The sequence below is a fragment of the Pelecanus crispus genome, chromosome 3, assembly GCF_030463565.1.
Source record: "Pelecanus crispus isolate bPelCri1 chromosome 3, bPelCri1.pri, whole genome shotgun sequence".
NCBI lineage: Eukaryota > Metazoa > Chordata > Aves > Pelecaniformes > Pelecanidae > Pelecanus > Pelecanus crispus.
In genome coordinates this window covers 18599715-18743893 of record NC_134645.1, presented here as the reverse complement: position 1 = coordinate 18743893, position 144179 = coordinate 18599715, and the positions used below count along the sequence as shown (strand labels likewise).

General features: G+C 35.9%; 1 protein-coding gene across 2 annotated transcripts; it reads left to right on the top strand.

Moving 5' to 3' along the window:
* Positions 1-51130: 51130 nt before the first annotated feature.
* SIPA1L2 (signal induced proliferation associated 1 like 2) lies at positions 51131-136874 on the top strand. 2 transcript variants are annotated; one of them, XM_075707418.1, is made up of 21 exons: positions 51131-52595; positions 59620-59753; positions 61133-61321; positions 67087-67261; positions 72928-73031; positions 79561-79718; positions 81257-81833; positions 87343-87617; positions 101088-101345; positions 104956-105039; positions 106532-106635; positions 106815-106918; positions 109420-109808; positions 113423-113647; positions 116223-116376; positions 119245-119464; positions 126434-126565; positions 133001-133054; positions 134003-134126; positions 135747-135828; positions 136728-136874. In XM_075707418.1, the coding sequence occupies exons 1-21, from the start codon at positions 51131-51133 to the stop codon at positions 136872-136874; spliced, it is 5154 nt and encodes a 1717-aa protein (XP_075563533.1). The 2 variants fall into 2 exon arrangements, with proteins under 2 accessions (XP_075563533.1, XP_075563534.1); XM_075707419.1 differs by lacking the exon at positions 133001-133054.
* The last annotated feature ends 7305 nt before the right edge of the window (positions 136875-144179 follow it).

The window sequence follows — 144179 nt, the reverse complement described above, 5'->3', positions numbered from 1 at the left end:
CCTTTACAGAGGTACATGGCAGGAGGAAAAGAGACAGTGGTCATAATCTAAAACAGGTGAGGTTCTGATTTGGCACTAGGAAACAAAAATCACCCTGAGGACACCGAGGAATTGGAACAGGTAGCACAGGCAGGATGTGAGATGTACATTCTTTCCAGTTTTTGAGACCAAACTGGTCAAAGCCCTAAGCAAGTTGGTCTGAATTCAGTGCTTTGAGCAGGAGGTTGGGTTAATGATGTTCCAGAAAGCCTTTCTCTACTCTGGTGCCTTCCAGTGTGAATTATTCTATGAAATATCACAACTTTTTCATGATAGTCAATCTGATAATTGAGAATTTTAGTTGGTATTCCAGTGCACTGTGTTTCCACTATATTATAGCACAGAATATTTGTACAGAATATTTCTCTGTTATGATGTTGGGAAGATTTTTTTACAAGACTAAGAAATAGAGTATTATGTAATCGTATTATATATTCTTTGGTTAACACGAATTCCCAAATAAATTATTGGCAGTTATATATTTTACTTAACAAAAGAACAAGCCCTTGAAGAAAATAGCATCCTTTCAGGTTTGGCTTCAGATACACTTTGCTCACCTTGTTGGTGAATTCTAAAACATGATTAGCAATACTAGAATTTGAATGCGTGAACTTCTATTGAGCTCTTCAGCTGGATCTCTTCCAAAAGATTGTTTTACTGTTAGAGAGCAGGACATGTGAGTTTGAAATTGGCTCTCAGCCAGTCAAACCTACATTTGTATTTAGTTCTTTTGCTCTGACTACTAATTTTAGTACTGTGAAACTTTTAATAATCTATGCTAGAGTTGTTCATGTGGCTGGAAAAAAATGTTGTGATTTGTCAAATTACTTAAAAATCCAAATTAAAGTGATTCAGCTCTGAAAACAGCTGCTGTTTGCACATTTTTATGTTCAGTCTTAACCTCTTAGCTTCATTAACTATAAACAAGACCCAGCAGAACCTCAGAAGATTGAGATGATTCCTGTTCTTGTTCATCCAACTTCACAGTAACTATACTTTTAAGTATTTCTATGTTTATCAAAGCATGAACCAGACCTTCAGATCCCTGTTTTGGTTTTTATAATCCATTTTATTAAGTGTTTAAAAATTCAGGGGTTTGTATAACATTCAGCTTCAGTATGAAAGAGGTTGTAAATGCATGCTGAGTTAAGCATAACAAACAGGAGAGGGAATGGAAAGAATTTCCTTTAGGGTAAAATTCCTTAAAGTTGAAATAACCCTGATAGATAATGCTTGTCAGTTGACAGAGAACTTCTGGAGATTTTTTTGCTAAAGGTGAGAGGACATGGAGACCTCTTTTTTAGTCATATTTTCAACAAAAGGAGTTAAAACTTTGATTTTATTAAACTGATGGATCTCCAAAATTGTTGAATTAACGCTGATATAGGTACAGACAGATCAGCAGCCCCAGCCTGAAACCTTCTTTGCCCTGAACTGAACTACTCATTTCCTTTCTAATCCAGTTGCTACAGAAAACAACTACATCATTGATCTCTTTCATAAATCAGTTGCACTCAATTTTGATCTGCTGATGGGTTGCTGTTTTGTTTCTGTTTTGTTTTCTCCCATCTCATACTTGCAGTGGAAGGCTGTTCCAGGGACTCACTTTACTGAGGACTAGAATCTTCTGCTAACCTGTATGTGAAACACATGCTGAGATTGCAGACCATTTGTTTGTTTTTAGCAATATTCTTGTTTAACCTAAATACTTTTTCTTTCTTCCTGATACTTGCAGACAACTTGCTCTGTCAGACCTAATTTTTCTGAGGGTAATCTAGCCAACTTTTATCCAGTCTTTAAACAAGACCAACACTTAGCTTCCTCTTGTACAGTAGGGTGACTGGGGAACAGAAAGCCTTTCTCTACACTTGTTCTGTGCCTGTGGGTTTTTTATAGCTAGTAAGAATTTAAGCAGCATTTTGCCCAGTCTTGTCTGTGGCGAATAAAATGGCATTAAAACTTTGTCTACTGGAAATATTGTGCAGTTGTGTCTTCACGTTGAGTACAATGTCATGGTTATTCTCTTTCTGGTGTTTTCTGCTGATGAGCTACCAGACCGATCAAAATTTTATCCTGTAGTTCTTGAGGGAGTGACTCCAAACATAAAATAGAAGTGGAATGAAATTGTTCCTCAAAACTCTTTTTTTCTTGGTTATATTTTTACTTTCCTTTGTAGTGCCAGTGCTTCTCAGTTTTGTGTTGTATTCAGATTTCACCAGTAACTTCCACTTTGTGTTAAGGTCAGTATTGAAAATACGAGGTAAAACTGATTCTGAGATTGATCTTAGGCTTTATCTAATAAACTGTTTTAGTTTATTTTCAGGAGAGTCTATTGTCTCTTTACTTGTTCTGCTTTCTGTATGGTACTGTATCAGATACTTTCCTAACTCCAAGTTCTACCAATGCCAATATTTTTTTTTTTATACTATTGCTGAGCTGATCTAGGGAATCTTTCTACTGTGTAGAGCTGCAGTTCCTGAGTCAGCTTCTCCTTGATGGTTGTGGGAACCCAGCTGAAACAGTAGTTCGTGCTGAGTTCCTGAGTAGATCGAGTATGGCTTATGTACCAAGCAGTGACAGTATAGTAATTTAAAATACAGTGAGAGCAGTATGGAAGGCTGCCTCACCTCAACAATAGTTGTAGAAAGTAATCCATGAAAAGCAGGCTTCCAAAATCAATGTGGAATTGTTATGTCTTTGAAAAGATTTGATTTGACCAGTTATTATTTATTTAAAACATTCCTCCAGCTCTGACATGAATATAGATATGTTCCAAATTAATGCCCTGCTATTATGATTTTGAAGTGGAAGAATACCTTAAGTGCAAAATTGTGTCCTAATGTGTGGCCTTGGTTAGTGCAAGAATGAGGTTTTCACATACAGAGTAGCATCCAGTATTGTATAGGTCTCAGTATATTTACATCATTTGACATTGAATCATCAGAAAATGGCAATACTGAACCCTGATTTCTTATGATGTGTTTTGTACTTCACCTTTGCTGAACCTAATCCTAGCTGGTGATATCAGAACCAGTAACTGTCTGTCTCCATCTGATGTGTACTCTCAAACCTTAACCTAAAAAAAAAAAAAAAAAAAAAAAAAAAAAAAAAAAGCTTGAAAGCTCTGTAAGCACTTGCTCGCTTTGCAGTTATCTGCTTTCCCACATGTGAATATACATTGGAATGTGGAACATGGTAACAGGTACTTGGTAAAGGATATAAAATGATGTTTTCAAACTGGAAAGCCAGAAGGTAAACTATAGGTGTCCACTTAATCTGCTGACTTTTTGAAGGGTGCTAGGTTTAGTCCTAAAGTGTGTTTCACCTGAAACTGTAAACAGTCTGCCTAGAATTTTCATAGCTGTGAAATGTGAGCTTCCTTCCTCTAAACTGTGTTCTTTCATGCAGTCCAACTAATCTTTAGATTTTGATCAAGGCTGGCACAATTGCTAATGGAATATGAAGGACAAGGCAGACCTTTTTGGAACCTAATGCCAAACCAAGTTCTGCAGCTGGCCAGCTCACAAATGAGACAGAGTTGCTGCTTTTTGTGAGTAAGTGTGTCTTATAAAACTTTCAGAACTAAATAATTCCAAACAAGTCAATAAAACTGTATGGGTATCTGGAAAACAGTAAATTATGCTGAAAATCATATTACAGGGAGTAATGAGTTTTATTTTTCTTTTAAGGCTTTTGACTCTCATTAAGTCAGTTGTCAGTTACTCATGATTTCCATTCATTAGTGGGTTTAAAAAGTCTGTTCATTGGCATTTTATTTTCAGAGCAGGACTGAGCTTTTGAAATTAATCTCCCGATCTTCCCACTTAACAATATTTTGTTTGCACGATGGAGTAGTTTCAGAGAATGTCAATTATATTCCTTTGTAATGAAACTAATCCAAATAAAATGTTGACCTTAGCATAAACTGCCTTTCTAATGCTGAATGCTGTGCAGTGTGATTGAGTAACTGAGAAATGCAAGTTAAAACCAACATGGCTGAAGGTGATATGCTATACAGAAATTTAAGATGAATATGTGAGAAGAAAGCAAATAGCAAAAGGAAACAAAGTTTATGGCGTAAACACTTATATCTAAATATTCAGGAAGTCAATTTTTTCTCTAACTTGTTATGACTTGAACAGAATTATTAAAAGTGTTGTGTCTTCATTTTGACTGGCTCGCTAAAATTGAGTCAAGTAATTTGAGATATGGTTACTCAACAAGAAGGGTACTTAAACAAGACAAACAAAACCCATAAAAAACCCCACACTACTAAGGAAATGTGATTGAGAACTGTTGTACTGGAAGTTTAAAAGCATTACATCAGCAGCACCTACTTTGCTTTTTAGGGTTTTTTTTTGTTTTTTAGGTTCAGTTCGAGGTGGAAAAAATATGTATCCCTTGGGCTGTCCCCCATCTATCCTCCCTTTTCTCCTCATGAAGGCAGTATGTCTATCATTTAAATTCTTAATGGAAAGATCACAGATTACTGTCTTGTAATGGTTACTTTTTTCAGTGTTTCATTTTTATAGCTTTTGCTTGCTGTAGTAGTTTGACTCACAGATCTGATCACACACCAGTGTTTTGGTTACATGCACCAAAATAAACACACAGCTTCCTGTATTTGATTCTTTATTTTTCTATCTCTTTACTGGGGTGTTTTTTTGTTCATTTAAACTAGATTTCATGTTAAGCTCCACTGAAATTAATACAGCATTTGAAATTGACTTGAATGGTGTGGAGCAAAATTTAATTAATATTGTTTAAATAAAAAAATAGCTCATGGTTTGACATTGCAAAGATAACTATTTTAAGTGTAGTTAGAAACATATAAAGGCTCAAATAAGAATTATATGTTTGGTGGGTTTTTTCTCCACCCCCCCCACCCCCCCCTTTTTTTTTTTTAATTGCATAGTTTTAAGTTTTTGCACTCTCAGTTAACTTTACTGTTATTGTGAGCATCTCTGTAAACTGGCCTGAGGGATAGTGAAAGTTACAATGTAAATAATCCTTTGTAACATGACCATAAACTGATAGTCTTGAGGTCTCTGTGTTTGCTACTATGGAAAAGGATAGACCCTTAAGGGAAAAATTCTGTTAAGCATCATAAAAATGCTTTTTGTAGGGGCTTCCCCGATAATATAAAGCCAAACTCATGTAGACGCTGTCAGGAGGTATAGTTAGGGGCTCTATGACTTTCCAGCTACTATGCATACTGCAATGTTGTCCTGGTTTCAGCTGGGATAGAGTTAATTTTCTGCCTAGCTGGCATAGTGCTGTGTTTTGGATTTAGTATGAGAATAATGTTGATAACACACCGGTGTTTTAGTTGTTGCTAAGTAGTGCTTACACTAGACAAGGACTTTTTCAGCTTCCCATGCTCTGCCAGCTGCACAAGAAGCTGAGAGGGGGCACAGCGAGGACAGCTGACCCAAACTGACCAGAGGGATATTCCATACCATATGATGTCATGCCCAGTATATAAACTGGGGGGAGCTGGCTGGGGAGCAGCAGTCGCCTCTCGGGAACTGGCTGGGCATCAGTCGGTGGGTAGTGAGCAGTTGCATTGCTTGCTTTTCTTGGGTTTTGTGTCTCTCTCTCTCGTTCTCCTCTTAATTACATTATTATTATCATTATTATTATCATTATTATTATCATTATTATTATCATTATTATTATCATTATTATTATCATTATTATTATTATATTTCAATTTTTAAACTGTTCTTATCTCAATCCATGAGTTTTCTTACATTACCCTTCCAATTCTTTCCCCCATCCCACCAGGGGAGGAGGGTGAGCAAGCAGCTGTGTGGTGCTTGGTTGCTGACTGGGGCTAAACTACAACAAATGTGAGAGAATGGGAGACAAAGACATTAATCTATTAATGTTTCCTGTTAATGTCTGAATAAGCTTTATAATGACAAACTCTTCTGTTTTCTTGTATGGGTTATCATAGTCTTCACCCATAACTTTCTTTTTTTCCTCCATATTCATGATTAAAAAACCCCCGTTGTCTGATATAACTCCATCTCTAGGCATGAGGGTCAATTTTCTCTTCCGGTGGACACTGAACAAGGTTACTCTGTATTTGCATTACTTACTGGTGTAGTGTTATGTTGTCTATAACCTGTTGTCTTCTGTCATCTGTTACTTACATGAAGAAAAAAATCAACCAATCTTATCCATGTTTATTTAAACATGGAGGTAAAAATTAAATTGTAGATTCAAACAGAGAAGCCAAAGAGTTGAGCCCTTTGGAAATATAGGTTGTGCCAAGAGAGGCTTTCATGCTAATTGTTCAGCATCTCAGAACAATTCATGTTCTGTTATTGGAACTTGAGTAGGATGGCACTGCATTGCCCAAGGACTAATGACCACAATGGCAGCAGAAACCTTGACATTGGTGATGGTCAGGCACCTAAGTTTGTTGCTCCAGGAGGATCAAAATCAAATACTCAAGACTGACTGAAAATGGTGTATTTTCATGCCCACCAACATAGTTACATAGTCATGGATAGTAATGTGATTCAGATCTTGGTTTTAGTTCATGCTCTGAAACTTCTGCTGCGGTGAGAAAAGAGCTTCTATCCCAGTCCTTGATATAGCTAGACATCATCCAGTGCTGTGTTAAGGGTGTGGTTTGTGACACCCCAACTCCTTGGCAGTGAGGCACTCCTAGAAACAAATTGATGAACTTCGTAGATTAATGGTCTGGTATAGCAAATCCTATATTTGTAATGCAGCAGGAGAAATGTGTACATAAAAGTAAAGATATCATTTCAGTGTTAAATAAAATAGTCTCCTTTGACAATTTAAATTTTCTTAACATAAAAAGCCTGTGACAAGTTAAAAACAAATAAAATGGAACATCTTACATGTTGTGTTTTAAATGGAACTGACTGGTAAGATGTGCCATATATAGGAATATAGGAAAAAAAATAGTGTACTCAAAATCCCTGGTGCAGTACCAGCAACCTTGTAAACTGTTAGCATGTTTGTAGTCTCATTTTCTCACATAAAGCATATTTTGCTTTAGCCATTAATTGCTGTTACTTCCAACAGTGTCTTTTTGTGTGGCTGTCTCTTTCTGCCTGTACATCTGAATTGTTGCACTTATGAAGGAGATCAGGGTACATTAAGCATTTTGGAGAAAAATATCTGTGAAAAAAGAAACGCTGACAGAGAAGGTAGGATAGTTTAGTGAAAAGTTCTGTGTTTGGGGTTGGTTGGGGGGGGGCATTGTGTGAACAATCAGAAGACAAAGTAATCATCAGTTTATACACTGTGATAAAATTCTGTTTTCAAAGTACTGTTTCAACAATACTTTGAAACTCCCACAGTATGAAGTAAAATGGATAGATGTTTGTTTTTTTTTTTAAATGGGAAGAATCATTTCAGTTTAACTCATTTTTCTTTACATTGTAATTTTCTTCTTCATGCTACTCAATAAAAGAGGAGCACAAATAGCAAGATGACTAAAGGGAAGGCAGTTCAGACAATTTCTTTAGGTATTTTAAAATTCACAGAGCAGAAGGGTGTAAGAGTGGGAGACTATCCTCACTAGCTGCTGCTAATATGAATTGTTATGGTAATAATTTAAAAAAAAATCTTCAAATTTATTTTTTCCTTAGCTTATAGACTGCTGAAGGAGGTAGAGAGAGGCTGAGACAGTAGGTGAAGAATGAGGAAAGGTGGACAACACTTGAGTAGAAGGTGTGGGGTTGAAGTCTGTCCTTCTGTTCAGCTATTGCTGACTTTTAAGGAAGTAGCTGTCAGTCAGAGCTATGCTTTCCACTCATTCCCCAGGAAGCTCTTTTCTTCACCTCTTCTTGGAAGTGGGAATTTTGGCACCCACGTGCTTTGTCTTGCTTTCAAATTGTTTTATTTAAACATAATGCTCTGGCTTTTGGTTTGCTTCTCCTCTCACCCCCAAAAAACTGATAATTTAAAGTGAATTCAGATCCTAATGGGGTTGCTTACTTGGGAATAAACTGATAGAATCTACTGTTCTGAGTCTTTTGGAGGGAGGATCTTAGGGAGTCATGGGTACACTACAACAAAATTGCAACTAATTGCCAGTAGCCCAGATGATTTATAGCAATAATATAAAAATTCTCATAGTTGAGCTGACCACAGTAAAACCTTGCAGTTATGAAATGTTATGAAACCTAAAACTTGAGTTTCTAATAAAACGTTTATGGCCTTCAACCTTTCTGGCAATAAATGAAAAAAAAATCTGTTTAGAATGCATTTTTTTCCTAAACTGTAATAATGTAATTTCAACTCTAGTACTTTCCTCCTCCCACATACAGTCTTTTATTCTACAGTAAAACTTCTCATGCTCTTCACTCATGCTCTATTCTGTCTCCCACACCCCTCTACTGACTTGCCATTACCCACTTGTGGAACAAAAAATCACTTCTCCTCTTTGTTTAAAAAGCGTAGGCCTGTGGTACAACAGCATAACTCACTTAAGCCCTCGGTGTTTTAATGTGCCCAGAGGGGCACAGTGTGGTGTTGTCTCTCCAGAGGCTGGTGGCAGCGCATGCCTCCTGGGGAAAGGCAGCCGACTGTCAGCCCATGTGTACCTTCTGGCTGGGAAATGCATGCTCAGATTTGCTTCCTGCCTGCAAGGTTTCACATTTACTGCTGCCAAGAGGACATGCTCTGAGCCCCTGAGTAGGTCAACAGCACAGGTTACCCCTTGACCACTGGCAAATTAGTGATATTCCTTTTCCAGCTATGTGTTTTATGGGACTTGTACGATACGTAATGTAAGAGATCTCAGAGTAGAGTGAGGTTTTCTGCTGGTTTGTTTTAAAATTCTTTTTCCTGTGATAGCATGTCCTTTCAATAAAGGAAGAGATAGCAGTATGTTTTTTTCTAAATTTATGGAGAATGTTCTGTCCTTTCAAGCTAGTTAGACTTTAAATGATGTTCTGTCTCATCAGTTAGAAGAAATAAAAACACTGCAAGAGGTTCCAAAGATCAGACAGTCCATATATGGTTCACAAAAATGATAGTGGTTTTGTTTGTTTATTCAATGGATTTTGAATGCTTAAACACTTTTCAGGGTACAAAGCTTGGCCTTTTTTTTCCTATTTGATACTTATAGGATTAGCACCCCTTATCACATGGGTGAAATATTAAAATAAATAAATAATCTGACGTTCAGGTGTGATGGTGATGAAAACCTCTTGAGCTCTGTATGTCAATATTTTGAATAATTTGACTGAAGGGTTTTGTCTCACGTAGAATCAGGGTTTTTTTTACTTTTTTTATCGTTTTAACATCTTGCCTGGTACATACAGTCAGTATGTATACTCTGGAGGTTACTCATAAGTTTAATGATAACCCTGGTATCCTTGACAGAGATTCCTTTTTCTGTTTTCCTCTTTCTTTTTTCCTCTCTCCGATGTAACTACCATAGCCACTGGTATGTTTTAATAATATTTTTATAATCAAATATGAGCAATTTGTAAAACTTACAAACTACTGGCACATGGAGAAAGTAAATTGATGCCATTATCTTACTAGAAGAGTTGATAATATTCATGTTTAAGAGGTAACAAGCTGTAAGGTTATGTTTTCTGGGAAGTTAATATATTAACAGCAGTTTCTCTCCACAAACTGATGGGCTGTAGAATAGGTCCTCATTTGTTTAGGTCTCCATATTTATATACATTGTATAAAAAGAGGATATTTGTTGCCTTCAAGATGCTCTTAAATGGAGGGAGAGTGAAAAGACCAAGTGAATGGAAACACATGTGGAATATGAACATTTTTATTAAGAATACCCTCCATATATAGAAATGCTCTCAATTTTTCTGTTAGATTAAAAGCATTGTTAGTATGAAAAAAAAAATCACTTCAAGTTTCATTTTTAGGTATTAAGCATTATATCAGATAAATTTAGATAGTGTTTTTTTATCTTATATCAAAAGAATCCCCTTCAGCTCTTTCCTGGCTGTTCTTTGCCTAGTACAGATGGGAGTACAGATCCGTATTTTGTGAGTAGAATATTTGAGAATGTGGACTCTATATTAAGCAAACCTCAACCTTGCTTTGTATGTCTTTCCACAATTTTTTTTTTTTTTTCCAAGACTACTTTACTTTTCCATTATTATATTTGGAGCATTTTATGACAAAATGGTGACCTATTTGTATAGGAGTTCACAAATAAGTAACTAGTCTGAATGCCTTAACCTTATGGCCTTAACAGAACAAAAAATGTGTCTGAAACTTAATGCTATCTTTTGTGATTGAGTGATATATGAGAAAAATGAAAAATTTGCGAAGTGGGCCTCTTTTTGTATGGAACTGTCACTGCTCTGATTAGCTGCTACAGACTCTTTTCAGCTGTCACTTTCAGTACAAAAGAGATGAAGCCTGTGCCTGGACTTACTCCCACTATCCTAATCTGATTTTTATCTAAAGCCAAGTCTGATGCCTGCAAGATTATTGACCATTTGTCCCATCGGAGTGCCAAGGTCTAGAGTCCTGACTTCTCTGTGTTTTGTAAGTTCGTTGTCAGTGTTCAAAATATCTTTGTTTCAATCAACACTAGATACTATTTTTCTCCTGATAAAAAAAATTGTCAAACAAATATTCTGCTCTCTTCATATTCCAAAATATATTAGCTGGTCTTTTATGTTCTTTTTTCTTCCTGTCTATACATCTTAAAAGTTTGTTAACTTGAAAATACTTCTTTTTTCAGCAAAAAGCAGCTAATTTTGTTCTTAAAAGTTGCCTAGCTGATAATCATGACTGAAACAAGAAATACTGATCCCTTTGGGAAGGGGAAAGAAGGGCTGGGTGAAATTTAGGATATTTGTGATAGCTGCATATTGCAATTGTAGAGTTGTCTCAAGCATTTTTTTCAGTACTGCTCAGTCTTGATGTGCTGCTTTCTTGTCAAGCCAGTCTCAACATTCTAGCTAAGTGGTAGGAATTTCTTGGGTAGAACCTTCTACTAAAAAGAAATAAAATAAAGCAACAGTAATGCTCTTGGGTTGGGGAGCAGGGAAATCTTTGCCAGATGGAAGAGGCGTGAGTGAATGGGGGGTGTATGTGTGCCTGCCTATGCACATATCTGAAATGTAGAAAGAGAAATAAAATATAACTGAGTGACTGTTCCATTGCCTGTTCCTCATGTGAAAAAGAAGCAAAATACTCTCAGATATGAAATAGAGTACTGGATCTTTTTTGTTCTTTTGGTGATCTTGGGTTTGTAAAGCAGCAGAAAGAGACAGTTTATCCTTGGTCGGTGAGGTTTATGATTTAGAAATTTTTTTTTTTTGATTGCTAGATATCTATTCGTGGTGGAAATGCTACACTACATGACTGCTGGTTTTCATTACTCTTTCATCCTATTGCAGTTTTTAGAATATATTGTAGGTAGCATGCTTAATGGGTATAAATTGTTATACAAGTGCATTATTGAGATAAAATTGTATGGTGGCACACAGAGTTTCAAAATAACTTGTAAATCAGTTAGTATTTCACTCCAACCTTCTTCCTAGTAACAACCGAAGCTTTATAATAGAAGGGTTTGTCTTTCCTTAGTTTTAATTCAATGGTTGAGGTAAAGGATGTGTTCCTAGAACTTTGGCAACTTTGAAAGCTTGTTTCAGGTCAGGTTAAATTCCTCTTAGTTACTGAATGTTTTTAATAAGACCAAAAGGCTGTGTTCACAACAACACTGAAGATCAAGGTACTGAATGAGTGTGGGAGACTTAAGGCAGAAAATGCGGCATGGCATGGTGCCAAAGTTACTGAGCTCTGCTCAACCTGCGCTAGCTAGCAGAATGCATGAAGATGCAGAGCCTTGCTGTCTTTCACAAATAAGATTATCTAGAAAATGTTTTGGTATAAAAGATGGCAAGAAATTTGATGTCCTTTTAACCCAATTAAGGTACACAACACTTGTTAATTTGCATTCTGTCCTATGCATGGACTAGGAGCATGAACCTTAAATTAGAGCTGTTGTAATGAATGTTTCGTAAAAAAGTACAATTCATGACTTAGAAAGCATACATTGAGAGAATGGGTTTTTCTCTTTCTATAAATGTTGTCATTTGCATTTGTTTCACAGAAAACTTATTTGAAAATATTGAACTGTATTATCCTAATGTAGTCTCCTAATTTTGTATTTACATTTATTTTGAAGCAGTTAAATATGTTCAAAACATGCTTATTATTGTTTTATTTAGAAGTAGGTTAGGTCATATCTGGATCATGTTGAAATATGTTAAATCTTAACTGGTGGAGTTTTAAATTGAGATTGTAAATGCCTTTTTTAGCACTATTTTTATTTCTGTGACGTGTGCTGGTTTCTAAACTGTGTGCAAAAATATGGGGAGTGGATTTGTCTCTTGGCCAACTACTTCTCCCCCTCCCCCCATCTTACAGGTGGCTATTACTCCTGTTTCACAAATACTGAATAGCTGTAACTGCTCCACAGCTAAGGATATTTATTTAAGTTCAGCAGCAGATGGCCTCTTTAAATACACAAATCCAGGGACTGTCTTACTGAAGATGGAAAGAAAATTACTGTATATGGCACATGGTGAAGTGAAACTGTTATCCCTGCTAATTATTCATTAATTTAGATGTGTCATATTTTTTTTCTTTTTTCCCCAGACAGTAAAGTCTATAAAAGTCCATGACAAGTAATGCTTTCACATATTTCTGGTACAGCAAACAAACGTTGTTCTTAGTAATTTTTTGTTTTACAGGAGGCAGGCTATTATCTGTGCCTTTCCTCATCTTTCTTCTTGTGCAATAGTGCCTTTGGGATGCTTCTAGTTTGATTGGCAGGCTGGCATATTTAGGCATATCTGAAATACAGAACGTGTGTTTTTCATTCAGAACCATGCAAACTATGCCATCTTTTGAAGTAAGTTATTGAAGCTTCATCTGCAAGAATTTAAACTAGAAGTTTTGTACAATCAAAATTCTGGTTTTTTTTTAATGGAAGAGAAAAAATATATCTGTCAAACATAAATGGAAAAGGAATCAAAATGAGGCAATCCTGACCAGAAACCAAGTTTTAGTTTTAAGTTTCTTCACTGACTATTCTTCTGTTTTGCCATTCAGTAAAGAACAAAAGGCTGGGGAACAACACTAGAGGTGGCAATTGTAATTCCCCATATTAAAAATGCTTGTGAATGAGCTGTCTCTGCAGCTATATCAGGGAGAGGAAGGGATGCGGAGTGGAGAGAAACAAAAACCAAGACAAAACACAACCAAAATCAACAACTTCTGCTGCCCCCCAACAGGTAGTATCAATTATTTAGTAACAGTTCATAGAAACACTGGATGAGTGAAAGAGTGGTGAGCAAACTTTTCTTTGTTTTGGACAGGGAAACAGAATATACCCTAGACTGTAGTGTAAGTATATAAATATTGGGCTCTAGTTGCAACAGGAATCCAAAATGTAGTAAAAATGTTTCCTTAGTCAAAGCAACTGAATAATTAATTTATAATTTTGTAAAGTGTGTAACGATCTATTATCTCATTCCAACCTCCAAAAAACATTTATTCAAATCAAAATTGTTATATAAAATTTACACTTTCATGGGCTTCAAATTTTTTTAATATAACACAGCTACCATATACTAACACATCCAGTGTTACAACCTTCATGTAAGGTATTGTTTCTCCCAGTTCACTTAATGGGTGAAATCATAGTGATTTTTGTCTATGACAGACTTTCTTTGACTTCAGTGAAACTAGAGTCAACATGTACACAAAATCTGTTGCCAAATCCTGTTGATCTATGGATATGGATTAATGGTATTTGGGATGCTGAAAGTTTTGGGCTGGTACCAACTTAGTCCCTCTGGACCTGAAAAAGGGATAGTGTTCTTGTTACAGTATGTTATCGTGTACTTACCAGCTCAGAGGATAGTTCAGATCTCTGTACTCCTCAAAAGGATCACCATTAATTCTTTATTTTCGATTGTGTGTTTACCTAGTACACTCCTCTTTGTTTTGCGTTGTGTGTGTGTTTAATCTGGCTTATTCCACTCTACTATTACACCATGTAATTGAGTGTTGACTATAAAAAGCAATGGTAGTAAATTATGAAGACCATATTCTTGGAATGAATTTGATGATCAATTATGCTATTTTAGTCTCTGATATTTCAAGGGAAATGGGAGACATTCGAATGCAATTCTGGGTATTGTCAGTCTTTTCAGTGTTGTATTAGAGTTAAGGTTGAAAGAGGACTGTACAGAATTTTGAATAGGTTTTTCAATCATGCATAAGTTCAGTGCGTATGAAAGACGTTATAATTGTGTTGAATGAAGAAATGACCAAATTTATTTATAAATTCGGCAAAGTAGTTTCTTTAAATTACTGGATACTTCAGTAGGAGACCTGGATGGTCTTGATCAACAATCTTGATTTATGTTAAATATCCAATTTTGTTCCCTACAGTTCAAGAGGGATGTTGAGGAACTGGGGAGCACCACTAAGATGGGTAGAAGGCTCATTGCTTAGAGCAAATTATCTGCCAGGAAAGGTTGACAGAGCTAGGCTTGTTTACTCTGACAAAGAAGAGTAAACCTATTGGGGGATGGAAGAGTATCCTGTAGCTTGCTTGAAGGGTAGTTACAAAAATGTTAGAGCTGAATTTTTCTCAGTGGCACCAGATTGGCCACAAACTGTTATATGGTATGTTCGGGTTAGACAAGAGGAAGAACACTACTGGGAAGCCAATACAGCTCTGGAACAGGCTGCCTGGAGAAGTTGTTGAGTTTTCCGTCTGTGGAGGTCTTGAAGACTTAGCAAGACAAAGCCATGCCTGACCTTTTCTATTGTTGATGACAGTCCTGCTCTGAGCAGAAGGTTGGACTGCATGACTTCCAGAAGTCCCTCTCAGCCATTCCAAAACTTAAACTGATTAGGTTTTTGTTCATCTTCTACCCCCTTGCTTTTATCACCCCATTCTACAGTGGCTGTGGCTCATATGTTTATTTGAAAAAGCAAACACCACTGTTAAAAGGCATATCCTACGCACAGTAAGGCATTTGCAAATGATATTAAAAAAACTCTACTCTTGTTTTTGAGAGAAAATAATAATACCAAAAAAGTCCCCTCCACTGCTAGCATTTGAAAACCATTCTACTTTTCACTCTTGAAGAAAACAGAGCTGATGTTTTGAAATGTTTTGGGTTTTTCCATAGTACTTAAGATCTTGCTTTCTGCTCGAAAAAATAACAAAAAGTATTTTTTCACCCCAGCCAAAGTTAATGACAAATAAAATATTAAGCAGACCTATGGGAACAATAGATATATATAAAAAAAAAATCTTTATTATTTCTCTGCATAGTGTTCACAACACTGCAATTTAGTTAAGTTTATTTCACACCTGGTTTATGATCTGTGAATAGTTTTTGTATCTTTGCTGCTTTTAAGCAGTTGCCCTAAGTCAGTTATCACATTCTTATGTTCAATTGGAAATTGTCAGATACTACCTCATCCTCTAGCTGATTTTTTTTTTTTTAAATCTGCTTTTTTGTGGATACCATCCGTGATTTCTGTCTGGTTTAGTAACTTCAGTTCCAGGCTGGTAACTCATCTTTACCAGTAATATTTTCAGCGTTTATACTTTCATGAGGTTTCCTTTTTTATGTTTAGGGGGTATCAAAAGCACTGCAAATGTCTTATTGCTGTACTCTGAAAATACAGGGAAGTTAAGAGCGCCTGTCTCATTCATTGTGGGGTGTGGTACTCAACTGTGCTGTGGTTATACCAAGCCACTCACATTTCAGTTGTTTACCTCTTCATTTCTGTGATGAAGTCTGGCATAGTACAAAGTAAAAAAATATGAATGTGAGGACTGAGTGCTGAGCTATTCCTGGCAGAGAACAGAAAAACTACAAAGACAGAATAGATCTGAAAGTGGCTATACTATCTACTCTATATTATCTACTTTATTTTCTGTAATTTGTGGTCCAGGCATGATATTTTGTAGTGCCAGAATTGATACTGTTTTATGCTCTCTTTGTGGTCTTGATTATTACATGCTTTTGCAGTGTGGTCAAAATGAAGTGTTGCAAAGGGAGAAAAAAATGCCTGGAGCTGAACATTGCTTCGTGGAAGAAAAATAAAAAAAGGTGGGAATGAAGATGGTGTTCACATTATGTACATGAATGGCAGCGTGTGAAGTGGCATGGTGATAATATAAATGATAAAGGTTTAGTTCTTTGTTTACTAAAAATAATTACATTCCATATTAATTGTCAATTTATTGTAGGTAAAAAAACATCTAGTGAAATGATGGGCACTGTGGGGTGGTCTGTTCATTTCTGACAAAATTATTTTGGTGTAATGCACAAACCCTTTCCCAATTGACAAGGAAGTTCAAAAGGTAGAGCTCTCTCTAGCTTACACTTTCTGTTTTCATAATGAAGGATATTCTTTACTTGAGGTGATACTCAAAATATGATAGAACTCTTCCAGGTCAGAGCAAGTTGATTTTTTCATATTCAGGATAAAGGTATAGTTACATTTGAGTGTATATAAGAAAATTATGATGGCCTAAGGATAGACCTATTTACACTGCTACTTGTATTAGGGAGTGAACCAGTAGTGTATATTGCACTGTCCAGCTTTTATGTTTCCTAGCAAGTGCTCTTTATTATCCATCTCAGAGAAAGGATCATTCAAAGTTACAGGTTGCTCAGCAGGTTCCATAAACAACTCTTCTCAGCAGTCACTCTGAGACTTAAGCAAATGAAAGTTGAATGGATATTGCTTTTCAGATTAGCACTGCTGGGTAATTAATTGCCCTTAATTAACAAATCTTTCTTTTAAGTATTCAGACTGTAGTGATGTATTTGTTTTCCCAGGTAACTGATCACATAACACGACAGTTCAGCTTGGTATGGAAAGCTGCTTTTAACAAACTCCAAGAAATTGCATGTTTCATTGAAAGTGTTTTGATTGAAACAGTGGTGATCTATCTGATGACCCTCAAATTGTCTTGGGCCCACCCAGTCCTTCCAGCTGGTTTGCTGTTGCTTTAAGATATGAGATGGGTGGTTGGGTAGTGTGGTCTCTGGTAATTGAATGCTGTTCCCTGAGCTACACTCAGCCAGATGCTCAGAACTTGGATATGCATCCACTGGAGAGGCATCCCTCATTTGCTGTATGCGGCGGGACTGGTATGTAGAACTAGGGACAATGTATACTGTGATGGTGAAATATCTCCAGACTGACCTGTAGCTGGTAAGGTTAGGCCAGCCTGGATCAAATAAGGTATCCCTTCCATAGAAAGGCAAATTTAACTTTGTGATAGTATTTTTATATTCTATGTAATTGTATATTGTGACAGTATTTGTGATAGATGTGCTGTGAGAGTATGCGATAGTGATAAGATTCTCAATTTCCTTTTAAACTGAGTGGTATGTGTAGCCTACTACATGACTAGTACCTTCATCTGTGTGACTTTTAGAATTTGAATTTTCCACACACCACTGGGCAATAGAGGATTATAGATCTTGTCATTCATCATTCGATGAATGTAATTTCTTGTATGCTGGTATTTTTGAAACAAGCAAGTGAACAAACTGAGGTGCCAGGCATCCTGAACCAACCCAAGTTATTTTTCATTGTGCTTGTGGCTTTGGTAAGGCAGTTCAGAATACAGAGTCCAAGAAAAATCTGTAAATGGGGAATTCCAGTTTGGGTTTTAAATAGACATTGTAACATTGCAGCTAGCATTTGTATTAAAAAAAGGTTGTCAAATAAGGGAGGTGGGGTGTTTTTTGATTTGTTTGTTTGGTTTTTTTTTTTGTAGTTAGAGGTGGCTGGAACGTTGATTTGTACATGTTTATCTGGGCAGCATAAAATCAGGAAAGAACTTACAGATTTAGAAGGAAAACTCAGTTCGCAAGTCAACGTATAAAAGAAATGTGGTGTCCAAAGCCAGGGATTTTACAAGTTTTAAAGAAGAGAAACTGCCTTGTATAGTTTACATTTAGGGCCTTAAAAAAAATATTGCGTGTTATAGCGGGAACTGTAACTGGAAAAAGAGGGTGGAGTTTCAGGAGAACTGGAATGCAATACAAACCAAGTGAATGCCTGATCAGGGATATCTGTTGTTTTCTTGAGTCCATGCTTTTATTACATTTTGCTTTCTAAATCTTGGTGCCTTTTGTTTTTCTGTGTCTCATTATAGAGAGGTAAGGGAGAAAAATGCATTGTCGATCTTGTTTATTATTTTGTTTCACAGTGAAGCATGCTGCTACTTCCTTAACCTTATTGTTTTCTGTTTCTCTGTCAGTATTTCAAAAAGAAGCAGTATGTTTTCTCTCTGAAATGAAGAATTACAATAGATTTCATGTATGAAACACCTGCACAGTAGGAAATGAAACAGAACTTTTTAGCTCTCACTGTTTTATGGCAAGATTTCTGTTGCCTTTCCTTCCTGTAAACAAAAGGAGTCACTTAGAGAGTGGGAAATAGGCTGTTTACAGGGTATTTTCTGTATGAAAGGAAGGAAAAGTGCCTTTACAGAGATCAGCCTATTGTTTTGGGAATATTGGAAGTTATATGGAGTTGAGTTTAGTGTTTGGAGGGGAAACAAACAGCAAAATACATGTAATCGCTTCAATCTTGACCCTGAGAAGTGCTAGGTGCCCCCTTTGGTTGCTGAAATCAAAGCAGGAATTAGGACATGGAGTGTTTTGGTTTAGTCCGAAATCCTATGTGTAACTTGTGATTATTGTAAGAACTTGATCAGATGTAGGCTACACTTCAAAATAAAAGCTAGGAGCTTATGGAATGTGGCTTTTATTTAAAAACAAGCACTTTTAATACTTGTACTTTTAATTACTGGTTCAAGTTACTTTTGCGCATCTGTCTTCCAGCTGGCAGTCTTTGAAATACAGTTGTCTTTGCTAGACAAATGTAATAATTGGATTTTTCTTTAAAGTAATGGTTTCAAATGTACATGCAGAGTGTACATGTTCTCAAAGTTCTTCTGCACTTGTGAAGTATATTAACTATAATCCTGCTGTGATTCAGGATATCTTATTCTTGTCTGTGTTATAAAATTAATTTCTATGAATAGCTATTTGATTTTCATTTGTCTTCTGTAGCACCAGCAAGAACCTTTATCACTCGTAAGAATTCTGGATTAGGTATTTAACTCTAAATTCTGCTTAAGCATTATAGAATAATCTGGCTTCTTTGAAACTTCAGGTGTACATATAAGCTGATAGGACAGACAATAGCTTTGCCAATAAAACTGAGCAAGGTAGGGAAAAATATGCATACAATATTACTTGTCATTAGCTGTATCTATTTTATCTGCACTTTTACTGTAGTCAAACTTGAAAATGGAAATTTATTATGGCAGGTTTTATAACTTATTTTGCTCCATATATAACAAGTAGTTAATACTTCAATACCAAGAAAAGGCAATTGTAAGCCATGGAAATGAAGAATGTAAAAAATCTTGCTTGCTTAATAGATACCGAACTCCACTTTTGGTTTCAGAATGGGTACTTAAATACAAAACCCCTTAACAGCAGTGTTCCCTGTTACAGAAATTATTCCCTGCCCCCCCCTACCCGCTGCATGATGGATCCAGTTCCTCACACAGAAATCCTAATGTCGAATTTGGCAAATAAGACTGGAGTGTGTGCATGTGTGTAAGTAAATGGCAACTGAGAGTGATCTGTCTTCTGGCATGTCTTGGTGAATGGAGCACATGCCCTGTCATTGTCCTTACAGAAGAAACAGAATGATTCCTTTGTCTGTATTAATTCTTGTGTTCTTCTAGGCCAGAAGTGTCTGTCTGCTTGTTTGCTTTCTCTCTGCAATTTTTAATTCATTCTTCATTTTAGGTAGTGCTACCAAAAGAGCTACTGCAGTCATGAATGAGACTTTGTCTAGGGGTAGAGGAAAGCATAAGGTTTCTTTTTAAAAGTTTGTAGCCTTGAAGAAACAAAAGCCAATAGTATCCTACAACCTAGACCAAATGACTCAACAAGGCATTAGCTAGTCTTTGTGGGGCTATGTGGAATTTATTTTGCTGGATTACTTATGATTTTGAACATAATATTTTTTCAAAGTGAATGGGATCTTGGATGTAATTACATTCTTGTCCAGAATATTCTTTAATGAGGAAACTATTAGGTTTATATTTCACATGTAAGAAATGGTTTCCTTATACATCTTGTAAATGTAATAAATCCAGCTTCTTTTTGTATGTATGGGAGTTTGAATCAAACTTCCCTAGCAGATTTGCTAGGTTTATCTTTCAGAGATTCACTGCTGCTTCTTCCTTCCCATGAAAGTTATTCTATTTTCCCCTCAGATATCCCACCAGAAATATGGCTCCTATACTATGAATCTAGCATGTCCAGGGTACATCAGACTTACTATGTAGGTTGACTGCAGCAAGTTGGTATTCTGGACATACTGAACTTGCTGTGGAGCTTATCTCTGCAGTGACCATCTGTACAGTGTTTCAGAGCACTAGGAAGCCTGCTTGGAATTAGCCTCTCCTGACTAGCATGATGCCCATCTGCCCATTCTTTCTGGAATCAGTTTCTTCTGCATAGCCAAAACTTTCTGGGTAGAGATGGGGGGGCAGAAAAATCGCCTGGAGAAAATCAGTTGTCTGGTACTGATATTATTCTCTTACTGCTTTTCCGATGATAATAAACTAGGAATAGAAAATATTAAAAGATTGGCCATAAGTAATACCAAAGATTAATGCAGAAAACTCATGTTTTGGTAGTTGAAAATGAGGTGCAGCATATGGCAGGCAAGAGTTATGAATGTCTGACCTTTTGCCAAACAGGAGTACGAATAAGGATTGGCCTTCCTAATGTGCTTAGGAATTACTTCTACCTGTTTCTTACGTGAACTCTTCTTTGCCTTGTCATTGGCCAAGATGGCTTCCTCAGTGACATTCCCTGTAGAAGCAAGGCTCTAGTTTTCAATTCCAGAGGACATTTAGAAAAAGACTAACAAACCAGCAAACAAAATGCATGTATTACTTCCAGGAGAATAAAGCAACCCAGATGGGACTCTGGGAGTCGTAAAAGATGAGATGTCCTGGAAAAAGGGATGTATGATAATCGCCTTACTCAGAAGAGTCTTATGACGTCTAATGCTACAAATAAGTTTTAAAGTACACTTGAGAAAATAGGCATAGTTTCTCTAGATTTCTGATTTAGAATTTGTTACTTTATGTGAGTTTAAAGGAACATACCTTACTTTGAGCATTTTTTTTCATTTGTAGAACTTCATGAATGTAGGGGCAAGATGTTATGAAGAAAACTCTTAGAATGCTGGTGAAATCATGAACTATTTTTTAAATATATTAAATCATTTTTATTTTCAATTCTTAAATATTTTTTCCCTGATGCAGTGTTCTGTATAAGAACTTTGGATTAAAAAAGAATTATGTGGACAAAACCTAGTGTTTTCCCATTTGGCTGCCTCACAAAAGAACTACATAATCCTCTAAATCCTACTTTATTCTGTGGATCAATTGATTCCACTTTCTAGTGCCATAAATAGACAATCTGGAAGTTGTCTTTGAGATGATACATATTTTGAAGCTTGCTCTTCTAGTGATTTGCAATTTATGAAGACATCTTAATTTTTTTTTGCGAGACACATTAATAATTATCATATTTTCATAAATTTATTTATAGAAAATTGAAAACAGTTTCTTTTGGAAAATTGACCAGATTCCAAAACCATTCTAAAAAATTACTTTTCCATTTTTGCAATTGCTTTCTTCTCATGTATTTACTTCTCTGGTTGTCCCTCTGTGCTGTCTAATGGCTGATGTTTCCTCTTATCCAGATAATATAATTTATGAATCCAGAGGTTCCTATTGGAAAATAAGGATGGATTTTTGTTATTCTTATCTGTCTGGAGAGGCTTATTGAATATTTTGGTGTATATATATATTTGATTTAGTTTATGATTCAATTTCAGTTTTACGTTGAACAAACGTCTATCTGCAGTGACACTATGAGACTACAGTATGGACTTATACCTATATAGAAGTATGTATTTCATTTATAAATTGTGATAATCCTTGTTTTAAATTGTCTTCAGTTTGTCAGATTAGACTAAAATACATGCCAGTCCACAATTTGTACAAGGATATATAGTTTTGCTCCCAGCAGTAATCTAGGTGAGAAACCAAATCTGTCCTGCTGGACTTCCTTTCATTTTTCAGCCATTTTACCAGATGCAAGGATTGTTTAGAATGTGGATAATCTTATTTCTTACACGTTTTAGATGTTGTTACTGTGTTCTCAAGTTCTTTCTTCCAGGATTCATGAATAAAAAAGTTGAAATGTTTGTGTCTGGCTTTAGTTTCAGCTTTTACTTGAGTGAGGTTTATGTTTGAAATTTGTCTTAATCAGATGTAATTTTTAGGTTAGGATTGAGATTTTTCTTTTTAATATCCTGGGTTTTTTTAATTGTGTCTTCTGTTGGCAAACAGATTAGTTATCTAATGATGTTGGTCAACACTGCTACTGGTATAGTTTCGTTTTGTTTTAGGTCTCCCATGAAAGCTGCACTGGCGAAAGTGGTTGCTCAAGCTGTAGGTTATAATTACACCAGGAGGTTTTTGCTACTGTGAGCATACCGGTAAAAGTAGATTGAAGTGGCTGCCTAGTTTTGGCTAGGCCAAAAACGCAGTTAGTAGTAAACTGTCATGCATTTCATCTGTATGGGGTTTTTTGTTTGTTTATGTCTATAATACCTAGATTGGCGGTTGATTTAGGATTTTGAGGCTTTGTGTTCTTTTCCATTGTATGCACTATTCTGTAAAATACTTACTAGAATTATTTTTATCCCTATAGTGGTGACTTAGTACAGGAAATAACATCTGTTCCTGTTGTGTGCGTTTTCTTTTTCCTTTCTTTCAATATGAATGTAACATTGTATATTTTCAAGCTAGATTTTACTATCTGAACTCATGCTAAAATGAACTCCCTTTGAAACTGTGTTAGCACAGATATAAAATAGAAAGCCAAATCACCTTGCTGGCACATGATAGTTTTATGTTCTGTATCTCTATATGTAAATCAGACAGACCTATCTAAAATATTTTTACTTTACATATAATTTTATTTTACTTCATTCAGAAGTAATAATATTTCCCTGTTTGCGAGGTTGAGTTTTCTGTATTTTAGTCACCTTTGTTAATGTTTCAACAACTTTTTTTTTTTCTTCCCTGTAGTGTTAGATACTTTATTGGATGTAAGTCATCCCACAGATTCTCATAGAATGTTTCTAAACTATTTGGATGAACTGACTACTACCTTCCCTTAAAACATTTTATGGAACAACGAATTTTTCTCAGACTTGTAATTGAGAATATTATTAAGCTACTTGCTTTTTACAATATGGTTCTAGAAATAGCTGTGGACCCTTTATCATGACCTTTGAAGAAGAGCCATAATGAAACAGTTTGATGGTTCAGCAGCTACTTGTTCATGACCTCTTCCCCTAACAAAATTTTTCTTTTTTTTTCCCAGTTATTGCCAGGAACTTAAACAGATAATGGCTTTAAAGTCTCTGCACCACATACATATGCTATGTGTTACACTAGGCTGAATTTTAAAGCCATTGAGTTGTTCTTGATATTTTATTTTCATGTGTAAAATAGTAGATTCTCATTTTGAGAATGAATGAATGAATAAATGTTCATTTATGCCTTAGTATCAGAAGTAGACATGTTTACCTAAAAATAAAACAACCCAAACCTTTCTCGTTTGACTTGCAGGTATCTCCATTTTACTGATATCAGAAAAAAAGTGACTCAAGTTGGCATCCTTTGGGAGTCCTGCTAGCCAAAGGTAAGCATAATTTCTAACCAGTGACAAAAATATCTGTAGTATATTTGTAGTATTACTCTATCTTTTAAATAAAATGTCAGCTGTGCTACTGTCTGTCTTGACATTTGACATCTCACAAACTGAATAAGTCAAAAATAGAATCATAATTTTGGTGATTTGGAAATTCTTAGCTTGGTCTTCCTCTGGAAGAGAGCTAATATGACCAGAAATGACCACTAGCATAATACGCTAGAAGAGTGTCCTTTGTAAGGGCTAATTAGGCTGCTTGTAGAAAATCCTGAGCCTACAGTTGCCAAAAATCATGGCATCTGATATCTTCTGCAACAGGAGTTAAGAGGTGTAGTCATGCTCCTATAGCTCCTAATTCTGCAAACTCCTTGATCTAGTCCAACTGGATTGCTTCATAGTTCTAGTGTATAGCTCAGGTTTAGAAATACTTCATGTTGTCTGAACACAATCTATCATCTAATAAAGATGTGCTCCCTGCAGCACAGTGAAGAAATGAATAATTTATTGGGGGATGAACACCTTCCTGTCCATGTTCTTACATGTTTATTTCTGAATAAAACCTGCTTTTGGGGATTTATAGATAAACTGTTTACTTTCAACAACATGCAAACATTTGGGAAGTATTTCAATAGAAACTTGAAAAACTTGATCAAATTCACTCATTCTATTTTTCACTCCATGGGTTCACCAAGAATACTATAATCTAGAGAGAAATCTGCCACATAATCTCACCTCTTGCGATCATGTAGTCCAACCCCCCCGCTTAAGGATGGTCAGCCAGAGCAGGTTGCTCAGGGTGAAGTCCAGTCAGGTTTTAAATGTCTTCAAGGGTAGAGACTCCATAACCTCTCTGAGCAACCTGTTCTGTTGCCTGACTCTCACAGTAAAAAAGTCTTTTCTTATGTTTAGATGGCGTTTCATGCGTTTCAGTTGTGTCTATTGCCTCTTGTCCTGTCAGTGAATGCCAGTGAGAAGAGTCTGGCTTCCTTTTCATTGCCCCCGATCAGGCACTGGTGAGATCGCCCTGAGCCTTCTCTTCTCCATGCCAAACAGTCCCAGCTCTCTCAGCCTTTCCTCATGTGAAAGATGCTCCAATCCCTTCATCATTTTAGTGGCACTTCACTGGATTTGCTCCAATAATTCCATGTCTTTCTTGTACTGGGGAACCCAGAACACAGTACTCCAGATGTGATGAGGGAATGATGACAGAATTTTAGCTCTAACCAGTAAGTGAAAAATAACTAGCTAGAAATGCAGATAGGCCCATACTGTTTTTGTCAGTAGCACTGTAATATATTCAGTAATTCTGTATGGTCTGATGTCTCAAATACTCCTTTTCAATCTCCAAATTGTTATCCTTTATTTCCTCTGTGAGAAGAATTAAAATATGCTTAGTTATAAGTAAAATACCAAGTTGCTTTATTTTTCAAGGCATGGTGTGCTATATACTTCAGTTTTGGAGCAGTACATAGTCATAATAGTTCTTTCATCTGTCACCTGGGTGGACAGGTCATGGGTAAGTGATCCAATATTTTGTTAAAAAGTTATTAGACCACATACTGCAAAATACTATTAATGCTATGGGTTGGGTTTTGTTTTTGTAAAATTATACCAATCTGCAGAGTTGGTCTTCCCAGTCTGGTTGCCTTCTGACTGTCATAAATCTGGCAGGACTTATCCGTTCAGGCAGAGGGCTATTTTGGTTCCTAAGGGCAGCGAGCCAGAAAAATACCTGTGCTATGTTATGTTTCTCTGCAGTGTGTTTCACAAAGACTGTCGTTCTGGGAAGATTTATTAGGTTGACTGGATCTGTCCTTCCAGCTTACTGAAGCTTGGAAAGTAGTAGGAGACTCTCACCTATTCAAATGCTGTATCACTCTATATAATAGAGAGATAACAGTAAGAAGCACTAGTTGACCACTTGTGAAGGCATGCATTATTAGTGAGGTTCACCAAAAAGTTAAGGTGGATTAACATGCAAGTTAATAAAATGGAAGAGCTTACTAATTTGTGTTTTGTGCAAGCTGTTTTGGAGAGGGCATGGGGAAAAAAGAGGGACTGTTGGCAGGTTGGGTAGAAGGAAAGGAGAACTAGGATCAAGAGCTGGAGAGTGGCGAGTCTTAAAAGGGAAGGAGATGGCTATTTTCAAAAAATTGGGAGAACCTAGTGTAAAACCTTCTTTCCCTAGCCCTCAGCAAATGCAGTATGTATTTTCTCTTTGAGGAAGAGGCTGATGCACCACTGGTGCATACTAAAAAGATGTAAGAAGAAACAACAAATGCCCTAATAACCAAATAAAAAGAATTGAAAGTTGTTGGGAGAGAGGGGGGAAAAGATGCACACCATCTTGATCTCTTAATTCATATAATCCAATTTATTTCAGTAAAATGAATTGTGTATTGTTCTTTTCTACAAAGTGAAGGATTACAATAAATTATCTTAAGTGAAGTCCTTTGTTTCTGGCTCATGCAGAAAAAGATCTCTAATGAAATATTTGAAATGATTAAGAATTAATGCAAATACTTTTGAAGATAAACTGAAGAATGGGTCAAAAACATATACTATGAGCTTGGTTTTGGTTGGTACCAGAACTGTGCAGGATGAGTGGGAAGGTCAGAAAAAAGAGCTATGCATTTGTAACGGAGAGACTTCTCAGAGAAAATTGGAGAAACAGAACATGTAACAGAATGGGAAAGATAAGAAATGAAAAAATACAAGAATTTGAAAACAGTTTAGGGATAGCTAAAGCCCTTCTGGAATTACAGCTGGTGAAGGATGTGAAGGGCAACAAAAAACCCGCTACAAATACATAAACAGTAGAAGGAATGCTAGGGAAAATGTGAGCCCACTGATGAATGGGGTAGGGGATCTGGTGACAAAGGACACAGAAGAGGCTGAAGTACTCAATACATTTTTCACCTCAGTCTTCACCGGTAAGACCAGCCTTCAGGAATCCTGGAAATTGTGGAGCAAGGAATACTGACCCTCAGTGGAGGAGGATTAAATTAAGGAATATTTAAACTGAGCATAGAGAAGTCCATGGGACTTGATAGGATGCACCCATGAATGTTGAGGGAGCTGACTAATGTCAGTGTGAAGGTACTATCGATTATGGTGAAAAGGCAATTTGGAGAGGTTCCTGAGGACTGCAGAAAAGCAAATGCCCAAGAACGATCTGGGGAAGTACAGGCAGATCAGCCTTACCTGTCCCTGTGAAGGTGACAGCAAGTAATCCTGGAAGGTATTTCCAGATATGTGATGGACAAGAATGTGACTGGGAGTAGTGAGCATGTATTTAAAAAGGGAAAATCCTGCTTAACCCACCTGATGGCCTCCTATGATGAGATGGCTGGCTTGGTGGATGCGGGGAGGTGGCCTTGATAAATGGACAGAGATAGACTGAAAACTGGGTGAACTGCCAGGCTCAGAGGGTTGTGATCAGCAGCACAAACTGGGTTCAATACTGATGGGACTGCCTGCACCCTCAGCAATTTTGCTGATGATACAAAACTGGGAAGTGTCTGATATCTCAGATGGTTGGGCTGCCATCCAGAGGGAGCTTGACAGGCTAGAGAAATGGGCAGAGAACAACCTCCCTAGTTCAACTAAGGAGAATGCCAAGTCCCACAGCTGGGGACAAATAACCCCATGAACCAGTAAATACTGGAGGTCAACCATCTGGAAAACAGCACTGCAGAAAAGGACCTGGAGATTTGCGTGGACAGCAAGTTGAACATGAGCCAGCAATGCGTCCTTGTGGCAAAGATGACTAATGGTGTTCTAGGCTGTATGAGGAAGAACGTTGCTGGCAGGTTGAGGGAGGTGGTCCTACCCCTCAGCGCTGGTGAGGCCACACCTGGACTACTGTGTCCAGTTCTGGGTTTTCCAGTACAAGAGAGATATGGACATACTGGTGAGCATCCAGTGCAGGCCACAAAGAAGGTTAAGGGACCAGAGCATCTCTCACATGGGGAAAGGCTGAGTCAGCTGGGACTGTTTGGCCTAGAGAAGGCTCAGGGACATCTTATCAGTGTATAAATACTTGGAGAGTGTAAAGAGGATGCAAGCAGGCTCATTTCAGTGGTGCCCAGTGACAGAACAAAGTCAATGGACATAAACTGAAATACATGAAATTCCACCTAAACATAAGAAAAGACTTCTACTGGGAGCGTGGTCAGGCACTGGAACAGGCTTCCAGGAGAGGTTGTGGATTCTTCATTCCTGAAACTATTTAAAACCTGACTGGACATGGCCATGAGCAGCCAATCTGTCTGACCCAGCTTGAGCAGGGGAGTTGGGCTAGATAATCTCCAGCGGTCCCTTCCAACCTCAACGAATCAGTGATTCTCTGTGATTCTGAAAAAATTTATAGGAGAAGGGGAGAAATTGATGTGTATTTTCCAAGCAGAAAAAAGCTAGAACATACTGATAAAATCCATGAATTAAAAAGATCAAGTCAAGGTCACTTGCACCTTGCTCTTAATCAAGTTGTAGGGAAAATGCTCAGGTTGTTTATTCCTTGGTTAGTGAGCTTAGGTAGCAGGGTAATAGACATCAGAATTTTTTGGGGGCTCAGTTCATTGTGGGGGAAAGATTTAATGAGGTTTTGAAAGCATTTTTCAGGGTCAAAACAGATTGTCTAAAAGAACTAACTATCAGTGCTTTGAATTTTGTGAAACTGGCTATGCTGTAATATTTTTACCCTGTCTGTGGAATGTCTAAGTTTTTGTTTTCAGTAAATTTTAGTCTTAAAATATCGATAATATGATACAGATGACCTCTTGTTATATTTGGTCTTCTCTCGGGTAGCCTGTCACATCCACTCCTATCTGAAAAATGCAGACAGTTTAAAATAATCTGTTGCAGGCTGACCTGGTCTGGTTATTAACCCAGCACACTCTGAGCACTGTCTATTTACAAAGTCAGGGGGGGAAGAGGGGGCAGGAGGCAAGGAAGCATCTAGTTTCAAAAATAGAAATCTCACAAGTACTCTATCTTTGTTAGTCCTCTAAAAAGTTATTCATTTGATATGAACCAATACTTTGTAGTTCTTATCTGTTAGACTTTCTGCATTTTTTTCTTTGTCTTGCCATCTCAGTCTTGTCATCTAGCCTAGTAATCTGATTTGCTGCCTCATCAAATTCCTCCTTATGAATGGAGTGTGTACTCTGTCATGCATGGCAGCCTGTGGGTGGAGGGGGGAAGGAGGAATACCAAATTTTCCCAGATCTTCCACTTCCATCTAGTGTCTGCTTGTATACAGTTTTTCTATTTCATCTTATTGCAAATTGGAGAAAGTGATATGGAAGTTAAAACAAACAAACAAACAAATCCACAAGCAAAATAACCCAGGAAGATTTTCTTGAAATTTCATGAGATTTCTCTGCCATCTTTAAGACCAGTGAAATTAACTGCTCTGGACAGCTTCAGGAAGGACAGGGCTACATGCCAGCAAATACTGAGGATCAAAGTCTGCTGCAGTGACAAAGTTTTCTCAAAAATATAAACTGAATTTGTAAACATTTTCTTAAGTGGTTATTTCTAAGAGGGGCAGGAACACATGCTTCCATTTCATGTACTTTTTGTTAAGTGGGTATGCTGTCTCCTTAGAAGAAAGGAGTTCAGCAGTTTCTGTATGTGACATCTTTCCTTTTGTCATTTGTCTCTTGGAGATTATAGAAAAGTGATCTTCGTTATTGTTAATGGTGATAACAGCTAATTATGTTTGGGTGACTGACAGATTAGCTAGGCTGTCTATTTCTACTTTGCCTTTCTTTGTTTTTCAGTTGGCTCCAAAGCACCATTCACAGATATTTACTTAATTTCTCTTACTTAGTGATGAATGTTCCTCTCTTATCATGTTTAGAAGCCAGCTACAAAGAATGTGACTTTGATTTTTGACTCTGATTGTTTTCATCTTTCCCTAAAGTAGGATTTTTTTTTTAAGAAGAGAATGTTTAGAAATATCTTCCTGCTCATTTTAAAATTTAGAATACACCTGTAGTAGATTTCTTTTGTTTTTTCCTGTTTTGTTCTCTTTGGCGAGCTTTTTTTAGAATTTTGAAGGTCCAAGTGGGCTGCAGGTTTAATTCAAAACTATTTTCTAAGGAGCAGATAAACTGATGTCATAGTCTAGCCCTTTTGCTTTACATATGCTAATTATTGGATTACATTTGGCAGTTGGTAGCTTTGTCTGAGGAAGAGGAAGAGTGTGGATTATATGACAGCTGTATGCATTTCAGCTAACTTGGTCTCCAGGGCAGACAGCATTTACAGTATTTTTAGATTTAGCGAGGTAATCTTGGGTCTCTCTTACTTTGCATTTGATATAGTTTGACTTTGAAACAGTGTTCTTCAACTACACAATAGAAATAACTGTTTGAAATACTTTTTGTTTTTCTCAAACAGTTTACCGTATGCAGCCATGACAGATTTTAAGTTACTGAAGTGTGGTGTTACGGGATGAGGTAAAAAGGAAACTCATTCTGTCATAGGTTTATTACTGCTGTAATGCGTTGTTAGGATTGACATTTTGTATCAAGGTAATGAAGTGATGTAGCTAAAAAGTTAAAATGAAGGCTGTTTTTTAATTGAAGCTTTTTTTTTCTTTTCTTTTTTGGGGGTTAGCAGAGTGTGTCTTTAAAGAAGTAAGTGTGAAAATATAAACATTGACAGACTGCATATTGAAATTATGTTGTAGTTGACAAGTGTGTTTCATGAAATAAGATCATTTTGTCTTGAACCTCCATGTCTCTATTCCTGTTTCCCTTGTATTTTTTTGTTATTAAGCTCACACAGGAAACTAAAATAGAATTCTCCATTGTGTTAGGTGTGCGTGTCTTACTATGAGGTGTTGTGTGCATGGTTTCTAGAACTATATACTGAAGTAATTATTTCATTGTTGGAAGCTTTGGGTTTCCTAGTTTGGCAAAAGTGAATAAAGCACAATTTGAAACCAGATACATTCATGACAGAGGAACAACATGACAGTTGCCAGTGGAACAGCTGCAAGTCTACAGAAAATATAGGGCCTAGTAAAGTTATACCTGTGACTATATTTCTGAAGCAAAAATTGAAAACTTAGAGGGTCTTTTGGTGCTGCTGTGAAGTGGGCTATATTTAATAACTTTTTTGAGAGAGATAGTTTGTTAGTTTCTGAACTTTTAAAGTAATGGTCCAGAAAATTTAAAATCTTCCTTTTAGTTCAAGGAGATTAAAATGTAAAAGTTAGTTTTAAAATGAGAATAAATAAAGGTAACTCTTTTAAAAGGATCTTGTAGAAATATAAACAAACAAATATTCTGGATGAACATAAGGTGTTTCGTTCGGGGTCACGTGAGGTATAGACCTTCATGTAGAGCACTATCAGAAATAATGCTGTCTTGGAGTATTGAGATAAAATGAGTGTTCCATCCCAGTAAAACCTTCATAATATTTTGTCTCACTTCTTTGTGAATATCCAGCTGAAGTGGATGATGTAGTATTAATGCTTCACTCATCTGGTTGATTTAAAATTAGTTTGTTTTTTTACTGTGGTGCTGAGTGAAGTATGAATAAATCTTAACTAAATGGAATTTCTTTTTACTACTTTTGCCAGAAAAATCAATCCCTCATACTAACCCCCCAGTGTTGGCCATAGGCTCAGTGGATGGGTGATGAGGGGCTGGTGATAAGAGTGTATTCTATTGGGATATGCCTTCTACTGTGTGCCCCTCATTGCCCCCTCATGCTCCCCTTTTCTGGAGCTTTCTCATACCCTTTCCTTCTCTTTGTTTCACCCTGTCCACTGTCTTATCCCTTTGCTAAAATAATTGTCCAACAGCTTCTTTTCATTTTGCTTCAGTTAAGCCATTAGGTTATGTGCACATGACCCACATAGTTCCTAAAGAGAAGAGAACCGAGCTCAGTTGGCACATGCAAACCTCCTGGCCCTAGTGGTGCATACATTTTTATCTGGTATGTATTTTAGGCATATGTGTTCATATGCTTCCTAACCTGAGGGATCAAGCACTGCAGTCTTGCTCAGGCCATGGGTAGAAGGAGGACTGCAAAAATGATTTGTTTTCGATGTTGTGTAGACTTAGAGATAGAGAGAAACACTGGTGTAACAAAATGGTAATTTTAGTTAGAATTAATTGGTAGTGCTTAATTTAATTATCTAGTCCTATTAAAAATTATTTTCTCTAGCAGTTGTCTTTATAGTTAATTTACTTTCTTCTTCCTCTTTTTCCCTCCTTCTCCCAAATCCTTGCCTGGACTGTTAACATTTAACTTACGTTTTCTAACTGACAGATTTTTTTTCTTTTTTTTTTTTTATTGCTTGTACTGACTTCGAAGTGTCAGCTTTGACTAGAACCTACTTACTGTGTCCTTTCAACCCCTGATAACCATGCTGATTTGCATGCAGACTTCAACCCCCATTACTGTGATTTAAGTGTTACCACCTTGATGCCCTTTCCTTTTTACATGGTACATTTACCGTAAGTATTCAGTCCGGCAACTGCCCAGCTATGTTGGGCATACTGCTCAGTGAAGATTTTACTAAAATAGTTTTTTGCTTGTGTTTTCTTCTCTAGTTAGCAGAAGTAGAGCTAAGCACAGTGTAAGCAGATGTTTCTCTATTTATGTTTAAATTACAGAATGTTGTAAAATGACCTTGTTTCATAGCATGGAAGGAGGCCTTACTGGTATCCCATACCTCCTATGAAGGCTAGCTGTATGATGGATTGGGGGTGGGTGGTTGTTTTTGTTTGAGCACTTTTAGTTCTTGTGCTCCCTTAAAAAAAATGCCCTTACAAAGGCAGGATAGAAGTGTCTGTATGTATTCTATGAATGAATCTTTGCAGCGTATCCTTCACACTTAATTTATTCTGTAACGTACATGCTACCTTTTTTATTCAGTTGTTATGAAATCTAGTTATTAATTGAATCAGAAGACATCTGGTTTTGATACTGATTCATGTTTAAAAAAACCTTTCAGTTGACCACACATGTGGTCTGTCAAGTGGTATTCATTCCTTCTGTGGAAGCAAACATTTCCAGAAAAGTACTGCCTACATACCAATTGCCCAGACTCAGGATCTACTTCTGTTGTCTTGTCTACAATTATTAGATGTTTATGATAGCTAGAACTGGGAAGAATTTTTTGTCCTGTTACATGAATATTTTGGTTTCTAGGTGTTTCTGTATTTGGTGAGGAGGAAATGGAGATCTGCGAACTTTCCTCTAGATGCCTCCCTGCTTCAGAGTAGCCAGTTGCTTGGCAGTTTTGGTATTTCACTGGGGTGTTGACTGCTGAGGTTCAGTTTTGTAGACTTGCTGCAATAAGACTTAATTTACTTCCCCGTATTAGAGAAGTAAGAACTTATTTCTTGCTGGAATCTGAGTGATTTTGCAACAGCAGGAATACATAGTTATAAAAGTTGCTCAGAAAACAAGCTGTATATTGGACAGACTGTACTAATTTTTTTATTAGTAACTTTTTTCTAAAAATAAGAACCAAACACCCCTCACCTTCCCCCCCTCACCCAAAAAGCCCCACAAAAGAAAAAAAAAAAACAAAACCAACACCACAAAACCCAACACAAACACCACCAACAAAAAACAAACTCAAATTCAGTTTCTTAGAGTATTTCAGGGTAGGAAGATGTTTACTGTGTTGTACTGTGTAGCTGCTCTGGATAATTTTTTCTGCATTTGTACTTTAGTTCTACAGTTTTCCACAAAGCTGCTTTTCTCCAGTAGACTCAGAATTTTTATGTTAATGTGTACTCTTTCCCCAGTCACTTCACACTGTCACTGAGGTTCTATAGAGTTCAATGGAAATAATGCCTGTCTTGTTTAGCTTAAGCACAATATGCTACTATGGTAGTTTTATCCAACTTTTTTTATGTGCAAAGCAGTTTGCATGGTGTATTGAATTCTATCTCATTCTAATGTAGAGTCATTGTGTGTGTAGGAGCAATTAATTGTGTATCAGTAAATTGCATTCAATTTTTGTTTGTTTGTTTAACAATGTGCATTTTTTCTAACTTAGTTATAAATGTTGTTGCTGATGCCTGCTTTAAAAGTTAGGTTTATTAAAATTTCTTAAAAATTAAGAGATTCAACAAATACTCATTCAAGTTATACCTTGTTTGAGCACCAAATGTGAAAAGAACTGTTGCATTAAGACGACCTGTTTATTTTTTTTCAGCTTTTAATTGCTTCTAACTAGAAAATCAGTTCTAATAATGCTTTAAGACAGTATTAAACTACTGATGTATTTTTAGAAAGCTAACTAACTTATTCTAGTTTCTTAAGTAGTTGGGAGGGAATTAGATGGACTCATTGCTTTATTTCCAGATGAGTTGACAGGTGTGTCTGACAAAGTGTGTGGCCTTATGGCAGCCATAATGTTAGCTGCTTGTACAGACTTGCGAGGAAACTATATTCCTGGAGAAAACACAGCAGTAAAGAACTGTTCCCTTCTAGAATTCTCCCTTGAGTGGTTCCTGCATACAAGGTCACCTCTTATGTGCAGTTGGTACTAGACTGAGTCCATTCAAACAGGAGAGACACTTTCATCTGAAATTGGGGGGGGAGTCAAACTAGGCAAAAGGGGAAGGGTCAGTGCTTTACCCGAGAAATGTGACTATAGATTTGCTTTTAATTTTCTGCAGAGACTAACAAATTGATCTGCTACCTCTTGCTGTGACTAATTCTCTTAGTTCTATCTAACTGGCATTTGTTGGCAAGGAATAATATTTGGCTTAGTTTCAAATACTTTAGGACTTTCACATTGATTATTAGAATGAAAGAACTGATTGACTCATGAGTTGATAGGCCTTTATTTCTTTCATGAAGAGTTTTATTAGTAAGCATGGAGAGAGCCCCATTTTCATTTAATCAGTGGAAGAATTGTTTTGACTGGAACACTAAGTCTAGTCTTTATTATTAAAAGGTATTTTTGAAGCGTCTTAGCAAGAAAAAACTAATTTCAGTTAACACATTACTCCTTTTATGAAACGCAGGTTTCCAGGAAGATGTGGCAAAATAATACAGCATTCCATTTTCATCTTCAGGATGAGTTCTTGCATTCGTGAAGTATTTTGATCAAGAACAGTTATTTCAGTTATTTTCTTGATACAGGTGTTTTGTTTTGTTTTTTTTTTATACATGTTCCATTTGTTCAAATTATTTTGTGGCTTTGATATGCATCTTTGAGGTTTTTTACATAGTAATCTCAGTGTTTAAACTCAAAGATTAATTGAACACTTCCAAGTAGCTTTAATCAGTTTCTGAAGTATTTAATTTTTTTAAAAAGCAAAGGCTAAATATTTCTATTATATTTAATCTAAAAATAATAGCTGAAAAGTGAAACAGATTTAAAAGAAAAAATCTAGTTTAAAAAAATGTATGCTATAGTACCACAGGCTACTATACATTCTGTTTTCCATGTTAATGTCTCATTTTAGCTTATCTATACTAAAAATATTTAATTTGTGATCTTTAAGATCTTATTTGTGTTTACTCATTTTCTTGCTAGGCTTGTCAGTTTTTGTAATTGAAGGAGGGTTGCTGACTATTCTCTGAGGGGCTTTGTTTCTTAGAATTCTCTTTAGGCTATTGTTTGAAGTAGATAATTTGCTTTAAAGACACATTGAAGTACATATTTGTTTTTCCTTGGTGGTGAAAGGAGATGGATGGATGGATTAGCACCTAAACGTAATGCATGGTATTAACTGTTGAGCATAGGTACAGACCCTTTTTATTCAACGGAAAAGAAACAACATTTAAATAATCATACAGCATAGTGGACATTTTTAAAAGTCCCATAGCTTCCTTACTCTCCTGGAAAGAAGGATAAGGGAAAGTAAGGTAACTGACGCTAGTAATGTTGTACAGTGTCTCATCTGACTGTCTTGGATGCCACAAAGATGTATCTTGGTAGAATAGAAAGGACTGATGAATGATTCTTTAGGAAGATACTAATAAGAAGGAAAAAATTTTGAGTTAAAGGAAGGGTAGTAGACCTTGGAAAGGACAAGGAAAAGGATATTTATAAAAGAGAAAGACGTAGGCTTGGGGAAGACAATGATGTAGGATGTTTCTTTTGATTTCAAGATGTTATAGGAGGCTGAACTTGCCAGGACCAGGTAGATCATTTCTTGATAACAGATGATTTTGAACAAGGGGTCAGATTAATTCTGAGTTTTCCAGGATGGTTTTAGGCATCAGTGAGCAGAAACCAATTGATTTGGGTAGAAAACAGAAAGAAGATAGTGTGGATGTGTGGGAACTTTTGACTGGTGATTAGCAAAGCTGCTAGCTTTTGCCATCTGTGTAATTGCCTGCAAATTAAATAAATAGTTGATGACAACCGTTACCATCCTAACTTTGCCTGGCATCTTAATTTACCTTATTGGCCTGTTTACATTCTGAATAGGTACACCTGAATAACTGTTAATCTGTGAACACTTTCATTTCAGACCAAAGGGTGTCATGGTCCTAACACATTTAAACTATCTATCTGGCTTGTGCTCCTTGAAAAGAGGATGATATAAGTATGCTTTGAGAAGGAAAAATGTTGCATGAATTGGATAGGATTTGGTGAATACATGGTTCCTAGTATATGGAAATAGAGAAAAGAGGAAGTGAAGAAGCACACAGCATCCTCAGCATGTGAGATAAAAATGGGAGACTGAAAGACTCCTGCATTAGACGGAAAACACTGGAATAAATACGGATAGGAGCTACATCATGAGAGACAAAGAATTCCTGGTGTATGCAGCAAACACGGCATGCAGATGCACACCATCACTTTAACGGAAAGTTAGCCAGTCCTTAGAATGGAAGGAAAACTGTATATATGCTATTTGTTTTGTAAATACAAATTTGCATAATGAAGTCTTCCTGGTGAAACAAGGACAACCTAGTTAATGATGTGATGAAAGGCTGCTGTATGCTGAAACAGCAATTCATGAGATTCTGGCACTGGTTTTTTTTTTTCCCCTCAAGACTTGGCATTTTGGATAGAAAATATGGGTGGATTCCTGAATAAGAGTAATAACAAAAATAAGACCGAAACTGTGCAACCTGTTTTTCAGTGGAATGACATGGTTCCTTACAACATAGTTTTAGTGGGTGCCCCCCACACCCCCATTCTCAGAGCAGTCAGCTAAAATTTACTAATTTAAATTTGTGTCACTGCCCATGCAGGCCTCATGTAATCAAGCCTTCTGAAGTGCAAGTAACCTTTTAATTTTTCTAAATATGGCTTTAGATGATTACTTAGCAAGTTTGCACTCCTCTGTTTTGGCCGAGATTGCTGTCTAAGCTTTTTATTCTATTTTGTTTTGTTCTGTAGCAAAGGGGGGAAAAAAAATCTTGCTTCATATAAAACCAAAACTATTGACCAGAAATCTAGTCTGCATTTTCAGAAAGCTGTTTATCCTCTAGGAAGAAGAGGTGTTTTTCCTCCTAGATACCATAGCCTTAAAAATATTCTAGAGTCTATAAAATCTCTGCTTAGTTCAATTTAAGCCTATAAAACAGTGTTTAGAGTAGTTGAAGACGAGAGGGAATTTGTGTTTATATTTAACTTCAAAGATGGTACTAAAATTTACATATACTTTTTTTGAAAAATCATTGTTAACATGGACTTACAGACTAATGAGAGTATGGATGCATTTGTATGCGAAATATTTTGGCCTACTTTATGCACACACTGTAGCGTGAGTGTCCATATTGAGGAATGCAGCCTTGAACATGCACAAAAATTTGCTCCCATACAGTTTGGTTGGAAGAAATTCAAACAACTGAACTATACACTTGCATAGAAACGTAAGTATTTATTAAATTTCTGGATATCTTTGTGGGTTTTTTTTAAGTGAAAAATAATGTATCACAATTGATGGTTAGTAAGTCCCTGACTATTTTGATTTTGTTGCCTTCTGCATTACGAAAGACTACTGATCATACTTTATTCAAGCCAGTAGAAATTCACATTAACTTATTGTATGGATATGTGAGTGCATTTTTAATTGCCTTGATTGTTTGGGGTTTTTTTATTCTCATGTACATTTATTTGTTTAAAAATGCTGAAAAGCTAGCTGAGCAGTTTCTGTAGAAAATCCTTTAAAATCACTCACATTATGAATTGCCCTAGATAAGGATACTTTTTTTTAAAGGGTCATACATAATGTTGACATGAATAGCTGAGACCTTTTGTAAGCAATTTATAACTTGTTGACCAATATGCAGTCAGGGATTGGTTTAGGGGAAAACATTTCTCTGGGTTGTAAATAAAATAGGATTTATTTGATAATGTCCTGAATTTTGAGGAAAAATAGTCTGTGGATTTTACTGATAAAGTAGGTGAGTATGCATTAGGTTGTTTACATAGGTTATATGTCAAATGTGTAGTGTCTCTTATAATCTAATAATATAAGCTTTCTAAGAGTCAGAAATGTAGCAAATGTGATTGTTCCTTTCTAAATTGTAGTTTCTATAATGGAAATATGCTGCAAAAAGAGGGAGATATGCACTGACACAAGTAAAAACAAGGTTCCAGAAATGTGCAGTCTGTATGAATGATATACCATTTGTTGGCTGACCAGAAACTTTGCGCTAAATCAAGGCCAATAATGAAATTCAGAGACAGATTTTTTTTACAATGCCCACACCGCATAACTATGCCTGTGTGTGAACACTTTGGATCAGTTAATTATACCCTTCTATTTGAAAGGTTTCATTTACCTAAGCAGCAGAACTTGATAAATCAAATATAAAATTCAGTGTCTGAATTATTGGATGGGGTGTTATGTAATCAGAATTTTAAAAGCAAAAGTTAAAACAAAACTAGAATGTGAATTTGTAATTAACGCTCCCCATGCTTACCAACAGTGGGCTACAGTTATATTTTTCATACTTCCTAACAGTGTTATTTCTTATTAGTGTGTTCAGAGAGCTATTTAAAGGTAAACTACTGATTATTAAACTACTGAGTATTTCAGCAAGTCATCTTAAAGCAAGACTTCCTTTTCTAAAATTTTTGCCTTTTGTCCCTTTGTCATAAAGCAGTAAAGTTAGGAACATGATAGTACGCTTATGATAGCTTGTAGCTATCATCTCATGTATCACCCCATACAAGATCTCAGAATTCAAAGAAAGAGGTAAGAGATAATTCAGAGAAAGAGATAAGTAGTGGGGGGAGAAGTAAGATTCCTGAATTGTTAAAGAAGTAAAATTCCTGAATTATTATTTTAGGGTGGTAGCTTTTTAAAGGCTAGTTTACTCCATTGTTGTCATGCAAAGGACCAAGAAAGGCTTATAGACATTTTATTTAATGTCTAACAGGAAGGAATACAACATTGAATCCAGATTTGTCTGGAAAATGCGTATATATGATGAGAAGTTTTCTTTTGAATTTAGGAAAATGAACTCTTGCTGATCTGGCTCAGAATTTTTGAAAGATGTGTTTTCACACTATAATTTTGAAGACAGTTATTTTCTTCCTGTTTAAAATGAAAATACATAGCACATTTTTCTCAGCTGGACAATTCCAGAAAGTTGTCTGACATGTGCTTTAACTTAACAAACTAAAGGCAAAACTGTAGACCAATGATTAAGCTATCTTACTGGGGGTTTTTTGTTTTGTTTTTGGTTTTGGGGTTTTTTTGAGGGTGGAGCGGAAGGAAGTGTTCTATAAAGTTGACATAAACCTTTAACAAAATTATTTTGTTATGAGTCTCATTGATAAGAAGTTTTTTAGCTTGACAGCAATTTGAGTCTAGATAAGATATCAAATGATCACTGAACAGATGGCAATGTCTTTTTATTGCTATCAAGTTGTGCTGAATTTGAGTGGACTGCTGAAAAATGAAGAACAACATTCTGCTAGCAACTCTCTTACTCCAGCTACTGTTCTTCTGTTTATATCTAGAATTATGTGAAAAGGTTTTATTCATCGGAAAAGAACTGTGACTTTGCAAAGCTGTAGAACAACTGGCCTATAGGTTGGCTGTCTCAGAGAGATGCTTGTTTGCCCAGGCTGTATTGTTCAATGCCAGGTGGTCCAGGCTCAATTGCACATGCTTGGAAATGTCGTATGGACAAAAGTTAGCAAGTTATTTGGTAACACCCAAGATATATAATATATTTTGTTAATGTTATGAAATCTCCTTTCCAAATTTACATTGTAAAATTAAGAACAAAATTGTTTTTATGTGGTAAGTCTGTATGAATTAAGTGTATTATGGTCACCATAGATTTCAACATATTTTATTTCTATATGGAATTTCTGCTCTTTTGATTCAGAGAGAAATAAGAAAAAAGAACAGAAATACCTGTTCTCAAAAAATAACTTCTTTAAAGGATCTTGATGTGCAGTGACATGAAATAATACTTTAGAGCTCTGAAGTGATGCAAAAGTACATGAGAAGTTACTTGCTGATGTCTGAAACTGCAGAAGCCCAGTCAGTTTGAAAAATTCAGAAAGCTGGCCAGTAATATTATCAGTTTATGGTACCTCACAGTTTATACCAGTTAATAAAAAAACAAGGTCAAACTAAAACACTTTCCATAAAGAACAATGAAGATAAAGGCTAATGTTTTTCCTTTTTCTTTAAAACTTATTTATCAATTTAATCAATCACTTCATTATGTTTCTTTTTTTTAACTACTAAAAAAATTCAGAACTATGACATCAGAGCCATTCTACTGCCAAATGACATGGCATGAAACTTATTTTCTTGAAAACATGGGAAACAGAAGCAAAGCTAGTATTTCTATTTTTTCCATGAAATGTGCCTCTGTACTCTCTTCTTAGCAAATATTTTAGATCTCTTCCACACTGGGATGTTTTCAGTTTTTGAACACTCCATCTGTTGTCATAGGCAGTGTTCAAAGTTTCTTTATTAATTAATGGGAGAGCACGTTCTTTTAGGTTTTTTCATTGTTGTGGACTTTTATAATGGGTGAGATTATTCAAATTCTCCTTTGCTTTAACGGTGAAGTGGACTTAAGCTCTTTTTTCCCCCTAGAAATGAACTAACTTTAACTTCTAAAACTGCATTTTCCACTTTGTGTTTCCCTCTTTGCCCAGAGGTTGCAAAGTGTTAGAAAAAGTGATGTTAGCTGCAGCAGCTCAGTTCCTAAAGAGTGTGTAAGTGAATGTCCACAGTTGCGTTTAGTAATTACAGACTATTTTCATCCATCCTGGAGGAACGTGGCTGGTCAGGATGGCACAAAGACAGGACATTTAACAGGAGGCACAGTCTGAAAAATTTTGAGAAACCATGTGTTCATTATTGTAAATACTCACTTGATAAGAACTAGGTAATCGCAGTATGAAGCAGAACAACTGGCCTGTAGGCTGGCTATCTCAGAGGTGCTTGTTTGCCCAAGCTGTATTGTTGAGTGCCAGGCGGTCCAAGCTCACTTGCATGTGTTTGGAAATGTCAGGTGAATGCAATAGGTCTAGCAGAAGAAGGGAAGGGAATCAACACATTGCTTTTGTGCATTTCATTTGGAAAGTGTAGAATGTTTGAGGAATCACTGGATGATGTTGCATATATGCAGAGAGGCTGTATAGTGCATTTGCGATTTGCCTAGTCATGCGACAGTAGGAGCTGGAGGATGACCCTCTGCTGTCACAGGCCTACGGTTGTAAGGCCTGTCTATAGCACTTCTCTAGAGCATCACCAAAATAGTGTTTTTTCTGGAATAATATTTTTTTTTCAAAAGAAGCTGGAATAATTAACTTTCTAATAGATACATAAATTGCAGTCCTGTGGTAGACCAACTTGAGTATCATCAGGTAGCTTTATTACAGGAAAACTCACAAAGAACATGAACATGTCTTTGATATTTATTATATTGGGGCAAAATATGTGGACAAATCTAAACAAAATCTGTATTTAGCAAGGTTTTTCAAGTCTAATTTTAATCATTGCATACCTACATACAACAGGGAATGGGATAAAATAGCATGCATAATAAAATAGTATAACTTTATAGACACAGAACATTAATGTCATATGCAGATGTTCTGTGCTATGCAAAGTTTTATACAGTTGATGGACCTTTGAAAGGTTATCTGTAAAATATATTCTTGTATCTGTAAAATATATTCTTGTAAAATATATTCTTGTATATTCTTGCCTTAAATGCAAAAATCTGCTTATTTGAGCCAGCAAGGTCTGTTGCAAGTAAGTATATGGAGGCTTGCAGTATGCCATATCCATTTCTCATGAACGTAAGTAGAACAAGTGTTCAACCTTTTCTCAGTTATCACTTACAGTCCTTACTGTTTATGCCATTGAAGCCACTCTGGAATGTCACTTTCTTTCAGGCACTAACAGTCTTGTTGATGGTGATTTGTCAAAACAGAAGATTTTTGGAGTGGAACAGGGAATTTATTTCTCAGACTCAAGCTGTCATGTCCCCATGATTAAAGTCCATGCACCCTGTTTTGTTATGTCTTTCACCAATGGATGTACTGGGTGTGTCTTTTGGTTTAAGTATATCAAAAATAGGATGCCCTTAAAAGTTATATGCAGTATGTCTTGAGAGTATTTCTGGTGGAAGTAGCATTAATATTGTTCTAGTGATAAGTGTTTTTCTGTTTGGAGGAATTTGGTGATCTCTGGAGATGATGTCCAATGTATGGGTTTATGAGTTCATACTATGGAATCCAAATGCATCCTTAGGACAATGCAAATAGTGAATGTGGCAGGCTTAATATCTGCTCCTGCCTGGAGCAGCATTTTGCTATGAAACACAGTTATAATAGAAACATGCAAAAGAACTTTCTTGTTCTGGCTAAAAATGGCTTTGTATGTTTCAAAAGCTCTTTTGAGTCCTGTGTCAGAATCTGAAACCTGCTTTGTGGAATAGGCACCCTCAGCTGTTTAATAGATTTATTGTTTTATCTTTTTACTGAGTGGATGAAAAATCTTTATTTTGGGCCTTACTGAGGTAGACCTATAAAAAGTGGAATTACTTCTTATGAATTTTTGTGACATACTGACTGAAAAGTCAAAGCTTTCAGTCTTCTCTCCTTACTGAACAGTTTATCCTCTTCCATTACTTGACTTCTTATTCACCTTCAGTGCAGCCTCTGAACCTGCTACCAAATTTCTACCTGCAAATGTAAAATAACAGTCAAAATGTTAGCACATTTCTCCTTTCTTATCCAACCTTTCATTAAAAAACATTTCTTCAGATACCCCAGGAGGCTCAAACTCCAGTAGTCTTAGGTTTTTTTTCAGAACAGTCAAAAGCAATTGTATGCAGTATGTGAAAACAGCCTTACACACATATCCCAAAAAAGGTTTGAGATACTCTCTCCAGAAAACACAGTGCTAACACAGCCAGAAATTTATCTAAACATAATTTTCTGTTAGAAATCACCTTTTGTTCCTGAAGTTTTAAATTTCTGCAGATTGACTTGATATGTATAGATGATGATGTTAATTAACTACTTCTAATTTTTCTCTATCATCATTCCATCTGTAGCAATTTATTATATATTGTGAGGGCAAAAATTCTTATACTGTTACTTTTTTCTTCTATGAAACTGGGCAGGATATTTCTTAATATTATGTGGGGTTTGGGGTTTTTTTTCCGTGGTTTTCTCTATGCCTGCTCTGGGGCAGATTGCTTTTCTATTGGAATTTCAATAACCATTTTGTGCACTGAGCTAGAATTATAACAAAAAAGATAATTTCTGATGTGACTAATTCTGGGAGAAGGTAGAATATGTTCTTTTCATTGTTTTAAAATAATGGAATATACTTCGATTATTTCTTCTAAATTGCTGAGTTGCTCTTTGTTTCTGCCACTATTTTACAAGAACTGTATTAAAAACTTCTAGAATTCTTAGTATTTGTTAATGTGTTTTAACAACCTGAAGGTAAAAGGTTTTGAAATGAAAGGTGTAGTATGTTCCTTTGTCAATATATAATATGAATATTCTCCTTTGTGTATAATCTTCTGGTATTTGGTTTACAGATGCTGAATCTTTCTTTTGAGTGTTATCCCAATGCATACAATTGGCTGTCAAAAGCTCATTTTCATGCGACAGGTTATTCAGCAACTACCGACTTTCCTTTTGGATTATGCAAATGGTTGCTTAGTCAGTACACGGTAGTCCTTTTCCTTGTGTTAATGTGGTGCACAAGTCCTGTCTTTATCTTTCTAAGCTTTGCCTCTGAAAGTGACTTGGTACACTTGTTGTTTACCAACTGGATTATCATCGTATTTAACATCGTGTACAGTGGAGTCATCATATGAGGATCCTGTTGGGACAGGACAAAGAAATAGTCCCTGCCTTGGGGATTATAAAATTTAAATTAGAATACATGCATTCAAGCAGGAAGAGGCAATTCAAGAATCAGTCAATGTATGACAATTTCTGAGCCTGTAGACAGTACTGTTTTTACTGAGGATTCAGAGGTTGTCCAACTTGCTTGAGAAGACCACTGAAAATGACTTTGGTTTTGAGTGGAACTTCCTTCAATGCAATATTTCAATATTGTAACTGAAAGTTTTTCTGGAAGAGTAAAGATGATTCATTCATGCTCTGTCTAATCTGAACTCTCTTACTGAATAGGTTCTACTAGATGAGGAAACAACTTTTTACTCCCTACTTTGTAAGCTCTTGAACCACACTGAATATATAAAGTATTATACAAAATTTACTTGTGCTTATCTGCTGACTGATATTTCTTTATATGAATCTTGTTTGTGACATACCTATATCATTATGTGTTAAAGACTCTTCATTCTCAAAGATGAAACTGAAATGAAAATTCTGTATTATCAGTATTTTAAGGATAAATATATTTACAAGGAAATTGTAATTACTATGAAATATTGTAGGCACAGAGATAAATACATCTAAATACTTTAAGGTAGGGAAATGTCTTAGAGTCATTCAGTTGGCCATACTTCTTTCTGTCCTGAAGAGATAATATGCATGCATGTAAATTATGTTCTGGATGTCATTTCAGTCTCCCTGTACAAAACAGATTATTTGATGCTTAATAAGTAGGGTTCTTTTTTTGTTATCCTGCCCTAGATTCATGAATTGAAAGAATGAAAGGAAACAAAGACAGTTTGGATTCTATTTATTTAAATTTTTCACTGATACAAGAACTTGACTGACAGGTATATGGCTTCTATTCGCAATTACTAAAGAATCAGAATGCCAAAAAATGGTATTGGTTAACAATAATCTATGAGGAGTTTGGTGCTTTTTTTTTTTTTTTAAAATCCTCTCTCGTGGCATAATAAGTGGTCAGTGCTTGAAGATTTTTTTTTTCCCAACCCTTTCCTTGAAAAATTCCTTGATCTAAGATGTTAAGATCTTTCCTTTTTACTTTGTTAATTGCACTATGTTGTAAGCTTTAATGTATTTTGTTAGGTTCCAGAATTTCAGTTAAAAATAGCTGAACTGAATTGGAAGAGTGCAAATGAAAGATTCTGTGTGTGTGTCAGTGGTAGTTTTGCTATTGAGTTCAACATAATTGTGATTTCACTCTGCTACTTTACATGGTTCAACCTGAACAAGATATAACTTCAGTTCCAGTTTTGTAGTTAAACTCTGCATAGGCTGCATAATTGAACTGTTTATAATCCAGTTTGTTCTGGAAATTGAATTAGCTTTAATGCATCTCAGTGTCAGAACTTGTGCTAATAGAACAATAGAATATTGGTATTAATAGTCTAAGAAAATATGGTGCTAAAACAGTCACAAATTTATCTAAATATAGTTTTCAGTAAGAGAAGGTGATTTTTAACAGAAATTCTAAAATTGGTGTCAGTAATACTATAGTCAGTAATAGCTTTATATAAAACATTGATATTCACTGGGAGATAACCTAGGTTGCTTGATGAAAAACTTCAACAGTGGTTTTTAATGAAACAGCATGAATTGAGATACAATGTGTAAGCAAATATTCAGGGAAAGTAATAGAAGATATGCTAAAGAGAAGTTGCTGGAACTTTGTGGGTATAGTGACTTACACTGGAGAAAGCACATATTTTGAAACTGCTTTTTAAATTCTTTTTAATAAATGGCTGTAGTATATTTTAAAAAACCCAAACTAATAGTAGCGAGTTTAGTAGTTGGAAGGTGTGATTTACTAAATTACTTTCTCTGGAAAAGCCAGGATGACAGGTGGGGAATCTTGACCATAAGACAAACTCAAGTCTAACATTTTTGAGGGGTCTGTGTTTTACTGTTAAATCTTATACAGTTATTCCTGTAGATGACTATGAGGTTTTTCTCAACGCGTGACTGAAGCAGAGCAGTTATTATTGGAGGTCTCTCTTTCTTAAAAATAGAACACCTTTAATTGAACAGTCTCAAAGAGCTCTGGAATTCAAAGTTCTGTTCTAAAGATTCATTGCTCCAAAATCCATGTTGCATCTCTGTCTCGATGTTTATGTGCGTCTGCCATTTTCTTTGCTGGAGAAGGGAACTGTATTTAAAGAACAAACAGAGTATTACTTTAAATATATATATATATATTTTTTTTTAACCCCAAATCTTTGGGTAAAAAACTAGTCCCAAATTAGTGCAATTCCACTGTTTTGATAAGAAATGTGATGGTCTTACAGCAGCATTCAGAATCATGCAGGCTGTTGTCACTCTTAGTTATAGCTCCTTCTCCCCAACCCCCAAATCAGCTAAGCTGTGGTATGATCGTTGTGGATTATTCTGTAGATACATTTCTATAACTATGTCATTTCAACAAAGGCTTCTTTTCAGTTTCTACTCTTGCATTTCACTCGCAGGCAAAGACTATAAATGTGAAGAAATAAGCACAACTAAGGAAGCGTGCAACAAATATTCACTACACAGCAGCTCATATGTATTTCCATTAGTCAAATGAGGGGCTTCCCATCCTTCTTCTGCCTTTTGTCTATGTCTGCATATTAATCAAGTATCTGAAATATGCATATGAGAAGTAACCATTTATACTGTAGTAGTTATAGCTTTAATTGTAAATTTGATGTATACTAATTTGAACCATTTTTTTTCCATGAGCTGTGCTCATAATTTGTTCATTGTATTATTTCCAATCCATTTTCCACAGCTGCAATCTGAATAAGTGGCTCAATTATAGTTAGTGTTATCCTTTAATATTTGCTATGCCTCATGTAAAACTTTGAAAGAAGTGTTGTATTTAAAGACAATTATGCTTAAATATCGTGGTTTTCTAAAGACCTTTGCAGGAAAACAAATGCATGAAGAACTCATTTTCCTCTTCCATGCTCCTGTCTGCAGTAATAATTCTCCTGTATGACATCATAATCAAATGTCATATGATATGATATATCACAGTTCAGTGGGACCAGAATTTTCTGGCTTGGACACACAAATAAGTAGCATGGCTTGAAAGCCAGGCATAGCCATTATTTTGCTTCTGAAAATTGGATAGTTCTTATTTAGGAATCATTAAGAAATAAATGCTGTTAATAGATATGCTGAAAGTATGTAAATCTGAAAACATTTGTTATGTAGTGGTTTTTTTTAAAAATAAACAAACTGAAACAAGTTTGAACTTGCATTAAAAACCTTTTTTGTATGATTTTCTTCTTTTTAAAAAATTACTTACTTTTTTCTAGTGGCAACCTTAGTTTTAGGAAATGATACCTTGTGACAGATTTGTTCAGTGGGTTATTTGGTCCAGAACTTGTGAAAATACAGGCAGCTTACAAACCATGTTCATTTCTCCTTTGCACTGTTCTTTTTCATTGCACTTAAAAGTATGCGCCTGAAGGCAGAATTTTCTTGCAGGCTTCGGATTCCCATACAGTAGCCATTGTGTTACTGCTACTCTACTATACTGGCAAAATATATAACGCTTCTTTCTACCCTACTATGTGTTTCTTTGAAGAGTGGAAACTATCCAGACTCTGAGCACACAGAAAATGCCGTGTAGAATCAATTGAATGCAAATTAAATGTCTGAACTTCAGCTTTTGGCATATGATTCCTGCCTATACTCCTATTTTATCAAATGGCACTTCCTATTTTTTAAGATTAGTAGAGCTTGAGAGTCATGGTTTATAGAAATGTCATCTTGATAAATGGTAGAGAATTAATGCTTTCATCCAAATTATGCATTCTTTTTAGGATGATAACATTACATAATAATAGGGGCAGATTTCCAAAGTCTTGATCAACAAAATGATCACAGAAAGACTTCTTAAATAATTCATTTCCATCTATCACGGCTGACATGAGGCAGCATTACCAAACAGCCTCCTTTTGACAGGATAGTCCAATAGTACAGTTCTTATTCATTGCTCTGCTACTGGCACAGGAACATTTGTGGGCATGTATCCAGGTCCCCAGGAAACTTGGAATCATTCCATGTTAAAGAACTGTAACTGTGGCTAACAAACCAGCTGCTGTATTGAGCTCAGAAGGAAGTCTTTGTAGCTGTGTGGAAGGAACTTAAAGTTATTTGCATAACATCCAGCAGCCTTAGTAGGAAGGGTTGGCTCCAGCTTTTCTGACCATATCTGTCAGTGATTCCATTCTCAATTGCTAGGGTGAGATGAAAAGAGAGAGGAGTGAAGAACTTGACCAAAAGGACTGTACAGGTCTGAAGAGAAGGGTACTTATGATGATATTGACAGCATTCTTTGTGGAAGTAATAGTTTATTAAATTCAGCAAATAAAATTGGTTTATAATAAATAGTATCAACGTCTATAGGGGAATGTTTGAGAGTTGCTAAATTCTTCCTGTGGAGAGAGAGAAAAACCTTAAAGAACAACAAGTACAGGAGAATATAGTGCTATCCAGCATAGGTCAGCTGTCAACCAAAACATGCTGTTGTACTGAGTTACAGGAATTTACAGGAATGGTCAGTACCAAAACACACACATTTATATTAAAAACAGGCAGATTTTGTCAATTAGGCCACCTTCAGATTTAAAAAAAAAAAAAAAAAAAAGCTAGTATACCTTAAATATACTGCATCACATCTTCAAATATTAGTATTTCCAATAAAATGTCAATCTACAGTTCCAAAACAGGCCTTTCTTTGGTCTTCTGTCACACCAGCTTTACACTGTAAAGAAGAATAATTCTCTCTTTAAATACTACCTTTTGCAGTGTGCCTTTGTTTTAAAATAGAGGCCATACTTGTGTGTAGGTATCAAGTATTTAGGCTAACACCACCAAAAAAAAAAAAAAAAAAAAAAAAGTCTTGCTTTCCTGTGGCCTTCAGGCGTGCTCCTGCCTTCCACAAACACAGCTGTTTGTGAGGCCGAATGGTAAATCACATTGTGGATTTGGATTGAAAATAAATGGGGTGGTAGTGTGCATTTGTTTGTTTAAAAAACCTACAGGCCACTCTTGAAATACTGTTTCTCTGAACATGTCGGTTGTTTAAACAATCTTTTGGACTCCTGTAAGGAGCCAAAAACTTTGTTTTAATTGACATCATTGGCCATCAAACAGGAGTTCTGAGAAATTTGTATGTAGTGAAAGTAAGCTGCAATGTTACATTGTTATTGTTACCTGTTGCTAGTAACAGTCACATAGAAACAATGTCAATCATGATGCTATGTGAGTCTAACTTGTGTTTTTTAACCCATTCCAGTAGAAGAGTCCTGAGGTTTGCTGTATCAAACACAACTTTGTGTTGATTTCTAACAAGCAGTAAAAATAATGTCAAGCTTTAATATATATTATTCCTTTGCCCTGCTGCCTCATGCTCTTTTTTTCCTCCCCTTTGCCCCTGCTTTGCTCCCCCTTTCCCCCCTTTTCTTTTTTTCCTTTTTTTTCCTTTTTGAGAATTTTTACGGTATTAAATGTAGGGGAAAAAGCCACTTATGTTCTGAGCTCCTCTTATCACCTAATATCTTCACTGAAATAAGGGGAGAATTCATATTCCAGGCTAATTTGACCTGACCTTTTTTTTTAAACTCTGGTAAATGCATATTATGCTTATTTGCAGCATCTTAAAACATCATTATGTTGGCATTTTTGTTCAAGGAACAAAAGCTGAAAAGGAGGTACATAACATGTTGTTGTGTCTCTTATTTTAGTCTAGTTTTATCCAGTGGGTTAAAGAATGGGCTCTGCCTGCAAATGAATCTTCACAGCATGAGTCATGGTCATTCTTAAGACCATTAAAGCCACTGAAGAACATTTTTATATCCTAACAATTCCAATTTTGTAAGCAAATTAACACTTATCAATAAGGCTACTACTTTTCCTTATTTGTGGAAGGCAGTAGATGTGTTCTTTAGCACAGTAACTGAGTTAACAGTCTAGGTTTCCAAACAGAGGAATATAATGTAACAGAAACAACTATAACTGTTTTACACTCCAAATAAAGGAATATAAGTAAATCTCCCTTTGGGGAGAGAAAGGGGGGGAAAAGGTGAAATACATTTATTCAATGAATTAATCATAGTGGAGAGATTACTTACCTTTAAAATGTTCTTTTAAATGGGACAAAACACTTTTCTTTGTCTGAGGTCCTAGCTGTTTCACATATTTTACTTACATTTTCTACCAGTCTTGCCCCAGTAACTCCAGTATTAGCCAGCTTCAAGCAAACTTGAACAAGGTATCTTGGAGATGGCTCTGTTCTTTCATGTTATGTAAAAAAACCTAGTGATTAGACAGAGAACAGGCATCTAAGTTGCTGTCAGCATTGAAGGAAATGCAGAGAATTGTATGTGGCTCTTCTGCTTGACGGGACCTGGTCTGCTATTCAGTGTGTGTGTACTGGTTAGCCCGTGAGAGATATGCAGGTTCAAACTGCTCATGTCCTATGGGCATCATATGGGAAACTGGGATTATTGCATTTGTGGGTTTTAAGGAGGTAGAGGATAGAAAACCATACAAAGCTAGTCTCATTAGGTCCAGTTTCATAGGGTGTTGCGTATATACAAGCAACGTTGGAAACTTACCGTTATTGACTATAAATATTTTAATACACTTTTCTTTTTTTTTATGAACAGATAAAAGAAATTTATCTGGATTAATACTGAACTGAATGCATCTGAACTGAAGGAATTGTTTTAAGATTGCTCTCCTGACAGAAGCTGTACAAAAATGGTACACTGAGGTTTCTGCTTGCAATTCTGGGAAGACTGTATCTGTATTTTTATATTGCAGTTTACTGGCCTGTAAAAGACAATGTAATAGCAAAAGTAACATTAAATTTATGCAATAGCAGCGGTTCCCCTCCCACTGACTGGACATGAGTGATCAAAGGTCTTTGCAAGAAGATAAGCACAAAGTGAGCAGAACTTCCTCAAAGTTCAGGGAGTCTTCAAGAAGCATGCAATCTGATGATTATTTTGCTAGGAAACTTAAGGCTTTGAATGGTAGCATGGGTCCTCCTGTTTCTTCAAGCGCATCTAGCAAAACTGAAAATAATCAAACAAATGGTACACCAGCTGTGCCTAAAATGGGTGTTCGAGCAAGGGTATCTGAATGGCCTCCTAAAAAGGATTGCTCTAAAGAGCTGAGTAAAGCTGCTTGGGAAAACAGACCTCCAACCAGTTATGAAAGTGTTGGCTCAGTACTTGCAAATGGACAAAATGACCAAAGTGATGGGCAGCAAGAAGAGCTAGAATTGGAATTTACAGAGGGAAAATATTCGATTGGAGATCTTTTTGTTCATTCCCCTCAAAGGGGACTTCATCCCATAAGGCAAAGAAGCAACAGTGATGTGACAATAAGTGATATTGATGCTGAAGATGTGTTAGACCAGAATGCTGTTAACCCAAATACTGGAGCAGCTCTTCATAGAGAATATGGCAGCACCTCTTCAATTGACAGACAAGGCTTGTCTGGAGAAAATTTTTTTGCAATGCTGAGAGGATATCGAGTGGAAAATTTTGAACATAAAACCCTTGCTCCATTTGGATTTTCCGAGTTTTTCCACTGTGATCCTACAGTTTCTCCAAGTCTACATGCTGCTGCACAGATTTCCAGGGGAGAATTTGTCAGGATTTCTGGCTTGGATTATATGGATAGTGCCCTACTTATTGGTCGAGACAGGGAGAAATCTTTCAAGAGGAGACTAAAATCAGAAGCAGTAGAAACATCTCTATTTAGAAAGTTGCGAACAGTAAAAAGTGAGCATGAAACTTTTAAGTTTTCATCTGATCTGGATGATAGACTTGACAGAAATGTTCGTTCTTGGAACTGTCAGAAATGTTTTGCACATTATGATGTTCAGAGCGTTTTGTTTAACATAAATGAAGCAATGGCTACCAGAGTAAATGTAGGAAAAAGAAAAAATATAACCACTGGGGCTTCAGCTGCATCACAAACTCAGATGCCAGCAGGCCAAACGGGAAACTGTGAATCTCCTTTGGGAAGCAAAGAGGATCTCAATTCAAAAGAGAATTTAGATGCTGATGAGGGTGATGGGAAAAGCAATGATTTAGTTTTGAGTTGCCCTTACTTCAGGAATGAAACTGGTGGGGAAGGAGATAGACGGATTGCACTTTCTAGGGCAAATTCAGCATCGTTTTCTTCAGGTGAAAGTTGTTCTTTTGAGTCCTCTCTCAGTTCCCATTGTACAAATGCTGGTGTTTCAGTACTGGAAGTACCAAGAGAAAACCAGTCCATTCACAGAGAGAAAGTGAAGCGTTACATCATAGAACACATTGATCTTGGAGCGTATTATTACCGCAAGTTCTTCTATGGAAAAGGTAAATTTTTCTAATGCAACTGTTCTGAGTTACTCATGCATTAGATTTAAGTTGCTTAGTAAAAATTATTTTTTTTCCTCCTCCTTCTCTATAGAGAGACTGAAGTATTGCAGGGGATCCTGAAACTCTTTACTAAAATTAAGCCTGTTATTCTTGCTCTGCCAGAGGGATATTCAACAACCAGTGGGTTATGTATAAAGTTATGCAATACTTGTGTAAGTTCACTGAGTGTGGGGTGATTTAAATTAGTATGTAAACTAACTTCTCTGAACCAAACTTTCTCGGTGGGCAGGAGGAAGAGAAGACATTTATATCCAGTAAATGCACTGGAAATACTGATACCCAGAGTGGAAATCGTTATTTCCTAAAAGTTGCCTCCAAAAGAGAAGGTTTTATTATTGAGGTGTCTGACTCCATTCTTCTAGATTCTGATGTCTTCTAGTGTCTCTTGGGGCCTTTCATACTGTATGCACATATGCATACTCCTTAAACCGAGAGCTTCTGATGATATTTAGGTTTTCAGGTTAAAGGAGGTTGTTTTATGCCTTTCTCCTAGCCTTTTACCCTATTCTTTTAGGATATGTTCACACTGCAAAGTTTCAGGGTACTCTTCTCAGCAGAGTAATTATCTTGGCTTGAATCATTATTTAAATAAACTGTTTCCGCCTTGTGATCTGCATTAGCTGTCTGTATTCAGTACTGCATTGTGCAATGTGTGTGAAATCTCTGGTTTTGTGGGGAGAACCCCAAAACACCTGCCTCTGTCCTTTCTGTATTATGAATTACAGCTCAGTCTTTTTGCTGTTATTAAAAGAAAAGAAAAAAAGAAATTCTGCTTCTGTCCTTAAAAGACTGTTTGTTACTTCTTGGAAATCATATTTCTTCTGCCTTCTAACTATGTTTGAACAGCAGGAAATAAGTACTGTACTGTACTCCTTTCTCCTGTGACCCTTTAGAAGGGACTCAAAAGAGGATCCAGTACAGTGCTTGTTTTCACAATACAGTAGACACCTAGAACATGTTGGCTGTAAAAACACTGTATTTAAAAGGCAAGGAAGAAAAGAATCTGGATCTGTCATGGAAGAGAAAGAAAAAGACCCAGAGCTAAGCAAGGAATGGGCAGTAAATTCAGAGGTTCAAAATGGCTTTCAAACTAGGCAGGTTGTAAAGGATCAAAAAGTGTTGAGGGAGTCAGAGTGGAAGAGAATGAAGGCAAACTTGTAACAAAAGGGTGGCATATTTTTTGAGGGACAGAGACAAGAAAGGATTGGCATAGATGGAAATGAAAGGAAGATTGTCAATGGACAAAGGTGGTGGCAGGACAGGAAAAAAAAAGACAAGGATTAAGCCAAATGAAAGAGGACTTGTTTGTGAAATGCTTTTATCATGGATGAGTTATAGGTTCTGAAGGGCTGAACATTTTTTGTGAAGAAAAATCCTGTCAGATTAAAAAAAAAAATACAAAGAGTACTCAAAACCACTTTAAATAATAGACTATAAACAAACCTAATGACCTTCCTGGAAAGTTGATGTGAATGTGATTAGTTTTAATTAACTTCTCTTCTGGTATTATGTAGATATGATCTCTTGACTAAAAGTGAAGTATGTTTATATTAATATAGTATTAAAAAGTTAATAAATAGTATCTGAGAGTTTTATCCCACATAGTATAATACTAGGAAACTTGAATTGTTATTGTCCTTGTTAGTAATTGTTCTGTAGGTAGAGTTCTTCAGAGGTAAATAAGCTGTGATGCACTTAATATCCAGTAATAAATTGTTACCCTCTCACCTTTACAATAAGTCATGCCCTGTTCCACACTATCTTTCTATAGAGCTACATGAGAGAAATCTGTATTGGATGACTCTTATGAGACAGATAGCAAGTCAGGGTAAACATGTTGATCGAACTAAAAACTTAATTTTCAATACCTATTATCTCAAGGGGTCAAGAATGTAAGGAAACTCCAGATTACTTCCAGCTGAACACAGTTCTCACCTAAGCAAAGTTTACTGTGGATAGAGGAAATAAAACAGGCATTTTGCCTTGGGCACCAAATTGTCTTGCTGCTGTGCTGATCTCCCATATAAGAAAAAGTGACATTTATATGCATACTGAGTCTTACTTGATGCTCTTCCATGACAGTGACCTCTCCTAGATGATTGTTCATTGAATTGTAGATTTAATAGCGGAGTTGAATTTAGCAAAATAATTGTGGAACGATGAAATAAAATTTAGCAAACAATAGTCACTTGTATAGAGACATATGTAATGCCACCGATTTTCTTTGCCTTTAACGAGATATCTATGAAAAAGAAATAACTTTCTGAATATTTGATTTAGTTCACAGCTTTATAATTGGCACTTGTCAGCGTACAAGTTCTATTTCTGTTTTAAGATGCATGGAAGAAACACCCTGGCATGTGTAGCACTAATTATTCCATTCCCTTTCAAGAAATGAGGGATTTGGAATTCAGTGTCTTCTGAAATGAGCTGTAGTTTTATACTGCATATTTATAAGCTTTGTAACTATTGTTAAAATCAAATCCAACACAACTGATGTAAAATGTTAATGTTTATGGAAAATATCTTCTCAGTTTTCAGTTAAGGTTTGTAAAAGCTAGAATGTTTTATTTTATCTCATGGTTTTGATTTATTAATGGTGTCCTTTAATGAACTATATTTTTGTGGGATAAAAGGGGATGAGAAGGGAAAAAAGCTATGTTGATTTTTAAAAAGGATAATTAAAATATGTTTTTATTATCATTGATTTGTCCTTTTTACCTTGTGCAGTTATCCTCATAATACCTTGAGACTTGACTATTACTACCATGCTTTTTATTTGAGGGATGCTTACAACCATTTCTTAATATGTTATTGTATTTATCTGCTGATATGAAACTGAAAAAATGTCCTAGAAGAACTATACAGGCTTAGCAAGCTTTTGGTATTAACTCAGTTTTGTGTAAGTAAGACTTCTGTATTAGAAGAAAAGTAGACAATTATTCCTCAAAATGAAAAAGTAAAAAATGGGTATTTTACCATCTCTCTTTAAACAGCTAGAAAATAGCACTTATTTTCTTCTCTTCTCTCCAGTTGATACTTTTAAGTCAACATAAATACATTTAGATGAGCTTAATGAGTTTGTACTTTGAGATTTAAAAAAGCGCCTTGAATTAAAAATGTTTTCCCCAAATACCAGAATATCAGTAGCCATGCTATTCATTAATTTACTTCAGCTACTTTAATTCTCATTCTTGAAACTGTTTTATCTATTTAATTTTTAATGTACGTAAATAATGTCTTTGGTTTTGTGTCTTTTGTATTGTACCAGAAATAAGCAGATATCCGCCAAAACCATTCTTCTGATCAGTAGTACTGCAGCCAAGAAATCTAGTAACTGTGTGATACCCTTTTCTAGATTTACATCAAAATGGAAGGCTCTAGAAACCCTGAGAAGTTTATCTTTTCTCAAAGCCTGAATATGCAGCTGTGGGGAGTTTTTACATTGTTGAAAGTGCTTGGCCTCTGAATCTCTGTATCTTCCTCCCCACCCCTCCCCCGCCCAATCCTGTTCCATTTGATAAATTTGCCCGTTAAGGCTTGAAGGTTTAATTTAATACTGGGAAATCCATGAGGTATAATTTATCCATGCAGGTAGAATGCTCAGGCTGGGGAAGGAATGTAGTTGGTGAGTATGAGCGAGTAATTTAATGTCAGTGCCCCTTTGATCCCAGGTGTTCCTTCCAAAAAAAGGATGTTAGTTGTAATGTGCTGCTACTCATTTTCTCTCCACTGGGAGATGGACTGTAACCACCAACATACTTTATAAACAGATTTTTGAAAGGCTACTGGAAATTTAATTTAAACTTGATTTGACAAATAACTGTCATTTATGTAGAGGTAACTTTATCTTTTTGTATCCATTCTGAGAGTATGGATGACTTCTCAGTGAAAGACATTTTGCAAAAACTTCCTTATGCATTTCTATAAATATGTTGTAAAAAAAAAAAAAGTATCAAACTAGCTCAAAAATGCTAGCAAAGTGTTTTTTAATCCAGACAATCTTAAAAGGAGAGATTAGTCTATTACTTCATTGCTATTTAAAATATAGAATTATAGCATAAATTGGATTGGAAGACGTTTCTGGAGGTCATCCAGTCTAATTCCCTGTTTAAAGCTGCCTTTAAAGGTAGGTTCTGAATAGGTTCTCAAGAACCTGTTCCCCTTCAGCTGTCCCTTTAGTTTTTGACTCTCTAAGGATGGAGATTTCAGAAACTCTCCTGGCAACCTGTTCCTGTGTTTGATTCCCCCTCAATGAGGGGTTGCATCTTGAGACAGTTTCATCTTCTTTCTCTCTGTACACTGGAGAAGAGTCTAGCTTTCCCTTCTCTACAACCCCCCATCAGCTAGTGGGATCCTGCAGTTATTTCCTCCCCTTAACCTGCTCTTCTCCAGGCTGCACAAGCCCACCTCTTTTAGCCTCTCCTCATCTGTTATATGCTCCAGCCTCCTAATTGTCTTGGACGTTGTCTGCTGGCCTTGTCCCTCTCTGTCCAAAACTGGGCACTACTCCTTATGTGTGGCCTCAAAAATGCCAAATAGAGAGGCATAAAGTCTTCTCTTGACCTGCTGGTATGCTCTTGCCTAGTACAGCCCAGAGTGTGGTTAGCCTTCACCTCTGCCAGGGGGTTCTGCTGACTGCTGTGCAGCCTGTTGCTCACCAGGGTCCCCAGTCCTTTTCCACAGAGCTGCTCCTGAAGCATTTGGTCCCCAGCCTGCGCTGTTGTATGAGCTTGTTCTGCTCTAGATACAGGTCTATGTTGGTCTTCATGAGATTTTTGTCAGTCCATTTTTTCAGATCAGCAAAGAGAGAGTTTGTTTTAACATGTCAGGTTGAAAACTGGAGTGGTTTAGGAGTTGCTTCACATGCAGTGCAGCTGTCCCACCTCAGCAGCAGCAGCCTCCAGGGGCAGGGGAGAGTGGGCAGTGAAGCACAGAGACCCTACAGCTATACAACTCTACCTGTGTGGATGGGTTAACCTCCTTTGCCTGCTTTTGTAAAATACTGCAAGGTTTATGCATTTCAGTATATGCCCTATGCACATATTACTCATTTGTTAAAAGCCTGTCGGTTATTCCCCTTCATCTGTTGCACCCAACTACAGCCCTAACCTCCAATACATAACTGTTCTCCTTGAGCTTGGTCATGTACATGAACTTGTTGAAGATGCATTCCATTCCATCATTTAGATAATTTAAAAAAATAACTAAACAGTAACAGCTCCACTATCAACTTTTGATAAACCTTTTAGCAACTGGCCACTAATTGGAATTCGTATTACTGATTACAGACCTTTGAAGCCAGCTCTTCAACCAGTTTATGTCCACCTTGTAATTTCTGTGTCCAAACCATGTCTTTTCAGTTTAGCTACACAGATACTATGGGAGATTGTGTAAAAAGCATTGCTAAAGTACAAGTAGGTGACATTCATTGCTCTATCCTCATCCATAAAGCCAGTCATCTTGCTGTAGAAAGCAACTGGGTTGGTCATGCATGATTTGCATTTGGTAAATCTATGCAGGCTGTTTCCAAGCACCTTTTTGTCCTTCGTGTGCCTGGAAATGACTTTGTCGTGGTTTAGCCCCAGCCAGCAACTAAGCACCACGCAGCCGCTCGCTCACTTCCCCTACCCCGATGGGATAGGGGAGAGAATCGGAGGAGTAAGAGTGAGAAACACTCCTGGGTTGAGATAAGAACAGTTTAATAATTGAAATAAAATAAAGTAAAATAATAATAATAACAACAATATAATAATAATAGTAATAATTACATACAAAGCAAGTGATGCACAATGCAATTGCTCACCACCCGCCGACCGATACCCAGCCGGTTCCCGAGCAGCGATCACTGCTCCCCAGCCAACCCCCCCCCCCCCCCCCCCCCCCCAGTTTCTATACTGAGCATGACATCATATGGTATGGAATAGCCCTTTGGTCAGTTTGCATCAACTATTCTGGCTGTGCCCCCTCCCAGTTTCTTATGCAAGTGGCAGAGCATGGGAAGCTGAAAAGTCCTTGACTAGCATAAGCAGTACTTAGCAACAACTAAAAACATCAGTGTGTTATCAACATTCTTCTCCTACTAAATCCAAAACACAGCACTGTGCCTGCTACTAGGCAGAAAATTAACTCTATCCCAGCCAAAACCAGGACAGTCTTCCATCAGAATTTGTTTCTTAATCTCCTTGGGAACTAAGGTTTATGGTTACTAGTCTATAGCTTCCCAGACCCTCTTTCTTCCCCTTTTTAAAGGTGGGTGTAGCCACTCACAACAACCTTTCAAAGGTGATAAAGAGTGGCCTTACAGTGACACTGGCTGGTGTCCTCAACATGTGTCCTGTTTGGTCCCAAGGACTTGAGTGTGTCTAGTCTGCTTAAATGGTTTCTAACTTGATCTTCCTTTTCTGTCAGTCGTGCTTTACTCTCCCAGACTGGGCCAGTTGGCTCAAGGATGTATTTAACTATTCATCAAAGACTGAGGAGTTACTAGCCTCAGTTTTCACTTGTTAAAACCGGGTTGCTGCTTTGAATGTAAAGTTTTAAATAAGAATAAATTGACTGAAGGAAGCTACATAGCACCTTGAAGACTGTTAGCTTTTGTTGAAGACTATGTAGATATAGTTTCTCCAAAGTAGTTTCTTACAGCATCAAGCAAAAAGATTAATATCATAGTAACAAAAAATGCAAAAAATTATTGTTTCATAGTAGCAGCAATTACATACAGTAATTTGAGTTATGTGATATGAGTGACTCTTCCGCTCATCAAACTTAGCATTTTGTGATTTATGTACTTACTGTGTAGTTCAGAAGATCACAAGCCAGTGTATTTACAGATCTCATAGCTCAATTAAAAATATTTTTTTTTCTTGGTGCAGAAATTTTTAATGAGATTTGATGAACATTTTCTAGGAGACTCATACTTCCTTATTCTCTTCTCTCTTCATTCGCTCTTGTGCAAAAGAGCATCAGAACTACTTTGGAATAGATGAAAATCTTGGACCTGTAGCAGTCAGCATCCGGAGGGAGAAGGTTGAAGATGCCAAGGAGAAAGAAGGATCTCAGTTCAACTATCGTATAGTTTTCAGGACAAGTGAGGTAATGTCCTTTCAGTAATTCTGCAAAGGAATGGAAAAGTTAACTTAGAGCTTACAATACTAGTTGTTTGTCTGTGGATATGTTGCTAACTTTGAAAGTAAATCTGTTAATGGGAAAGGAATGTTTCTTGTACTGTTAGTAAATGTAGTTGCTCCTGGAACAAGGTTTTCCTCTTCTGTACTGCATAAAATTTTTCTTTTTTTGAGTGGGCACCCGAAAAGAGGTAGGTTGGCTGGAGGAAACTGCAAGGGGCAAGCAAGGGAACAGATGATAAGAACAAAGTTGAAGATAGGTTTGGATCAAGCTGTTTGATGTTCACTTTCTAATGATGGAAATAAAAGATCAAGAAATGTAGGGGAAAAGGGAGGGGAAAAATGTGAAAGCTAGTACTATGACTTATTTGTATTTCTGTGTTTTGTTTCAAAATACTTTCTTAGACGCTTTTTTCTGTGAGATGTTTTTATATACTTTTACATACATGATTTGTGGAAGGAATATTAATATGTTGATAAAAATAATTGTCTTGGAAGAAGAGCTCGCTTGTGATCATTGTGGAAGGACACGTCTCGACTTCTATTTCAAGCAAATTAGTATCTCTTGCAAACTAATTTCTTCTTTATCACAGCAACTAGCTTTGATTTGTATGAAAATACAAAATGTTATTATTGTAGCAAGCAACTGTAAATTTTCATAATCCTTAGGACTATTGCTTTTTATTGTGATTAGGACATAGAGAAGTGTTAGCTAGACCTCCTGATATCTCTGGGCCTGGGTGCTTTTACAAACAGATATAGAAACAGATATATATAAATTTTTTTTTAGGCTAGGTATTTCTTTTCTTGCCAAAAAAGGGGTGTGTCTGTATGTATGTGTGGAGAGGTGATTCAGCTGACTCACTTCTAAGAAATGACTCTCTTTTTGCCAAATCCAATGAAGATAAAGCAGCATGGTTTAAAATATAGGTGGATGGGTTAAATGAAGGTGCCATTAGCTGTGGCTTACCTCACCTGTCCAACATCACATTCAACTACTGTGTCTGCTAGGGTAGTATGGCGCTAAGGTTAACTAATTTTAATTTTCCTTGTGTTTTAAATATTTTAAAAAAAATAGGCTTAGGAATTAGAATAAGTTAATAAGATCATCAGTGAGTTTAAACATTTCTTTAAACAAGAAATGTATTTGTCACTGAGACAATAAGAGCCTGACTCCTCTTTAAAAGTTATTTAGTAATCTTGTTACTGGTTAAAAACATTAAAAATAGGGATCTTTTTCTTCCTATTCTTTCTTCCATGCTTTTGCTAAAACCTGAAGTTTATATCTTTAAAAGTCATTGTAGTATTAGAACTAAAAATGTGTTGTGTGTTTTACCTTTACTGCAGCTTACTACACTTAGAGGAGCAATTTTAGAAGATGCTATACCATCCACTGCCCGGCATGGCACAGCAAGGGGTCTGCCTCTCAAAGAGGTACTAGAGTATGTAATACCAGAGCTGAGCATCCAGTGCCTGAGGCAAGCTTCCAACTCACCCAAAGTACCTGAACAGCTGCTTAAGCTGGATGAACAAGGGGTATGTAGCACATGACTTTTCTTTAAAGGAGACTATTCATTTAAAAAAAAAATAAAAAAAAAATTTTGCAGGCAATGTTAATCAACATGGATCTGTAATGCAAACCATTCACTTTCTTGGTTTTGGAGATACTTCTGTATTTTCATTTACAAAATAAGGTTTGCTTTTCTAAGCAAATTATTTTTAAAATACATTGCAGCTTAGGAAAAATTTATTGGTCTGTGGACATTCTCTTTAGATGAGTGAGAGAGAGAAAGATTATAACTAAACTTTTAACATCAGTAAGAAGTGATTTTCACAATCTGTATTTGCACTTTAATGTGTACAAATGCTGGATGCAAATGAAAATACATCTAAGATTTTATTAATATTGTGTATAGGTAAGGAGGCAAAAGGGTATAACATATTAAGTCTCTACATCTAAAATTTGGGTGGGTTTTTTTTTTTACAATAACATTTTCTGATTAACTTCCAGTGGTCTTACTAGAATAGAATCCTTCTGGGTTCAAACAACTGAAATTGTGATTGAGACTAATGAATTAACTGCATAGCAATGAAATATTTATACGACTTAAATTTGGAGAGAAAATGGTGAAGCTTATTGGGTTCAATAAAGCAAACCTGCTTCATTCAAAGCTAGTGATTAAATTTAGAGCTTCTGAGTATTTTGTGAATGACAGGCTTGTGATGGCTTTTAAATCCATTTTTAAAAGAATGTTCAATTAACGTGAAGATTGCACTTTCTAGGCAAAAGTCAGTATCTATCTGTTGAAGCTGAATCAGCTGATGGATCCAGTTGATTATGATGGTGGTATAATTAATTTTTTTAATGCTAATTCAGTTTCGAATGTAGTGATTGCATCCAACATTGGTGGTGTCTACCAGAATTCTTCTGTCTTCTCTTGTGGCTGTAACAATTGCTCAAAACCAAGTAAATGTGTACAGAGGAAGAGAATTGGTTTTTTGGGTGGATTGTTAAGCTAGTTTTGTATGTATATTTTACTACTTTTGTTCACTGTAGTCTTTGAGGAGGACTTTTAATTGAAAATTCCTTTTGCCAAATGTCCTTATTTTCTCCTGTGTTTGTCAGTTCTTCTGGTAAAACAAGGGAAATCAGAAGCACTCAGTTCTGAATCTAAGAGTTCCTGATGTACTGTTGCTCTTTGTCTTTACTGTTTGAGCTCCAGCGTTTAGGTTATCTAATAATTAATATTCACTGCTCAGAGGGGCAGTATGTTCTAGGCAGTATAGAGTTCTACTTTATTTGACCTGACCTGAGTATTTCCCAAGCTCACTATAATTTTTTCCCAAAAACTGGAAATGGAGATTGTCCATTGAACTGACCAAAGTAATTATTTAATCATCAACTGCTAATTTTGAGAAACAGGAGTACATAGCACTTCTTTTTATTTTGGGTGATCAATTCTGAAAATTCAATCCTGTTCCGAAATGAGCTGTCACCAGGCAAAATGTAATATTAATGTATCTTATGTACTGCTTATTATGAGATAATTACTTGACCATAGAGAAAAAGCTGTGCATAGAACTGGCATGAGATCCATTTATGCTTTTAATCCTCTTATGTACTTGATGCTTTCAGTTTATTAATCAAGCAAATATAAAAAGAGTTATGCTTGGCAACTGAAGGTGATGACTGGCTGACGTATCATGAATTTAAAAATATTAATCATGATCTAAAGGATTAATACTGTCACCAGAATAATACTCATTTTGCATAGATTTAATTTTCTACCTGTTTCATAGTTCTCGGTGAAATCTAGTAACAATGATGGAGGAAACATGTGGCTAAAACTTTGTCTCTAAAATGACAGTAGAAAGTAGATGCAAATTGGATGGTTGACCTAATTTGAATATATAAATACAGAATCTACATGTTCCCAATTTATTCTGGCATATGATGATCAGCATTAAATTTGGCTGTAAATTTACAAGAAAAGACAACTATTTATCTGTAACCTGGACAGGATTTTTTTTTTTTTTTTTTACCTCTAATTCTCCCCCTAGTTCCATTGCCCCATTTCTGCTAATGGTTGTTTATTGTATATGTGCTTTTTGGTTCCCCTCACATCCCGGGGAATGTTCACTTCCCTCTAGGCCAAAGGCTGAAGTTTACAGAAAGCCCAAAGAAATTAGGAACTTCAATTGCAGTGGTATTTAGTGGCTGTTGAGTGTCTAATCGCTTGAGGTTCCTTGCCAGAAAAACTCTAAAATCTTCACATGATGAAAGTCAACAAGTTGTTGTTACATGATAAAGAATCTATACTGTATAAGAAGACAAGATGCCAAGATTCAGTAGTGAGTCATTCTGACTAGAACATAGTAATTTTGAGTCAGGAAGGACTGCTATGCGCCTTTAATACATATCATATACCCAAGTAGCTAAATGGGTTTAAAAATTATTTTCTGATGTCACATAATTAAATTGTTCTCAGTGTTACATTAAATGTAAAATCTCTAATTTAGAAATCACGAAATCAGAACCATGCCTGCAATTATTTACTTAAAAAGACTTGAATAAGCATGTGGTACCATTTCAAAACTGGCAAACTTTGAGTTTTAAATATTCTGATAGATTTTCATGCTAGTTAAATGTGCCACATAAGGAGATCCTGCCAAAGCTCATTTAGTTACTTCTTAATTAGGCATTGACATTCTAAAGGTACCTCGATTTCTGCTTCTGCACAGTCCCCATGATCTTGGCATGAGACTTCTTTTGCTTAAGTCTTCTAATTTCATAGTCATGAGTGCTCCTAGCACATGGGTGGGAGGTTCAAATTACTGCAAATGAGCTTGCAGCTGCTGCCTTGTTTAGGAATAGTGGTATTGGTAGAATCAAATTTGTACATAATTGACTAGTGTTTGCGGTACTTGTCCATGAAGTGAAACCCCAGGATTAACGGGCTGGGGAGTTTCAGATCCTCATCTTCAATGTCTCCTAGGACAATTTTTAAACCATGAGATGGTAGGTTGTTTTGGAAGATAGAAGTATACTTCACTCCTGCTTGGAATTATATTGATATTCATGAACAAATTCAGGAATGACTGGTGTCCTCAGGAAGAATGAAGGACTGTGACTGCATATTTCTAGACTGAATATTTTGCCCAGGTGCTTTTTGACTATGAGTTGTTGCCCCTATTATTGGTGGCTCAGTTAGAAGTTAACTTCTCCAATCCTCAATTCTAGTGTGAAGTCAAGGAAATTAACTTAAATTCCTTGTGGTTTAAGCTAACTTGGCACAGAGCTGTGATAGAGGTGGCAGTGTGCTCACAATCATTTTAAGTCTCTGCTGGGAAGTGTCAAGTAACAGTACTGCTTCCTGTAATCTAGTGTTTATATGACCACTTCTCTTCCAGTTTCCTCTATGAAATGTTCATGCTAGCTTTCCACTGAACAAAATAGTCACCAGTGTGCAATCTGGAACCTTTTGTTAAATACCTCTCTCTCTCCAGTTAGGCAGTGTTTCAAAATGGGGATCAAACAAGGAAGCACTCTGGATGGATAGCATCTAATGCCAGTCAAAAGGAAATGACAAGAGCAAGCTGGTATCTTAACCCTGCCCTGCTCCAGAGTTCAATGGTCTGACTCATGCAGCTCCTACAGTGCTCCATAACCCACAATCTCCTTTTACTTCAAATGGTCATCCCTCCTATTCCACATCAAACTTTGGCACAGCTCCTAGTTCTTCTGTGTTCTGTGCTGAAACCTTATTGCAGCAGCGTTCCTCATTCCTGTCCTTACTAAGCCTGTTCTTTGTTCCTAGCTGCTCCCTGGTCAGTGGCCTCCTGCCAGAGTGTGTTCCACAAGGGCTCACCCCCACATAAAGCAGTTATCAAAGGGGGAGGATGGATTGGGGCTCACCAGAGCGGCGGGAGGGCTGCTACCATGCATTACTCTTACTCCTGCTGTGCTGCAGGTTTTCTACACCAGTAGACCAAATTCTGTAGTGTGCATTGCTGTGAATGTAGATCTGCTAAAATCACAGAGTTAGGCCTGTTAAAATGAGAAGAAATTGTCCCACTGATAGGCTTAACTCATAAGAAAACAACTCCAGGCCCCGCTGAAGTGTTAGGAAGTGTTTTGCTATTGACTTTAATAGTCTAGGATTTCCCTGTTACTTCATTTTAACACATTTACCTTTTAACACATTTACCTTTTGGGCATGAGATTCTTAGTGTCAATGGTTCTATCTATGGCCTTCAAGAATCTTCATTAACTTGGACATCTTGGGGATTTTTTGCGTGTTGATTGTGCATGAAGGTAAATAGTTAAACCAAGAATGCTGTCAAGTTAAATCTTGAATTGCATGGGAGACAAAGAAAAAATACTAGCTTAAAAAAGCAGTAGCATTATGAAAACACAGAAGACTAGGTTAGTAAAAGCATAGTGAAAGCTTTTATTTCTCCAGGGGTGATGAGGATTTGGGTAGTGGTTTTCTTTTTTTGGTTTGTTTTGTTTTTAATTGACTGTTGGCAACTGCCTTGTATACAACTCTCCACTTACAATGGAGAAGCGCAGCATTTATTGAAGAGGGAAAGTTAAGGATTATTTGATGTCTGGAATGATATTTTTGACACTTTCTTCTTTCATGTGTGCTTGTTTTCTTGACTCAGCCTTTTAGTATTCTTATCTTGTAGCTTTTCCTCAAAATTGCCGTGGTGAAATGTGGGTTCAGTAGCATGTCTATTGATTTGAGTTTTACAATATACTTAACATGGCAGAGCTTGTGTTACATATGACTAAGGTGAAGCAGAGTGTCTTTGTCACCTTTGCTCTAATAGGAATATATACAGTCTTTGCATAACACACATTTTAGACACTAATCCTGAAGGTTGATTAAGAGAAGTCTACAGCTAGAGAGCTGATTTGAGTCGTGACTATAGATAAATGTCTTAAGGGAATCTGGTGTGACTGATGGTCTCTGTCAGTTTGTGAAGCTCTAAAAGTTGTCAGTTAATAATAATAGGACTAATCCATTCACATGAAGGTTTCCTGTTTGTCATCTTCATTATCCATAAAAGCTAAGAAAACAAGACAGACTCTTGAGACTCTGCTCAAGAAATAATCACCTCTTTTTATACTTAACTTTTTATTGATTTTATATTTATTTTTTTACAGAAGTAATTTATCTCTTTTTAATGTTCTAGAATTGAGACTGTCGTTTGTTTAACAAAACTATTTAACTGCAATCTGGTTTCTTGCTTGAAGTATACTTTTGAAAATGGGGAATAATTTTTAACAAAGGACGATTTTATGGGGAGAGCAAAAGATTGCATATAACAAATTACTGTTCTGAGGGCCTGTTGTAACTGAACTGCACTGAACTTTACAGGATAGAAATAAGGGAAAATAAGCTCACCTGATTTCGAATCTGAGAAAGAAAACAGTTATACAAAAATTGCCAATTAAAGTTCTCATACTATAACATGCAGAGAGTATGCTTTTATAGATAACTAAGTCAAAAGTCTTCATGTATTGCTTTTATCTGTGGTTGAATAGTGACAATCCAGTTTTCTTTCAAGATACTTGTTGGGCATTTTGTGTTTGTGGTTTTGGGTCGGGGTATTTTTTTTCCGTTCTATGGCAACTTAATTTCCCAAATCAGAACACTTACTTTTTCACTTTCAGATAACTTCTGCCAGGGATTATAACAATGTTAATATTTTAATTGTTAATATTTGTTCTAGTATTGACTTGCTTCTGTAATTTTTCCTTTCCATTATAATTTTGTTTTTTTTAATTTCAGCTGAGTTTTCAACATAAGATTGGTATCCTTTACTGCAAAGCAGGCCAAAGCACAGAGGAAGAAATGTATAACAATGAGATGGCAGGGCCAGCTTTTGAAGAGTTCCTTGATCTGCTGGGCCAGAGAGTACGGCTAAAAGGATTTAGTAAATACAGGGCTCAGCTAGATAATAAAAGTAAGTTATGTTTCTGACCTATGGTAGAAACTATAATTATCCACTTGATCTTCTGCAAATCCTGTTTTGTCTCTTCATGCTTTTGACTTTGGGTTTTGATTAGTAAGATTATACGGTAAATGATGATGATGAAGCATATGATAAAAGCGTGTATCACACCTTGTCTGAAAGGTTATTTACTTTTTCTGTGGCATTAGTAGAACTGAAAATCAAAGCAACTTATTGCATTTGTTTGCACTTGGTTAAAATCATACCATGTGAGTGATATTTTTAATATATTTCAGAATTTCCCCGTTACGCTTTAACATCTTACCCTTAAAAAGGCAAAAGAAATGTATTTAAAAATATGCAGTCATGACAAGGGACCATTTTCCTTATTTCACCTAAACTTTTGTGCTTCTTTTTAATCAACATACATATGTTATTTATATTTGATCAAGTTTTCTCAGTTTTCTAGTTTCTCACACATGCACAGTAAGCATGCTATCATTTGGTAGTTGATAAACATTCATCTACCTAATCACTGTATTATTACTGCCATTGCCTCAGGTCTTTCAGTTTCCCAAAGTGCAATAGTATAATAATTCAATTGTACAAATTTCTTGAGTTTTGTAGCAAAAATAGGAACAGAAGTATTGCTGTTAAAAAAAATCAATGGTATGTTAACACACTTCTTTATTAGCATTGCTTTTCACTGCCCTTAAATTTAACTTAACTCATTCTTAGCTTACTGTAGTTTTAATAGGATTTTGATAACTGATCACTATGAGCTGTGAGCTAAGGATATCTAGGTATTCATCTACTTTATTGTAACATACTATTTTTATAGATATAAAGACTAGATATAAGGAAGAAATTTTTTACGATAAGGGTGGTGAAGCACTGGAACAGGTTGCCCAGAGAAGTTGTAGATGCCCCATCCCTGGGAACATTCAAGGTCAGGTTGGATGGGGCTCTGAGCAACCTGGTCTAGTTGAAGATGTCCCTGCTCATTGCAGGTGGGTTGGACTAGATGACTTTTAAAGGTCCCTTCCAACCCAATCCATTCTATGATTTGATTTGTATCCTTATTTTTGCTGTAGCTTGTGTATTACATCCTGAAAATAGAAATTTTTTTATACACTGTATATAACAGAAAATTAATATATTTGTTAGCAAAGTACATCTTTTTAAACTATTAGATCCTGCTACTCGTGTGGGTATTCTACTTACTTTTCTAATCAAATGGGAAAGTTCCTTGAACTGTTAGATAAGCTTCCAAGAAGGAAGCTGAGAAAGATGTACTTAAAGGAAATTAAGGGAAGACCACCTTTTCTTGCAGGGGATATTTTGCCTTTCAGATAGTCACAGAGATCTAGGAATTGATAAGTCCTCTTATTTGCTTCTCTGTTCCTCCTGCCACTTGCCCACCTGATCTAGCCTGATTCTTAGGAATCTCTTGTGTGTTTTTGCTACTTCAACATCAGTCTTCATTTAACTGTAATACATCTGGATTTTTTTTTTTAAATGGTACATTTGAACACTGATCAGTGTCATAGTCATAAAAGGATTTCTTTGCTGTTATCAAACTGGTAGCGCCCTGATGAACTGTCATCTCCTGTACAGCATTAGGAGAGAGGCTTAATGATTCATATCAGAAATTTCTGGAATGTCTAGTGTGTGTACATTGTGGTTGGTACCCAGTGCAGATAAACTGTCCATAGGCCAGTGTCCAGCAGGAAATGAGATATGTGAAGTTGGTGATAAAGCCTCATGCTTTTGCAATGAAGGGAGACCAGCTTTCCAACTCAAGAAATCTTTCACATTCTCCATCTCTAGGAGTGGTGGGAAAATGGTGAAAAAAGTGAGCTGAATCCTATGACAGATTGTAATTTATGACTTAAAAGGTGGGAAAGCTGCAATTCCATAGCCCTGTCAACCTGCATAAGCACCACATTTATTTTTCTTAACATTATTGCCTCTTTGCTTAAATCTATGCTTGTTTCACTTTAGTAATTCAGGCTTGGTAAGAGACTGTTGCATCCTATTTCAGTAGAGAATAACAACTCATTTTTCAAATTAATGTGTAGAAATATTTATTAATACACTGTGGATGTCAGATTTCTGAGATGAATTGATAAATAGGGAAGAAAAACATCAAAGTAGTAAGGGGGGTTTTGGTTTTGCTTTTTTTTGCCCCCAATCAGAGCCTGACTGGATATCACCTAGTTATTTTTACATATGAAAATATATGCTGGTCATTCAAGCAAATTCAGTTTCTATATTTGCCGTGCTTTGGTATGAATGTACATTGCTGATTGGCATTATGTACGTATCTTTCAGTAACATAATTTTAATGTTTTACTAATGCTGCATGCCATTAACGATATTGGACTGTCATAATATGTTCTCACAGTTTGCAACAAACAGAATAGAATTAACAGAGTTCACAATGATACAGTCTTCAGTGTTGTATTAAATGTAAAATACTGACTTAATTATCATCTTTTTTGTGTTTATATTTGAGTTTTTAATATAATGGCACAACAAGTATTACTGCATGTCATTTTTATAATTGGATAATACATTGATCTGACTGCCTGCAGTCAGAATAGTGTAATAATTTCGTATCTAGTAGCTACGTTTTTGGTAGGCATAATGTTTCAGTAATATTTCTTGCTCAGTCTTTGTAGGGTTCACATTTATTAAGTTTTTCTATTCTCAAATGTTTGACTAGCTGTGGGTTTTTTCTTTAAAAAGTTCTTTTTTTTTTTAATTTGGCCTGTTTATTTAATATTTTGGTAAGTAATTAATTGGTCCATTTTGTACGGAACATATAATGTAGAATGATGTGGTAGGTTAACCTGTCTGGCAGGTAAGCCCTCACTCTCTTGCTTGCTCACTTACCCTCCAACAGGATGGGGGAGAAAATCAGAAGGGCGAAAGCAAGAAAAACTTGTGAGTTGAGGTTGGGACAGTTCAATAAGTGAAGGAAAGAAAGGAAAAAACCAACCCCACCCCCCCAAAAAAACCCCAACCACCAAAACCAACCCACCACCACAACAATCAACCTACCAATCAACAAAGCAGCCCCACAAGAACAAGTGATGCAAAGTCAATCACTTGCCACCTCCCATCAGCAGACTCATGCCCAGCCAGTCTCTGAGCAACAGCTACTATGGAGAAACTCCCCCTACTCCAGTTGTACTGCAGAGCATGACATTATATGGTATGGAATATGTCTTTGGTCAATTCAAGTCAGCTGTGCTGGCTGTGTCCCCTCCCAAACTCTTGCCCACCCCTACCATACTCCCAGGCAGGGTGAGGGACAGTGTGAGAAACAGAGAAAGCCCTGATCCTGTGCAAGCACTATTCAGCAGTAGCTAAAACATTGGTGTGTTATCAACACTGTTTAGATCACCTATAGAAAACACAGCACTATATAGGCTGCTGTGAAGAAAATTAACTCTATCCAAGCCAGACCCAGTACAAATGTGAAGAACATGTGGAATATATTAACTACAAACTCTTTTCTGCCCTTCTTTAGTGCAATTTAATGGCATGCAATTCTAAATCCCAAGATCAAGAAATAAGAAAATTAGAGAAACTTTACCAGTTCAACACTATATAATTTGTTTAGTGTATGTTTTAAAACATAGTAGTCTACTAGAAATGAGGAATTAAAATATTATTGGAGCATTGATATTCTCTTTTGTAACATTCAGACTTTAATTATAGATTATATTATGGATAAATTGGATTATGTTTGCATTAATTTCCTTATACCTGTGAAGAGAGAACTGAAATGTTGCAATTTTATATCTACAAAGGAATAGTGCTGTTTCACTTTTGTTTGGTAAAAGGTGCTTTTCTGCAAAAAAGCAGAAATGTTTCATAACTGAAAAAGAAGTTTAGCCAATTTTTCTCAAACTTTTTGAAATAAAAGTAATGTTCAGAAAGGAATGAGGTGCAAAAATGTCGGCCTAGATACAATTTTTTTTTTCACTAAAATTGTCAGCAGAGTAATGTTTGTAGTAGCAACTGTTATGTAAATTTAATCACAGTGGGCCTTAGTAGGTGTTTAGTACAGCATCTGTTGAGTTAGAAGATTCAGCTTGCGTAGTGTAAGGGACTAAAATTCAGAAGAAAAACTTGCTACCTCATTTCCAAAGTCAAGGTGCTAAATCAGAAGTATTCAGCTATGCAGGATGTTGTGTTAGGAGAGCATTGATTTAAGGGTAAGGAATCTGCCCCTCTATAATAAGTATTTAAAGGGACTGTTTTGTGCAATATCTGTTCAAGATAATTTAACTTTATTTAATATCTAATTGTAAAAAGAATCAGGGAGTGGGGTTGCTGAGATCAGTGTAGTTTAGGCAGATATTTGTATTTCACAATATAATTTATTTCCTCCTTCTGTCTTTCAAAACTCTGTCTTTCTAAAATGCTGTGCAAAGGTTATAATGAAATTATATTTTCAACAAAGATTTTAAAACAGAGGAGTGCAATAATGTTTGCCTTTTTAGCAACATTTAAGTAAAACTTCAGTGGAAATTATGCTCCCTATTTCTTATGTAACTGTAATTTATATTACATCAATTTTAATAAATGAAGCTAATTTTATTATTGTACAAACATAACTGATGAAGCCAGTTGTAATATGAATGTGTTCAAAATTATACACACACATAAATATTTTCAGATTTAGGACTGCAGATACAGTATGGTTACTGTTGAATTTTACACTTAAGTGTATGTTTATATACTTTTAACTGGAGAATTAATATGGCCAATCAGTTTCTTTTTGGAATACAGTTACTATTTAAAACAAAACCCCAAAACAAACAGTGTGTGGAAGAGTGTGCTGGAGAATGTTTATTGGTGTAGATAATATAAAATTGTATTAAAAAATGAGTGAACATGAAAAAAGAGAAGAAAAATTGATAGTTGTCTTGACTCAATAGGGTGTTCCCAACCTCCTGCATTAAAGTTAATTGTACTTACTTAAATAATCCAGACATACTAAAGAAGGTGAATAAAAAGGATTAATTTATGGCTACAGGGTAAAACTCTTCTAATTTGCTGTAAACATTCTGAAATGCTAACTCTATTAATCAACTTCCTAAAGAAAAGAAATAAAAATATTATCATATCATATATGAAATGTATTGTAATAATTTTAAAAGATCTGAAAATTCCCAATAAAATTACTTGACATTGTACTACAATGTATTATGTACATATTTTATATTTTAAAAATGTCTGATCTGCATTATGTGTTTTAATGTCAGATTTGAAGTAGCATTATCAGTTTAATTTTGGTAAAGTAAGGGGTTAATCAGTTGTCCTTATTAATATTTTAAATAATGAAAACATATATCATATAAAGCTATACTCAAGTAGCTAAGTGTTTGTTCTTTTTTCATGAAATGCCACTACATTAAAAATTAGATCATTTAGGCCTCATAGACAGCAAACTCTTTGGGCAATTTCTTTCAGGATCTTTCTGTGTTGTAATGTGAAACTAAAGAGTAGATCTTTAGCTAATGCAAACTGTTTTTGTTCTATTGGAAAAAGTTTTAAATTGCATTAGTAGATTTAAATCATAGCATGCAAAGAGTGGTGTTCTAAAAGGTAGTATGAATGTTGTATTTTACTGACCTTCTTGCGATTAAATTAATTTTCAGCTGATTCAACAGGAACTCATTCCCTCTATACTACCTATAAAGATTATGAGTTAATGTTTCATGTATCAACAATGCTTCCATACATGCCCAGTAACAGGCAACAGGTATGTTTTTTAACTTTTCATTGTAATTTTACACTATAAATGTTTGAGGGTTTTTTTTTAAGTAATAATGATCTAAAACTGAATTGTTTTATATGAAGTATGGCTCAATTGTACTTTTTTTGCTTTAAACATTATAAGGTATTAGAAATCTCACAGGATTTTTATTAGGAACTTATCCTATGTCCCCCATTTAATGATATTATTAAAAGGTAATGTTGTGTGTGGCGAATGAGTTATTTTCAGTTTGGACTGGATTTATATCTTATGTATCTTTTAAAAATTGAAAGGAATGAAGCTTTAAAATAGGCTTATGGTTAAAATATGCATGTAAAAAGATTTTTAAAACAATTCCACTTAATCCTTATATTACAGATCTTAAAATGTTTATTAATGTGTCAGCTTAGTAATAAATGCTTAACTGTATCCTTCAAGGTGCCTGCTTGTGAAGACAGAAAGCTGCAGTGTACTTATTTTATTTCTGGAGAATTCCCTTTGCTTATGTAATAATTCAGAATATCTTTAAAGCATTAAGGATGGCTAAAAAATAGCACAGCATCCAAAGTGTGCAGTGCACCAGTAAGGTGACTCTGTCTTGCCTGTCTCGGATATTTCTTGCAACTGAATTAAAAAGTACAAGCACATTTGGTATAATATATCAACATTAACACTTGAAAAAAAAAAAGTCAGTAGAATTGCTCATAGGTCAGACTGATGATTGTTCATAACTTTCTGCGCTACTACTCTGCATTTTTCTAGGTCTGCAGAAATAAGTTGGATTTATTTAGTCAGTTTTAGAACATTCTCTCATTGCCATGCAAGATATAAAGATTTCAGTCATTTTGGAGGGTTGTCATGAAATAAAGATGCTATCTCACTTCCTTTTTGAACAGCATACGAAAGATGGTTACTGATTGTTAAACCATATGTGAGTTGTATCTTTCATGTCTACCCTTTCAATAGGTCTTGTGGGAAGATGTGTCAAGGCAGCAAGAAAAAGATAAAAGAAAATGATTAAAATTCTTGAGAAGTGATAAACGAAAATCGAAATGGAAGAAAGTATATAATGTATTTATGTATTTTAAATAGTTAGTGCATAATGTACTGAACTGTTTGAAGAACTGTTTCAAATGAACAGTTAAGACAACTGCAAATTGTACTCCATTACACTTAGGATTTAGATGTGGTTTAAGTAACTAACTTAGCAATCGAAAGATAGAAAATCGTCACCATATGAATAATACAAATGTTTAGATGACTCAAATATTAAAATGTGTGGTTTTCAGGAGACAGAATGTTCAGCTATAGCACACGCTCAACTGTGCCAATAGCTAGTAATCAAGGTGTTGGGTCATCATCACTGATTTGAGATTGTTCCAGTTCTCTAAAATTTCACTGACACCTTATTACAATACAGGATTAATTTAGTAAACACACTAGGAGTCATTCTGTCTGTAATCAGTCATAACAATCTTTGACTGGAAAGAACATGTAAATAGGGAAAACTGGACACTATTAAGAAGATATAATACACTGAATGAGCTTGCCTTAAAAGGAGAACATTGATATTTTCATAGCTGATCACAGGCATTGACAGTAAATATGGCCTTACTTGGAGTTTATTACTTCTGTTGTTGTCTTTCATGATTTTCCCATGTTTGTGAGAACAGGATATCCTCTTGCCACGATCCACTAATTTTCATAATTGTTTGCCGTTTGTCAGCTTCACTGCTGTGTTGCTCAGCCACCCCCTCTTACTGTCCTTTCACTTCTTCCTGTGCCTTCCTTTCATTCTCATAATTTCATTCTGTGTCTTTCTTTTTAGTCAGGTGCCAATTCTTGTGTACAGCAAAATCTTCCAATTTTAACTCCATGGTTTTCCCCAGCAATGAGCACTCCTTTCCACAGTGTTTTAGTAAGCTCTCATCATTGTCACTTTAACAGGTTCAATATTTAGTAGAAGCACCATGTTGTTATTCATGGCTTTCTTGGGATCAAAATAATGTCGCAGTTTTCAAGTTCAAGCAGTATGCCTATCTGAAGACCCACCGCATTATTTTTTTTAGGTGCTGGGATCTCGCAGTATTTGCACAGCATGGACACTGTCTTAATGAAATGTGACAAGCGCACCCAAATGACCAGAATTTAGCCAGCCTTAATGTGCAAAAGAGATCTATAATAATTGTTTAATTTTTTTCTGTTACTCTTTAGTTCCAAAATACATACTGAAGTGTGAATAGTGTCAACAGTGTTATTTCTCACAAGCTAGCATAAAATTCGATTAGGCCTTTTTCCTTGAGACATTTTTAGATGCTGAAGGCCACAGATGCAGTTGCATCAGTTGTACTCAAGACGGAGAGACTTGCAGGTGCTGTGGAATGTGAATGTTGTTTGTCTTTTCAGGGTTTGGCTCGCTAACTCTACATACTCAAGTAAGGGAAGTTAGGGACCATGCTAATTTTCCTTTTAGGTTATGTTAGCAGTGAAGACCCCCATTCAATAGTTATTTTTTGCTAGCATATTGTGTATGTACTGGCAATGAGGCTATTGCATCCTATCCCTATGTCCCTTGTTTGGTAATGACTGGGCAAGGTATTGAGTCACTTTTCATCATCTAGGACTACAACCTTCAATGAGCAAGCATTCAGCATTGCTTATATTCCAAATACCCGTGAGCCAAAAATAGGCCACACCAGAATTGATTGTTGCTTCTTCCAGGACATAACTACGCCCTGCTTGGTCCCCGATCAGGACATCCCTCTAGTTTTAGAGCCAGCAGGAGATCCAAAGAGCAAGGTAATTTTCACTTTGGCTGCAACATAGGCTGGAAACTTTCAAGTCAGCTGCTCCTTCCCTAGGATGGAAAAGACTACCAGCCCTGGTGTGGCCAGTTCCTTTCCCTTTACTGGCCTTTTCTTCAAATCATAGTTTAAGGCTTTCCCCTTTAAACTTTACCTTTGCAACGTCCCTTCCCAAATCATTCCCTTGCAAGTTTCCCATTCACACATTTGCAGTCTGCTTGTGTACACATGGTCAGACCTGATTAATCCAAATCTGTTCAAATAATCACTTTTCACCTGGTTTAATGAAAACTTAAAATGAAACAGATATGCAACTGAAATAAACTTGTTTAATTTAAGCTACTGTTAAAACAGTTGGGATAACAAAACAATACCAAACTTAGTTTAACCAGATCTGATGAAATATCTTTTGCAGTTTGTTTCTGGTTTTGGTACTGGTTAAGAACATAAATGAAACTTTTGAAATGACTTATTTTAGAACTGTACCAAAATAAGTTTCAAGATTTTCTTATTTGACTCTTATCATCACTTAATTGAATGAAGACTATATTTCACTGCTATTTCAACAAGAATTCCTTGTTGTTCTGCAGTTTGACTAGGCAATTAAAATGCCACAGAAGTGCATAGATTTTTATGGCTGGGCATAACCTGTAAATATGCTAAGTTTTAAGACAGTGCTTTTCTTCAGAGATGCATATCTGAAAATTAAGAATTGAGTAGTTAAAAACTCAAGATTAATATAGTAACTATTATTTGGTATAAATAATTTTAATCTAATGGATTCTGCTTTTCTAACATATTTTCCTTAATGGGTTCCCCTTTGCGTGTCTTGTATTCTTACATAAAACTTCACTGATTTTCTTTTGGCTGCCTATTGTACTTGATTGGGTTCATGTTTAAATTCTGCTGTGCCAATTTAGACTGATACTAGATGATGTCAAAGTGTGTTTGCTGTCTCCTTACTGTAAGTAATCCGCTGTAATCTGTGCACCCTGTTGGGAGTTCCAATTGTGTTCTGCATTGGACTCTTTAGAGTATGTTAGAAAGGCAGATTAAAAAGAAGTTAATAATGCAACAACCCCCAAAAACCCCAAACCTGAGCAGACCTCAAAATGGGAGAGGAAGGGGAAACTGAATACCTGAAAAAAACCCTAGGAGGTAAAAGTTGGGAGGAAAATCTAGGTTATAGAATGGAAACTAGAACTTATAGACTAGAAACTTTCTTAAAATCTTTTTGCTTAGTTCTGGTTTCCTTCAATTCCTTTTTCATTTTCAGTATGCTATCCTTATCTCACATTTCCCAGGGAAGTATGTGTTCCCTCCTTTTTCTCCATTCAATACTTTATTCTTTTCCTATTCTTTATCCTATCCAGAGCACTTCTTTCCATCTTCCAGATCACCCCAGTTTACTTCTCTCCCCTTTCAAAGTTCTTTGCATTATGATACTCTGCGCACAGCCACGACTGCTTTGCCTTTGCATTGTGTTGAAGTTCACTGACCACTTATGCATGACAGTTATACATAACAGTGTTAACACTGATTTTATTTTAAAATGTTGAAGAAGTCACTAAGATCTCTGCAAGCTTGGTAAGGTTCCTAAAAATGATGACCTGACTTCCTATTTCCTATTTTTGTGCCTCTTGAAAAATAGTTTAGGGACAGGATATGGGAACTGCCATAATTTTGAAAAGACTACTTTTGCTAGTAACATTTCAAACATTTCTAAAACTTACCTCTTATTAAGTGACTGCTATTCTTGCTTAAGCAACCTATAATGGCAAGCAGAACCTCCTAAAGGGGTCTACAAAGCAGAAAACATTCTTGAAAACAGTGATTGTCTTGAGAAATAAATATAACTTTAAACAGGATATTGCTTTCTAATTTTTGCAGTTTTGCTGTGTGGAAATGCATAGGCATAGACATGAACCACTATAGCAAGAAAGAGTAATTGGGCAGTTAGTTATATAACAAAGGCAGAAATGAATCACCTTGTACCTCATAATTGGAAGGTTTCTTACAAATTTAACTGTGGTGTAAATTCCAATCTGTGAGATAATAACAACCTCTAAACGTGAACTTGCGCTTCACTGCTATGATCTAATTGTATGGTTTACTAGCTCAGCAAATTAAAGTATACCTGACACACTTAGTTCTGTGATCAGTTCCACATAGTGTACTTCTACTGTAATTTGTATGCAACAGGATGTATATCTTAAATTGCTCAAATAGCCAGTTATTTTGATTTTATTCTTAAAAACCTCAAAACTTGACTGAGCCACATGACTTACACCAAATATTATTTTCTGTTCTTATATCTGTTTTAAAATTTCATCAGAAGTCTTATTTCTTTAATCTTCATTTGGGATTTTGATTATGTTTAAAATAATATAGATTTACTGAGTGCTTTAAAATTGTGGCTTTGGCCCTTCTTACTACCTTTAGAATACCATCCTTTGTGTTATTTTAGGAAATATAATGAAAGATACTGACAGGTCTTAGGCTTTAGCCCGTGCAACTTTGCTTTTTTTTTGGTAGGTGAAATACTAACTTTTAACTGAGAAATACTCTTTTATTAGAAAGATTATGTTCTGTAAAATCAGCTCGACAGAGAAATTTTTATTTGTTCCGTCATAAAGTTTTCAAATAAATTTATTCATATATCCTTTTTAGTTACACATGAGCTAAGGTAAAGCTTTAAGTGTCTGTATGCTATTAGTTGACAATGCAAGGTCTTTAGCAGACTTCGGGTGGATATTTAAAATGTAGCACATGCTAATTTTTTTTATCTGGTAATATACATGGATGTTTTGTAAGCAAAGGTATTTAAGAAAAAAGTGTAAAAAAAATTTAAGAGGCACAATATACTGTGGTGAGGAAAGTGAACATCATTTTACTGTGGTGTTTTGTTGGGTTTTTTACTGTGGTGTTTTGTTGGGTTTTTTACTGTGGTGTTTTGTTGGGTTTTTTACTGTGGTGTTTTGTTGGGTTTTTGAGGGGGAGAGAGAGAAGTGGTCCCTTATTGCTGGATAAGTTTTGTAGGTTTCATGAAGTTTTAGTCTGTAACAATGATTAGTAGTTTAAATTATTCCTTAAATATATTTTGATGATCAAAGCTACCAATTACAAGAATAAGTTTTTAATTAATCAGTTTCTAATAGCTATTGTTTCTCCATGAGTATTGTCTGTCTCAGCTCTGCTCCTCTAGTATGCAGTTGTTAAAATTTGTGATGAGTTTTCATGATAATCTATTTTAAAAAGAAGAAAATCATAATATTAAGGACAATATTTAATAAAAATGCAACATGGAAAAGGAAGGTTTATTGAGAAATGAAAAATATAATACTGTTTTTCTATAGAAGCAAGTATTACACTGTAAAGAGGGAACTGATGTGCAGTTCTCTGGATAGTAAGAAATGTCAAGTGATGTAACTTTTTTTTATTACTGAAGTGATACACTAAAGTAAGAGAAATATACTTTTCTGAGAGCTAGTATGGGGATGCAAGAGAACTCACTAGTATTTTGTGACCTTAGCCCAATTTCCTTTCCCTATCTTTCTGCAGTTCAGTCCGATATCCTGTATCTGTAGCTATCCAGGATATGATGAATTAAAAATTATTTCTGAAAAATTAAGCTTAATTTATTTTGGTTTGGGTTTTTTTTTTTTTGCTAAAATGAAGAAATTGTGATTATTTTTTTATAACTAATTTTTCAATGCATGTTTCTTGTCTAGCTACTAAGGAAAAGGCATATAGGAAATGACATAGTTACCATTGTCTTCCAAGAACCAGGAGCACTTCCTTTTACTCCAAAAAATATTCGTTCCCACTTTCAACATGTATTTGTCATAGTCAAAGTGCATAATCCTTGCACTGAAAATGTGTGCTATAGGTGAGTAGAGCCTTATAACTATTTAAGTTTGTTATTAAGACTACATTGGAACTGCCTCTTCTAACAGTTTTGTATTTCCTAAGAATATTATGTATACCATTTTAAAATTTCCGCTACATTTTCTGTGAGTTTGAAACCCCAATGTCTCCCTTGCACACATCTAGAGTTATGGGGCACAGTTTGTAGACTTAAATGGGTATATGCAGAACTGTGTTGCTGATTTATGGGCACAAAATGGGGATATAACAAGTTAGTAAAAATAAGATTTGCAGACATAGCAATAGAAATTAATTTAGAATTTTTATTGCACATTTCCTTTTTCAAAGAAAGTGATTTAAAATAAAGTATTTTAGAATGCTATTAATCTGTGTAAATCCAAGTATGACAGTATGACACTGGGATGAGTCATGGCCTTTAAGCACACGAATGAGGACTTTTGAGGAGTATAAAAACATCTCAGATTTCAGATGACCTTAACTCTCACATTTAAGTTACTGCATCATGAATTCTAGCAAGGTAACTGGGGTGGAAGCATAGTTCTGAACTGATTGGGAATTGTGCAAATAATGATAAGGACTTGAAGCATGATGGTGCAGGTTTAGCACGTATAAATGTTATTTATTCATTGTTTAGAATGAAATTAAAGTATATCATGAGGTCAGGTCATATTACTGTCTTTTAGCTGTCTTTTAGAACTTAAGCTATCTTTTAGAACTTGATTTTTGTTTCAGTAGCTCTTTTGTGTTTAATAATACATGGCATTTCATAAGTTACATTTTTCTTATTACTAAATGATGTCTGTCATCCCAAATGTGACTGCATTTCAGTCAAACTAGTGGTAGTTGTATGTAGTTTGCACAGTATTTTGAAATCCTTTTTCAGTTGAAATACATTATGTAGACATCAACTGTAGGTATAATTGTATCAATGAGAAAATATTCCTATTTCTTTTACATCTTGCTCTGTACTGTCCATATCAAGAATTGCAGGTATTTTGAATTTTTATGAACACAGAGTAGGCAACCTAAACAGGTATAGAATGCTGCCGTTATAGACACATTTGACACCGGTACTTTGTCTTCACACTTCATTGTAGCAAAATGGCTGAGGATTAAAACAAATTCTGTTCCTATTTACATATTTCTTATTTTTAAGATCATGCAACTGAGTGACAGCTGAAAATGGATAGTCAGACTTACATTAAAAAAAAATTAAAAATACTTCTCTCATTTATGTCTCACAAAGCATTTTTATATTTATTCCATTAAAGAAAGGAGACAGTGACACCCTGAGAAGTCATCCTTGATTTTTTTTTGTGTTAGTAAGATGCATCCATAATATCTTTTATATATCTAAAAGAAAAAAGCCATTTTAAAACAAGACAGCCCAATCGGTTTTCTTTGTGTCTAAAGTGTCTGAAAACTGACATGTCAAAGCTAAACCCATCTGTGCAAATGGACTGCACAGATCACAATTCTGCTTATCATCTGATTTTTTTTAAGGAATTAACCACTGTATTTTTTTCTTTCTATTTCCAGTGTTGGTGTTTCACGATCAAAAGATGTACCTCCGTTCGGTCCACCCATTCCCAAAGGAGTAACTTTCCCCAAATCAGCAGTCTTTAGGGACTTCCTTTTAGCCAAAGTTATTAATGCTGAAAATGCAGCACATAAGTCAGAAAAATTTCGAGCCATGGCCACAAGGACACGTCAAGAATACTTGAAAGATCTGGCAGAAAATTTTGTTACCACAGCTACAGTGGATACTTCAGCGAAGTTTAGCTTTATTACTTTAGGGGCAAAAAAAAAGGAAAAAGTGAAACCAAGGAAAGATGCACATCTATTCAGTGTTGGAGCAATTATGTGGAATGTGATTGCACGAGATTTTGGCCAGTCTGCTGACATTGAATGTCTCCTTGGAATCTCCAATGAGTTTATCATGCTGATTGAAAAGGAATCAAAAAATGTTGTGTTTAACTGCTCCTGCAGAGATGTTATTGGATGGACGTCTGGATTAATGAGCATCAAAATATTTTATGAAAGAGGAGAATGTATTCTTCTGTCTGCAGCAGATAATTGTACTGAAGACATCAGAGAAATTGTTCAAAGACTTGAAGTAAGTACAGTTTCTAAACTGGAATTCTAAACTTTTTATGAAGAGTTACTTGTCTACATCTCCTTTGAGATATAATTAAAAATGTCCTATGTTAATACTTTGGGAGTGTTTTCAGTCTTCAGAGAGCATTACAAACAATCCTCATAACAGCATATGAGATAAGGGTTATCAACCCACTTTCAGGGATGAGGAATCTGATACCAATAATCTGAAAGACTTGCCCAAGGCCATGGTTGGTTTCAGTGTTGAAATCAGGATTGAAAGGCTAAGCTTGTGTCTTCTCTTGCCTGTAGCCTGTTCTCAAATCACACCTTTGTGGGTAGAAATATACCTTAATTTAAAAATATACAAAATCTTAATGTGTAAAATTTACTCACTTGGACTTTTATGATAATCCATGTGAATATTAGCAGAAAAATTTGTATAAGTGATTCTGTTGATTTGGTCCTCTATACTGAGCAACTGCAGGAAGTAAAGACCAATTAATGCCAGTTTTTACAGCTGACTGGATCAAGTTTTTCAGATGCTTGATGACCCTGTTAGCACAACTGTCCTGTCACTATTTCAGTCAGTACAAATGAACTGACAGGAACTCCGAGGTAAAAGTGCTGATGCATCTACTTCATGTGGTTACACTTTGCCCTTTGATCATAATTTAAGTGATCTGGATGGTCTCAGTTTTGTTTATATTAGAAAGCCTGGTACTGAAAAGAAATCATTATGCTTACCATTTTCACACTGGAACAGTTGGATTGCAGCTGATGTTTTAGGGCCGCTGTAGTTCTGCAGTCACATTGAGCATTGCTCAATGTCGTGCTCTAAATAATAACCTTTTTCTTCCAAAGTACAATTAATCTTTCAATACATGAATGTATTTAAACTTTTCTTGCCACTGCTATATAATCCTTTTCACTGAGGTCTTCAGTTTCACTTTCCTTAGACAGATATTTCCCTTCTGAAAAATAACATATGCATAGTTCACTCCTATTACGTATTGCTAAATAAACAATATAAATTGCTTAACACAGATGGAAAACAAGATGCAAAGTTCTAGTGAAAACTTCTGCTGTCATCAGTGATGACAATTTCTTTTGCTGTTTTTCACTTCTTTGGTTTTACAAAACATGGAAATATCACAGTTGCTGAGGATAGATCTTTAAAATTCAGTAATTAAAACGATGAAATGGCTATCTATATTTACTTGAATACTTCCTCTCTTTTATGGTCAGATTTTGGGTTAAATAATGACAAATTGGCTTTAAGCCTCAAAAATTTAGCATCAGTTACTGCCAAGTTAACCCGAATATTAGCTTCAAGTATCTGTTCCAATGAACTCTGGCAGCCTTCTGTCTTTCACTGCCACCTATCCAACTTTCACATTGCTTAAAAGAATTAGCTGTCATTACTTGATTTAAAACTTTTTTCATCCCTGTTTCTTACCTCATATTTTTCTCCTTTTTCCCTGCTTCTTCCTGTCTTTTGAAAGCTGCAGGTTAATGTTATTCCCTAGTTCGTTTATGACGTTGAATGCTTTCTAAACAGTCCTTATATACATTTTGATATGGAAGCTCAGACGTGACCATTACAACCACTAAAAAGTATTTAAACCTCTGATTCCAAACTTCATATGCATCCTTTAAAAACCTTTTAAGTGACTCAGAACACACTAAGGTCAACAACCACATATGCCAGCAGATGCTAAAGATGAAATCTCAAACTGTGACGTAATATTGAACTTCAGTGACCAGATAATTAATCCTTTTCAGTCACTAGTAAAAGCATTTCTTAAAACCAGTGAGTAAAATGTTGCAGTTACTAAATGAGGTTGTCAAAGAAATAACTACATTTTATTGCCTGGACTTAAATCATGCAGATGAATAGGAAACCTGTCTGAATATTCAGATAAAGCAAAGATGTGAAAAGCTGACACTGTGATTTTGGTTTGTACCAAAGAATCCATTCAGGACTAAAAAAAGAGCTGGGATTTGTCAGTCTAGAGTCAGATCTGTATTTGTGGGGGAGAATATCTAGTGATATAAAGCAGAGAGCAGCAAAAGCAAACTGTAGATTAATTTGGCGGGCTGTATTTGAACGCAGAAAAAGCAGTGGTTCTGAGCTTTAGGATAACAGAGAATGGCAGAATGATACAAGATTAAATGAAAACCCTGAATGGATCTTTAGACAGGAATCTGAATAGACAAAATTTCCTTAGAAGCCTGTATCTAAAGAACCTCGCCACCTTCTTCATGGGACTTAGAGGATCTCTGTCTTTTCATGTCATCTGTATTAAGTGCATTTAGAGAAGCCTGCTCTTAGTTCATGCACAGCCACGTGCTCAGTGAAACAGCAACCAAGTAAGCAGAATGACCTGTTTTGAAGTGGAGCAGCACTATGTTTTATGTGACATTACTGTGTAAAATGCAGTGTCACCTTTTAGGGGATATACTTGTGGAGGACTTGATTTCCTGGAATCATTTCCATTGGGAATAGATTAATCTTTGGGAGGAATGTTTATCTTCCTTCTCTTTTAGCCTTTGAATGTTTAACTAACTCGAAGAAGAGATTTTGAGTGCCCTGAGTTAGGGAAATCCATATACTTTGGCTGGTGCATTCGTTCTGCAGTGTTCTCTAATTGTGACATAATGATAGAGGTGTCTGCCTGCGCCCCCCCCCAAAAAAAAAAAGAAAGAATATTATGTAGTTTCATAAGGATAAAATTCCATCCCTCAGCTGGGCTCTTGACTCTAATAGCATGTTCTTCTTTTCACTGCATGACTAATTATTGTATGTATTTTGGAAACTTGGGACAGAAGTGTAGGGAAACTAATGAAGAGCTGAAACTTTCGTTTTCACTTATCTAGTTCATAAATTATGAAAGTCTTGTTGAAAATTAATCGTGACTGAAGATGAACCTCAGAGCTGGAAAAGAAAGAGTTAAAGCTTAGTGCTTTCAGCTTGCTGTATAGCTCTATTACTATATGCGCAGTTATAAACACAACAGAAAGTTCTGTTTAAAATGGAAAACTTCTAAAAGATACCAAAAATTCAGAGCTGAATAATGAGAAAGGAAAGAGCTGCTTTTTTTGATAGGAAGACCCAGAACATGATTTTATAGCAAAACCTCCAGAGTACATTTTGGACATCTCAAGAATGACTTTCACATTTTAACTTTGAAGCCTACATCGTCAGAAGTAACTGGAAGGTTTATGAAGTCCAAGTGCTACGGTTTAAGTAGCCTAAATTTGCCAGGCAATGATTCTCAGAATAACAGATCCCTGCAAGATCTTTCTCCAATGTTTCACAGCTCAATGAAGATTAGCCCTTAAAGAATGAGGGCTAACTGTATTTCATTACCTTGAGTTTATCACAGGTTAAAAGTATGAGCATGGACCAGCTCCCTCAGGTCAGCAAACTTACAGTAACTCATGGTTCTGTGGCACTTTGTTCTCATGCGTGCAAGTTCTAATTTTTTCTGCTGAGTGACAGGTATCCATATAGAAATATTCTAGAAAGGCAATAGTGCTTACTAAGGTACAGAAAACCGTGACTTTCAGTCACTGACCAAGTCTGCGAGCTTAAGTTACACAAATATTCCAAAGTTTTTCCAGTCAGCCATTGGATTGGGAAGGTAGTAGAATTTAGGCCTCTCATCCCTGATTCGATAACAGACTTGGACAAAAGATTTGTCTAAACAGGAAGTGTGAAAAGTAGGCTATGAAAGTAAGTTAGAGTGATATTTGCTATGTGTTAGGTTTCTTTGTCGATGATGGAGACGTACTTTCATAACAGTTGCCAGTGAAGGAGACAGTCCCATCCATTCCCTGCCTGCCACCCCTTTGGAACACTATTTTAAAAAGTACTCTGTTTTTCAGCTGTATCATATCTCTGGTATGTCTGCATGGCTGTACAAGTGGTAATGTGATACAAGGGACAGTGTAGTGGTAATAGGGTCTTAGATAAGTTTAAACCTCCCATGAAACTGCACCTAGTCAGCTGCATCTGACCCAGCTAGTGAAAGGAGTGGTTTTGTGACAGCTTTACCCAGTCACAGTGCCAACATCTCACTAGCTGCACAGTCCCACTCCCTTGCCGTGCAGCCCTGAATTAGGCCGGGTCATGCTTCTGTGGGAAGCACACAATAAACTAGTGAGCTAGGCTGCCCAGATTCTGGCTCAAGTAGACAATGGAGGGGGAGAATGACTCTTCCAAAATAGCCTCCTGAATTAAGCTGAAGCTATAAAGCAACCTTTGCAAAGACCTATCCTATACAACTGACTATACAGGACACTAGCCTCCTAACTTAAGCACCTTAAATTAGATGCCTGAAGTTGAGTGGTGTGTGTATCTTTGTTACACACTCTAAAAGCAAACATAAACAGCATGAACACCTTTGTGGAACAAGATGTGCTATGGAACTGCTCTTAATGCAGCATGACCTTGGGAATATCCCTTGATCTGCATCATAACATATGCATCTTTAAAAGGCAGATATTTGCCTTGCTGGAGTGTTACAAAGCACTGTGAGATCTTTGAATGATATACGTTATGAACAAAGATTTTTGATAATGTTGTTTCACAGTGCTTAAGTTTTTGTTCTAATTGTACTAATGGAGCTAAAATACATACTGGTTTTGTGACACTGACAGAAGGGAATGTTAGGGTAACTCACAAACTTACTTTGTAATGTGGCCTAGAATTTGGTCTTCTGAGTCTGGTGCAGTATCCCAGCATGCACACTACTGTATGATTATTTTTTATTGGGCAAAACTGTTGAGGACTTGTTACATAGTATATAGAAATGAGCTGCTTAGCAAAGTCTGAATTTGAAGGATTTGGGCTACTCTATATAATGACAGAATTACTTTTCATTGAATATGAAGAAAGTCATTTTCTTGTTTCTAAATTTCCCAGTGGCATGAAAACTCTTATCCTCTTTTAGTGATGTCCACATCTGGAGACAGTGGTAGTTAGGAATCTGGCTACAAGGCAAAATAAATCAAAATTATCCTCATTGCTATGTTCTTGAGGAAGAAAAGCTGCTAGAACTGAAGCATTTCACTTAATTTGGCTCATGTTATATCTCGAGTTTAATACTAATACTGAAGAAAAAAATGCTTGCACACCTGCAGTCAGTTAGCCAACAAGAATGAAGTAACTGACAGGACAGCATTTTGCTTGCTTTGTGTTTTGAAACTAAAGCAGCTGTTAAGTTTTCAGTAAGATATAAATGGTATTGTGTTAATGCTGGGCAAGGGGAAGGAACTTGATACGGGTCAGCTGCTTGCTCCAGGAATGTAAGATTTTTAGCATTGTGAAATGTTTTGTTCATTTTGTTTTATGCAGAAGCCTTCATTCAACCACAAATGTTAAAATAATTGTTAATATTAGTATATTAAAGATATTTAATGCCAAGCCATACATGGCTTTGTAGTGTCTGAAAACAGATCTGTTTGTTTGTCCAAAGAAGTGAGTGTCCTGACAGTAGCGTAACAATCTGATACTTCTTTAGATAGTGACCAGAGGATGTGAAACCACGGAAATGACCCTTCGGAGGAACGGGCTGGGCCAGCTTGGATTCCATGTGAACTTTGAAGGCATAGTGGCAGATGTGGAGCCCTTTGGTTTTGCATGGAAGGCAGGCCTACGGCAAGGGAGCCGCCTGGTTGAGATCTGTAAAGTGGCTGTGGCAACTTTGACTCATGAACAAATGATTGACCTTTTACGTACATCGGTGACAGTAAAAGTGGTGATTATTCAACCACATGAGGATGGAGCACCTAGAAGGTAACAAGCAACAGTTCTCAGTGTGACATCTCTATCTGTTTGGATTTTTTCCTCTGCTACTGCTTAAATGATGGCTCAGGAAATGGATATTGTCTGTCATGTTTGGTGAGAATATTATTGAGGTTCTTAAAGCAATCTTTTCCCCAAAACCCCTATTGGCTTGTAATAGAAGATGGGATCCTGTAAGAAATTGAATGGGGAATTTACTTCTATATGGCTTTGAAAGAGTAAGAAGTAAACTTTAGTGCATCATGACTGAGCTATTGTGAAAGCTGATGTGACTTCTTTTCTTCCACAGGAGAATTTTATATTTTAATACTAAATTTGAAAATTGGGAATTCTTCTCTGAAAACTGCACCTTGTCTGTCTGTGACATTTCTCTGACTCCTGACTATTGAAAAAGATTTGGTTTATTTTTTCTTATGTTGAAGTTTTAACAAAAGTAGTGAAAGACTGGGTTCTGGACATATATGGTACCAAGTCTTAGAGCCCTCCTCACTTTCTGCAGACTTCTAATTTAGTCATATTAAATGGTGAATTACATCAACGAAATCATCAGTTAAAGCAAAGAAATCTTTCTGCAACATGAATAAATGCTCACACACTCAGGAAAAGACTGTAATAAAGATTATTATAGTGACTATACCATTGTTTTCAAGGATGAAACGCAATTTTCTTTTGTCAGTGTTCCTTTTTTTGGTGACAAAAAGATTTTTGCTCTTCTCTCCATTTTTTAATATTATGAGGTAGAGAAGAAGTAGGGAAAAATGAAAACTTTATAATAATATGACTTTATTTCTCACATGCCTTGTCTAGGCACTGTTAATTTGGCTCATTCTAAATGAGAAGTGTACCGGAGTAAATTGAATTACTTGTCTTCTTGTAGAAGGCCAACTTTAAATCTCTTGTTGATTTTTAATTTAACAGAAAAAACATTAGATGTGTTGCTTTTGGCAAGACAACAAGCCATAAAATTTTACGTAGCGTGCAGCACTATGAAGTTGGTGCCAACTGTACACGAATACTGTTTAATTGGTGGCAATTCTCCAAGTAGTCATTGGCCTGATGAATGACACAGAAGTGCCCTCCCCTACCTCAACCTGCATGTCTATGCATTGGGTTCCTTTCTGAAGAAAATGCCTGTGAATGTAGAATACCACCGTTTTGCTTAGTTGGATAGAATTTGCAATTAAGCCTCTCTTTGCTTAGCTTTGCTATTCTCACCATCTGCTTCTGGGTATGAATTTTCACTGACTTGTTTGGTATACAATTCCAAGCTGTTTACAGAATATCAGCCTAATGAGCTGATCCTATTATATTGAAGGTAAAACCGTGTATTTTATAGGCCCTGATGGAAAAATACATGCTATATGAATTGTTTATATCTTCTTTGATACATTTTTAGAAATAAAATGTTAAAATCCCAAATCAGTGCGATACATGGCACTCCATCTATGTGTAGGAGGAGTTTTAACTGAGTGCCACCAAACTGGGAAAAATCTGCAAAAGCTGTTCTTGTTTATAAATTTTTTTCATTTTTAAAACTGTGTGACTAATTACTAAGGAAAATGAATTTTTTTAAACTATGTTTCTATTCTAAAATATGAAAAACACCAAAGCATTTATGCTTAAGTTCTTTTCAGCCTCATCTCTCCAGTATAAAAATCTTCACTAATGCCTCTTTCTCTCAAATATCAACTTCTTACTGAAACAGAAAGCTCCTCATTTTCCACTTTATATCCCTAAAATATGATTAGTAATTTTGATTGCCCAACTTTAAAGGGATCCCATATCCAAGAGTTTCGAGCTTGCCTTTTCTCAATGTTTATAATCTAAACAGAGCAGACAGAAGGCAGTATAGATATCAGGTGACAAGACTGAGAGTTGCCTCTGACAAACATGACCTATGACGTTGTTTGTAAAATATATTAATGAGCAGGGGAATGAGGAGAAGGCAGAAAGGCATAAATTACCACAGGTTTGGAGAAAGCAGATAGCCTATCACAGCTACTTGCTAGTTAAAACTTATGCAAATCCATCTCCCTGTCTCCTACTCAATTGCTTGTCTTAGCCATCTGCAATGATTTATCTTGCAGAATCATAGAACAGAGAATAGTTGAGGTTGGGAGGGACCTCTGAAGATTGTTGAGTCCAACCCCATTGCTCAAAGCAAGGTCAACTAGAGCAGATTGCTCAGGGACATTTTCACTGGGTTTTGAATATCTCCAAGGATGGAGACTCCACAACTTCGGTTCCAGTTTTGGACCAACCTTACAGTAACAAATGTTTTTACTTATACTTCAGTGGAATTTCCTATATTTCAATTTGTGCACCTTGCCTCCTGTGCTTTTACTGAATACAACTCCGAAGAGTCTTACTCTGTCATCTTTTCTCCCCATCACCCCATCAGGTATTTATACACACTGATAAGATCCCTCCTAAGCCTTCTCATTCCCAGGCTGAACAATCCCAGTGCTCTCATCCTCTCCTTGTGTTTCAGATGCTCTGACCCCAATCATCTTTGTAGCCCTTTGCTGGACTTGCTCCAGTATGTTCATGTCTCTCTTGTACTCTGGTATGAGGTTTACAGAGAAATTTACAGGCAGTAGTTTTGGATATAAAATAGGAGTATCTGGAGAACTAGAATCCATTTCACCTTCATTTGACAAGAAATGTCGCTGTCCTTGGAGAACCCATGCGTGGCTGTATAGGATAGAATTGGGTTCTGAGTGATTTCCAACACATATCTGTGAGCAACAGTTAAGGCAGGTGTGCCAGCTCATCAGAAGAGAACTTTCTTACTGTCAAGTAACTCTAATAATTGTCAAATAACACTCAAAATAAACATGCAGATATTTCCTTCAAAGTTGGGGGTCCATCAGTCCTTGATCCATATGCTGCACATGTCTAGAAGAATGATGGTTCAAAAGCAGGAGAAAGCTTCACCTGTATGCTCCAATAATTATTGCTTTCATTCACAGCTGTTTTTACAGATTTTCTTCTAAGAAATGATACTTCAGTCTATGTGATGTACGTAGAACAGTAGATTTGGAGGCTGAAATAAGTACCTTGAAAGTTTGACTCATTCTACAGAGCATATGATATTCTGGCAGTTGGGGTTTTTTCTCTGTATTTCAGCCTTATTTCTCAGGGTAGATATTGGTAGTTTATAAAAAAAATTTAGGTTAAATGCCATAATCTGGGGTTTCAAGTTCAGCCACTAAGCTTTTGCCCACAGTGCATAGATATAAAACTACATTCATCTTTGTTTCTACAAGAATCAGTTGCATTAAGAATTGACATACATTTACAAGAATATAAATATAACTTTAGCAAAAAAAATTTCATAGTTTCATGAAAAATCCCCATGTATCATTTTATTAATGCCTGTCTTTCATTTACTGAGGTAATCAGCTGATTTCCACTGCTTGAAAGAGTGGTTTCTGCCTAGTGTCTGCTGGGTTTTAGGAATGTGAAGCAACGAGGACTTTCTTTTTAGGTTGCTTATTAGCACTGGATCCTTGCTGGGATCAAATTCTGAAGTGAGTTTACACAGATTGGACATGAGTCCCATGGAGTGTCTTAGGAATTACACCCTTCAAATGAAAATGTGTTTCAAGTGTGCAAGGGTGTTTCCAAAGCAGTCCCAGTCCCTTGGAAAAATATCAGCTGAAGTGGAGATCTTTAATCAAGTTCTTAACTTGACTTTTTTCTCTGTTAGCTTACCCACAAATAGAATCATAGAATCGTTTAGGTTGGAAAAGACCTTTAAGATCATCCAGTCCAACCATTAACCTACACTACCAAGTCTACTCTAAGCCAATCAAGGGTAGACTAGACTAAACCATGTCCCGAAGTGCCACATCTACCCGTTTTTTGAACACTTAAATCATCCTCAGTATATCATATATAATATATATAATATATCATCCTTTATATTTTAAAAGAAAACCAACAAAGTGTAAGTGTGCATACACTGAGAATATTGGCAACGGACTATTAACAATGAATTTACTTGTTGCTGCAGAATGTCTTGTATTAATTTATTTCAGCATGAAAATAAATTATTTGAAATGTTGAAGGTGCTTACAAAGGAATGTTACAGCATGATTAGGAAATTACAGAGGAAAATTCTGCTCAATAAATGAATTCTATTACTTAGTGTAGATCCTTCTACCTATGGTCTTGATAGCAGTATATGCAAAAGCAATCATGGAATAAGGCCTTTCATTTACTATCCTGTAAAATTAATGAACTTGAGACAAAGCTCCTGCTGTTTTCAGTTTGCTCCAGCAATTAAATAATCATGCACAAATTGAGAAATCATAATTATTTGCAAGGCACCAGGCTGATATTTAGATAGAAAGAAGAAATTGCTATTTAAAACATAAATTCTTTAAATTACAAAGCAGCATTAGAACAAACATGCTAGTCAGTGTATTCAGAACTGAATAAAGTCTCCTTGTGACATATTTGTTTCTATGCTATGTCTTTCCCTTCAGAATTGTTGATTTGTTCTTCTGTTGTTGTCAATATTACAGTGTAATGCTAGAATTATACACATTTTAACAGGAGAATAATGATGTTCATTCTAATTTGCTTTCACTGGTGGTGTCACACTAATGCTCAAGGACACTATATCCTTAATCAGTCAAATCCAATCAAGGAATTCAAGTACTTCTAAATCCATTTTAAACTGTAGATTCTGCTAGAATCTTACTCACTACGCTGAAACTTATGTGTCTGTCTGAGTTCAACTGCCATTATGTATAAACTGCTTAAGAAAGGTTTAAGAAACAGTTTCTAGAAAGTTCAGAAAACAAACAAAACTTTAAGCAAAATTTCCAGGGATGAGCAAGAAACAGCAGCCCAGGTACAACCACTGTAAGAGATGTAGCAGCAGTAGTTTCCACCCGTTGGTCTGAACAAGTAACAGACTTTTTTCCTGCTGTTGTAGGCAATTTGGAAATGGAAATATTTTAGTAACTATGTCTGAAACTGCCTGTGGGCTGTTATTAAGTACTACTGCATTTCTTTGAGGTTGTTTTATTCTCTTGAACTTTGCAAACTTTCTTACAAATAAAACAGGTGTAATGACTTTCTGTATTTTCCAGTCCTCATGCTTGTTCCTCTTACACAATTGTGATCTTATTAGACAATTGTGTTTCTAGGGCTTTTTTTAAGTAACAGATAACGAACAGAGTATATAATGTTTGAAAAAATGTTTTTGGAAGTGGAAGGGTTTACTGTGTGGAGGAGTTCAGATCTTTTCCCAAGGGTGCGTGCCATAAGCTGGTGGGACAGTTCATATGGACTTCAGATAATTTTTTTTTTTTTTTTTTTTTAATTAAGCCTTCTGAGCTAGAAAGAAGTTAGGTCTAGAATTGCTGGCAGGATACTGCCAGACTAACAACACTTGAGGCGGGTTAAAGCAGAAAAACCTGAAACTGAACTTTTGGTTGTAAAAGTAGAATTTGGACATACCAAAATTTTCAATTAACACCCCCGCTACTAACCTAAGAAGGCTGCAAATACCTGAAAACTCTAGTTTATTATGTTTTTTTAGAGGTAACTGAAAGAATTAGCACTAAGAAAACACAATGAAATTAATTGGAAGCCATTATCACTTGCAAAATTTAATCCTTTACCCAACAAAAAATAAAATGGTAGAAAATGCTTAGCTTTCTTTACTGTCAGAATTACTGTTCTTCTTATAACATTATTAGATTCAGGGAATGAGATGTATGCACTGTGACTTAGCCTGATGGAGACTCTTGGCAAAAACGAACCCTGTCAGAACTCTGGTTAGCACCAGAGATTTTAACCTAGGCTGTTACATTTTAAGTGAAGGTCCTAATAGAAGGTCAATGTCACAGTAAGACCTTTTGGCTCTCCCCTTCACTGTGAAGTCTCTGCCACTCCTCGTGCCTTTGAAAGGGTGGCAGCACCAGCAAACAACAGAGCTTAGGCATAAGGTATGGGCTGCCCTTTTCCCCATCTTTAATATGTCATGCACCATGTGCTTTGTCTCTTCTCTAAATAACCATCATAAATAAATATCATGGTTTTCTTCTGCATAAAAGAAAATTACTTTTTTTATTGTTTAAAAAAAAAACCACAAAAATTGTTTTCTGTCACTTTTTATAAATTCTTTTGAGCTTTATTCTACCCAATATAGTTTTCAAAGAAAAGGATGTGTAAACTTGGCCTTTGCCAGTATATACAATTTGCATTTTAAACATCTTTCCTTAAATTCCTTGTACTTAAGAGAGTAAGGCTAAGTATGCAGCATTACTGTAATCCTTGGGAAGCTGAAACTTTATTGTACGAGCATCTTTTTCTATTTTGATTTGCATCAAAACAAAGGAAAACCTAGACAAAGTATGTAACATATGGTTGCCACCCAGAAATAGTCTAACAAGAGAACTATAAACTAAAAAGTTACAAAGTTTAAAACAGTTCTCTGATGCTTATCATATTTCTCATCCAAGTAAAAAAGTCTTTGAGTTTTTCTTACATTTAGTGACAAATGCAGGAGTTAGTTATAATTGCTGAGGTTTATTATGTGTAGAGTTGTTACAGTCAAGCAGGGGAAAAAAAAATGCCAGGCAAAGCTCTGATTGTCTCTATGGAGAGATGTAAATAGGAGTTCCAGACTTTCCTCCCCTCCCCAATTATTCAACATGATTGAAAAAACTCAAGAGAACTATATGGTTTTTGGCATTTTGAAGCTTAATATATTGCCCACTCAATTCTGGGTCAGCAAAGAAGTTTTTCATTGTAAATAACTTGGGGTATATATACCTACTATTCTATAAAACAGTTTTTATGATCCATTTTTGTTACGTCTGGGTTGGAATGTGCAACATCTCTGCAGAAATTGCAAGCATTTTGATCTTTACCTCATTGGAAACCTTTTGGGTTCGTGTAATCATAGGATAATTCAGGCTGGAAAGGACTGCAAGGGATTATCTTGTTCAACCTCCTGCTCAAAATGGAGTCAGCTATGAGGTCAAGCCAGGTTATTCAGGGCTTTACGCAGTCAGGGATTCAAAAACTCCAGGGATGGAAACTGCATAATCTCTCTCTGGGAAATGTATTCTGTTTGGTTTTCTTCGATGAGGATCATTTTTGTTTTCCTGTATATTCTCATGTGTGGTCCTAATCTTATTCCTTTTTCTAATCGAATTTTTTTCCTAATTTTTTCCTAATTTTTCCTATTCCTTATTCCTAATCTTGTCTCTCCAGTATCATAGAATCGTAGAATCTTAAAGACTATTTCAAAATCAGGATTCATTCTGAACTCAGTCCTTTCAGAACTCAAGGACTTAGATCTCCATTTGGTACTGTTCCCTCTACTTCATTTGTCCTCTCCGTTACTCATCGTTTCCATTTTTTAAGTTGGAGCATAATATATCTTTACATTCCAGCTATTGGTTTTCCAGCTCTTCTTCATCTTACAATCTTACTGTGAATTTTGAAGGCTCTTTAATGTCACAAAAATCTTTCCTGTTTATCTGTTTTTCCCAGTGGTTCTTCCTTCTTGCCAATAGCTTCTCAAGCCTTTATTCCCCATAATTGTTGTCTTTTGAGGTAGCTGTTTTCCTGTTCTCTGGAATTTGGAAATGTGACTTGCTCTGCTTGTGTCCTAGTTTCCATCAGCAGAGACAGCTGGGGTTGTAACTGCCTTACTGATCATACAAGTAAGTCAAACACCTTGGTTGTGTTTGGGTGTTTTCTCCTCTTTTATTTCCTGACTAGCTCCTTTCATCAGATGTCCTGTCTGTATTTCTCTTGTCTTTTTCATACAACAATGCAGGCACAGAGGCTCTTAGGAGGCCTCTAAATTGTTTGTCAGCTCACCAACACAAAGATTCTGTTTAAAACTGAATAGTAACAAAGATCAGAAGGACAATGAGTGTGTCTTCATAAAGGAGGGATTGTCAGCTTCAACTCTTCAGCTCTGTGAAGGGACTGCCAGAGTTATCACTCATCTTAAACCAGGAATGATAAAGTGGGCAGCAGCCTTATCTGAGGTTGCCATAAGCAATCGCATACATCTATTGTGCTATGAAACAATTTTAAAGTAAAACCGATTTACTATTTTTCAAATTACATCTCTTCCTTTTTTGATGCAGTGTGACTACTGTTAATGGGTTTCTGAGATGTCAGAACTTGGACTTTTTGTCTTGATATTTTGACCAACGTTCTCTTAGACCATTTGAATCTTATCAAATGTCTTGGACTTGAGCTGTAGTTGATGTAGGGAGTCAATGGAGTCAAGGGGTTACCTCCAGGAGGCCCTTCAGATGGTCAGAGAAGGGGAAATGTATGTATGTCTTATTTAACTACACGGTGTGTCTAAGCAAAACTAAGCTACTAAATTCTGCTTTTCAGTGAAGTCCCTAGAATTATGTGAAATTAATCTGTGTTTTATTACGTGGATTTAATAGATAGCAGGATGGGTCCTCAGTTGCATTGTGACACCTTGTGGGAACTGCTGTAGCACAGGAACAAACATGCACTGTAATAGAAGTAATCACTTTCAAACACAAAGTTTGAGTTAGAAGAATGCAATTACTTATTGTACTGCTAGATATAGATAAAGACTCCTTATTGAGCAAGATTAAGTATTTCGAATTGAAACGGTGATAGTAAGGGATAACTTATCGGTGTAATACAACTGGTTGTATTACAACCAATGATTACTTCCCTACATCCCCCTTAGTGGTTCAAATCTGTGATAGATACATTGAACTAAAGTTAAATTGTAACCAGTTATACTGGTTTTGCTATTACCCTAACAAATCATTCATGGTGCATGAAACCTGTAGATAGTTGGGATCCAAATACTGAAGTCATACCAAGTAGTTGATAGTGGTAGGATATAACTGAAAAGAAGGCTTTTGTGTAGTTATCAAGGTGACAAACTGCTGATCACAGTATATGAAAGCTTCTAACTTTTCTGTGGAGATCAGCATTTACCTTTTTTAACTAGCATTTTTGCATAATGTAGGCCCTGCACAGAGCCTTTTACAGAACCTTTATATGGAATCTTAAATTAATATTGAAAGGTTTGGTTAACATAGTTTGAAAAATGTAATGGACTGCTTGCTAATTGTTTCAGAACATAATGCTCCTTGCAGTAACATTTGAATATTGCAGATTTTTATAGTGGGCTTTTAAATTTTAATATGCAGTCATGACCTGCTAGCTGTATCACAGAGTCATGCTCCGTGTAATTGCAGAGTAGGTTTTATTAACAAAAATTTTTTATAGGATAATATGGCTCTTGAACAAAAAATATTAGTAGGAGTCTGTGTTTTGTGTTGAAGGATTGATTTAATTAATATCAAACTATAGTGAAGGACAGGAAGTGCTATCATTTCTGACATGTGGCTAAGACTTGGTCACACTTGGTTGATAAATAAAATGAGTCCGTTTTTCAAAATGTTGTATTGAATATAATTGGGAAAGATGTTTGATATCCTATACTTGTTTAACATGAATTTAAATATCTTTTTAAGACCATAACATATAGATTTATCTTTACATATTCTTTAAAGTGAATTTAAAGAAAAATAAAAAATTAAAATTAAAAAGTGAATTAAAAGCTATTGTTCAATACCAGTGCCAATGTATATTCTTTATCCAGTGGAATAAGTAACAGTATTATAAACAAAAGTTAGACAATGGTCCAATTAAATATTTAATAGGAAATTGCATTTAACTTGAGGGTTTTTTTTTCATGCAAGGTAACTTGCAGTTTGATCCATGGTGGGGGGTGGGGACCCTTATTGGATCGTAGGCATGAATTAATTGATTCTCTTCATTTCTGATATTGGAGGTAGCTACAATTATGACTTTACGTATCTCAGTATACTGCAGTATCTGTTCTTTAGGCAGTGCTTGTGAAGCAGTGAATCATAATTTTTCATATAAATGTTGAACTGATTGGTTTGGCACTTTAAAATTGAAATTAAAAAGTCTATGTGACAAAGGAAGCCGTATAAAGTAGTTCCAGTTTAACCATGGAAATTTTTTGGGGGCCAGTTACAACAGTCATGTTGGGGCTCCATTTAAAAGTAACATTGTTAGATTTTTATAGTGACTCGAAATAGGATTGTTTTGTAAGCGTTTTTTTGCAGGAACAGTGTCCTGAATCATTTTTTCATTTATCAGAGGAATACATTGTAGTAATGTAAACAAACATAAAATTTTACAAAATTTTAAATTCTTATTCTTTGCAGGACAGCTTGTTGTTTGCTATTTTTATACCATACTTTAGTTATTCAGTTAGCAAGCTGAATCAAGCTAGATAGTAGTAACAATCCCTTTTGCCTTCAAAACCCATGGCTATTTTTACAGCACTTAAAGTACTTTATGGGGGGTATCTAATAAGGGATCCGGTGGCAATTATATGCTATAACTTTCTCAATTACCAAGACAAACGGCGAAATCAATATCCTAGTAATTAAAGCTGGAGAGGCGATGGTTTGTTTCTAACACTTAAGGTCTATAGGAATGAAGAAGGGAGTGAAACGATACTAAGAAATCAGCAGAGGGATGATTGAAATTGTAGCCTACATAATTGTTCAACTTCCTAGTCAAACAATGACAAACTGTGCATATATGGCCACATGAAAAATTACACAGTGGACTAAACTAATATTAACCTTGCTGTGTCATCTGGGCTTTCTTTGTTCTGTTTGTTTTGTCTATAAAGCTTTATGAAAGTCTTTAATTGAATAATCAATCTTAGGCTATTTTTTCCTTTAAGAATTTTCTGTGTTCACATAACATGGACCTGCTTTGGAAATGAATCAAGGTTACGTTGCTAGAGGCGATTGTCTCTTACACCTTGATGTCATTTCTCGCAGGCAGTGAATGAGGCAGGGAACTTTATGAAGAGAAGAATGGTCTTGGGATATAAACAATTGAATATTGCACTGGAGAAATGTATTCTATATATGCTTCTGCAGTAGAAATGTTTGTGCAATTCTATGCGATTTGCTTAACTTGGCCTTTCCATGGTGTTCATTGTTCTAAGAGCCCAACACGTGTTTTGTGGTTTTCAGAAGTGTGGAACAATTTAAAAAACCAGACAAATGAACTGAAGTAGTTTGAAGCAGTAGTCTGAATAAATGTGGTATTTGGGGGGCAGGGGGAAAGCTACAGATATGTCAAATTGACCTTCTGAAATTAACTGATAATTTTATGACATTGGTTTCTCTGTAGTTCCATTCCTTGTCTGTGGGAGGAGACTATTAGGGTCTTCTTACCTCCATAGGGAAGTTACAACCAAAAAATCATTCTTGTGAAATTCTCTGATGCTGCGAGATAAGAGGAGCTGGAAAGAAATTAGTTTTATACCCAGTGAAAGTATGCGGCCATCAAATAATTTCTTATCATAAATCAGTGCAGAAAAATGCAACTGAATATCTGATACATTCTAAAATATAATGGTATATACCTATATATTGAGTAGTATCTCTTCAATGAATGCTGTCTTTTGTATGCATGGAATGAGGTAAAGAGTTCTTTGCTAAAAGCAAAAGAGAAAGTATATATATATAAAAAAGATTTTACTAGTGTACTGACAGAAAGAGGACAGATTAAAGTTAAGTGTGCAACACTTTTGAGGTACAGTTTTAGCATGATCATTTAGACTTTAAAAAAAAAAAAAAAAAAAAAGAAACAAATATAAGAAATTCCGGCATGTCCAACCATGCTTTGTCAGCAGAGTTTACTCATGTCAGATTTTACTGGTGAGTTTAATACTGATATTTCTGATCACAGAATAACCTTGAAAAAACAGGAGTTCTGAGTTCTGTTCTGGAGTAGTCTAGTGACCCCTCTTCAGCTCATCTTCATCAGTGACTTCTACCCTACATTGGCTACTAATCTCCATCCTCAATGCTTTATCCTCTATATTTTATAGTAGTTTATTTACCTTTTTCATATGTTTGAGTGCCAGCAGGGACTGAGATTTAATGCTACAGGATAAACACTTTGCCTGTTTAGTACCACAAAACTGAGCAGCCTGGAGCATTTGGCTGGATCAGAGTATCTACTATCTATGTAACTGCTACAGTTGCACATGCATCTTCTCTTCAACAACCTTGAATAACATAGTAATTTTTTTTATTTATTTTTTTTTTAATCTGCTTACCAGAACACTGACAATGAAAATGTTCTTTTGGTGTTTGGTTTCAGAAACTTTGGGGCACAGTAATTTAATGTATGCGAATCTATACAATTTATTTGAACCGCACATTTGTGCTAAGTCATTTGTGCCAAAAAATTTTCTGGATTAAGACTGTAAGCACTTTACACACACTCTGTTACACTTTTTCTGGGCAATTTTAATTTAGTTGGAAATGGTAACTGTTGAGTTTTCAACAAAAGCAAAGCTTGATCACTCAGCTCAAGGGGTAGAGCAGAATTCACTATTTCTTCCTTAAACTCTACGCGTTGCATTAGAATTACTTAGGGTATTTTCTTTAGAGACATTAATTTAGTACGCACTGCCTGTCAGAAAAATAATGGAGACAGTATGTGAGAATATAAAATATCTGCAATGATAATCGGTGCTGGCTTAAAGTGGGTATGAAGCTTCTATTAACTAATTTCTGAAACAGTAACCCTTAATTCAAGTCCAGCCTGAGTCTACAGCAAATACCACACTGGCAGACTGATCTTTTGGGGAACACTGTCACTATTTTTACCTGAGTTTACACTTGGAGGAATGCTGTTAGTATTTAACCACACTGTAAGCTTCAAGCAGAGATTGTAAGCCAGACTGTTTCTGATTTGTCTCTTCCTTCCGCCTCCCCATTTCTTTCCTAGGCATAGAGACCCCCAGGAAGAGAGACAATAGAAAGTACGCTTTGAAAACAAATAGAAAAATATTTAGATGCTACTTAATCATTTGCATCGCAGTGTATATACTCTGTCATTCAGTGGGGACAAGGTGGGATTCTAAAGGAAAGTTCTCAATACCACTAAGAAACATTTAGTTTGCTGCAAAGCAGCAAACGTGTTTTGTAATTTTGAACATGCAGGTTTTTACATTAAGAAATTATTTGTATTTATGAAATTTAAACATACTAAAGCTGTTACAGAAGAACTTGGTGTTTGCTGACTTCTGAATGCTTTGCTTCTACGAGTTTTTATTATGTAAAATTCAAGCTGCAGATTAATTTATAAGAGCTTAATATTTTCTCCTTTTTGAAAGGTAAGGAGAGAGTTCAAAAATCTTTGAGCACATGAGAGCAAATCCTTTATTTTGAAATGTTTCCTACCTGGTTGACATGATAGTTCTGAAGCATTCAAAGGGCAGTACAATGCTATATGAACACCTTGAGGCACACGGAAGAAAAATATGCATATACTTCTGACTGTAGAAAGCAAGAATTCTTTTTCTGTTCCCTCCAGTGAGACTGATCAGCATTTTTATTTGTCCCACAGGGGTTGTTCAGAACTTTGTCGTATACCCATGGTGGAATACAAACTTGACAGTGAAGGCACCCCATGTGAGTATAAAACCCCTTTCAGAAGGAATACCACTTGGCATCGGGTGCCGACTCCCGCTGGGCAGCCTCTCTCTCGTGCCTCTCCAATCCTAGGAACATCTGACAGACTGCAGTGCCAGCAGCTTCTCCAGCAGGCTCAGACAGCCATTCCTCGCAGCACTTCCTTTGATAGAAAACTGCCAGATGGTGCAAGGTAATATACTCTCCGTTTAATGCCTGTCATTTTCCTAATGTGCCTTACTTTCGGTATCTCTGCTTTCTAGAACTTTGGTACGCTTAGTTTTTAAACCTTATTTTGTTGAGTTTTGACAGTAATTTTAATTCTGACGTTGCATTAAAAAGCGCTCACTGAGCCCAGTTCCCTCTACTGGAAACAAGTGACTTTTGTTGTTTGTGATGGAAGTGGACTGTACTGAGGATCCTACTGCTAACCTTTCCCTTTAGTCCCAAATCAATAAAGTGGGAAACTGCCTTGTGACTTTTTGATCTAAACAATGTCCTGTCCCCCACCTTTTGGGATCCTATTTAAACAAATAATGAACGTAAATCAAATGAACTCATCCCTTTAAAAATGAATTATTTAATCTCATTACCAAGCTATTGGCATAGTTTCAAAGGGCTCTGTAACTCATTACCAGTCCTTATGCTTTGCTTTGCTTTTAATTAAACAAAGCAGAGCTGCTGATTTGAATATGTAACACCTCTTAAATGATGGGATGGTATCCTTAAATGTTAGCTCTGTTCTAATTTAATCATAGTTCCTCATAAGATAAAAATTTATTTTTAAAGTTAAAAATTTGTAAATACATTTGACCTTTGAATTTTTTAGGAAAACCATATGTCTTGAGCAGAACTCTGTCCTTTATTGTTTGCAATTATTTCTGCTTATGCCCTTTTTCCATGGAGTGATGTAGTTCTAATTTCCAAGGAAAAAAATACTGCATGTTGAAAATATCTAATTGATATGAAAATCTAAAATACTAGTCTTAACTAGCTTTAAAAAATTCTGGGTGAAATAATGAACTACTGCTATTGCTACGCTATCTATCTTGTTTAATAGAAAAGAATTAGTGACTTGTACTTTGTTTGAAATATATACAGGTAATAGTAGTACATATTTGAAAATATGTCTATATCATGGTCTGGAGGAGGCAGATTCCCAGTTATGACTATTTGATCACTTATATTCTCCTTCTTCCCTACCCCCCTCCTCACCACCTGAAAACAAGAGAGGTGCATTTCTGTAAGCGTATACATACCATTATAGGACTTAAGCTTTTCCTAATGTCTTGTTACTGAAACTCTCAGTAACATCCAGCATAAGGAGACAATGATCAAATGTCTAGAAATACTTCAGAATTTATGGAGCTTTATTAAGCATTCTGTATGCCTATACAGAGAAAAAAAGAAAGCTTTCTGACATACTACTAATTTCCAAAAAACTTCACAAACATAAGCTGCACTTTCCTAACACTCAGTGAAGCATGTGGAAAAAATGCTAAGACAGAGGCTATCTCTTGTCATGAAGAAATTCCTCTATCACTTAAAACAAGCGCAATGCAGAAGTGCTGTTCTGGGCAAGATGTTGTACAGAGTATGAATAATGAAAATAGAGGAAAATTATGAACTGTGACATATGAGTCTTGAAACATGAAGAGAAAGTTACCTAATTGGCAAGGTCTTTCCACATAGGAAGAGGCATAGTTAATGGCTTGGCAGAGAGATGGACTTAAAACAAAAGAGTTTGAAGGAAGGTTGATTAGTACTTATAATAGTCTTGCAAGGGTGAAGATGTATACTCAGGCTAGGAAAATGATGAAGAGGTTTTTAGAGGGTCAGACACCCAATATCAATTTAGACAAATTGAAGAGTGCAGGCAGGGAGAAGCAGGTTGATAAAACAGGGAAGTTACAGCAACTGATCTGAAAATGAGCTAACATTGAAGTCAGTGATAAAATACTTGTTTTTAGAGATAAAAAGAGGAAAAAGCAACAGATGTGTGGGCTAGATACAGTAAAAGACTTAAGCAGCAACAGTTCAACTACTATGACATGTAACAGTTAGGTGCCCAATTTCACTTTCCCTGGAGTGAAATTGAAAACTGGGATCTGAACACCTGTGCTCAGAGTACAGTTCCTGAGGAGAGTTAAGTGCTTTGAGAAGGCAATCCAAATGTTTTTGTGTTGATCAAGGAGTGTTGTCTAATTAGTCACCAAGAAATACAAGGATATGCCTGAGCTCTACTCCTGTTTTCACAAAATGCCTAATTCTGTGACAGCTGCTCATAGTGAGTGCCTAAGAGTGAAGCTTCAGTCAGTCTCACGCTTCTGGTTTTTTGCACCAAGAAGTCTCCATGTACTTTAGTCCTTGAGTCACTTGTAGGCAAGTGCATCCTTTCTTCTGGAGTCTGGAATCCATTCCTGAGGGCAGGCAGCTGCAACTCTTCTGTAAAGGAACTGTGTGAGGCATTCACTGGCTGTATTTCTGTGGTTCTCCTTTTGTAGCCACCTTTGGTTTAGTACACTAATGGCTAGACACTTGTCCAGCAAATGGGAGGCTTGGGATCTAGATATTCTTCAGCCTGGGATAGTACAAACCAGCATCCCAGTTTTGAGGACAGTGTCTTAAACATCAGTCTGGAGGCTGGAAACACATGGGATCATAACTTACCTATTCTTTAATACTGATTCACTTAAGCTGTGCAAGAAATGCAAAGTTCTTGGTGGTAAGAAGCAAGAAAATGCAACTGAATTCAGTTGTAGCCTATTTCACTTGATTGAGAGAGGCTCAGTCCTGTCCATACTTACCAGAGAGACCCATGCTGAAAAATTAGGCACTGCACTATCTACTTATTGTACATGTGTTTGGCTGTTGGACAAAATATAACAGCTAATGTCTTTAAAATTTTCAAGCTGAGCAGTAAAGTTGCTTATTGAATGTCATGACCTTGGGAAACTGTTATGCATAAATTCAAAACTACCTCTTTTCACCTCTTCTTGAGTCCACACATTCATTTCTACATACAGCTTTTTTTTTTTTTTTTTTTTTTTAAAGAAAGATATATTAAAAAAAGGGAAACACAGGAAATTCAAGGTAGTGTCACTGAGGGAAACTGTATTGTAGTTATGGACTGATATGCACAGAAGTGAAGAACAGTAGAGTGATCAAAACCAAATTTGAACATTGAATTGCAACTGTCTGGAAATCCAAGAAGATTAATTAGAGACATTTTTAAGACATGATGCTCAAAAGTTTAAATAATAAATACAAAATAATGCTATTCATGAAAATGTTTTCTTATTGCTCTTCTATGTCAAAGAATTAATAAAATAAAAGAAGTATTGGTATTACCTCTTCTAAATTACTATGTTGAAAATCAGAATACATGCAAAGCGACTAGCACTCATTTCTGATCCATCATGAGAGCTTCCCACACGTGAATTTAGAGACCTAATCCAGCTGCTCTGACTCCTGAGTAATCCCATTTGTTCAGAAGTAAAGCTAGATGTAAGGAAAATAGGATTTGGCATTTAGTCTTTCTCTTTTTGTGCCTTTTTTTATATATTCAGTTGGAAATGTTTTATTAGTGATGAAATAAATAATATACTTTAAAAATACTTGTTTAAGTTCTATGAAACTAAGATAAAACTGTAAATTCCCCAAATGAATATAATTAAGTGTTCATACTACATTACATTATTTGTAAAAATGAATGTATTTTATAATAGAAGCACAGCCCATTTCAAATCTGAAACCCCACAAATATGTCAGTGCATTGTTAATAACTCTAGTCAACATTACAGAAGTTCTCCAAGCAACCAGTCCTCCTCCAGTGACCCAGGACCCAGTGGGAGCAGCCAGTGGAGACAGCAAGTGGGATATGACGGGTACTGGTGATTTTTTTTTAATTTTTTTTTTTTTTTTAAAATCTTGCTGTAGTTCCCATGCATCTTATTTCTGAAGCAAAATCTATGTGCATGTTCTATATCATAGATTTATTTGCAAAATCTGTTAGTGTATTTTAAGATGTACAGGTTTACTGATCTTTAATGTCACATGTATGCTAATACAATTTTAAAGCCGTACGGCTTTAACTCTTTAGGGCCAAATTTTTATTTTACAATTCGGATAAATAACAAACAGTCCTTAGGTTTGTTTTCCCAGAAACAGGCCAGAAAACAGCTAGTAACTCAGAACTGGAATAAAATAATAATTTCTCCTCCTTTTACTTCAGTGGAAGGGTATTTGATTAAAAAATTATTTTTATGGTATTCAGAGGTTTTATTTCCTACTGTGCTTGTTCCTGTGGCATCCATTCCCTAGCATCTCTCCTCAAAAAAGCAGCACTCAGAAGTCTCTTCTCCCTAAAAGGCTGTTGCAGTATGTAGATGGTTCTTTCACATGTCTATTAATCCCTTGGTGCTGAAGTTTCAGAAGTTAACTATCTGTGTTTAAAAGACCACCCCAATATACTGTCCATGTTACAAGAATATGTTCTAAATTACTTGAAATTTATCACTTTGTTGTATAAATATAGCTGCCGAAAACACTCCTGTTATAAAATGTTGAGCTATGGCAGTATCTATGTGGCATGATATAGAGGCATTCCAGACTTGCCACTTGGCTTTCAGAAGTTACTTTTCAGAAAAAATGTGAATATTGAAAACATCAGCTTGACTCCTTGTCTGTAAGCTTAATGTTGCTTTGGCATCACTGTTTGTGGATAAGATACTCCACGTAGCAAATATATATGCAATATCTTGGAGACTCCTCAAGGAATTTCAGAATACTTAATGAACTCTCTAGCAGCTAAATAGATGCTAATAACTCAAATAAAACTATAGCAATTTTTTTGACAGTAAACACATGAAAATGCATCTTGTGTCATTTTTCTAGGACAGTTATTTCTAATAGCAGCCTTGGTTTTATTGTGTTTCTTTGTGAAATAATTTAACTTCTGCAATACAATACAAAGCAATGGACTTGGTACTAGCTTATGTGTTCTGAGTGTGAAAACCTGCAAAACTACAGAGTTACTTTCTGTGGGACTTGGTTCATAAAGAGGCTAAACATACATTACCATAGCTATCCATTGCAAAAACTTTTGGATATATAGCTCCAAGAATGCATTTCTTCTTAAAGTTCAGTGTCTTCTTGACCTTTCACACTTAAGATATAAGTGCTGTTGAAAAGATTTCATGTAAATATTTCCATGCAGTGTTTCCAAATGTTAGTGTACTTGCTTGGTGAGGGGAATGATGATTGTTTAAACAACTCATGTACAAAATATTTGAAGGGTAAAAAGTATTGTTGTTCATCATGTAACTAGTTTTCTAGGAAAAAAACCCAAACAGCTTAATTTTCTGCTTACGTTAAAAGGTGCCAGTCCCCTTTGCTCCATGAACACCACCAAGGTTCAGGCTCACTGGAGTGTGAAGGAGGCAGAGAACGAGAGGAAGCTTTGGAAGGAACTAGACATTCTGGTAATAAAAAACACTGTATCTTAAATATAAATGTTCTTTGCAATGCAGTGCCTGTTGAAGTGCAGCCACCTTCTGATGCAGAGGTTTGAAACCTCATGCTAAGCCATGTGCCTTTTTTCTTTGTACAGTATACTCATCTTTTTAGCATTCAGAAATTAAAACACAATTATTTCTGACAGAAACCAAGTGGCATGCACCATCGACCAAAGTCCTGAGCTCCTACAAAGACCGGGCTTTACAGAAAGAAGGCAGTGGCAAGGAGTCGCCAAACAAACTTTCACATGTAAGTCTCTTACTTGGATGTCATTCAAAACTCTAAAAAACAAACAAACAAACAAAACCCCAAAGAAACCCCATGCTGGACTTAAAGAAATATATCTTAAAAATACATTTTAGTAATTTATGAAGACCACTGTGTGTTTTGGGAGGCAAAGAGTATGCTCACCTAGATGTGGGGTGAATTGAGTATGCTTAATTTGTGTTTATAAACTAAGAACTCCAAGAGGGCATGGGTCTGGGGTATTGAGGAGGTAAAACTAGTATAGTCTACACTCAACTGTGTATTTACAGCTTCATTTATACTGGCTTGCCTAATATGTGAAGTATTTCATATCCTTTTGTCCTGGTTTTGGCTGGGATAGAATTAATTTTCTTCCTAGTAGCTGGTATAGTGCTGTGTTTTGGACTGAGTATGAGAACAATGTTGATAACACACTGATGCTTTAGTTGTTGCTAGGTACTGCTTACACTAGTCAAGGACTGTTTCAGCTTCCCATGCTCTGCCAGGTGCACAAGAAACTGGGAAGGGGCACAGCCAGGACAGCTGACCCAAACTGACCAAAGGGCTGTTCCATACCATATGATGTCATGCTCAGTATATAAACTGGGGGGAGCTGGCCAGGGGGCAGTGATTTCATAATGGGCTTATGTTTGTTTTTGCCTGTGTATGTATATGTGTAGTGCAGGTGCAAAAGAACTGTATTGTACAAAGTAAGAACTGGTATTATTATAAAGATAATACCAATAAAATGAGGCTATTCTGTTGTTAGCTGCTTTAAAACAGAAAAAAATTATCATCACCTTGTAAAGGACCTTTTAATGTTCTCTTGTGCATCCCCTTTTTGTTCACCTCAATTTGCCATATGACTCTCTGCCAGCCAGTGAAATTCACGGAGGGCTACAGCAAACGTACAAGAACTCTGTCAAATATTTAACTGTTAGGAAAAAACCATCTATGTTGTCTTTTTATCCGTTTTAACTTGGGGGAAGGAGGGTGGGGGAATTTCACTGGCTGTCTTCAAGCTCTCTTTGTTATCCTGAATAAATATCATATACCTGCTGATTTTTTTTTTTTTTTTTTTTTTTAAATCTTGCTCCATGACACAATCTTTAACAACATGTAACAATTAGGGCCATGCTGAGCTTTCATACAATAATTTCTCTTTGCACAAGGAAGTGCACACAATGATCTTAAGCTATGGCCATAATGAACTTTGAGCACTTCAGGATATCTGTATCAATAGCTGTTGTCCAGATTCTCTGCTGCTTGCAGGGTCAAGAAAAGGTGCCTAAGCATGTGTGTTCAGCAACATACAGGAAATTTTTGGGAAGGTTCATACATGCAATACTTCTTCTGAGGTTCATTTTATGCCTTTGAGCTTCCTCCCTGCCCTTCCTTGTTTCTTTCCACTTTGGTTCCATTTTACATTTACAGTAAGAAGTGACATGCCTTTTCTCTAGACACCTTTCTCCAAGTCCCTCTCCTTGGAAAAACTGCTCATTGTATTTTTATCAATTGTTCCATTGTTTTTAAAGTCACAGCCATCTTGTAAAGGTTAGAATAAATGCAAATGTGACCCCTCCTTTTTTTCTAAAATAACCTTCTTCAAATTTTGAGACCTGTTAATTTCCATATGGAATAGAAGTATCATTTCTGGAAAGGCTGCCTTGTCTAACTGCTTTAATGTGTGAGCAACAACAATGTTTATATGCATCTGCTAGGAGGGGGATCTCATAAAAAAGTTAGTCACACTTCCCACTGACATTCTACCTAAAAGAAGTCCATCTGCCCTAATAGAATTCCATCTGCCCTTATTCTGGCTACTCTGTCACATAGATAAGTTAATCCAACTCTCTATAAAATCTCTTTTCAAAAAAACCAAGAAAAAACACCAACTTTATTGACACAAATGCCTGACATAATTATTCCACTTCAATAGCCATGCTTAGCTTAGGGCCCTGTGACTTCAGTTACTTTCATCTGGTACACACACATCGCAATTGGCTTCAATTTAACTAGCCACACATCCAATTGGATTTGATCCAATAAGCTGCATATTTCACCCACACTGAGAAAAAGCCAAGGATAATTCAGTCTTTGGTGTTTTTCAGACTTGCAGTAGAACTTGTTTAAACAAATAATTACCAATGCATCTAGCTTTAACAGATGCTTAACTGTTCAGAAATGCAATTTTATGGATGTTAAGCAGGTTCTATAATCAGAAAAATTCAAGTGTGATCTTAAGATTTGCCATAGAAGATGGAACTAGAGCCTTTTTATTTGGAGTGACATCAACCTTTAATGTATCTAGCCAGCTGTGCAATTCATTTCATAAAAACTGGTGGTATAATTAGCTCTTTTCATACTTTGCAGTTATAGCATACTGTAAAAAATAATAAAATGCTCTTTGAATGGCACAAATTCAGTAATTTCTAGGAAAACAAATATTTTACTATTTAACTTGGGGGGGGGTGTCTTTTTTTGTTTGTTTTCTTGTTGTTAAGATCGGAGACAAAAGCTGTTCAAGCCACTCAAGCAGCAACACCCTTTCCAGTAATACATCCAGCAACAGCGATGAAAAACACTTTGGTTCTGGAGATCTGATGGATCCTGAGCTGCTTGGATTAACATATATAAAGGGGGCTTCTACTGACAGTGGAATTGATACGGCTCCCTGCATGCCTGCTCCTCTTCTGGCCCCTTTGCACCTTGCTGGCAGCAGGTCTGGAGTACATTGTCGTACTGAGCAGTGGACCGAGTCTTCTGAAACTCCTGGGCCAGATGATGATCCAGCTAAAATCTATGCTGTTCATAGCTATGCTTCTGCTATTTCTACCAGTCATACAGCTGAAGGCAGTATGGGAGACCTAAGTGAAATCTCCTCTCATTCCAGGTATGTGTTTCTTACAAATTAAGGATTATGGATTACAGATTAACATACAGAGAACTCTTTTTCATTGTTGCTATTCTGGTTACCTTTCTTTGAAAGTGCACTTAACTGATTCTGATTTTTTTTTTGTTGTTGTATTTAAATGCCTACATGAGCAATTTTCAGTCAATTTTTAATGAGTCTGCCTAAAAAGCATAGCTAGTCCTACTCCCAGATCTGATGGAGATTTTTTATGTGACCTTGTGCACATTGCTCAGGTTTTTAAAGTTGGGAAACATCCCTGTTTAAAAGTGAACTTTGCACCTAACTTATTTCACGTACTTTTTTTTAGTACAGTGCAACAAAATACCTGGGAGTTGAGGGAGATCAGAGAGATTGCAATGGACAATTTTTACATATAGTGACAGACAACTTTTACATATAGTGAAACTGCGCTGCATACCATCCCCCCTAATTTACATTTTTGTGATGTATGCTTTACAATTTTGTTTGAACTGAATTTCTGATTATTTTCAGCTCTTCTTTTTGTTACCAATGGAATGCATGAGTGGTACGCCTGTTGTAAAGCAAACTTTGAAAGTACACTTTTACAGCTGGTTGCCTTTATCTCCCAATTCCCGTTTTATGGTGACTTTGAAGTTGAAGCTTTGGTCTATGTGTTAAGGTTTTTACTCTGTAAAGGATAGAAGGAAATTGTTTGTTCTGCTTTCCCTCTGATTTTTCTGTTTTCAATGTCAATCAGTACAGGAAAATAACCAAATAATATCCTGTATCCTCATTTCTTTATATGCTTGACATGAGTGAATTAGTCTTGTATACTTACTCTGACTTCTAGATTTCTTTTCCACAAGCTATAGAAGATAGTATAGACTATTGTATAGACTGTTGTGAAAACTAGGTAAATGCTTTCACATTAAGCTTTCACTACCCTTGTGATAATGTAGAAGCTCCATTTTTACTCTGCTTTATGTGTATTGAGATCTAATTTTATATATTAAGACTTCTAAAGTGCTAGAAATAAGCTCTATGCTTCTAGGACTTCATCATTATGAGCTGAAATAGATTTCTAATGGCTAGAATATGTATTCTCAGCACTTGTGTGGCAGCTGTCATATTTAAAGTGCCAGGCAGCCATTAAGTAATATGCTGCTCACTTCTATGGAATAAACATTTTATGGATTAATTAAAAATTAAAAAAAAAAAGAAAGTAAGCATATAGATTTTAAGTTATTTACCCAGGCATTTCCAAAGTAGTAATTATTGTTGAGATATGACTACTTATGTTAGGATTGCCCAGTTCCACTTTGGCAATAGCAATGTTTTCAAATGATCACCTTCTAATTGTGTGCCAAATCCTTTTGCTATAGAAAAATGTCAGACTTATGTTATGTGACCCAACTGTTTTATTTAAACTTTGCTTAAATGCCCTTCAAATTATGTTGGAATGATAAATAATTTTGCAGTTGGGTTTAAGCTGGCACCACCTATACAGCACCCACAGGCATACATTATTAAAAAATATCTCATTTTATAGCTGTGATGCTGCAACACTGATGTGTTCAAATAGACATAAGAAAGTTGAGTTAATGTATAGGCATGTCATATCTACTGCTGAATCCTATGTCTGTTTTCCAACTGGTTAGACACTGAATTTGTATTTCTTCATAATCTGTAACAATGAAATACTAACACTATTGAGGCATTCATTCACAATTATTTTATGAATGTTAAATAGTAAACTTGTTCTGCAGTAGCTAAACAGTGTAAAACTTGAGGAAACAAGCCCACAGACTGGTGGAAAGTCATTAATCTATAAATGCAACATTTCTTTATTAAAATTGTGTTCTGTTTACTGAATAGATAAAGTGCAATGCACAGGAAAGATGTTGGATGGTTGAAAGATACTGGCTTGATTCTCTAACATCATCAGATAAAGAACCACCTGAAAAAAAACTAATACTCTAGTGCCCGAGTAAGATTTACAGAATTAAACTTGCTATGTGAAACAGTATCTCAAACTACAAACTGACTTGAGCTGTGCACAACATTGTCTCACAGCTCTGTTATTAACGGTTTTCTCTCTCCTATTTTATATTAACTATGCACATGAATTATCAAATACCTTCATGTTATGTAGCTGAAACAGCTTATCTTCATTGCCTTTAGTATTTCTTTGTTTCTTACATAGACCATCTTTTGGATCCTAAAAATATATACTGCTTGTTCCAACTGTGGCATTGAACTCATTATCTAAACCCAGGCTTTTATAGGCATTTTATTTCTTTACTTCAAAAAATATTCCTGTATTTAAAACCTACAGAATGAGTTTGGATGCCCAATTTTTCTTGAATTTAGTTACAAACAGAAGTCTAAAATCCTCTGTATAATGTCCTTGCTGTTGATCTGACATGTATTTTACATTGTGCTTCAATGTTTGCTTCATCTTTAGATTTCAATTTTTCATAACTGAATTATTTTCTTCACCACATCTTTACATCATTTCTTTGCATTTTTGCAAGGTTAGCAAGCAAAAAAAGCTTTTAACATCACCTGCATTATTTTCTTCCCCCAAAACCTCATAATTTTGTTTCTACTTTTTGGGGAGGAAGAGGGATGAGAGGAGAGAAAATAATTTTTTTTTAAGATTAAATACACATACTAACTGTGATCAAAATTATTAATCCATTGCCTTAATGATTCAACTTTCTTCCACAGTAGGCATTTGAATTTGATCTAATGACATCTATGTATGTGCATTGCTTGTGTTTGACTCTGCATGGACAGCAAAGTAGACATGTCTGTTACACTTTCAGCAACACCTTCTGTTCCTCTCTGAATTAATCCAGTGCTCTTGGGATTAGATTAAAAGATAGCACTGTGTTTGGTATTCGTAAACCAACAATGAAAGTTAGGAGCTGCTGCTTCAGGTTCCAGCCTCTGATTTTAGACAAGGCACTTGGTTTATGAATGCTTCAGTTACTCCACCTGCAAGATGAAAAGGAGAAATTCATTCTTCAAGGAAGTGTTTGCTTTAGTTCATTTTAAATCGTTTTGAGCGTCTTCAGTAAAAGGTTTCATTAGTCCCTACTAGTGCTATTATTCATAATAAAAGAGGCTATTAAAATTATCCAGAGGACTGTTTTTGTTGAACTGAAATTTACTTCTGTTAATATTAAATTCTCAATGGTGCTGAATGAAAGACACAGTTTAAACTGGCAGGAACTGGCAAAATTAACATGAAGTGGAAAGGTACAGAAGTTTTATAATTAGAGAGATATTTGGGGTAATTCCCTATGCAGTTCTTGATGTAAATGGAATTATACTGTTAATAATGTGTGTGTACATCTTTTAATTTTAATTCATACCAGTTTGCATTGGCGTTTCAGCAAGTCGAATTACATACATGTTTTAGAAACTCACCACAATTCTGTTCTCAAAGAGCTTTAATGTATACACTGCTGGTATGTAGAAAATTACTGTAGCGATACTGCTACCTTGATTTTAACCTTGAGGAAAAACTTAACATTAAGAATTAGAGCTGCATACCAGGCGAAGTGTTTCTGATTTGTTGTTGTACAGGAGATTTCATTCTTGCATTTGTGTGTTTACTTTTTCAGTGGGTCACATCATTCAGGAAGCCCATCAACACATTGCTCTAAGAAGAGTGGCTCCCTAGATACCTCCAAAGTCTATATAGTGTCACAGAATAGTGGTCAACAGATTTCTGGGTCAGTTTCAAAACCATACCACAGGCAAGGAGCAGTGAGTAAATACGTCATTGGATGGAAAAAATCAGAAGAAAGTCCTACACCTGAAGAATCTGAAGTTTCTGAATGCCATGAGTAAGAAATCTGTTTAACTTTCTTGGGGGAAGAGGGGTAATGAAAATAAATTCTAAAATGGGATAGAAAGATGAAAAACTACAAATTCAATTTTGCTTTTAAATGTTTGGGTGTTTTTCTGTACCTCTAGGTATCAGAGGTGCATCCAAAAAGAGAAAAAAAGATACTAACTGCAGGATACTGTTTTCTCTGTTTTACTGTTCTATCCAGCTGCATGTTTTTCCCATGTGTCCAATAAAGCAAGCTGACAGAATTTCTGAAAGTGTGTGTAGGCAAAAATGTATGGCTCTGCCAGACATTCTGAATTTCCATTTTGAAACTCTAGGAAACTATTGGGAAGGTACAATTTTATTAAGGTCTTAAAGACCTTTCCTAGAAATCTCCAGGTTAGTTGTAAAAAGCTTACTTCCTGACATTTCTGTATTAAACCTTACTACCTTGTTGCCTATTACATCAACTAATACATTGCAGATGAGAGACATGACCATAAACTTATCAGTGATCTATAGCAGATAATTTTAAAAAAATAGTGCCACTTGGGGGTATTTTAGTGGTTCTTTGGTATCTTTTTCTGACTTTGTTTTTAATGAACAGGTACGAACTGGTGGTTAGGACCCCACAAGAAAAAGATTAAGTGTGGATTTATCTGACCATCTTCACAAGACTTCAAAATGTGCAGGCTTCAATAAAACTGCATATTTTTCCAGCAAGTGACATTTAGATGAAAATACCTATATGTACAGCTTAACACAGGAATAGCTCATGAGAAATGTGGTGGTCTTAGGTGGAAGAAAAAGGCTTACATTCAAAGGAAAAGATACAGTATCTCAAATACAGATAGAGATGATACTTTCCCACTGCTGCAGCAGTAACAAGTAATGTTTGAATCTGCTGTTTTAAAACTAACCTTTAAATTCCTGTTATCTTCAAAATCATCTTCTCAGATAACCTCCTTGCTTTCTTTTTGTGCATTAGCTATTCAGTTCTACCTCTCAGTAAATCATAGTCAGCCCTATATATCTTGATAAATTGACAAGATGACATGCAGTACCTGGTTTTCAAATGTTTAATATGGGATTACTCTTTGTTTAATGGGAATGGGTTACTTGCATCTAATATCTCATATTGCATATATGTGCATATTTATGGCACGATTAATATTTTAAAATATAAGCTAGAATATATGCGCTGTGAAATATGAGCATGAAGTTAAGCTTTTAAATTCCTAATTTTCAAAAGTAGATGATGTTACTACCTTCCTATCCTGGTTATTTGTGTTTCTTTGTGTTATTGAACTGGTGATTTCAGATTTTTCTCCCCCAATGTTTTAATTGCTTAAATTGTTCAGTTGCAGTAGTATTTGCACTTAAAAAGTGGTTACTTCATAGATTCCCACAAGTTTTTACATTTTGAAGTTGATGAACTCCTGAAGCAATTTCTCTTTATTTTGAATGGAACCCTAAAACCAAAATTGCATAATGAATCATGGTATTTAGACTGAAACCACAGCAATTTAGAAAAGTATGTTCAAGAGCTAGTTCTATTTAAGAAATATTAATTGAATATGGCAGCACTTCATATATCAGAAAATATTTTCAGATTTTTCCATGGTGTACAGCATTGCTTCACCTCTTTCTTTCTAGGAAAGCTTTCTATACATCACAGAGAGGAAATATCTCTCTAAGGATAATTATGTTGAAATAAAATAACATCTCTACTTAGCAATGATGATGAAAATCAGGTCAATTGCTGAATGTTATGCCACTATAGGATGTAATTCACTGAGAATTACACTTTACCGTAGCAAAGCTTGTTTCCTCTCTGCTGAAGACAGAGTCACTGATTATACTGCACTTGGCAGTAAGTAATGGCTTCAAATGTACGTTCTGTGTGATTGGGAATCTCTAGTTCCTCCAATTGCATTTCCAGAATAAAAATTCTGTTAAAATTCTCTCTCTCTCTCACTGAAAGATAATAATTCAGTTTGACAGTCTTTTGTTGACTGTAAATACATTTTTATATACTGATAATTGACAGCTGTTTTATTTGTCTAATGATCTTTATGAAATTCATGATAGTAAAACACGCTTGGCACGTGGAACAATCGATTACCAGTACCCTTCAAACATTGCCATTGATGACCACAGTAATTGTGCCAGATTGTGAAGCTGGATACAATATCACACTATAAAATATTTATTTTCTTATTTGCTAAGGAAGTAAAAGTTAAAATATTTCATGATGAACTATTGGAAATGTTGATATAAATACAGCTTTAAAACAGGGAAGTGTGGTGTGTAAAAAGAGAGAGGCAAGCTAGGAGAAACAAGCATTATGGTTTTTAAATTGTTCTTTAGAATTCCTAAAACTGATTTTTCAGTGGTTTAAGAATTTAATTTTGGACCCACAAACAGTTTCATAAATATAAAATCATTGAAAATATGTTCTAAATAAAAGTATGCTGTGGTAGGAGATAATTCTAAAAATTTTTATTTTGTGACAGAAAATAAATGCAGTCTTTCAAATCCAAGAGCGCTATTGCTTCTCTTGCTAAAAACACCATTTGTCTCAACAGAGTGTATGACGATATTGATGCTGTGTCTGCATCAAGTCCACTCCAAACTTCTGTGAGGAATGCCATTGTTGAAAGCCAGCAGGTCTTGTCCAAAGAAGATTTTCTGAAGTTGATGCTGCCAGACAGCCTCTGTATGGAGGAGGGGAGAAGAAAGGTTAGCTACTTTCTTCAGCTCTGTGTATCTCAGAGACAGTTACCTTAGAAATGAATTTCTGGTATTCCCAAAATTGCTATAGAGAAGTCAATATCGTTTTGTACAAGCTAAGTATATTCCATGGGAATCCTGTAAATACTGACCATAAGTCCCAAAATATCATTTCCCACAGTATGAAAATGATATCTAATTTGATGATTATGTATGAAACTCAGTATTTGTTTAAGTATGTCTTTGCTTAACTTGAGCAGAGACAGGTGCAGGTTGAGCAACTTAATTAAAATTTCAAACATAAAAAGTAACATTTTCAAGGTTGGATGCCTAAATTTATACACCTCATATGATATCAAGGCACATGAATAAAAGTAGCCCACTTTCCCCTGCCCTGTGATACTCGGCACCAACATTCTGGTTGAAGTCTGAATCACAATTTCGTGTAGGTATTAGTGGCAACTGCTGAAAAGGCATAATTGTCAGTGCTAGTGGAGAGCATACATCTAATCTTTATAGTATGAAGACATTTGGTAATATTTAAAAGTTCACAAAAAGCAGATAGAGAACTTAAAATTTACTACTCCCCAAAGTATACATGATTCTGAATTCTGTGCTTAATGTGGAATAAAGCACAAAGCAATTACTTGAGATAATTGTAACACTTTGATATTAACTCAATGCTCTCTTAACCCACTGTGTTTATACAATGTGCTAAATAGCGTAATCATCATGTCTGAACAAAAGTAACACGTGGGAATCCTCTAAGTGCAGAGTTGAATTTAAAATTCAGATCATACATATTTTTTAATGTGCAGTACATTAAGTATGCATTGTATGTGTTTGAATTCTCATGAATAATGTCCTAGAGGTTTTTATGACTTATGATTGATACAATAATTGGTTTTCTGTGATGATTTCAAGAGCTGCCAATGTTTCTGGCTACCTAAATGAGAAACAACAAGGAATGAGGAGGTGTGGCCATCCTGAGATAAATTACTGCTGTCCCCTTCCCCTCCCAAGACACCCAAACAAAAGCTCGCTAAGTGAGAGAGACTGTAGACCCAGACTCGCAGGGGACCCCCAGCCGTAGGAATTGGCAGTATCCAGTCTTTGTGATTATGCCTTCGTAGAGGGTAGTAATCTTGGTATAGGTGAGTCCAGTTGTCTTTGTGTGTCTTTCAGTTTCAGCAAAGCCAGAAAGCAGTTTTCTGAATATGTAAGATTCTACAGAATCAAATCACATTTTTGGTTTGGCTTGGGCTTACCTTCTTTGTAGATCAGGGACTAATGAGCCCTCCAGGTAATGTTTAATTTTTGACGCACCCTGAAAGGGAAGTCTGTAAAGCTCCCACAGTTAACATTTAACATGTTTGGATAGCTAATGAACAACCTTTATAGATAGAAGATGCAGTATAAGGTTGAGGAGACTTGAGTAACAGCCAAGAATTGCAGCAGGATGCTTGCTAGGAATCTTGAGTGCAGGAAAGAGGATCAGACACCCTTCAATTCAGAGGGTGGAGCCTTTAAACCTTTGCCCAATGTGGTCCCTAACTATGCTCAGGGTCTTTTGATATTCCTTAACCACTGCTTATAGAAGGATACCACGTATCCATTCATTTAAGGATACTGTGCATGTCCTTTATCCATTCATTTAGGGAAGCTACTTAGGTCTCTTGTTGGAATCATTTCATGTATGTGTTAAAATAAAATTTTGGATGATGTTTATTCCCATGGCCCATATCTGTTTCAGGCAAATCTCTAGAACCAATGTAGTATTTTGATGCTTTCCTAGATAAGAATCTGAATATCTCCCTCAATTTTCTCTGGGACACAGTTAAACATACTAACAACTGAGCATGTTCTGTATTGTCATCAAGATAGATGCTTTCCAGAACGTGAGCTATGAAGTGTATTTAAGTATTTTGTAAAGACTGTGTCTTGTGGCATATTGAGTGTTTCTGTGTTTTCTTTTTAGAAGTATTCATCCATGAGCAAGTTTTGTCAGAAATATAACGATGTAGATATCTTTCATTCTACGCTATATTCACTGTTTTAAAAAGCTACTGCTCTTAAGCATACATTCTGCATAGGGAGTGTGCAACTCATAATTAATTACAAAGAAAACAGGACAGGACATTAAATTGTTATATGCAGGACAAATCAGTTAAAATAATTAAGGCAATAACTGACATTTGTAGATGTGAAGAATAACTGGATTTGCAGTGCTGAACAATGACTTATGAAGTGGAATGGCCTGGTTTTACAATGCAGTAACATCTTGTTTTACTGTAGATATTTGGGTTGTGGTTTAAGTAACTTTTTGAAATGCATAAACAGTTTTCACTGAACTCTATTATCCTCTTTTGTAAGCCTATTTTGTGATATCTGAAGAGATGCGGTGTCTCAAGTCACTTTTATCATCCAATGAATTATATTGCACCATATATCAGTTCAGAATGTTTAACATTAAAGCACAGTCATTTCCAATTAAAATCAAGCAGTTCTATGTATAGTCTTGAATAAAAGTTGCCAGAGTTGGTAACCTTATATATATTTCTGGAAAATATTGCTGTCGTACGGCTACGGAGGTTTCATTTAACATTTCAGAATTAATGAAACTATACAGTATCTGATAAATTCATGGTGCTATGTTCCAAAATATCAAGAGAAAGTATGAAAATCCAGTTCAGTAACTCTTTTGAGGCCCCAGTACATCTGATATAGTGGAACAACTCTCTGATCTTCTGTATTAGCTCGAGAATTCCAGAGTGCCTGCCCAGAAAAATACTCCCAATCACTGATGATGGGATATGATCGTGTGAATTATTTTAACCAGTAATACATGTTCTTATATCTTCCCATTTTGATGTTTAGTTTTCATTTTATGGAAACCTTTCTCCACGGAGGACACTTTACCGCACCCTATCTGATGAGAGTATATGTAGCAATCGAAGAGGATCTTCATATGCTAGCTCTCGAAGTTCAATGCTAGATCAGGCCTTGCCAAATGATATCTTATTCAGCACTACTCCACCATATCACAGCACGTTGCCTCCGAGAATGAGCCTGACTCCTGGAATGGGAAATCTGAGAAGTAAGTGATTGTTGCTGTCGTTGCTGAGTTTGGAATACTTGTAATAAACTCAAACAAATCACCAAATACTAAGTTAGATTTTACTTTTAAGGTAAAATTATGAAACGTCAAATCAGTGTTCTAGACATCCTAGTAAAAGCATATTTGGTCAGCAGTACATGCTTATGCTTGCCTTAGCGTTCAATTCATATTTACTATGTTTGGAGATAACATTCACTTTACTTTCCAGAAAATTTTCAAAAGACCAGTGATGGGCAACAAATGTTTGAAGATATTTCTTGTTATCATTTTATTTTGCAGTGATGACATAACTAAGCCAAGCTGGCCTGTGTTATTTTAATATTTGTTCATTTTTTGTGTGCATTCAAATTACTGAAATATTCATGAATATATTCAAAATAATAACTAAACAGGGCAGTTTCTATTTAGATGATCCTTTTGGTAGCATCTTAAAAGGAAATGTGCAGTAGTTGTTGTCATCATCTCCAATTTCAAAGCTGAATTTGCTGATACTTTTTTTAACATGTTAGTAAAAATTTGCAAATAGCATTTCATTTTTAATGCAGAAGATTAGTCTGGGGTGCTAAGTTAAAACGATTTTATGAAGGGGTCTCTGTTTATGAGGTCTTCATAAGCAAGATCTTTATTAGATGCTTATCTTGCCATAATTACAATATGGAGTGATGAACTATAAAGTTTGTAGTAATTTTGTGGAAAAAATTGAATGAAAATTATGAAAATTAAAAAAAAAAAAGAAATTTTGAAAATATATATGCTTGTATACCACAGCCCAAACCTACACAGCCAGATACATATATTTAGGCTACATATCCATATTTATATATTTAATAAGTTAATTGTTTTTTAAAAATGCTAAATATCTTCACTTTTTTATTATTTTAGGCTGACCTATAGGGGGACACCCAATCTAGAAAAAAAACAAAGGCACTTTTAGTCACTACTTTAATATTGCATCACAGCTGACCCCAATTTAAAAAAAATAGTAGAGCAATTGTGGACTCTGAAGTCCATAGTTAAGCTATGGGTGGATTTCTTGAAAGCATTAAGGACTTTTGTAGGCACATGTCCAGAGAGAATGGAGACAGATGACGTAAAAGAAATAGTAATAAAAAGGGCTCCATTCATCATGTCCTTCAGGAACTAGCAGTCACTTGCTAACTTTCAGAAGAAAGCCTTATATGCAATACACTTTTCTAGTTATAGTGGCCTCAGCTGTGAGGCTGAGTTTCAGTCACTAACCACTGGTTAATTTTAAACTGGTATCACAAACAAGTGCTAAATTCCTGCTTCAGATGGGAATGCATGCTTGGTGTACCTTTTGCCATTCTAAAAATATTCTATCAGAGTGAAACTCTTTACTATGAATTTAATATGAAAAGATCCTTTGCTTTTACTGATAGAGAACCAAGACCCATTTTGCTTCATTTGAGACTAATTCAGTAGATTTTATAGTCTATGAAGGAGCTATGTATATAATCAGGCATCCTGATTGTATTTTTTTCTTTTACCATGTTAGGCCTGTGTTTTTAGAGCCATTTCTTGTAAAGGTAAATGTGCAATGGGATCAAACCTTCAGCGTGCTTTTTTTCTGGAGATTGACACAAGGCAATTAATGGTGTATACTCAAGCTGTGTACTGCTCCTCCAGCAGTGAAATTCTAGTGTTTTGTGTATTAGTTCTGTCTTAAACACCTTATTTTCCATTATTGCTGCTTCTTAGATACAGTTATTTATACACGTAGCTGGGAAAAAACATGAAACTAGTATCCTGTCAGTCAAAATGAAGCTGATTGTTGATATCCAAGGTAGTCCATGCTATTTTCATATACAAACTCTATTTTCTGCTTCTGGGTTTGTGTTATAAAAGTGCCTTTCAATGCCAGCAATATAGAATTTTTTTATGATGGCTGTTTCAAGGAAGATTTAATTGGTTATCTGTAATTACACTCTGAAAACAAACACATCATGACTTGCCAACATTTGTTTTCAAAGTAAGGTTAGTCAGTATCTCCATATAAGAAACTAACTTTGTCTTTTGTTAGGAAGGGTTTTGTAATCAGTGCATAGCAGGTATTTACATTTCTATAGCAGTGGTGATGTGAGAGGTTTCTTTTTCATTTATAATTTTAGCTTGAGGTTGTAGTTTCAGATATCAGGATTCTTAGCTGTCATACTAATGTCTTTTGTAAAATACATATGTTTGTGATCTTAAAACATTTTAATTTTACTGATATTTAATGTTTACAGAAATTAGTGGAAATAGTGTGGGTTTGGCTGGTATTCATTTTAGAAAGATGCATTCTTGCATGTTATTACCCAGCAAGTGGTACATGAAATCCTGTGGCAGCACCAAGTCTTGTGAGATCCCTCTAGCAAGGGAAAGTGTGATTAATAGGTAAGCAAGGCAGCACCAAACCCAAAGCATAATAGGCAACCTGAAGGGTTTCAGTTTACTGGGAAATCAGAATTATCAGACAGAACGACCATGCAAATATGGAAAGAGAAACTTCAACTGTGTGCGATGTTGACTGTGGGAAGGAGATGAGAAAGTGAAGCTGTAGGATTTTTTTGTTGTTTTATCACTGGGGGAAGTGAAGTGAAAGAAGAGTTGCTTTCAGTAAAGCCTGAAACGCAAGCTCTGACAGTTGAGTGCTGTTGATTGCACACAGTACACAAATGTAGAAAGATTTATTTCATTGTATCTTATTTTTAACTTAAACCAGAAAGCAGAACTCATATAGCTGAGAACTCTGTTATTTTACCTCAGGGACATTAAAGATTCCCTAACTGAGACAGTGCTGTTCATGTTGCGTGATTCTAGCATGCCATACATGGTTGCAGGTAGAAATCTATCCCTGTCTTGCAAATTTATGGCAGCTGAACTAGCAGGGAAAGAACAAAAAAAATGAGAACCACTGGTACAGAACTAGTGTACTAACAAAAGTTGGAAATGCAGAAAGACACATGGAGGTGGTTTGACATTGCAGGCACCATGGTCCACTCCTGTTATGAAATACAAAAAGAAAGGGGAAAGAAAAAAGCCCTAAGTGATACACTGGCATGACATTCCTGTGCTGTGAGGAAAGGAGCAAGGTGCAGGAGAAGAGGGTCATAAGGAAGGGAATATTTTGCGATGATATAACAAATTCTGAAAGTTCTCAGATTATACATGCCATAAGGAAAAGGCTGCCAGAAGTGCAGCTGATATTTCTGCAATGATGTTATTAAACGAAAGTCTATCTTAAAACTGGCAATGTTATTAGATGAAAATCTATCTTAAAACTGGCTTACTACCAGTGTTAGCTTCAATCCAAAACTACCCTCATTGATAAGAAGCGGTATTAAAATGGAAGAGCATCACTGTGTATTGATGATGTACAACATGAACAATTTGGAAATCAGTTTTTCAGTAACCAGATAAAGGCTGTTGATTAAATAATTCATACAACCAAAGGAGTATATATGTTATATATATATATATGTAACAGACTCTCACCCAGTGAATAATCCACCATACCAGAACATGAGACAATTTTCAGTAACAAAAGGGAAGGGAAGAGTAGTTACTGGAAGCACATGTCCACTATTCTAACAGTAATGTGAGCATATGTCCATGAGAAAGTCTACTAGCAGGCTGGCATCTTTGAAGGGAGACTTTGGGCAACCCTGGGTAACACTGAAGAAGGGAAGGGTTCGGCAGCCAGAAGCTGTTATTTAAGAGGACCATAAAGATATAATTGGTGATTGCAGGAAAGAACAGGACAATGGGATTTATGTCTGCATATGTCTTGATATGTTCCTTCAGCTGCAGCATCTTTTGAGATAATCTGCTTGTTAAATCTCATGTCTAGTGTGAGCACAGTAAGTGAGGAGTACTTAGCAGATATTTTTTCATGATCTACAGTCTCTACATGAAAGTAGCAGTTCCAGCTGAAGCAGGATACTTGTCTTGGAAGTAGAAAAGGTTGTCAGGTGAATCTTTCTTCTTTCTGTATAATTAGTTACTCTTTGAATACAGAGGTATGCGGATGACAGTCAATTTGAGGAGCTCTGTTGGAAACTGAACTGACCATATAATTTTGGTGAAAATAAGGACTCTTCAAAATGCTTTAGACTTTTATGTATCAATAATAAAATGAAGAAAATTCCTAAGTATAGGAAGAGAGCGATATAACTGAAAGGACCAGAAACCACAACATCAGTGATTTTGTGCCAAAAGGAGTACAGCAAATAAAATAATCTTTAAAACTGAAACATAATACTTACATAACACTTTCCTTGAAGGAAATAAGGGGTAAGTCTGTGTTGCTTCAAAACCAGTCTTGTGGGCTGTGAAGACAGCAGCCTATGAGATTATTTGTATCCTCCTGGACACGCAGAGGTGGGCAAGCTCAAACATAACTTGCCACCTTTGCACAAATGAAAAAGGAAGACAACAGGCAGCCTGCAGCTGCTAATGTGGCAGTCATATGGAGAAAAAGTGGAGGTAACAGCAATGTAAGAGGAGCAGGAGGAAAGTGCAATACAGAAGGCTAGAAATAATTCATCTCACCCAGAGCATTCCTGAAATACAAACAATATGCCCTGAAATTCAAAAGCACAAAGAGGTCTACATCATTAGAGTTCCTTTCTTTTTTCTTTTTTTTTTTTTTTTTTTTTCCTTTCCTGTCCCCTGCTCCCATTGCACAAGAACACATAATTTATATCTTGAAAATGAATTATTCTGTGGTGGCATACTCATGCCTGTTCAGTTATTCCGCTTATAATTTCAGCCATCAGCATGAGCACTTGCATTTTCAGAGCTATCAATATTCAAATCTCTACTCTGGCAGGCTTTCTGCAGTTGAGTTGCTCTGTCAGGTCTTATGTAGGACCGAATAGGATCCACCCTGAGGTGAACTGAGGTTCTTGCAAAGACAATGCATAATGAAGGGTGAACACTGGTGGATATATTTCTCCTACACTTTAATTTGGAAAGCCAGCAGAATCGCAGTGGGAACAGGCATCTTCCTGACAGGTTTCACAATCAGCCTCTGTAGGCTGATCACACAAAAGCAAGGGCTGTCCCTTAGGGCCTGCCTGCTGGTCTAGAACCAAAAAGCTGGCTTGCCAGCCTTTCAAATAGGGCATTCTGTCTATTTTCCACAACAGGGGTGTATAAAACATTTGTACTTGCATAAATAAGGTTCTTAGCATTCCTAGGTCATATACAACAGTTCAGAGACTGCTCTGATGTTGAGCTTCCAATGTATTTGCACCCCAAGGTAACCTTAGATAAGATTTTTATGTATGCTTTTAAGGAACTGAAAATAAAATCTAGTACAGATGTATGGGTAGAATATATTTGTATATTACATTTTCCATTTCATATAACATCCACTTTTGCATACTAAGAATGTGTGTTGAGGAAGATACTTCTACAGAGGTTTGTCAAGCCACTTCCAATTGTAATATAACAATACTGCATCTTTCATGTAAGTTGTAGAACAAGATCAATTCCACAGTAAACAGGATTTCTACCTCTTCTGCATTCTTTTTGCACTGTGGGACTCCTCTAATTTTTGACAGAGGATTGCAAACCTCCTTCACTTTCCTGTTCCTGGGTTTTTTTGTTTTTTAAAACAAGCTTTCTGCAAAGAATGTGATATGCTCTAATCATTGTTCCGTACAGTGGAATGCTCTGTAACTGATTACTGCTTTTGGATTTTTAGGCCAGAAATCTTTAATTCATATGGACTTGGGTATTCCTTTTCCTTGGTATCAGGACAATGATAACATGCCATTTTCTTGAACTATAATATATCTTTCACTTGTATGTGTGCGTTTTTTCCTTCATTGATTTTTGTGTTTGGTGTTTTCCTGGAAAAAATATTCCTCATAAATATTATAGTCTGGATCACTGAAATGACTAGATGGAAATTTCCTTCTGAAATACTTGAGGAAAAATTACTATTTTGACCTTTTTCTTTAATAGAAGTAGATACATCTGAAGGAAAATTTCTTTTTTCCTGACTATACTATGTAATAAAAGTACAATATTGTATCACTAGCTTTATGGTTAAGATGAAATGTGATTATAAAGAATGTATTGGTTTATGTTCAGTTTTAAGAACCTCTGTGTGCCTGTTCAGCAGGATTCATTTTAATGTGTTCACATTGATCAGAGTGAAGATTGCTATGGATAGATAAGGAAAATGTAAAACTATTTGAGATAATTATGAGAATTAGCATCTCCTCTACTGAGATCTGTGTTCGTGGTACCTTTCTAAAAGACTGCATAACTGAAAGCTGTGTTTGAACTAACTTTATAGTGTATACATTTCAATTAAGATACAGTCTGTCTAGAGCGTACAATGTGTTACAGCTCACTCTGGAGCTTAGAGATTGGCACACAAGTCTTATGTCCTCGGATATACAGCTACAAACGTTGAACTAATAGGGTAGTATTTTCAATGTGAAAATGAGTTTTGGATATAAGCTAGAATTTACAAATGCATTAAAAGAAAAGCAGGTGATATTTTTTAAATTGCTTCTGAAACTGAATCATTTAAATTTCAAAATAAAACTCTGCACGTAAATATATGTTGTTTCACAGCCTTCTTAAAAATATAACTTTGTGTATCTAGCAAGCTTTCTGCTCAGTGCTCAGGTTTAATATGGTATGCTTTAAGAATGGATGCTGCCTATTCATACAGCATTCACATGAAAACGTGAAGAACACATCATGTGGAAAGTGGCACAAAAACCCCTTTAAAAACCCTTCCCACCTTATTCTGCCGAAGTTTAAAAATTGTTCCACCCATACTGAGTATTGAACACGAAAAGACAGAAACAAAAGAAATTGATAAGCACTCTCTGCTTATACAGTTTTTACAGTTCATTATAATAGCTTCAAAATTAGTTGTACATCATTGTTATAGGAAGACTAATTATTGTGTTTATTGTTTAGATGAATTCTGGTTCTCAGATGGGTCCTTATCTGATAAAGCCAAATTCAATGATCCTGGCCTGATGCCCCTGCCAGACACTGCCACAGGGCTAGACTGGTCCCACCTGGTAGATGCTGCACGAGCGTTTGAAGGTAACAGGAAAATTTAAATAAAGATCAATGTTCAGTACATGAACTTTTTTTTTTTTTCCAAATATATATTGTATAGCCACATTTTGAATTACAAAAATCCAGTGTTTGCCTCTGTAGCCCTTTAGTTCTTTTGGCAGTTATCACTTCTCAGTGTGGAAGATTGTCACTGAAAATTTGGGGTATTCATGATACTTTCAGTATCTATCTTAGATACAATTCATTGACTTGGGGCCTAAGTTCCTTCTGTAATCAATTGGAAAAATCAGGTGCTTTGAAGGAGAGATTCAAAGCATTTAAGTTAGATGTTTAAAATGAAACTGAGAGTAACTCTTCCCTGAGTTTATTGTGTTGTGTTTATAAACTTGTACATGTAGTCCAAATGATGTTGCAGTCCCTCTCAGTTTTCATAATAAGCCCTTGAAAAACAGCAAAAATGTACGCTATATTTTCCAGTAACAGTACTTGAGGTGCAGGATATAGACCAGATTTGCATTATTAAATTATAAGACCAGGTTAACTAAGAAAAAAACTCATTTGCCTCTCTGAGAGCTAAACCTATACATAATGTATAAACACAGAAAGGTGGATGTTGGTTTGAGCATATATATTAATATATGCAGTTGAATATCTGTGTTTTGTTGTTTCTGAGGGTGTTTTGATTAGGTCACTGTGCAGTTCCTAAAATTTCCAACATTTCTTAACTGGTGTTACTCTCATTAGTGAATGTATAGCAAGTCAGAGGTGTCTGTGAATAAGGATGACATTACCACAGTCATCATTATATAAGATAGAGGTCTTAACTTTATGAGGAGAACTGGTGAGCTGTTCCTCTGGTTTTTAACTGAAAGCAGCCATAGGAATCAATTTTCTGGTACCTGATTCCTTCCCTAAGTATGAAGTGATTAAATTTCAATTTGATCAAAAGCTCTTCAGAACTACTTACTATACTAATTTAAATGGCATTGTTAAAAACCGAAACCAACAGTGATGATTAGCAATCTAAAGGACTGTATTGTTTCTTAACTTAACTATATGTGCATTCATTACTCTTCAGTACTACTCAAACACACCTGTTGTAGCTGGCAGGAAGTACTGTGACGCAGAGAATCTGACAACTGTTCCCATGCATTTCTATGTTTGATTGCTCAGGGAACATCCTGCTATTTGTTATTATTATTAAACAACTGAAAATAGATTTGGATCAGTAAATGACTAACTGTAACTTTGTACTTGAAGAATATTTCTAAATGCTAATAAAAACTGAGTTCAGCTGACTAAAAGGTCATTCTGTACCAGTTATGCTCCTGTATTTTTAGCTTTCTTTGAAAACTTTAATAGATTTTCATTATTTTTATTACTTAATGTTGTGATGAACATAATTTAACTTTGGTATGTGTTACATGAGTGTAATTACCATTTGAATTGGAGAGAGACGGAGGTAGAACAACATAGCTATCCACAGTGCCCTATCCTAGGGAGGAGGAGTATTCACTTGTTGGGGTTTAATTGCAAAAATCTTAGATATATCTGTAGATAATGCTGAAGAACTGATGGTTTGAGTCACAAGATAGAAACTTTTTATTGGGGTTTTCTTGAATTATTGTAAGAATTTGAGTAGTAAATAATAATCTAGTTTTGTGTGAAGGAATGTAATTCTTTTCTGTTTAGGACTCTGCATACATCTGTCTATATGCTAGATGATATAAAATGTTTTGACTAAATTCATAGTACTGCAATTTGAAATTTTTACAAGGAATGGAATTTTTAAGCCCTTGTTCAACTTTCTCTATCCTATGTTTTGCAATCTGAAAGTCATTAAAAAAAGAATAACTGGTAGGCATGTCATAAGAAAATCACTGGGAGGGAATGTGTTGGATATGAATTAGCAGATGCAGTTTCCTTATGTATTTTAATGTTGTTGACTTACAAGTTGCTTCATCTTACTATTTAAAAATAGCTTGGAACTACTGTTCTGCATTCTGTCAATGTGAAAAAGAGAGCAGATGATTCTAAAGTTTGTCCACCTCTGAATATACAACTGCTTTGACCTTTTTATTAAACTGGGTGGAAATGTCATCACATTTTATATAGGACTGTCTCAAAAAAACCCAAAACAAACACCCTCCCTCCCCCAAACCTTCAGTGATCACAAAATGGATAGGACTTGTTTAATACTGATTTAAGATATTAATGTTAGAGTTGTTCTCTAGTTTGACTTTCCAACCTGGTATTTGAAAGTTGTGTTCTGTTCTAGAACCTAGGTGCAAGACTGAATTTTAATTTTTTCCTTGTACAAGGTCTTTTCTTAATATCGGTTTGTTAGAATTGTCCATCTGATTCCAAGGTCAGGGTTTTTTCCCTGTGATCTCTCTAGATTGTATGTTGACAACTTACATATTTTGATCAGTTCAACATCCATAATGTGGGCCTCACAATCCTTCATCTGTCTGTCTTAAAATGCAATTGTATCTCAATTAACATTAAATATAGCCTTTTTAGGTGCTTATAATGTTGGCGTTAATTGGACTAAGAATTAAATATAGCAGCAAGATTTTTGCTACCATCATTGATACTCAGAGTTTACTCATGGGTGTAACAGGAACAGCGGTCTCATAGCTCCCCCCTCTCCCCCCAGATGAACAGCTGACTAGGTTGTTTATTACTTAGTATTAGCTTTTATTTAACTGAAGCCTTTGTCCTATGCAGAACAGCAGTTTTTAAACTGTGGCCCATGAGAGTGTAGTAAATCATTACTTTTTTTTTTTTTAATTGGAAGTATGATGCTAATGCTTTTCACTTTGTGAGGGCTTCATTTTCACTGCTTTTGCTTGGCAAGAACTTTTGTGGGAAGCTGAATATTTACTTCAAATTTTTCCTGAAAATCCTCTGTTATTCCTAAGACAGGTCTTCACCGTGCAATGGAGAGCGGTGCAGGCATTAACTCCACAGGCTCCAGAAGCTGCATCAGTAAGGGGTTTTGCTTGAGCTGTGTCTGTTAAGGGTCAGCATCCATAAGCTGGAGTACAGTGCAACATTATTTTAAGTCTTTGCACTGCCTTCCTTTGCAGGACACAGTTTTGACTCTGATGTTTATCCAGAGATCATCTTTAGCATGCATGCAGTAAGTAGCAAGGGATATCCTTCCATTTCTTTCATACATGGATAGGCTACTTCCAGTTCCCTTCTCTTATTTTGGTGGGAGTGGCAGAGAGACAGTAACCAGGAAGCAGTTGATGTGCTTAGAAGTACACTGTTGTAATATTTTTGTAGCCATCCCTGAAGCAAACAATAAAAAAATAGATAGAACTGGATGTGACTGTACAGCAAAAGAGGTAGGGTTTTAGGGAGGGCAGCCTGGGTGAAAAAGGAGAAGTTAAAGCAGCAAAAAGAAAGCAAGCATGTTGAACTGAGTAAAGATAAAGATATGGGGATTTATAGAATAAATTGGAAAGCTGAATTAGAAAAAGGAGAACACAGAAATCTCAGAAAAGAATAAGGGAAAAGGAGAGAATGTATTTTTTTAATTCTCTTTTTGTATCATCCTTCCAGTAGATCTCCAAGTTAGGGAAGAAGGACTGGCTTTCAACATGTGTATTATGGTGCTGATGGCTAATTTTGGATCTTTCTGATGTTTTGGGGAACAAAAGAAGAAGCGTTTCTAGATGTCCTGTTACTGTCACTACAGGAGAGAATTGACACAAACATAAATATTGACTATTAGTATGACCAGAACTTTGTACTATTTGTGCTACTTTAAACTGGGTTTATTGTGCTTTAAAAGAAGCTGTTTAGTGTTTGGTAAATCATAGTGTGGGAATTAACAGCCTAAGAAAGTCCCTCTGATGTCTTTGATTTAGTTCATTAAAATAGGTGGTTTGAACTTCTGATTTTTTTTTCCAGGTTATTTTTATGAATGTCTACTAGTGCCAATCAGAATGTAGTGTTTCTTAATGCCAGTTTATCTGTGCAGAAACATCTGTGCTCCTATAATTAATATTATTTTAATACTTTCATTTAAAATCTTTATAGCTTAATGCAAGTAATGCTGCACATAACATAATGAGAAAGAAGTGAAGCATTCAGCATGAGAGAGAATTATTTTAATCAAATTAGTATGTTAAGCTGCTAGAAAAAGAAAAAATGAAAATATTTAGTTAACATTTGGTTATTTCTAGTGCATGCATGTGTAAGTCTCTTTGCTTCAGTGCATATGTCAGTGTATGTCTGTGGGTAGACTTTGCCTTAATAAAGAGAGCACCTTCATGCACTATACTCATTTTAGCCTTTTCTGCTCTCCGGTACATCAAAATTGCCTGGAGTTTTTTCTGGCCTCTGTCAGTGGTCTGGAACAATGAAAATCCAGATTCAAATTCTTAGTGGATACAGCTATACAATTCTATTACTTTAAGGTGAGACATGAATTTTATCTTACCTTTGGTCTTGCTAAGTGGTTAGTATGCACATATCACTTGAATTGAATAGGAGGTGTCCCTGTAGTTTGGAGGAAGCAGGACTTATGTCTACACAGCATCATAGTCAGAAATACACTTGATTTTTCTTTTGGAAAATTAACTGTTGGTGAAGGTAGCTATGGTTTCATTTTCAGGAATATAGATTCAAGCCAATTCTGTTACAAACAAATAAAACAAAAATCAGTAGGAAGATTTTGCTCTTTGAAGCACAAGTTCAACCTTCACCACAATTCAGGTTTAAAAACAGTTCTGATTTAGACGGTGAATTGGTGAAACTATTGATAAGCCTGAATACTTATAGGGAGATCAGCGAGATTTGACACAGTTACTGAAAATAAAAATGTGTCTTTAAAAGTACTTGAAAAGTGTTCAAAGGCAAAATATTTTGCTAGTCCGGGATCTTGTTGATGTACTACTTATTACAGAGATTTATTGTGTTACTAACTTGTTCAGAGAATGATTTTGACACTAACCTGGCTTTTGAAAATTAAGGAACTACTCTTTGAAGAGCAACACAGGAATTTACGTAGCATGTTGTATGATTGGAGACTTCTGGTTATTAGTGGCCATGTAGTGACTTTATTCCTCACCTGATTAATGTGAGAATATGGTTTCATATTTTATAAAGATATGAATACTGGAAAATATGTATAAGTTATACTAATAAAATAGAAAAGGTTTAACGATTAATTTCCTAATCTAAGTGTTAGTATTATTTTTTAATTATGTGGAGTTGAAATTCATTAGGGATTACACAAGGAGGAAAAAGTTAATCCACACATTATACTTCATTGCAAGCACCCACGTTTTTATATTTTTGTTGTGTGTTGAAATAATATGAAAATATTTCAAAATATTGTGTTTAAAAATGGCATCACCTGATTTCATTAACAGCTGCATGTACCTGTTTTTGCACCTGCTTTTATCCATCAAGAAAAAGATGCTTTCAAATACTGCTGGAGAGATCAAACTGACAAAACATTTTCTCAGCTGACAAAATAAACCAGACAAGTGGCCATCCTCTTTAATTAAGCTTACTTGGCGGAGTGAGAAAAATGCAGATTTTTTTTTTTTTTTATATATATTACAGTAGAATTGCCTCTGAGACACAATGTCACATGTCACGTATTGTTGGCCATCATAAAAACAGCAACAGCATAACGTTTGTTGCTGGCTTTGGTTTTTTTCTATCAAGTGGTAATGAAAATGTGAACAGTATAAAGATGAAATCAATAATTAGATTGTTTACACAGTCTTGTTTCTGGCCTACATACTGTGTTTGAGCTGGGAAACTAGTTTTAGTTTCTGTACTAATTAAATCTATTCAACTTAGTAAGTTTCAAATCTGTAAATGATATCATTGATTATATGTTTAAAATTATATTCTTACCTTATTGTCAGCACATGAAAAAGTCATGTTCCTATTTGCTGAGATCCATCACTAGTCAGAAATAAGGATAAAAGCAGGGGAAATGGACTGTGGTCTTCAAAATTGGACAAAAAATGACATGCAACTTTTTTCATTATATTATAGAACGAATTGTCAGTCTTTGCTCTTCCTTAAAAATATTGATTTTAAAAATCCCTGTAAAGAGCTTTTTAGTGATTTCCTATTCTTGTTTGGTAGAACTTTTAAACCAAAATTTCCTTCCTAGTTAAAATGATCTGGCCTGTATTCACTGTTTGGGTGCTTAGAGTTTGGAGGGTTGTCTTTTTATATATCATGCCAAGTTGTCATGCTGTGTCGCAATACAGGGTATTACTATTAGAGACATGAGGCATGACACCTCATGCTTTACTGTAATGTTGGTGTTGTGTAAAAATGGCATTGCAAGGCTGAGAATGAGAGCCTGCATGAGTTGCACGGGGAGTATTCCACTGTGTGCGCTGTACGTGAGGGCCACAGCTGCTCCAGTGGAGATGGACTGTCTTGTTTATAGGAACATTCTAAATCTTATTCCAGGTTTTGACTCAGATGAAGAATTTGGGCCGTTCTGTCATCACACGCCGTTTCTAGGTGATGGTCTGGGATTGATGACTTTTGCCTTTTGTAAACTTTCTTTAATATTTCCTATGTTTGCACGTTTGCATGATAATGCAAGCTTTGGGCCTGTGGGGTGGTAGAGCAAGGGGAGAAAGGGCAAGGCAGGCATGTTGTCGCAAGAATTTCTACAAGCCTACAGCCATGGATTGTGTTTGACAGAAATAAGTTAAATCAATCTCCACAGAATATGGATTTTTTTTTTTTTTTTAAAGATGACAAATTAAATCCCAATGAATGCATCATTTACTCCTGTTCTGGGCAATGATGATCTGCATGGCATACTTCTATTATGTGGTGACTGATGTATTTTGGCAACCACACTGTATATCCATAGGTAATTACATCTGTGCTTGTTAGATTATGTTCTAGTGGAATCCAATGTAGATAATAGCGTGCCTTAGTAATATATATAACAAAAACTCACTTAATAAAAATAAGTGAATTTATTGTTTTTCAAGTATGCAGACTACCATTAGGTTCTGCAAACACTTGAGACAGTAAAAACAGTACAAAATGAACAGTGCAGATTTCTGAGGAATCTGATGGCTTTAAGTCCATGGAAAATGCAAAAACCTTTTCACTGAATTATTATTGTCATTGGTTGTGGCCCTGAATTCTCAAGTGGTTTTCTGCAGATTTCATCAAGACTAATTTACTGCTCATATCAGCATTAACTGGTCCAAGCAAATCTGTCTTACTCTGCTGATAGACAAAAAATTGCTTTGGGGTTGCCTTTGGATGCAGATGTGGGGAAGCCAACTAGTTGGAATACACTTTACATCTGCTGATTATCTTCAAAGCTGTGATGTAGAAACCTACATCCATTTCTCTAACTGAACCAGGGTAATGGCTGTAATATAGCCTTTTATTTTGTATATATGTCCAGCTTTAAATGTATTCCTTACATTACGTTTTTTACAGATCAGAGAGTAGCGTCTTTTTGCACCTTGAATGATATGCAGCAAGCTCAGGGCTTGGAAGGAACACAAGAGTTACCTTTGGATGAGAGTCCCACAGATGGAAAAGATTTCCTTGAGGCTACTGGGTATGTCAGAATTAAAACATATTTCTTAAAAAAAAATTTAAGAAAATATTTTCTCTTAATGTTGCATGTCAAATTGCCTGTATGCATGTTTCACTGCTATTTGATGGCGGACCTGTTACCTTGACTGACCGTATCTTTAATTTTGAAAAATGTTGTTCCTTGGAATCAACCTCTGAGCAGTTCTATCTAGAAAATTTGTAGTATAGTCAGATAAAGCTCTCTCACTAGAATAGGCCTCTAATGCAGAGTACGGTTAGATGCAGAGTTTCAGCTAATCGCATTTTTCACTGTATTCCTCCCATACGGTAATTGTATTACACTTATTTCTATTTTCATTTGAATAGAACCGATAACAGGAGCTCAACTCTGTAGTATGCAATAACCTTCTCTGCAGCAAATGTCTCAGACCTTGGAACAGGTGTTCCTACCTACCTTTTGCAACTATTTGCTACTCGAAAATCCATAACTTTTCATTTATACAGAGGTAAATTAATCAAGAGAACCTGTAACTGAGGACTGCAGGAAACTTTTATGCCAAACTGCCCAATTCTTCAAATTCGTCCCAGTGCTTTGGGGGAGATGATTATCTTTTTATTTGTTTGTTTTTTCCCCCGCCTTCCCTGCTATGAGGAGTATACTTGTTAAAAACACAGATTCAGCAGTATAATCTGTCCACTACTATGCTTTAAAAGAAAAACACATCTTTGATTAGTTTTGCTCTTCAGCTGCAGGAATGGAAGAACAGGAAATGGAGGGAAAAGTCTTCTTGCTTGTTAGACTATCAAATTTTAATTTGAACCTATTTTACACAAATTAACTTGCTTACATGATAAAGCACATTTATTGTAATGACTTCTAAGTCCACATCTTTCCCCAGCCTAGTGATCAGTGAGGATTGCAAAAGACTGTTAAAGATGTTCCACTTTTAGCACTGGCAAATCTGTCAGATTTGTGCACTTGCATGAAGCAGCTGATTCAGCTTTGTATGTAAAGCTTCTCTCTTCAGCTTCTCTCTCCTAGACAAAATGTTTCACATGATGGCTAATTTCATCTATAACGTATATGAAACTGTCTCCCACAGTGCTCGTTGTCATACAGGAAACAGAAGCTATTCCCAGTATGTTCCTTCAGTCATGCACTTGATTAACCTGTGGCAATATTTCATATGTTTTGACCTTTAAACAAAATATTTGTCTCCATAAAGCCATAGGTTTATCCTTTACTGGAAGTGACACAACTGCAGACCAGACAAAAGAACTCTTAACAGCTCTTTTGGTTTACAATAATTGCTGCTGCAGTTTGCTTCAGATAGTACAGTCCTTATCAGAAAGCAGCTTGTTAACAAACCATTTAGCAGCCAAGTTTGACTTGCACTGTGAGGGTATGTGCAAATAATTCCTAAAACATTCCTTAAAATCATTGTAATTTCTGCCTGATTTGCATGAGAGGCAGTGTCATATTTCAGATATTGCAGCAATGGGTTTATGTTCCAGTAGGTCTTTTGCTGATGCTGGTTTTGTCTGTGTTTTCCTAACTATGCCTAAAAGTGTTACTCTGCAAAAGCTGGGGGAGAAAATGTTTTTAACTAACACAGACTGAAGGTAGTGCTTTGCTTTACAGGGAACATGCTCCGAGTACTCTGACTGGAAAAGTAAACCAGCTAGAAGTCATCCTGCGGCAACTACAGACTGACCTGAGAAAGGTAAGAGATATTATTACTCTCCAGTTTTAATAGTTATATTTTTATGTAGAGTTCATCAAGGGCTTGAAAAAAGTACATCAGTTAAACTAGACAGTGTAATTCATGAATGGTAGAGCCCAGTGGTTGATCAGAACGCTGAGGTGCAGAAGGTCCTGTGGGAGTGGTTATGTGAACAAGCTGCCCCAAGGCTAACTGGTCTTTACTCCAGAATAACTGTCCTACGTGTAGTCATAACCCAGAGGAATGAGGCACTTTATCTCCATTTATGGTACCTTGGATTTAACAACGGATAGGGATATGGACATGGGCACTATTGCTAAGTAGTTAACACTCCGGATTTGTCATCCTTGTTGCCTTGTGGTTTCTTGGTCATGTAACAATGATTTGCTTTGTGTCTCATTTGCTGTCTAATTTCTGAGCTGGAGACAATGCCAGGACTGGTAGAAATGAGACTGCTTTTGGTAAGAAAATAATCGTGTAAGGGAAAATTTTGAAATTAGGTATTTTTCTTCCTTAACGTATGCTTGAAATGAATTCCTTATGACATGGGCTCTCACATACGATTTGTAATAGCTAAAAGCTTCTTACCCTTTCAGTGCTTGAATTTTTTTGTCAAATGGAGTAAACTCCTACCATTTTTTGTATGAAAGCAGCATCTAGTTTTCTTTTTGGCTTGCAGTATTATCTCAGAATGAATGAGGAAGTTGGAGCATATTTGGGGAATTAACTTGGGGGGAACTAGCTTTGGGGAATTAACTAACAACAGTTAGTAGTTGTCAGAATTGATTAAGGAGCGCAACAAAATATAGCTGTATGACTTGCACAGAAATATTAACAACAAAAATAAATGCTGTCGTCATGACTACTCACTTTACTCAACTTGTATCTTTGTTAACCAGGAAAAACAGGACAAGGCAGTTCTCCAAGCAGAGGTACAGCATCTGAGACAAGATAACATGAGACTTCAGGAGGAGTCTCAAACAGCAGCTGCTCAACTGAGGAAATTTACGGAATGGTTTTTCAATACGATAGACAAAAAATCCTAATGGCTGGGCCCCTGGAAAATAATACTTACTTGAACAATGTAACAGCTGTATTTTTTGAATTAGCGGGGTAATAATTTCACTGTGTTCACAATCCATTTTAGGTGTTTCTGCTACATTCTCTATCCAGCTTTATTCATTTGGAAAGGAGAGAACACTGTAGTAATCCGTCTTTAAATTCATATGAAGAAAGCAGAGAATAGCAGATATTTGTTTGTGTGCAGATGAATGTAAAAAATCCTTAGTGTCATTTTAGACATTTTTAGAAGATGCTCTGGCTGGGGCTTGCCTGAAGAGGAATATTTGGGGTTTTAGTTCCTGCATTTCAGGTGCGCTGGTGAAGATGTTAAAGCAATTTACATTAGCTTGGGCTTCGGTATTGTAAGATAAAAAGAATAACCAGACATATACTTTAATGTTTAAAAGGTGCTCTATTTTTTTGTATGTACAGTAGTTTTATTTCCACAGTCCACATTGTCATAGCAATAACAATGGAGGTATAGTGAATAGTCACAAAGCTGTGTTTATAAAACGTTAGCACTGATGCGTTTAACACTAGTTTGGATGCAGATACATTAGAGATTATTTATTTGCAGGAACAAATGGTGCCTGAATATAAACAGTGTTCTGATTTTTCTAAAAGTACACATGCCTTGTTAATGGCTCACTGGGGTTAGCCCACTCCCAACTTCAGTTACTTTTGTATAGTTGATGTTCAGCTAAACAGTTACACTGCTTAACTATTGAAATCATGTATGGTGTGAGCCAGCCAATCAATTGTACAATGCCAAATTTGTTTATCTTTGTACAGAAGCTTTGATCAAGTGTCTTGTATTTAACACCTTTATTTAAGCTTATTTAACCTAAATTGTTGTTTTTATAAAGTTTGTTTTATCTGCACTATGGTGAGGTCAGTTGGTTGCAAGTTGTAATATTTTTAGCTTGCCAAGACCGTACTGAGGAGTTCTAGAAAATTCTAACAATTGGATGCTGCTAGTACACAATTGATTTGTTTGTATGCTTTAACATTTTTAACTGTTTAATTTGAAATAAACATACATCCTGCTTTTTTAATAAATGTTAAAAATCTAAACCTGAATTATTTTATCTTGTATTATCTATGACCACTGTCACCAGTAATAGCTCAGGGTTCTGTTCAGCCCGCTATCTCAGTTCTCAGTCTGGAGACGGTTCAGCCCCCCAGAGCTCTCACGATTCCTTGCTACCATTGAGGAACCATCAACGTTATCAGAGTTGACCTCTCTGTTGTGTTCTATCCTATAACTGAGGAGGTAGCTTCACGGGTCAAGGAGCCAAAGCTGTTTTGACTGTTCACAGGCATTGATTAGTGACCTAGGAGAAAAACTGCTTTACCCAAAAAATATATCCGAAAGAAAGTTTTCAGAAGGGGTCTAGTTTTCTTGTATTATTTTACATTAATTGTAGCAGCAAATAGCTTGCCATCTTCTTGTGCTGGCAATAGAGGATTTGACTGTAGTGTTAGCATATGTGAGATGTTTTGTGTATAGTACTGAGCTTAAAGCCTACTCCAAAAAAGTACAGTTTTGCAAAGTGAAATGCAGCTAATGAGCACGTTTGATGTTACCGTTCTGAGAGAAAAAAAAAAAAGTTCAAGATCATGGTTGTATCCCAGTTTCAGCAACTGAATACATTCAGGCAAACCTACAGAAAATTGTTGAATAGTTAAAAAAGACATTCAGCTGATGCAAGTAAAATTCTGTATTCATCGTTAGTGCGTATCGGCTAAGAAATGTTTTGTAAGTTGAACAAATCTCTGTCCCTGCTATAATAATTGTTCTGAATGACTGCTCTTAGGAAAGGTTATACATGGGCAGAGAATCAAGTCTTCGGTATCCTTACATTCAAATGAAAAAGGCTATTTTGTCTTTGTATTTTTCATCAAAAACTCTGACTCTTATGTACCAAACAATATCCATTAAGCTGTATTAACTTAGAGTAATTAAACATGGCAGTCCTGTGTTACACTAGATTCTGATTTAAACACCTTACAGGAATCATTAGCAAACCCATCTGGCTGGAGACCTTGCCAAATAAAAGTGCTGAACAACTTGGGCAATTTGTCTGTGAACATGTTTCTGTGAGAATTGGTTTGTCCACTTTGAAAAGCCGTGCTAACTGAAATGAACTTGAGAATAAGCTTGTTCTGAAGGCATGCTATTAGGTTTGTATAAGAGTTTATAGTCCAATATTCATTTTAGCTCTTTATCTCTCAGTTACTGAAAACAAGTACCTACCTGCACAAAAAGGATTTTCAGTAGCTATCTTCTTTTCCCATCCAACTGAAAACATTTTATTTCCGAAAGTGACAGAAAACTTTGTCTACAAATCTCTTATTCCCTTTGCTGACAAACGGAGTTGTGTCAGAGTCACATGGTTCTTCTTTAACTTTCACCATGGGATAAAGTTTCTACTCTGGCTGTTACTGTTTTAATGACATGTGAATACAATATTTGTCAGTTTTGGCATAGGTAAAGGCCATTTAATCGGACATTTTAATTAACTGGTTTTTAAGAATAAGCCTCTCACAGACGTTTTGCTAACAAAAATGCCTGTTTTAGACACATGGAGGCAAAGGCTGAGTCTACGTAAGAAACTAGCGTGGAGCACCAGGAAAATTTAGAGTGGTGCTAACCCAGGTTTTGGGAGTGGGAGGGGATCTTTCAGGCTCTTTCTTGTCCAGTCCCATGACCGGACACCTCTTAGTGGCTGAAATCATATGTTGGGTGGGCTCTGGCTTAGCTTTGTCTGGAAGCTCTGTGCTTTCAAACCAATCCATATGAACCAAAGCAGAATGAGTGGAGATGATTGAGAAATTCCCTTCAAAGACGTGTTTGTGATCTGAATTAAAACAGTAATGTGGAAGTGGTTTAAATGACAACAAAGTCTTCCCAGCACAGCAGGCCGTGCTGTGAAGTACTGAGATGCAGAAACCAACCATGTGAGCCAACGCGGGTGTTTACTTCTGTAAAAGGGACAAGTACAAATCATGGCAAAATTACAAAATGCTCTGCTTCTGCCTTAAAAGTGACACCCTAATTTATATGTAGATTGTTATTGAAGGGATCCTTACTAAGACATTTCTCACAATGTGGACTATTTTCTTATGTATATTTTTTTCTGAGACCACTATTACAAACATAAGGGATAAGTTTTGGTATTTTTTATGTTCCTGACAGTGTAGTCATACTGTGGTTTAGGCATGTGATACCTTTATACAGAAACTTTATACATCCTCTGCATATTATTTAATATAAATTCTAAAATTAGTTCATCTTATTTTGTGCCCCAAATCCAGTTATGTGGGAAAAATGTTTAAAATATTTGTGATATAAACTAGCGTATTGTAAGGCAGTTGCTTAGAAAAACAATTTTCCATCTGGAAAAGAAGAGAGTTGCTGTGTCTATTACGTTGTCGTTGCAGCATTTTTTGACCTCTCTGTGCTGACTGGTTCTAATACCTAGGAAATTCAGTGAAACTTAGGAATTGGTGTTGTATGATTTGAAATCATCAGAACCATTAATTATTGCCAAGTTATTCTTCACCCCAGCTTCTGTCTTTCACAGGAAAGACTAGAAGAAAAAGAATGTCTTTCAACTCAAAAGCAAACAAAATCTTGCTTCTGCATGTTTGGGAGCAGATCATGCAAACTGAGAGGGAAAGGTATACTTTAGCAATCCTGGAAATAAATTTGTTAAGAATATAAATCTTAATCTCTGCTCCTTTCTCTATACACACAGGTTGTATTTTTCATTCGATTCCTCGCAATTCCTTCATTTCACTCCCTCACCATGTTCACTTGCTTTCTGCAATAGATCCCTGGTCTGGACAGCCGGGGACAAGTCTGTGTGGGTTTAGACAAAGCCATGAAGAGGCAGGGCTTAAACATTTTGCAGTCTTTGCTCCTACATTGTTCTCCACAGTGGCTGCAGAACAGAAAGTGAGGCAGGTACAATTCCATCCAGGCTTGCAAATGTAAGTCTTCGCTATTTTGCAAACTCTGAAGTTACTCACTGTCTTAACAAAGTGCTAGCTTTCTGAATCAGTTTTTGAGCCATGGGTAAAGCACCCAGGCAAGAATGTGTATTTCCAAAATAACTGTATAGCAGATTTCTAAAACATTCACCAGGGAAAAAATTAAAAAAAAAAAAAAAAAAGAAAAAAGGGGTGGGGGATAGAGAGAACATTTTCTTAGGTTTTATTTCGATTCTTCTTTCAGACAGACAACCAACATTGCTGGCTGTTGTACCAACTTACGGGGACATAGCAGGATCAGAAAATGGAATGAACAGGCCAAATCACTCATAGCAATGTTAGAAATCACTGGAAGGTTTCAGACAAATCCTATTTATTGGAATTGGAATTGTTGGAATCCTATTTATTTCATTGACTTCTTTAGGGAAATAGTTTTATGTCCTTTGTTCTGGTTTTGGTTGTTTTTTTTTTTTTTAATATGTGAGCCTTTTTCCTCTACTAAGCATCAATATTGAAAGGCTTCTTTGCTATACAGCATCACAGAATTAATCTAGTAATACTCATATTGACCTTGTCCTCATCGGAACAAACTTGGGGCTGATAGGTGAATAACACAAATGTGTTAGTTTTGCAGAAAGGCTATAAATCTTGTTTTGGTTTGTTTTTTCTAATTCCTGCTATACAATAGCAAATCATTAAATCTCAAAAGCTGAAAAACAGCAGATGGGCATTTTCTGACCACTGTCATTTAAAAAAAAAAAAAGATTCTTGAATATGCTGTTGATATCAGTTCAGGTGTCCTTGTGTCCAGACATCAGGTGGAGATGTTTAAAATAGATCTAAGGAGAGATGATGGAGAGTGAGGAGAGAAAAACATGCCATGTCAGAAGGTGGGACATGTCAAGTGCACCAGCAGTAATCATGAGCAGTGTATGAGTTGTGCTTTTATCGATGACGGATGACTCTATGTCCAGAGACTAGAACTTTAATAAAATAGGAAATGTTCATGTAAGTTTTTCATCTTTTATAAATCCACAGTTTGGAACCCAGAAAGAATTGTGAGAATACCTCGGGAAAAACTGTTGTCATGAGTTAACCCTGACCAGAAATCTGGGAGGTCTGCAGTACTTGGATAGTTATGACTTAATATCTAAGGAGCGGGACTTGGTTATACTGAACCCAGATTTAAAGTGTTAGAAGCTCACTCCTTTTCATCTTTGTTTCCTATTTTGAAACTGATGAAAGCGTGTGACTATTTGAGTGACCAAAACTGTTACTAATAGAATAAGTAAGTGACCCTAGGGTTGTCCAGTAGTAAATACTAGTCTACCCATCTGAGGTTCTTTTTACCGCTAACACTGTAGTCTCCCTTTCAGCTCAGGCATAACTTTGATAGATAATATTTTCTGAAGAATGTTTTGTGGAAACCTGAGATATCTGCGCTCTCATCAGTACTGTGTTTCTCCCTCTACATAGACATTTTATTCAAGACGATGGACGTTCCTTTCACAAACCCAAGACACAGTGTTTCTTTTCAACAAGAAATGTTTCTCTTGTGTGTAAGAACAGTGCTCCAGGAAGTATATTCTAGCAGTGGTGCAACTTTAAGTTGTTTGTGCTCAAGGCTGACTACCTTCTGCCACACAGCTCCCAGATTCTTGATCTTCCCTTCCTTCGCTAAGAGCTGAGTTTCTCAGTAGGGGTTTCAGTAAAAATAAGCACGAAGCAAAAAGCTCCTTCAGACTTGCAATGTCTTCATTTTGTAGGAAATACAGTTTAAAGGTACAAATATCCTATCTTGTTCTTTTCTGCACCTTCTCCTGTCAGGAAGCTTAAAAAGGAACTTCAGGGCACTTGAACAACTCAAAGCCTGTTTGCTGAGATGCTTTTTCACTGGGGGGGTGGGGGGATCCTAAACATAAGCAGTAATTAGACCAGCCGGGTTAGCTCAGTTGGTTAGAACACAGTGCTAATAACACCAAGTTCACAGGTTCAATCCCTGCTTACTGCAGGGGGGTTGGGCTCGATGCTCTCTCAAGGTCTCTTCCAACCCAAAGCATTCTATGATTCTATGATTCTAATTAACATAAAAATTTGTTCAACATGCTTTCAGTCTGCATAGAGACCAGAAACAACCTTGTTTCCAATGAGGGAAATGCTGTTCCATCAATTCCAGTCTACGTTGGCTTGGACAATGAGGAATGAGTAATCTGCTATTCAAAGGAGAAAGCAAGCAATGGGCTCATTCCTATGCATTTTAGTGTTACATAGCCAACAGAAGCTGTGTATCATCCAGCCAGAAAAGCTCCAAAAGGCACCATTAAATTGGACTGTGCTTTGTGGGATGGGTGGCTGACTTCTTTGAAAATATCAGCAAATATATTCAATTCCTCCAGTGTAAATCAGGTTTAATATCATTGAAATTACTGAAGAGAGTAAAACTGGGAAAAAGAATCAGTCTCTGTGTGTGGAATGGTGAATTACATCCAGACCATGTTTAAAAATGAGGTCAAGTGATTAAGCCAAAAACAGGATATGAAAACAAAATTGAAGTCTGTCTTTATTAACCATGACCTCAGTAGTCCGCAGTTTTTTGGCTCATTGATTTCTAATGTTAATGTGGTTTAAACCTCTTACTAAGCTCTGAAGAATGTTCTTTCAACAGAACCATATCTATTAAATGAGTCATTTGCTCTTTAAAACTAGATAGCTTCACAGCACAGCATGCAGTAAGCCTCCTAACGTCTCGCCAATTGTCCGGCAAGATTGTTGATATTTATACAGAGAAACTTGAAAGGGATGCTGACAGGAGAGTTTCATCATCTGTAAATAGCCTTATTAAGGTTCATGCATAAAATCCTCTTGGATTCTTGAAGTGTGAATTCTTCCTAAGACAGTGTGTTTGTACCTTCCTTCCCAGTCTGTCCTAGTTTGTTATTGCAGAGCAACCCAGAGTGGTTCAGCTGCTGATTTTTATTTTTTTTTTTTTTTATAAACCAAACCAATGAAATAGAAGATACTGTGAAAGAAACCTAAGGAGAGAAGGTGAAATCAATCTTCAGACTAGCACAGATGAGCACCCTTTTTAAATGTTTTTATAACTTCACAGAGATGCTTTAATAATTCTCTTAGAGAGGAAAAAAAAAAAAAAAAAGAGAAATAACTAGGCTTGCATATTTAACAGGCCAGCATATAATTCCTGAATGCACCACAGGTTCTATGTCAAGCCATGCAGACAGCAAACCACACTGCAGTGAATGGCTAACAATACAGTAATGATGATAATAGGGTAA

Coding starts and splice junctions, on each gene's coding strand:
- SIPA1L2 (XM_075707418.1), top strand. CDS start 51,131: ATGAGTGATCAAAGGTCTTTGCAAGAAGATAAGCACAAAGTGAGCAGA. Junction 105,040..106,531: donor CAGCAAGTGGGATATGACGG/GTACTGGTGATT, acceptor TTACGTTAAAAG/GTGCCAGTCCCCTTTGCTCC. Junction 109,809..113,422: donor GAAATCTCCTCTCATTCCAG/GTATGTGTTTCT, acceptor TTACTTTTTCAG/TGGGTCACATCATTCAGGAA.